The sequence below is a fragment of the Blennius ocellaris genome (genome assembly GCF_963422515.1).
Source record: "Blennius ocellaris genome assembly, chromosome: 12".
Lineage (NCBI taxonomy): Eukaryota > Metazoa > Chordata > Actinopteri > Blenniiformes > Blenniidae > Blennius > Blennius ocellaris.
Window position 1 is genome coordinate 10,749,211 of NC_137661.1, and position 113,891 is coordinate 10,863,101.

Genomic DNA, 113,891 nt, shown 5'->3' on the forward strand with positions numbered 1-113,891 from the left:
TCTGCTGATAGGACAGTATCACCCTTCAAGCTCCACTCTTATCACTCCACTCTTATCATTTTCGCAGACTTGGTGACGTGCACATATAGAGTTCTATTAAAACTATCTAAAATAAAACCTTGTAGGAGTGGCGTCAAACTGGACCTACGTCAGTGTGCAGCAATGTGTATCATAAACACTGTACCTTGTAGTTCTGTGTTCTATGTATCTATCTATCTACCTATCTATCTATCTATCTATCTATCTATCTATCTATCTATCTATCTATCTATCTCAAGCAACTTTTATCGGACATACTTGGTGTATATTAAACAAATAGGGTTAGACACAAAAAACACTACATAATAGAACAGTAAATGTATTCGATGACGTGAAACAATATAGTATATGGCACTGAATCTATGTACATACATATGATGCAATCTGATAAAAAACAAAACACATAAGTCACTTAAAAAAGTACTGCACAAGATGAGAAATAATATTCTGATACTTATATTCAAAATTCAAAAAGAGAAAACAAAGCTGTTCCTGCCACAGTTTTTGCACGTTCTGTTTTTGATTAAGTAGCCACGACGTTTTTTTGTTGTAGTTGTTTTGGTAAATGTTTCCTTTGTGTTTGTTTGTTATTGAATTGAAATGATAGATTATATTAATTGCTTTTCTACCTTTGCGCCTTTGGAGATGTGGTTATTTTGTAATGACTACAGAGGGCGCTATAAGCAGTTTCTGTCTGTTTCATTTGAATAAAAACCTTAATTTCACCACGTTTCAAAATCGTCAGCTTCAATGGGCGTTTATCCTAAGGGGCAAACAGCCAATAAGGTACTCGTATTCACGCCGAGCCCCGCCTCAACGTGGTTGCTATGCCTACTCCGCGCTTCTCTCTGACTGACAGACGGAAAGGCCAATCAGCATCGAGCTGGGCGGGACTCTCCACTCGCAGTGAAAAGTGCCTGGTGGGTTTCTACTACTATGATCCAGCCCGCTCAGGGAGCACACCAGTGCGGTACCGAGGCTGCACACATATCGGGGATGGAAAATGTACCATAGCCGCTTTCTGAAGACTCTGTGCAGGTAATAAATGGTTTCACATATCGCTACCCTCCTGGTGTATATTGCTGAAATTCACCGATCGCGCCAATGGAAGGTTATCGAAGACATCGAGTTGGCACGTTTGTTTGACACAGAAAGAAATGTAGCTAATGATGAAGATAAAAACTTATCAGGTACACACACAAGGTCAAGATATAATGCATTTCTAAAAGCTAAACTATCTTAATCTTCATATCGTCCTTTCGAGGACTTAACGTTTGCCTAATCCTGCAACGTGGGTTCTGATCTTATTGACAAGATAGTGATATTTGTGCCACAGTCTCCTTCATTTAATTTCAATTTAAGAGTCATTTTTAATACATCATTTGCGCTAATCGGGACAGATGTGGGTTCTTAAACTGCCATTGGGCTGCTCAGTTAAAATGAATTTCAATTAATTTCACCATGCATGGTTTCTCGCCTTCATATCAAGATTAACTCGAGAAGTTTACACTCCCATGAGAAGTTTTGACTGAATCGGTATCAATACAGGCTCTTGCTATGCAATGATGACAGTCAGCATTGAGATATGGCATGAGTTCACTTTGGCTTTTCGTGGAAATAATTGTGGCATTATTAGGAAGTTCACAAAAGGGCTTCGATGCTTGCATAGACTTCATATGTCAGATCCTCACTCTCCTGGTTAGAGATGGAGTGAGAGCTGTCTGCTAATGTCCACTGGTCTGTCCCAGATATCTTATGTGAACTCTGAGGTATGGCAGGTATTTGTTTGCCTCCATTGCAGAATGGTACCTGAGGTGACACCAAAAGCAGGCATTGAGTCTATATGTCTTTCTAAGAAGTATCTGTTTATTGAGAGCTTTAGACACAACAATCTTAATTCAATGAGTTGATTACTGCCCTTTAAACTGTATTTTTGTTGTAGTTTTACTGCTTATGATTAAGAAAATTGGTGTAGGAAAAGTGAATAATTTCCTACATGTATTGTTTTGGTTTATGATTTATAAGCCATGGTTTGCAGAGTAGCTTTATTCATAAAGTCAAACGCAGAATCTGTTCTTGTAATGCCGTTGTACACTAATGTTTTTAAATTGAAAATGAACCTATAGTCTTATTAGGAATAAAGTGCTTTTTATAAATGGTATCATAGTAACAGTGATGGTGAGATCTACACTTTCGGGTCTCATGGCGTAACGCTTCAGAAGTGTAAGTCAACTGCTGTGCGCACCAAAGAAACCAATCTGGAAACCCCCGTTTTGGCAGTTGTTCGGTTCATCATCACTTTGAGATTTGACTTAATTTGCAAACAGCTACAGCATGTAAAGTAACCCAGGTGTTGCTGCAGCTCACTTCTCTTCTCCTGCAGCAAAGACCTGTCTGTTGATATTGTTTTTCTTCCTCTATGTCTGAAAGCAACTGGCAGGAAGCTGAGAGTTGAATGCCACTGGGGTTTTTTTTTTTCTATTAAAGGAGTAAACAACATGCTTGTTTGAGACTCGACTTCAACAGGAGACATTTTCCCTCCTGAATGCTAAGAAATTGAGTAGGATGGCTCAAAATGAGTGAAACTATGAGGAGTAATCTCATTAAATAAGTAAAAATGCATCAGTTTAAACTGGAGGCGATTGTCTTTGTGGCAATGTCTGTCAAAATATATGACCCGACTCGGATCACAAATGAAATCTCAACTTGAAAATGCACGTGCATGATCTTAAACATGAAGTAAAATGGAGGAAATATCTGATTATTATTTGGGAGTTTAGCTCAGTCAGTACACACAGTATTGTTTTGCCGCATGAATGTTAATGTCATTTTGATTTTAATTCTTCAGATAAATATTTGGATTGAGACTAGTTTATCTGAGAAACTATTGCTGATGGCAGTAATATTTACTCCAAACTCTATTCGTGCTCCGATTTTATTTATTCTCCAGACGTCATCGTGGGGTTGATATTTATGGTTTAAATGAAGGAATCCTCAAACAAGTAGAAAGGTGGCTGTACACGTCAGTGCTGTGGCACACAGTCTTATTAAAGTTATCTGATGCCATCAGTTTTTAATTTGGTCTAAACTAACATTTATGACCATTACAGACACTTCATTTTCTGTTATGTCAGTTTATACATCGTGAAGATGAATATAATGGCCCCAAAACATTTCAAGTCCAAAACAGAATATTGCCGATGCTGTTGCAATATTGGTGTTTATTGCTCTGGAGACACTGTTGGAGTGGGAGAGCTCAGCTCATTGATGCTGCATGAGATCTTATAATAAATATTGCATGGTAACATATTGCACAGGTCTGCTTCGATTTCCATAGTGACCAGCCCCGGGTGACATTTTCACTGGATCCACACGAGCAGCACCAGGGCTGAAGTGGTAATTGTGTGCTGCTCCTGAATAAATTGGGGGTATTTCTGTCAGTCAGGAGGAAACCATTTTGAAATATTCTGAAGGTTCCCAAACAAAAATTCGATTGTTCACTTAGCACCGTAGCAAGTTCAACCCTGTTCATTGTCAGGCTTTGTTGCTCCTAATATGATTTTAGAGTTAAACTTAAAAAAGAAAAATGAAGAAAAATGTCAGATTATGAAATGAATCACATCTCTACTCCAGTATACATTGTTAGTTTGTACAGTCAGTGTTCCTGTTTGAAGATTGACTTTTGTCTATATAATAATCAGGGCTAACAATATGATCACCACTTTAATATTAGTTTCCTAACAGTGGTGCACTGTGTAGTCTGTCGTATATCACTCAGTAACTGCATTATGTTCTGTACCAGTTTGAGCGACAGTGGCCCATCTTTCGGATCACATCAAACAAGCCAGCCTGAACTCAACACATCCGTCAGTGAGCTTTGGCTGTCTGTAACCTCATAGATAGATGCTTTCCCTTTCTTTGGCCAAGTTTGATAAAGACGGTTCAGGAAAACGCCACAACAGCTTCAGTTTTGGAGCTGCTCGAACTCATCTCGCCATCACAATTTGGTCTCTCACACTCATTAAAACCCTTGAATTTGCCATTTCCCTGCTTCAAATGCATTAGGTTTGATCTCAAAATGATCGCTTGCAGCCTAATGTGTATATATATATATATATATATATATATATATATATATCCCACCCACTAACAGATGGTGTGATGAAGAAATTATGTTTGTTATTTCCTTCCTCTGTCAGTGGCCATATTGTTATGTCTACCTTACAATGTACGAATGACATTCATAAGGAGTTAAATTATGCTATGTAATGATGCACAGAAGCCTCCGTAGAGAGTTTGTTGGGAAGAACACCTTAGGAATTGTTTCAATTTAGAGATGTGTAGTAACAGGTCGTTATTTATGCATTCGCAGAAAGTGAGTAGGCTGCTCACCTGAGTCAATGCTGATTGGGGGTTTTCTCCTACTCAAGCACTGCATAGCCTGTCACAAAACCACAAACACTACTGTAAACCATGCATTTTACAGCACAAGCCACCTTCAGTGGAAAAGATGACAGGGGCAGGTGTATAAAAAGTGCTTCCTCCTTTACATTTGGATATGATTAGTAAAGATATTTATATCAACCAATACTTTTGAAGGCCGCCTGCCGAATTGTCATGTTCTTTCTTTCAGTCCTGCGGTGGGTCGACTGTTGCACCCGATCCGACTCACTGATGACTCTTCTTTCACCATCTCGACCAATGAAGGTCTTATTGCGATTAATTATTGTTGCCGCGCCTCCCTTCTTTCCTACTGGCTCTCCTGCGCCACATTATAGGGGTACCCGTGACGGATATCAATTATACATGTAGTCTCTCATATGCTACAGAGCCTTGAGGCCTTCCCTTGTCATTGCCAAGCAGGGCAGGACCCAGAGGCAGGAAATATGAGGCAGGAAACAGTAAAGCGAACCCGTTATGTAATGAAAACCCAAACGGACGCTTTCATTTCAGAGCTCCCGTTTCTGGTATTTGCTGTAAACTTTGTACATAGTTGTGACTTCAAGTCAGAAATGTCTGCGACAACAAGTGACAAGCTGCTGGGAAATAATCTCACAAGCCCCGGGTGCAAAACCATGACATAGGCCTGTGGCTGTGAATGAGTCCAGCCAAGGTCCTGTTTGTGGCAGATGGGAGGATCCCGGGGCAGGATGGAGGAGTTTGCTGTTCCCTCCAGCTCTGGTCCGGGCTCTATTTCTGTGTTACTACTTCATTCTCAAGCTGATCTGTGCTCAGTAGGGCAGAGTGATAAGGAGAGGTGAATTATCATGCAAGTCAGTTACGTTGTCGACTCAGTTAACATGATTGTTGAGTGAATTTAATGTGCCATCGTTTAAATTAAGCCAGAATCAGCAGTGCAGAGGGGGGAAAAATAAATTTGATGATAGACAGTGAACTAGTTTATTGCAAGACTGCATAATTATGTCCATCATCACTTTTGATGTCATTTAACTAGACATGAGAAAATGAGTTCATCAGTCCAAGTACAAAAATCAACAAGAGTTTATGCTTAATTCAGTATCTGAACTCCCTGAAGCGCTTGCTTCAGAGGAAGAAGTTTGTGGATTCTTTGTTTGAGAGAATCTTTTCTCTCACTACTCTGGTTTCATCCCACGGTCAAAAAAACATACATGCGAGGTTCATTGGTGACTCTAAATGGCCCATAGACATGACTGTAAACGGTTGTCTCTGTATTTTCCCTGTGACGGACTGGCGACCCGTCGATGGTCCACTGTGCCTTCGCTCATGGTCAGCAGGGATTGGTTCCAGCACCTGCGACACCGAACAGCCTGACATGTTTTAGTGAAGAGTTCAAAAGTAGTTTTCCTCTGGATAACAAGAAAAAAGCAAATGGGGAAATAAATGAACAAAGAAATGGATTTAATTTATTTAAATGCTGCCTACAATATATTCTCTGTGTCTGTATATAGTTTTATTACATAAAGCTTCAAAGTTAAACGGACTTGGTTAAACGTGTCACTAAATAAACACAGCACAAGTGGAGAAGAAACAAAAGCATGACTCCTCGGTCTCCTTTCGGACACAATCAGCTGCAGTGTTTCGGTGTTCTCAGCACAGTCCTAATTCACAGCTGAGCCACTATAAACATGCTCAGGTCCTGCTGTGTCTGGACCCCACCATGCGCTCTTCACACAGCTGGTCATGCCAGGCCTCAGAAGTGATGCTCGCCTGGCACGCTGTCATAGACTGAACTGAGCTGGAGCAGCACGCTGCAGCAACAAAAGCACATTCAAGCCTGGACAATGGGGAGCTGACAGCCTGGGTTGTGTTTATCACTCCGCTTTCACTCTGTCTCGCTGCCTCCTCCTGTTTATTGTGTTCGCTGTCTCACTGCTTCCCTCTTTTCCGTCTCAGCCACTGGCTGCTCGGCCGCACGTTCGCCAGGCGGTTTATCGCTTCAAGAGAAATCCCTTGCGCAGTGTGGCTTAGTCAGTAAACACGGGGTATAGTGGTTCTGCCATCATGTTGGTGGTGATGTGATTGTTGGTTTCAGGGTGTCATCAGTAAACTGCAGACTCCGGCTTACTTTGCTTTTGTTGACGTGTATGGCTTTGGGGGTTGTATTAATGGTTGCTGAATTTGCTGTCACTGATTGTACCCTTTACTTTGTTATTAGAAACAATGACTCACAAACAGGAACTTAATCTTGTAAGAATAGCGTCTGGCAGGGACAATTGAAATGTCAGGAGCTTTTTAAGTACACTATAACCTGTATATTTTTTTTTTCTTTTTGTTGAAGTTAAAATCCATTAAGATTTTATTGCAAATATATTTGAAAAGAAAAATCCTCTCTGCAATTTCTATGGGGAAAAAATATATAGTTTTTTCTACAAAGAATAAAATGTGGAAGCATCATCTTCTCCTTGATCAGTGCAGGAGTTTCATCAATGTTTTTATTCTGCTGCCTCCTCCCACAATCCAAAACGTGTGCGTTACATTAACTGGTAACTCTAAATTGTCTTTATGTCAGAAGGTATGTACTGTACTCTTTCTCACCATCAGCAGGAATTAACTCCAACTCTCTGTCATCCTGAATTCGATAAATCAGGCATCGGTCATAAATGTATAAATAAACAACAACATTCTCCATAATCTCAAGTTAAAAGGACTTCATGTCAGCATGCTGATGACTTTCATTTACAATCGTTTAACGTTGTCGGTCTCGTTGCAATAATTTAGGATTTGTGGGTTGTACAATTGTTGTATTAAATTCAAACGTATTTTGTGATCTGCTATAAGAATAAGTGGTGATAAAAGAGTTTACAAAAGTGTAAATCCCCTATAAATGTCTCACATTTTTATTGTGGAACATTAAGACGCTGTAATGCAAAACAATGTTTATGTTTTGAAAAGCTTCCTGTCCTGTTAAGATTCTTTACTTTTTATTGGTGGATTTCATTACTATTGTTATACAAGTGGCACTGACTAAATAATCTGTTCAAAAGATAGTGTTTAGGTAACATCAGATCATATTTACTGAATTTTATAAAGTGCTTTCACACAACCATGGTCGAAGTGAAGTGCTATACATTGAGTACGATTGTTAAAGTTCCACGGGGAAGTTTGCTGTAAGTTACCGGCCACCATGGTGAGTCATCCAAGCTGGTAGCTGCGGCGGAGGAGCGCTGAAGACTGGCTGTCATGATGAAGGGGAAATTACACCTGACATGGATGATCTCTCCTCCACGCTTCACTAACTCGAGTTTAAAACTAATCCAGAGGGACAGACGAGTCGATCAGTAGACTGACTTCACTCTGTTTGACTTTGTCCTCTCTCGCCATTTGTCTCTGATTGGCACTCTGACAGTCACCTGCCATTGTCACCTTCATTATTGTCATGACATTATGAGAATTTATAAAAAAACAGTTTCACAAATTCCCTCAGTAATCTCAACAACCCCTCAGTTAACCCACGGCTACTGAAAGCCACATTTCCTGAAAGCCCACCTTATTCTGAATCATAGCTCTACTTCTGTTACCATGCAGCAGTGAATGAATGTAATTTAACAACAGGTGAAAATATGAAAAACAAATTGAAACATTTCTGACATTTCTGACAAATCAGGATGCTTTCTATGGTGTCTACATTTCTGGGGGGGAAAAAAAGATGCAATTACGATGTATTCATGTGGCATCCAGCTGTGAAGGTAGCCTCACATTGTGTGTATGTATACAAAAGTAGACATTTTTTACCACTGGCCCACATTCAATATGAATATCCAACATTGATAGCTTGTGAAATACATTGATCTTGCCTTCTGGTCGACAAACACTTTGTTTAGTTGTTGAAATGTGCTGTGTTTTGTTTTGCTTACCAAAGTATTACTTTGCATTTAATGCTGATTCAGACATGGTAATTGATAGAAACTATAGCGGCCTTTTTGTGACCGTTTGTGCAATGGTCGGACAGTAGCGTCAAGTTCACGTAACCTTTCTGCCAAAGAGCAGCTGTTACCCACTAGTTCCTTTCATTTTGCTCCAGACATCCTGCTCCTCTTTGACAGTTTATAAGGCGTGAACATAAAGGACATTAATCTCAGTTGACAGATGAGTGCTTGACGCAGCTTTAAGTTGCCAATACCAAGTTCATTTCTCAAAGTAATAATAACTGCCACCTTTTATGTTTTTAATTCAACAGCACTTGGTTGAGTGGTGACGATGCAGAAATCCAGGTGTGGACACAGACAGACTAATATGTCAGGTGGTGAAATGTTTTTGAACCCAATGAAACTTAAAGCAACATTCATGAGTTTCCTTTAACACAGGTGTTAATGTGTTTCCTATTCCTGAACAGGGGAGACTTGGCCTTTCCCCCCCAGATACAGTCACATTAGAGGTCACAGAGAACCCAATGCTGAAGAAATGAGCATGAAAACTCCTCAATTCTGTTTCTGCGAGTTTCATCGTAGGTGTCACATGATGCATAAAAGGTCTCTCTTTGAAAATATAGTTATTGATGGAATTGAACAAAGCGTTTTGTCAAGAAGGTTTCTCTAATGAGAATATTCTGTGTGATGATCACATTAATTGGAATGATATGCATGAATGAATGAACAAACTTGTATAATTGAATTGCTCCAATGTGTTTGGTACTGCTTATCTTTTTGCCTCATTCTTTATCCTGTCCATCAGCTGTTGGCATCTGAGGCTGCAGTATGGCGATTGCTTGACGCCCTCTCCTCCGTCTCTCACCTCTACCTTCCCTCTTTCCTTCTTTCCTCTGTCAGTTTTCATCAGCGTCTTTCTGTCTTCCTCCCTTGTGCTTTGCCACCTGAGCTGGTAGCAAATGTGCCCGCTCAGAGGTTAGCAAAGCATCTTTATTCCACGCTCGACTGTGTCATTACATTTAACCCAATTCCATTTTTATTTTGCTCTGCGAGCCAGAGGAGGAATCTGCTCTGACAGCACGAGGAGACATGCTGGGCTTAATTCCGGTAACAACCTTTCTCATCTTTTCTCTCACCCAGAGGAGTGAGAGAGACAGGTGGAGGTTGTGAGGAGGCGGGAGTTTTTTGTTGACCTTCCCCTCCTTCTCTTCAGAGAGAGGGGCATCTGCTATTACTGCTCTATCTGGCAACAAGAAAGTGTTCCGTATGAGCAGAGAGAACGCATCATTTATTTCCTACAGGAAATAAATGGTCTGTGGGTAGAGTATTTTTTTTTTTATTTTGGGGGCTGAGGGGGTGAGAATGTCTTTCATTTCTTCCCCATCTGCTTTTTTCACCTCCCTAATTTCTCATGTCAGCCATCTGTGTGTCGTCAGGCTGTGGTGTGAGGGTGGTTGAGGAAGAGGTTGGTATGTCTCCATTGATAAGCTCGGCTGCATTCTCCGTCTGTGCTTCTGTTAAAAGATATGATCCACACCTCAAACCTCGCTTTTATTGCTATCTCTGGCTCTGCCGCTGCAGTTCACTCTCCATTCTGTGACTGACCTGTGGTAAATAATCATGTGGCTTTTAAATCAAGGTGTGATCAGGCATGATCCTGACCATTGGCAGTAAAGACACTGTATTTCTACACATGAATATTAGGCAATCTGCTTATATTCAGTGTCAGAATAGGCTATAAATAAACAATTTTCTTCCCATTGCCTTTCTTTCTATATTTCTTTCTTTTTAACACTGCATGTATTTATAAATTTACTACCTTTATTCATGTTTTTGGCCCTGAACTATACCAACCAGAGATCTGTCACTGTCTCTTGTTCCATTGCTCTGCTACAGAGACCCTGACCTCAGTTTTTGTTTCAGTTGTGTTTCCCAGATCAATTTATTCATCTTCAACAGCAGCTTATAACATGAGACACTAAAGGATATTGTCTTTTTAGATTTGGCCACATGTCCTGGAACTGTCCTCTTTAAAAGCATTTATAAAAAGGTAGTGAAATAGGGTAGATCATATTTAGGCTAAGATCATGCCTCAACATGAGTTCTGGTATGCGGCAACGTGAAAACAACACATGGATTTCAGTTTCTATCTGATACAGCATCCTATGTAAAAGATTCTTCCTCTTAGATAAATCACTTTACCTTGCAAAGAGTATCAGACACTATTTCACCTTTCAGTCGTAGTTCAGTTTAATATAAACCTTCAGGCAATTTAGACTTTTACTGGCCATGTGCAGATAAAATTAACCGTACAGTGTTATATTCAGCTAAAGCAACAGGTAGATTTAATACAACCTTGAGCTACTGTTGTGATTGAGGGTCATGTGAGGTTTCATGTTGGTAAAAAGAAACAAGAAATTCCCTGTTTGGAGGCAGATGGGGTTTATGGATAGATTATAGTCTTTTCTATAAAAAACAAACAAACTGATTTATTTTCAGAAATCCAACTAGATATTTACAGTGTCTAATTCTTAATTGGGCTGTGATGCAACGCGAAGATTTATTCATATACTTCTAATGATAATGATGTTTCTGTTAATTTTTGTGCTTTCTTTTGCTATGTGTAGTTATTGTTTTTTAGCCTGGACCGAGACTTTTTTTCAATTCTATTAGAGTGGTTTTGCTGATTTGTACCTTTATCTGGATAGAAATATCAGAAAACTAATTACAAGAAGATCATTTAGTTTCAATTCTGATCAATACGCAAGTATGTCCATGGTAGCATCTGCTGGTATACAATAATTCTGTTACTACTGACAAGTATTCTCACCATTTACTTTTTGAAACCGTATTCTTACTTTGAAATGCTTTTTTTTATCACCAGCTTGAGCATTATCTGTCTGGATAATCAGTCCCCAGTTTTTATGTGCATGACGGAGCAGATACTGTGTGAAGCACTGAGGGAATTCAAAATTAGAACGCTGTTTTAGGATTAACGTCTTCCCTCTATTTGTTTATGGAGTTTGACGTCCACTGTCTGTCTGCAGACGGTTGATATTTGCTGTTGTGCTTAAACCATATGCTCGTGGGGACGGTGGCTGGAAGGCCAGGATTGGTCATTTGATTTCTGAACAAAAAATGGTGGCGAGTTGAGGAAATCAAGGTCACAGTGTGTCCCACTTCTTCTAGGAGCTCTGCTTGCCTCAAAGCTGAATTCAGAGCAACCTCTAGTGAGAAGCAGATGGAGAATGCTGGACGTCGGCTTCTTCCATACATCCCACTGTGGCGGGTATCCATACTGGGTCCTGGGGCTCACTTCTATTTGTCCTTGTGGCTCCGGATTGATTCGTGTCAAAACAGTCGGATTAAAGCAAAAGTGGTGTGTTAGCTCAGACCTGCAGCTTGTTTCAATATGGCACACCAGGCTGGAGAAAATATGTGTCTTTGTCGTCCTTACTATCACAATATGCATGTTTTTTCTTCCTCCTCCTGGCTGTTTTCGTTGATGCCCGAGAGCCATCTGGTAGTTTATCCTCCTGCATGGGTGTTTTGACATGGAAATCTGTGCTAACAGCGTATTGCTGTGGCTGGTTGATTATCTTGTTTACAATGCTTTCCCCTTATTTTTATTATAATGATCTCAAAAATACAAGATAATTATAAAAAGTGTTCTTGTTAAATTACATGGGTCACCTCTCAAAAACAGTATAGGAGATGGATGGATGGATCGATTGGAGAGGTTTATACTATCTTATTCCAATTCTGCATCTATTTTTCAATGCATTTATTGTCTCATATTTGGTTACAGATATAGGAAATTATTAAAAACAAAATATGGTTTGCACAGATGTTTTGTGGTTCCTCCCCTGCACAAGTGATTTGGCAAGGTCTTGTTAAAAATATTTTCAAAATTAAAAAAAAAAAAAAAATGAAATGAATTATTGAGTATATATTATGATACAGCACAGCACCTTCAAAGCTCTGGTTGAGCTGCAAATAGTCTGGATTTATGCCAACTTCTACAAAAAACTCCAACCAAGCCACGGTCACAGTTTCTCCTTTTCATCATTTTGATAATGGAAGCAGTCATACTACTGTTTGTTTTGCACCAAATATTAATTTATTCTTGTCTCAGTTTGCATAGTTATTTTGACACAAATGAGAATGAGAAGATGATGTAAATTTAATCCTAATAAATTCTAATAGATTTAGAAGTTTATTTTGAGCAAAATATTTTATGCCTGGCAGAAATTGAATTACTTCATTTATCTAGTCTTACTGGTAAATAATAGATCTTTGTAGCTTAGAATTGGTTGCATATGGTCAGTACTTTACCCCCCCCTCAAATTCTTCTTTTGAAAGAGACAATCAACATTAACTTCTGCAACAAAAACAAATTGCGCACGTTGACCAAGGAAATAAACGAGAAAACCGTAAACCCCAAATAAAAGATGGCAGAAGAAAGGGTTGCACAATAACTGCTCTATATGAACGTCTGTCCTGTGGTCCATTGACCTGATCTGCCAAAAAGAAAATCTGCCTGCAGGACTTCCAGGTCCACCGCTGAGCTAATTAACAAGGTGTCAGCTGTACCAGGTCTGTGTGTTGTTATGTTGTAGGTCATACTGTGTGTTTCTATCTGTGTTCCTGCTGCTTGCTGCCAGGTCACCAGGACTGCGGCGAGTCTGTGCCAATGCAGGGAAAGTGCTGCACACAACCGCATCTACGCTCACTAATAAACACACGCAGTCAGCAGAACAACAGATAACTGGAGCCCCGGGGAAACGGCACTTTATAGGTTCTCTGGTTGAGGACGGGGACAGATTTCAGGTGTGTGTGTGCGTCACTGGGGAGTTGGAAGGTTTATGCTCGTCTCCAGCTATAGTGGATTCACCACCAGCTATAGCCACTTTACTACAAAAAAAAAAGAAGCTTCACGAGTCCTGAGAACTCTGCAATCGGGGACACGTAGCTGTGTTGTGCTGCAGTGTACAGCAGTCTCCTCGTGTGTGCATCAAACGCTACATGTGGCAACAGGCACGGAGTGCAAATCATTACCTCAGCATTGATATAGCCACCCAAACCCGGCTCGACCGGTCCTAACAGAGGTTTTTGTTTAACCTACTTGAGTTTTGGGACCAAGAACTGCGCGGCGTGGCAGGTATGATCACGGCACTCGTACTGCGTTGCCGACCACAACAACCTCCTCGAGGGCTTCACCTGAAGAGGTGACCTCGTGTTGCTCCTGCACCACATCCATATTCTGATGTGCATTGTGGCTGTTCCAACTGCATCACTCAAAATGCAAGGGGTGTGCAGTGGCTTGTGACATGGACCTGTTGAAGGTTTTCCCAGGAAAGTTTGAGGAAAACTCGCACTGACTTTGGTCTACATCCTAAAACAAGAGGCGTGCCACGTTTCTGTTATGGTGCGCGGTTTTTTAAATACAATTCTCACAGAGTGGCAAAAACTGTCAACTTGGACCAAACTCCTTGAAATATATCAAATATACATTTTGAACTGTACTATCATGAGTGAAACTGGCGTGACTCATTGCTTTCCCCTTGAACACTTAATGCTGCATTTGCATTTGCATCTTTTCATGAGTGTTTTTATTCTTCTTAGTTGTTCCAATATATTCATTTAGGTTTTCCATTTATTGATGCAGTTCTAAATGTGTTTTGTCTGAGTACTTTTGAGAGTGATTTTGATTCCATTTGACGATTCCTTTTCACGACACGCTCACATGACTGTTTCAAGTAGGTGGCAAGATGAAAAACACAACTTGAATATGAAATGCGTGTCAAGGCATCTCTAGTGATTATGCTAATTTACAGTAAATATGCACTCAATTCACAACCCCTTATTCCTCTGAAGTAGAAGATGATGACCCATTGTTTGTCCTGTGATGACCGGGTGACCTGTCCCTGCCTTCACACATAGTCAGCTTCTATTAGCTCCAGCCTCCTGCAACCCTGAGTAGGGTAAAGTTGTATAAATGATGGATTTATGGACATGAAGATGTAAAAAGAGACGAAGGAAGAAGGTACCACCTCTGCATCCCAGTTTCTGTGAGATATGTTATGTGTTATAGACCCTAATGGGGATATTACTGATGTATCTTATGTAACAGAAGTACAAAATGATCAAAGGAGATTTTCCCTCGCTTTCATTCAGGTATCCCCTGTCTGATGAATTATTTCCAGGGTTATGAAATCAATCTGTCATCGTAATGATAAGTTTAAATTTACCAGCAGACCTTTTAAAAGCAACTTGAGAACAGAGTGTAGTGGAACCAGACGCTTGCACACTGTGGTTGTAGTAGATTTGTTCTGCACATGCATGAGAAGGATTCATTCATAACGATGAATTCAGCGTGTGCCGTTCGCTCTTGACTATAGCAGTGCTTTTCCAATAAAGTGTACATTTCACCATCGTCCGGATCACATGTGGAGACACTTTTTTTCTTCTTGCAAACAACCGACTCTGAGTGGGTCAAAACAACCACGAAGGACAGTTGTGGTAAATAGATTTCACTTAGGCCCTGTTTACACAACAACGTTTCATGTGACAACACCTAATCTGTTAAGAATAGGGAGTGTTTACACTGCCGCAGCGGAGACGGAGACAGTGATGTAGTTGGTATGCTGGGCTACACCAGCGTGACACTTCGACCTGTTGGACAGGCAGAGATGGGAATCGAACATGTAGCCTTCCCATTGGTAGACAATTGCTCCACCATCCGAGCCACAGCTTAAAGGAGCCTAAATGTTTACAGCGTAAGGTTCTCTGCATACATGCTTAGTTGCTTTTACTATATATAAAAACACCACCCAGGAGTGGCCATGCCTAAAAACGACATGGTTTTCAGCATTTATGCTGTGTCTGTGTAAGTGGAAATTGTTTTTGAAATGCTCCCATCTAAACACGAAACCTTTTTGAAACGGAAACACAATAATAATGCGTTTTGAAATGTGTAAATGAGGCAAATCTAAAGCAATCTACATTGAGATTCGGAATTTTTCCATCTCTAATGCCAAAACAAGTGAAAAATTTAATGATGAAAAACTAATGTATCTGTACTCCCCATGACAAATCGTATGTGTGGCATACCTGGAGTGAGCTAGTATTGATCTGTGTATCAGCCTGTTGTTGCTTTATGAACAAATGCTTGATCGCATATTGTGCTGGTAAACACCTGCAGGAGTGATGTGAAGAAATGTGACTACAGATGTGAGCTGTCTAACTGCAGCATTTATCCGAGTTATTCGTTGCTTCGGACTGCACCTATCTATTTCGTCTTCTTTGTGGTTGACTTCCGTCTCTTCTGCTTTGGTCCCTCCATCGATCTCTTCCTCTCTCTTGTCACTCAGCCTCCCCCGTCTTCCTCCGTCTTCTGAGTTTATCCTTTGAAGTCATTTGTGAAGCTCCTCTCTGCCCTCCCTCAGGAGCTCCCTTCCCACACTAAAGGTGTCTTCGGTGTTTTCTTTTTTTTTACAAAGGTGGGACTTTCTTTATGCTTGTTAATGTGCGAGATCGGAGACTTCGGTGCCGCAGTTTATTTTCCAGAGTGCAGGGAAAAGGATGGCGATAAACACATTTTGCAGGCTGCTGCAGGATTCCCTCAGGTCGTTTTCTCCACCACTAGAACTGTTATGTGAAGAAAATAGAGGTCAAACAGACAGAAGAATAAATCTCTTGATGCCAGCACTTTCTCTGACGTAGCTTTGGCCTCTTTCTTTTTTGTTACAGATTGCCGTGAACCTCTGAGTGAAGATGGCCTTTCAGAACAACTTCTGGGTAAGTGTCTTGAAACGCCTCCAAAATAGTCAGACCAGTGAAGCACACAGCAGATACACTGCGATTTAACTCATTTGTGGACAAGTAACATGTTTGTTTTGCTTCCTTTAGGACTTTTCTCTTTAATAGTTAGAATCAGACGGGCCCAAGATGAGGAGTAGTTGTTAATAAGTAATGTTCCCTACCGTTCTGTCAAATATCAATGACATTTAAAGCGTAATTTCCTCTCTTTATGTTTGATTAGATCGGTTAAAGGTTTAGAAATGGATAGGTAGGAATTTGAATTGTTGTAGAAGCTGTACATTTGTCATGAGAAAGTGTTGCTGTGATCCGTCTGTTAGCGTGTTTGAGCATTGTGTAGTCTTGAACGCTCATATTTCTTGTGGACAATCACGTCGACTAATAAGTACTAGGAACCTGCTGAAATACAATGAAAGTTTCTTCTAAAACAAGTACCATTTTACGTCTTCATCTCCATATATATTAAGATTTTTACATATAAATTGTAGCCATCCTGTAGATTCACATCGAAAGAGCTCAGTGATACAAAGCAGCCTTTTAGTTAATTAGCAGTTGAGAGCTGGTCGCACACCAAGCCCATCTTTCTTTGGCTCAACAACACTCACAGCCGCACACAAAGCCTCATCATGGCACGACGTCCTCTCGCTTTAACTATATAAAAGCTGCACTCCCGTCCCAGAGGGGGAAGCCCGTTGGCTCTAATTAAGTTCCTACATAGAAAATGAAGGCAGAGTTGGGTTCCAGAGACACAAATTCTTGCTTTGTAAGAAGCAGCGATGCTCAGTTGTTCCAGGAATTTGAATCAACATGCTTTTTCCTCTCTGGGAGATGATCAAATCCTGATCTAGAGTTTTTTTTTGTTTTTTTTCTATATATGATGAAGAAATATTCCTTGTTGTCACACTCTCTCTATTCAGTTGTGAGTTCTGTTCGTCACTCCACCAAACTATAGTTTTCTCAGGAGCTGATGTGTAGAGGTGTCTCTCATGTTATAATGTGTTGCTTTGATAAATTTCAATGAATGAAATACTATGATTTTAGTCTAGTTTTGGTATCGGTGTCCTTCGATGTACATGAACAAAACTGAACCACACAGAGTTTTCACTCATCATTTTGCATTGTGGGTAATCCTAAATTAAGATAAGATAAGATAAGCCTTTATTGATCTCACAATGGAGAAATTTACTTGTTACATTCAGCTCTTAAGGACACTCATGAATAGGAAAGACAAGAAATGTGCAAACAGTTAGATAAGAATAGAGGTATCTTATATACAATGACTATCAAGAACTCTAAGGGCCAAAAGTATTTACAGTAAAAAGTAATAATAAATTTAAAAAAAATAGAAGAAAAAAAAATCAAGTGATTATATGAGAAAATGTCCAATAGTATCATAAGATAATGGTCTAATTGCCAAGGCACAATTATGTATTTCTTTTTTTACATTTAATATTTTTTATTTATATTGAGATAGAAAATCTTTTTTAAGGTTGGTCTGGTCAATACAGCAGAAATAGTTATGGTTAAAAAAAATTATTAGCGAGCAACTCAGAACAAACAAGAGGTTTAAACATCATCTTGAGTACATAAAACTATTCTATAAAGACAACATTAAAAACATGACAATATGAAACTTGGATCAGCAAGAGTCCAGAAATCTAAAGGTTTTTTTTAATAAACTTTTATATGAGTTAAGGTTTTTTATCTGAGGATTGATCTGCAAATAATTCCTTGAATCTGAAAACATTTCACAAAACATACTGCCACTTTTTGGGAGTTGGTTGATTTTACTGTCCTTAATTGTTTCTCTGAAACTTTTTGGATGTTTTAAATTTGACCCTTCTACATTTACATTTGTACATCGACTGCTTCATTCCAGACTGCAGCTTTTAATTTGTTGAGATTTTAGCTGGAAGGGGAAAAAAAAGCCACATGGCTGGAATTTAATATCAGGTAGGGGGATCTTTAATATTCAAATTGTTTTCTCTCTTCAGTGGTTCATGTATAATAGAAAAAGTGAATATTTATGCCATTCAGCTACATTTAAATGAACTTGTCGAAAAAAAAAGAAAACTTTAGAAAACAGCAAACTGTTCAGCTCTGGGTGTCCTGTGCATAATGCCGTATGTGGTTTCTGTCTCCGTTCTTCTTAAAAATGACTCCTACTGGCCTGCAGACACAAGAGTGTGCACTCGGAGACGCACAAAACAACGCCCAGTGGTTTACAAAAAAATAAAAAAATTCTTATTGCCTGCTTCTCAGTTTAATGATGCCAGTTTTATTGCCCTCCCATCACACTGAGTCATGTGGTTTTGTCTCAGGGTGAAATGTTGTAAACACACTGAAAATCCTTCCATGTCTCTCCTCTGCTTCTGTTCCTTCTCTTTCCACCCCGCTCCTCTCATCCTGCCTTCACTACTTTCTTTTCTTTATCACAAGCATTCCCATTGAATGTTTTCCGTGCCAGAACAAGATCAATAGCCAAGATAAAACAATATGGGAGTTGCTAAATTAGCGTTCGTGTCACGGTGTGTGGATAAGCAAAAGGGAGTGAAGGAATGGGAAATACGCAAGACATGCCTGTTTGGAGAGGTTAAAAATGTTCCTACCATGAGAAATTAGCTGATCTCTGCTGTATGAAAAAAAACCCACATTGGATAATATTTATATCTCTGAATAGTCTAAAAAAAAAAAAAAAAGCACATTGGTTTTTTTAACATACACCATCAGTTTTATGAAAATACACAGCAATAACATTCCCATCGAAAAATGCACAAGTACAATAGCAGAGGATTCTCTGCTGCTACCTGCTCCTGATGTTACTGACACATTTGTGCTGCAGGACTGTTCATGCTGCCCAACCTGCTCAGTCAGCAGGAAAACTTTCTGTGAGTCAGCAGAACTCACAGCAGCACTGACAGAGCGGTCAGTCGGCTTCTCCGTGGCTTCATGATGCACTGTGTGAAGCAGTCGCTGGAAAAATTTCCACCTCATTTTTGCGAACACCCAATGGGATCATATGGGGAAACAAAATGTTTCTGGTTAGCCTCCAAGGAGCCTGTTAATGCTACATGAACAGATTTTAAAAAACAAAACAAACAAGTCTCTCAGGTGGGATACTTCTTATCTGCTTGGCCTGAAATAAAATCCTGTTTGCTCTGGAAAGAAAATGTGTATTTTGATAGCTGAAGTTCAAATTTAATGATGATAAGAGACACTTTACATGCGGTGGCTTCGAGCTTGTGACGACAGTCTGTTTCAAATCGGACATCCAAAACCCCACTGAGGGCCGCGCCAAGTCTAAAACATGTGGGTGACGATCAGCTGGTTGAACCACAGAGACCAGCAGCCAAAAGACCATCATCATAATCATCATCAATATCATCATCAATTGCATCTATGACCTGTGCAAAAAACATTTTTTCTTAACTGCCACTTAGAAATACAAAAAGCTCCTGTCATCTTGGCAAGAAACGATATGAAACAATTGAATGGTACAAATAATTTCTTGTTTACTTCTATCAACACACACACACACACACCTTTGTGAAGACAGGCTGGACACTGGACAGGCTGTCAATTGCAGAGGCACACACAGACGCCCACATTCACACCCACAGGCAATTTAAAAACGCATAACACTTTTCAAATGCATGTTTTTAGACTGTCTTAGGACACTTGAAGAAAACGAAATCTTAAAAATATTTCCTGTGATATGAATGTGCTTGTTTGTAAAGTTTTAGCCATAACAATGAGGCGTAATTTTCGAAACACCTCTCAGTAGTTATCTTTAGGTGCAGCTCATTGTCGTGGCAAAATACTGCCTCTTGTATGAGCACACAGGAAAACAAAAATGTCTATGACTTCAAACAAAACTCTGCATTATTACATTTGTAAAGGAAACATTTACAGCAATCCTGTTATTGTAGATCACAATAGGTTTACAAGTCTACCTCATGATGTGACTGGAAAATACTCTTTGGAGTGAAGTTCATATTCAGATGTCTTTATTGTCATAAAATCATCTCTAATTATCATTATTTCTATTTTTTTTTCAGTTTTTTCTCTAAATTCTTTTGTAAAAATGGTAAATGTTATATTGATGACATAACCCACAAGGCGTAGATGTCCTCAAACAAAATGCCCTCATACATTGAGTACAAGCGTCTAAAAAAAAAAAAATCTGCGTATTTATAGAAAAGACTGCAGCACAAATGTTTCATCCCCGTTTACATTTCATACACGTTGTAGCTGATTTTGGACGATGCTGATTTAAAGAAGTTCTCAATATGTCCAAGCTCCGATGTCTTGCCCCCTCCACCAACATCTCTTTTATTTCACCCCGCTGAAGCACTGTGCTGTCGAGCAGGAATGTACTCCGACTCCACATCCTCTCCAAGTGTAGAGACAGATTTGACAATTAGCCAAAACCAGAGGCACGGCTTTCAGTGTTGCCAGAGGAAAAAATCGGTGTATAAGAGATCCTGAGCCAAGCTGAACAACACTTCGATTTCCCAGTGCCACATACAATATGTTCAAACTGTACCGAAAAATACTAAACGAGAAAAAAAGAAAAAAGTGCGATGAAGCCACGTGTTACTCCGAGGGTGCAGTAACACTTAATCTCTCTTTTATTAGCTGAGATCTGCAGTGACCGACTCTGTGTCACTTCTGATTCAATAAAAGTCAGTGAGGTGGATTTAAAGCCGTCTCTGATCCTGGTGGTCGGGTGTCGGCGCTGCACCGTCTCAGTCTGGCGAGCAGCTCTCTGAGGGAGAAAGAACAGTCACTGAGGCCATCCGGTGTAATCTGCCACACTGAACCAGCCTGAGCTCTTTTCCAACAAGCCATCACTGTGAGACAGCTTTGTTAAAATGTTGTTTTTTTTTAAAAACCCATATGTGATTTAATGGATTTGAATGGATTGGACGTATTTGTGAACTTTAGTAATTAATAGTGAAATATGGAAGGTTTTGCTCAGGTCTGAGGAAGTTAGACAACCGTTTGACAGCACAGGCCTTCTCAAAAAACAACTCTTCTCTTCAGAAATGACCTGAAATGCATTTTATTATTTAAATCACTTTGTCTCTATTAAACCAACGTGCTACACAAATGAAGTTTACTTTATTAGTATCGGTTCAAATGTACGTGGCGACTCGGTGATGTTAGTGGTTTTGACTCTCGCCTTACAATAAGAATACTCTGCATTCTCTGCATGCTGTTTGATTCTAGCATGTGGTTGTTTTGTTCGGAGGTTGCATGTTATTCCTTTGCACACATGGGCTGTTTTGTTTTCCGTTACCATGGCATCCTCCCACAGTCCACAGATGCATGTTCATTTTATTGGCGCTTGGAATTTTCCAGTTTCCCCCGGCAATGGACCAGTTGGTGGAGCAGGTTGAAATCACAATCGGAAAGTTGCATTTTTGAGCCCCCATCTTTATATATATATATATATATATATATATATAGAGGTGTCTTTGAGCAAGGCATTGAACCACAAACTGCTTTTAATGGATGGACGGACTGCCTTGCATGGCAGCCACCTCTATTGGTGTGTGAATGTCTGAATGTAAATAACATTCAGCCATTCATACACATGATGATGAAAAGAATATCAACATTTGGTTACTTAATGTCATAAGTGACCAATAAAGTCACAACTTGCAGGCGATGCAGAGCTAAATTTCTCGCTCTCTCTTCTCAACATGCTCCAAGTAATGAAGTTGCTGAGAGTCTGTGAAAGACGTCCATGCAGAAAAATACAATCAGATGTTGCTCAGTGATGGAAAAAAATATAGTCGTTAGGCATGTGTGTAAAAATGGGTCTTCATGATTAGGTACTACATAGATAATTTTCTTTCCTTGGCTTGTGTTGATAAAAACGCCTGAAAGTTCAAGAGTTTGTGCCCCATAATTCCTTGTCCTGTCTTTTTTTTTTTTGCACTCAACATAATCACTCTGAAGATTAAACTGCAGATGAAAGTTGTTTCATTTTGTTATCGTGAAGCAGCTGTGGAGAAGCCCCCCGTGGTGGAAAGATTTCAGCTCAGCCCAGCTTTCTCCATTGTCTGTAATTAGTTTCATACAGCAGCCTGAGGAGAAGTCTGAAGATGAGTCTCATTAGAATCAAGTGAGAACGGCTAAAAAAAGGCCCAGCAGTGGAAATACAAAAGACGCTTGGTACACATGCATGCACATTTACTAAAGTCCTGAAATCCGGCTGCAGGTTGTGACGAAAGCATGTAAAGTATAAATTAATTAGTGAGTGTAAATTGTTTTTAATGCAAAAGATTAAATAAAACACGTATGGTGTATGGGACGATAAACACAAGATTAACAAAATAACCAGACTGGAAAAACATTGACCTCATACGACTCAAGAAAGCGGAAAAAAATAAGCTGAAGAAAGAAAGAAACGATTATGCCAGCGAGGAGAGGAACAGTTAGTCTTGTATCGACTTAGTCCAGCTGCCGGCAGTTGCCAGACAAGTCCTCTTCACAAGTCTTCATTTGCGATGTCACAAAAGGGAACTAAAAGCCACTTGGCTCATTTTAAGAATTGACCAATTTACCAAGTTTGTGAAATTAGCCATCAAGCAACTTCATTCTGATAGAGGCGCGACGTGAATCCAGTGTTTGCCCTTCTGCTGTATGAGAGGACACTTGTGTGACCATTTCAGAGTTACACTGCCATGGTGAAACATGGAGTTTAGTAATAATACTTGACATTCTGTGGATCCCGTAATCTCTAATTGAAGACTTCCTTTGGCGAACTCTGCTTTTATATATATATCTACCAAAAGTGTACCCCTATATAAAGAATATCTCAATAACGCTCATTGTAGAGTTTGTCCAACAATACAAACGCTATTGTGAGTCTGCATTTGTGAGTAGCTAAGGTGCCTCCCTCCATGTCGTCCCTTCTTTTAAACTTCACTCAGTTTGCTTCCAGAGGAAATTAAAAATCTAAAAAAGTAATTTTCAAACATAAAATGTAATTGTTGTGATTATTTATTTGAATAAAGAACCATAATTGTCTATACATCATTTAAAACAATGACCTGAGAAATAACAAAGGCGACAACATGTGATAAATAGGAGGCATGTGTCTCCATACCGCAGTGTTTCACCGCCAATCAGCAGATCTGACCCCAAGCTGAACTTAAATGTTGACCCTTCAGGACCTTTTATGGTCTCTTGGTATTTACTATAGTTTAGTGGCATAAATGATTTAAAAAAAACCAAAACAAAACTGAAGTATCTACTGCTGGTTTGTTTTCTAAAAAAAGAAAAAAAAAGTATCGTAAGGTCTGAAGATGACGATCCGTTGATTCGTTTTCAAAACTAAATATTTTCTCCAAGAAAAATACTGATGTCAACTCAGGAAATAAATGAAATTTTCCCTGCAGCACAGTCCCCCTGAAAACATTTCAGTTAATCCCCCAGAGCCCCTGTTGGTCCACTCAGTCTGGAGCTTTCATGTGAAAGTTGTCGACATAGAGATTTTATACCTCCCCATAAACCTCCCCCCTCGGCTCCTTCCGTCACCTTTCCCATCGTCCGCCTCATTGTCATGGTAATGGACTTTGTCATGCGTGACCAAAATGGTCAACTTAATTGATGAAAAAGAGATCTGCAAGAGGGGAAGAGAAAAGGGGGGTTTGCATACATCAGATGTGAAGGATTTTCATCCGGAGGTTCGTGGAATACATTACGACACTCAAAGACACTTGAAGGAATCCGTCGGCCTGTCCGCTTCCATAAACTTATTATCAAGATCACTTGGCATAGTTCGCGGTTTACAAGTGTCGTCTCTCGTCCGCTCGCTAAATTGAGTTCCTGCGCACTTAAACACACACGGTTGTACTTTTGCATTAGTTACAGCCACGAGATGAACTTGCTGCCGTTTTCACACCGATGGATGATCTTCTCGTTTTTGCTGCACCTGCCACTTTCAAACTTGTTTTTTTGTCAGTATTTAAGCAGATGCGATGCATTTACATTTAAGTTTCCATAAAAGCATACACATCCAATTCATGGTTGCAGAAAGACTTTCCTCTTATTAGGTTTGTTTATTAAATGTTGTTTTTCTCTACTATACAAATGCATTATGTCATCCAAATCATTGTTTACTCTTTGTTTAACATTATATGCCACTTAACATTGGCTGCTGTCTGTTTCTCTGAACACTTCACGTATTTCGTAGTTGCTTTACATATTTAACTTACGACATAGGTGGTGGACAAAAACCTGAAGAAGTTACAAAATCACAGAGGTGGTATTTGTAGTTATAGTGCAAGTGAATTAGGCATCCATGGCTATTCCACAGATATTAAGGGCCGTGTTATTAGCAGCTTCACTTGGCTCCTGCTTCTTTGTTGAAGATATTTGAGACAGTGAGTGAATAGCTGTAGCATCATCGACATTAGCAAATGTGACAGGAAAAGTTAAGACGTCGAATAACTGCCTGTGGATTTTTCCAAAGTTGTGTGGAATCACAGCTCTTTCCTCAACACGGGCCTGATCTTTCTGACCGATTTCATTTTGACCTGATTATAGCCTCAGGGCGAACGGCTTCAGCATCCTCAAGAAGCAGTAGAGAGGAATTTTGATGTTATGACAGCTGTTATTTTTCGGTCATATTGTAAAGTTGCTGTGTAATGACTGACTTTTTTTTATCAGGTTGTCTAATAAGGTCATCGATTAACGACGGGGCATTTTCAAAAGTACATATATGTTGTTAAGCATTCTAAATGCTGTAGAAGCTTCACTCATTGGAATGGAGGTCATATTTGCTTTTTCATATTTTCATTGTTTTTTGCGGTTTTTTTCAACAATGTGTGGGTTTGCTGGTTTTGCATAAAGCTGACAGACCAGCCTGCTTTTAAGGGAGGACAGGTGCTGCGTCGTGTGTGTGTGTGTGTGTGTGTGTGTGTGTGTGTGTGTGTGTGTGTGTGTGTGTGTGTGTGTGTGTGTGTGTGTGTGTGTGTGTGTGTGTGTGTGTGTGTGTGTGTGTGTGTGTGTGTGTGTGTGTGTGTGTGTGTGTGTGTGTGTGTGTGTGTGTGTGTGTGTGTGTGTGTGTGTGTGTGTGTGTGTGTGTGTGTGTGTGTGTGTGTGTGTGTGTGTGTGCAGGCCTACACCGACATCTCACCTTTCTACGCGAGGGTTGAGTTTCGACAAAAGGCGTTTGCCAACTGTGAGGGAGGGACAAAACCCCCAGAAGAGTAATGGTTGCTCTGCCTGAAAGAGCACATCCCCGACAATAAGGAACTCTGTACGATCTGCAGAAGGCTCATTTGCTGCGGTTAAAAAGACGGCGTTGACGCATTGAACTGCGTCGTAATAATGTGAAATCGTGTCGTTTGTTCAGAAGGAGAACATTGTATAATTTAAGATACACATTTTATTGCAGTATGACGAGGCTAAACTGGAATATCTGCAGTTTAGAAGATTAGGTTGTGTGATGATTTAGAAGTTAAACATTGTCCACTGCAGTGATGAGATGACGGCATCCTCGGTTGAAATTTTGCATTTTGTTTATTTGTGCCTGTATTGTGGATGCACAGTACTTGGTTTTCTTTATCTGTATTTAATATATGTCTAAGTGTTTATGCTGGTTGCAGATACTGATGCATACAGGCATAAACTGGTTTTTTTTTTCTTTTCTTTTTTACAGTAAACATACAATCTCTCCTGTGGATTAATTTCACTGTGAGAAATAGAACTGTACCTGCAAATGTGGAGATTTTCAAAGACCACATTCACTGCAGGAAAGAGGAACAGTTCTTCAATACAGTCCTGGATAAACAGATATAATGACTTTCAAAATGAAACCCGTAAATTGATAATACTTTAATTTATTTACACTTCATTGATGTTTTCAATATGCAAGTATTTGCAGAAGTGCTGCCTTCTGAATTCTGATATTTTATATTGCACACACCATGAGTGAGATCAAATCTGAGCCACCAAATTATTTATCTGCAGATTTATATGCATATTATTATTTTCATGAAGGTTGTTGCATAATGTTGCTCAATGTGATATCTTCCAAAACTCCAAGACATACAGTGCATTGTCTTGTAATACATTGATGGAGTATTTTTTTTTAATAATTGCTTTATTGGATTGAAGCTCCTGAAAAGGATCAAATCATTTCCACCCTTCTGGTTCTGTAATCTTTCTTTGTTTTCTTTCTATAGTTCTACATTCACACACTTTGCTGCAGATTCAGGTTTTTTTTTTTTCCTGTGTGGATGTTTCTTGTCTCTTATGAATAAATTGTGAACTGGAGAACGGGGCAGTCGTGGGTTGATGTCAGCAGTGACGCATTAGCTTTGCCTTGTGTTTTCTGTTCAGTCTCATGTCCTCAAACTGTCTCTCGGAGCAGCTGCTCCTCTTTCCGCTCGCCAAGCGCTGGACTTTGTCATAGTCCAGCAAGCACTTGGTCTTTGCACATGGCGTTTTGCTTCGTATGCTCATTGTGGAGTCACTTCTGCCCCCTTCCTTGGCATTCCTGCCATTCCCCTGGTACCTGGGACCTGCTTTGTCCTCCTCCAGCCGGGTATTTTTAGGTCCTGACAAGCAGCTGTCTGTGCGTTGACAACCCTCCCGTCTCCTGGCTGAAAAATATGGGAAGGCTGCAAGAGCAGCAGTGCCTCAGCCGGGCAATTTTCCGGCTTAAACTGAGCTGGGTGCAGGTTTGTGTGATTACAGCAGTGATTGGTGAGAGTTGGTCATCTAGTTTGTGCGAGATCTGCTCGGCTGCAAGGTCGGCTGCTTGTCACGGCAACAACGCGTTTTGTGTTTGGGGTTTTTTTTTTGTTTGTTTTATTGTTGTTGCTTTTTTTAATATAAATTAAATTCTTAATGTTTTAATACTAGCGAGTCGTGTCGGCCCTCGGGGTTTGTGTGTTGAATAGATTAAAAGCAAAAAGACAAGTTCCTGGGAGGTGCAGCATTCGTGAATGTGTTTAAAACGATGTCCAAAACAAAATGCATAGAAAAGCAACTGTTATACAGCCAGTTCTGTTTTCTAAATGCTACCACAACGTTCAGACAAAACTTCACAAAAGGAAAGATCAAGTCGGATCAATACAGTTTATATTCAAGATAATTTACACAAACTGACAAACCTCTAATGAGACTTCAAAAGAGTTGGACAGACACTCCATTTGCTCACTGCTGCAAAACTCACCACCTAAAGCATTAATACCTTTAAATCCCAGCTTTATATGAAGAAAATCGGGTAAATATTTTTCTGGCTTTGTTATTTGTCTTTTTCTCATATTGCAACAATATTGAACAAGGTCTCTGGTCCTTAAGCTTCTGTCATCATTACTTAAGTCGGATCAGTAACATTTTAATACTTACTTGTAAATATAACCTCCCCACCCTGAAGAAGAACAAACGAAACATTTGTGTTTTTGATTATCATCACTCAACCAATCGAGAAATTCAAACTTATACCTTAGGTGTAGGTATCTCCAACGGTGATATTTTATAAATGCATTACCTTTTGTATGCAGTTTGTCGTCAAATTGTTTACGAAAACTAACAGAAGCTGGTTTAATCTCTAGCAGAGATTAAATGTTGGAACAAGATGTCAAATCTGACTGCATCTCAGATCAGCCGGGAGCTGAAGTGTCAGCTGATTGACATTACGATAATCTCGGTATGTTGTTTATTGATTTGCTCCTAACGGGAGACATTTGTCTGCTTCATTTTTGTGTTGACAGGGGGAGAAGAATGCCGGCTTCGACGTGCTCTACCACAACATGAAGCACGGCCAGCTGGCAACCAAGGAGCTCGCCGAGTTCGTCAGAGAAAGGTAAGGATTGTGTGTATTTGTGAACATGCGTGTGGGAGGAGGCGCGAGTGACGGCGCATTGGTGGACGAAATCTACTTTCTCAACTCGTCCTGCATATTTGGAGAGGACGCTAGAAGACGGTGCCAGGGTGGAGTGAAATGCTGGGAGATGATAAATGAATTGTTCGGGAGTTTGTTTTTCCCGGCGTGCCGAACACGGCGCCAGTGATTTATGCATTTTCAAAGTGCCGTCATCAGAAAGCAGTCAAACAAGTGTTTCTTTGTTAAAACTGGTTAAGTCGCCTGGGTCGACTCTGACCCCCTGACTCCTGTCCTCACGACCATGATACTTTTGAAATGCTCTGAACACCGTGTTTGGATGAAGTCTGAGCGCCTGCAGCCGACGTGTGTTTGGTTTTACATGTCCCAGCTGCTGGATATAACTTCTCTGGGTTTCATCATCTGAGCTAATCGCCTCCTCCAGTCGCTGCTTTGCCTCTGTAACTAAACTCAGCAGGCCTGTCAAAGTCCAGATATTTCTGTGATTGGCAAATAAAGTAAATGTTTAAAGAATATATTAATCTTTGTGTTTATCTACTGTCCGTGTCAGTCTCTCACTTGTAGGTCCAGTTTCCAACATATATATATATATATATAAAAAAATAATGTTTTTTTTCCTCCTGAGATTTTAAATCAGTTTCAATCAAGCTATTTATTTAGAACAAATGTGTCAACATCATGATAGTTCAGTCACCCACTTTGATCTCAATTGGACTGACTGGACAAATTATCACAAAAAAAAAAAAAATAATACATAAAAACAACTTTAATGTTTTCTCTTACTTTCAAGCGCTGAAAAAGAAAATCCAATACCATCCTGAAATTATGCACATTTAATGAATGTTCTCTAAAATAAGCACATGGAGTTTTTTAGAGAAAAGAAAAAAAGAGTAATCAGAAATTCTGTTGCTTGTCAGGCTGCATAATTCCTGCACCCGTTAGCATGCGTGTTTTCACAAATTCACCCTCATGTTATGTCTTTGTTGATGAAGCTGTTTAACTACCAATAACTATCGCTGATCTCTCAGCTACAAGCATTGCTGCCATCTGCTGTTCAGTTCTGTCTCAGTGATGTGCCATGATCTCAACTCCTAATGAGACAAATCAGGACGAGTAGTTAAGTAAAAAAAACCCAACAAAACAGTGAACAAAGTCTTCTACGAGTCTGATCAAATTTATTTGCACATTTGACACTTGTCCTACAAACGTGGCCCAACATTTTGTCTACTTGTGAACAGTTGTTCTGGTGGCGCTTTGATTGTTGCATGAGTTTCTGCTGCACTGGTCGTTAGTCGGTGGTAGCAGCAGTCTCATTGTGCATGAATAATGAGACGTCTGACATGGGCAGAAGATTATCTCAGGCTGTGGTCTACGAGCCCCCCCTCAAATGATTTTTAACCTCTGTCGAATAGAACCCTCGTGTAATTGCCTGTTTGTCATCCGAGACGGATAAGAACTGCACGCAGATGGGTGTGCTGTTTAAAATACTATGATATGCTACTTTGGCTGTGGAAGAAATGTTTTGAACCCACTGAAAAATATGCAGATTAATCTTTTTTTATTCAGTAACACAGTTTTCATAATTAAAAAAAAACAAAACATCGAGCCCGAGGATAGAGATCAGGCATGCTTACAGAACACGTGATCATTTAATTAACTGGATTGAATGAATTGCTCAATGAGATGTGAAGCAGTTTTTGATTGACAATGATCCTCGAGAATTTCACTAACGGTGCAGCCCAGCTTTTTATTGCAAGTTAGAAAAGTTTGTCCTCCACACAATGTTATAGTAAGTATGTTACTGCATAATAAAAGCCAAGAGTTTCTTGTTAAGTAGCTGTACTTTTAATTATCTGCCCCGATTATTGTTTTGTTATTGTGACAAATTAGCAGAGCTATCAGCAATGTGTGAGTCGGTGCAATGGGTTTGATTTACTTCCATTATTTGGAGGAAGATGCTCTTTTATGTTGATGCTTGCAGTTTTTCAAAACTACTTTATGAACCAATGATGATGTGAAGGAGCAGCAACGAAACGGCAAAAGGAAGCACGAACAGACGCGTCTTATCAAGTTAAGCTATTGTTTTTATGCTAATTCGTCAGAAGGACTGTGGATACAGGCAGACTTCACAGTCTCACACAATGATATTCTCATGTCGATTTCCCACGGTTCTCCATCCTTATCAAGTCAATTGAATAACATTTGTCAGAAATATTTCTGCTGAGAACATTAACATGAGCCGGCTGGAAATGAAAAACCTTGGTTTTGTCTGTGTCCAAATTAATTGTTTTGTTTTTGTGTGAGTAAATGTGCCAGAGCGATCAGAACGGCGACTTGACGGGCACGACTGCACTGTGTGTAATTGTGTTGGTCAATTATACACATGTCTTCTAAACTGGTCAGTTTGTTGCTCTAATGTGTGATTAGCCGGGAGGGGAAGTAATGAGTTTCCCACAGGGGTTTATGCTCTCGTAGCTCAATGTTAACACACACACACTGCTCTGTCGGAGCCATGATATAATTTGGATATTGATTCAGAGTGCCGGTGCACATTCCTCTTCGAGGGAAATTGACTTATCTACTTGGACAGCAGCAGACGACAAATCAGCAGTAAGGAAATGAAACGGAGACATTGTGGTTAAAATAGTGTGATCCTGCAGGGCAGAGGGAAGGCAATTGTGTTGATAAATATCCTCAGTATTTTCCGCTTCTCTCCTCTCTCACTGTCTAAGAGGTCGAACTTGATTTAAGAGACTATGAAACACTCTGTTTAAAGGAACGTAACAACTCTTCATCTACATTCTTAAGGTTTCTCACATTCACCAGCTTCACCATGTTGCCTATTCAGGAAGACGCACTGCAAGTCGCTGGTGAACAGAAAAGCAATGCATTTATGTGTAATAAGTTAAAATTCAGTTGGGAGAACAAAAATGTTCGATACTTAGGTCTCCCTTATATAGGTTAATGTTTTTAATCTAACGTCTTGAATCCTACTTTTGCTATGTCAATCATCAATAGTGTGCTCACAAGATTTTGCACATTTAGTACGAGGGTCACTTTATTTTACTTTATTTCTTCTATAAAGACAGGCTTTTTATGGTGAAAACAAACAAACAAATAAAAAAAAAAGTCCAATCACACATCAGTGATAATCAGTGTGACCCAGAAAATACTCCATGTAAAAACTTGGAGCACATCAGCATCTCTACTACGACACATTAAGTTAGTTAGTCACACGTTTGTGTTTTTGTTGCTGCACAGATGGTTAATAAAGTTTTACAGTCGGCCTTGTGAAACAGGTCTATTTATCATTTATATGTGGCTATTTGCAACATTAACTGAGGACTCATAAAAATCAATCTTCACCTGCAGACGCCGACTCGGGTGGTTTGGTGCAGGGTATTCAGCCTGGATAGAGAACATAACACATGAGGCAATTTGGAGAAGCAGTGGCATTGTGTGAAAGTGTTATGGGAGTACATGATGTTTATGAGTCTGGAGGCTATTTTGGAGACTTTGCATATCAGTTGCACTATATCTGTCTTCTGAATGTGACGGAGACTTCAGCAAACAAACGATTCCTCATTGTGCCGACAGTACATATACAGTATGTGCATCATCATATAAAAACAGATTTTACATGACGCAAACTACAGTTAAGGACTTGATCACTCAGCTCTTCTTCATGGTCATTTATATCAGGCTTTGGGGACAAACACAGAAAAACAAACCTGAGTTTGTAGATTAATATAAACCGTCCCAAAACTAATCCAGTAGGGAACTGGCAGAGAACAGCAATGTACAAGGTCAGAGAAAATAGGAGGCACACACCAGGGCTTTTCAGATGGGACACACAACAGGAGTTCAAAAGACAGACCAACAAAGTCATAATAGCACTCAGACTTGTATGGACAGGAGGGAGGTCCTGATGAGGCACAGGTGGAAATCAATAAAGGGAAAACTGAACTTACACAAATATTGAACATGAAACTCGGCGTGGAATGGCATTAAAACTGAGTATAGCTGGACAACGAACTGGATGCTGAAATACAATAATCTGACACGAGTAATAGACACAACAAACAACAACCAACTAAAGGCATTGACATGACAAGACAAAAACTAGAAATACGACGTTTGACCAGTCATAAAAAAGACAAGGCCCCAGATTGTGAAAAATAAACCATGAAAACACAAAATAACTCAGAATGCATAACAAAACATCAGGTTTGAGCTTATGTCTTTGTCTGTATTTGCAGGGCCGCTATCGAGGAGACTTACTCCAAGTCGATGAGCAAACTGTCTAAAATGGCCAGCAATGGGAGCCCACAGGGGTGAGTATCGCCACTCGGCAAAAAGTCCCGCCTCGGTGCCTCACAGGAGAAAGTGTAAGCTTTTATGAAAGTGTCATATATCTTATGCGTACATGAGTTATATGGAGTGCACTACCAGATACCCATCCATCCATCCATCCATAAATCTTGTATCCCACTTATCCTGTTCAGGGTGGCGGGGCACTGGAGAGCAGGATGCAGTAGACAGGGCGCCAGTCTACTGCAGGGAAAAACTCAAAGGGACAAACAACCACACACACTCACATTCACACTTAGGGGCAATTTAGTGTCACCAATCGACCACATAAACATACATGGACTGTGGGAGGAAACTGGAGTTCCTGGAGAAAACCCAGGCACACACAGGAAGAACATGCAGACGCCACACAGAGAGACACCCGGGGAGCGTTTGAGCCCAGAACCTTCTCGCTGTGAGGTGAGGGTGCTAACCGCCCTCACCAGATATCATAATCTATGATCAATGCTGCCATTTGATCCATGTGGTTTAGAACATATACGTCTACATTGCATGATCATAATGTTCCATCACTATCATGCAACGTATCGAGAAAAACTCGTGCAGCAGTTTGATCTTCAGTGGCTTGTTTGTTGGATCAGAAGGAAGATGGGCTGCATTAAACTTCTTTAAGTCAATTTTTCATCCTTAAACATATCATCATCTTTCACATTTATGAAAAGGCAACAGCAAGTGAAGAAAATGTATTTTCAGCTTTTACCAGTGTGAAGAAGAGCAATTTAACGCTGAATGCACCGATTTCAGACTATTTCCCTGAATAATTATCTTAGATTGGAGGTTTTTTCAATACATTTTCTTTAATCATTTACATTTTCTGATATGAAAGTGGGTTTATTAATGCTGTTTATTATTTAGCGTTGATCTTTTTTTGATGCTTCACAAATTTGATTATCTATTTTTTTTATCATATTTTGGCATGTGGGTCAGTGTGAAGATTAAGAGCCTCCCTTTAATAAATATTTAATTGTGCTTAAATGTTTGATATTGTTTGTCAATCTCGAGGCCCTCTGTTCATTTCACACAGAATAACCTAATTTAAACCCTCCCCAAGACTTGTAGAGGTTACTAAAATAGAGCTGTAATTTTTTTTGGGGGGGGGAGATTTTTCTTCACATTGTCTTGGTTTATGATTTGAAGACATGTCCACAGAGTGACATTAGGTTAAACTTTTTTTTTTTTTTAAATAAGTCAAAACTGAGCTGTCTCTCGTGTGTGTTTTTGCAGGACTTTTGCCCCCATGTGGGACGTGTTCAGGGTGTCTTCAGACAAACTGGCCCTCTGCCACCTGGAGCTGATGAAAAAAATGAACGATCTTATCCGGGACATCAACAAGTACGGAGACGAGCAGGTCAAAATTCATCGCAAGGTGCGTGTCTGCGCTGAGAGGACAGATTCTACCCCTCTCCCATTCGGCTGATGTCTTTTCGTTTCCGATACGATCAACTCAGTTGTATTTTTCCTCAGTTTGCGCTGCGTCAAGTCTCCGTCACTCTGATCTAATTTAACCCACTGGAAATCGAATTACTGGCCTCTCCTTCATGGCATCCCGAGGTTGTCCCTGAAGTATGAAGAGCCTTGATGGTTTATACAGTTCTGCATGCGTGTTATTTTGTGTCGCTCAGACGAAGGAGGAGATGGTGGGGACGGTGGAGGCGGTGCAGGCGCTGCAGGTTCACAGCGGTCACCTTCAGAAGTCAAAGGAGGGTTACCACACTAAGTGTATGGAGCTGGACCGGCTCCGGAAGGAGGGAGCGCCGCAGAAAGAAGCGGAGAAGGTTATACACAACTTTTGTTTATAATTGTCTTGGGTTTTGATGGTCTGCAAGGATATCATACCGACCTGCACATATCCATCGATCCTCGATACCACTGTGTTCTAGTCAGTGTCCTGTGTACATCCTGCTTATGCAGTTTATTGTCATAAATTTACATACACATGCAAACTCTGTCTGGGAATCAATCGGGGACTGTATGTATCACTTCCCAAAAGTTCCAACCATGACATCATTGTGCTGCCCTGCAAATATATATATATAAATATGTTTTGATCTTCAAGTCGTCTTAAGTTTCCAATAATTATCTAAAATTATCTCATACTGCTGATTATATTTCAACAATTCAAAATCTGTAAGCACTGTATAAAATAATTGTTAGAAATTGCAAAATCAAATACCAATAAAGCATATACTGGTGAATAATTGTTTAAGAATTTTAATCTACAATTTATATTCACTTGTAAAGCCACATGAGTCCTATTGAGATGTGAAGCATGTCGGCTGCAGAGAATAAAATGATCAAAACAAATCTTTTTGTTGCTTTCACTACGACTTGACTCCATTATGGTGTGACTCATGGCTGTTTGAATGAAGCTCGCAGCATTAAGATTACTTTGCCTGTATTTGCTTAAATATTCTATTGCCAGTTAAAACAACAGTAAAGAAATATGAAAACCATCAGTAACATCATCTATATAAATAATACATGTCACCGCACTAAGTTACCGCCAGTTACTACCAGTTTAACTTCAGCAAGATATCACTGCACATTGAGTGAGACAAAGTTTTTTTTTTTTTTTTCAGTTTGTAAGGATTGATCTTTAAAACCAGAAATTCACATTGTTCTCATATAATCATGAGCTAGGAAATTATTTTTGATAAGCAGATTCATAAATGTATTTTATTGTTGAAAATGTATAGTTTGACCCAATTGATTTAAATGTGGTCTGAAAGTATTGAAAGCAGCATTAATGCTGACTGACTGGTAAGTGGTTGAACAAGCAGCGGTTGTTGTCTTTTACTTCTGCAGCTTTCTTTTTTTTAACACTGTGAACGACACTCAGCAGCTTGCAGACTCTCCTTTTTTTTCCCCCCCTTCTTTTCTCGCTAGGCGGAGCTGAAGTCTAAGAAAGCGGCAGAGTCGTTTGCATTGTGCATTGAGAAGTACAACCGTGTGGGAGGAGAGTTTGAACAGAAGATGAGCGAGTCTGCGCAGGTCGGCTCCTTCGTCGTTGCATTCAGGGGCCACTTTTTGCTCGTACCTCTCAAACTTCGCTATGTGTGTCTTTGGATGTTTTCCCCCCGATCCATCTTTCTCTGAATCTCCCTGTTCGGCAGCCTCCCGCCAAACTGGAGCTTTATCTTATCCTTTAATTTATGATCCGACATCATGCTTTCTCCCAAAAAAAAAAAAAAAAAAAAAGGGAAAACTCACCCCCGACTCCTAAACACCCACCCACTTACACACACATCCTGCTCATTACCTTTTATCACTGCCCCCACACTTCCATGGTTACGGCTGCTGTTTCCATGGAGATCCTCAACAAACCCCAATGACTGCCTCTGGGTTTTACATTTGAAACGATGGCAGGAGTCCTTGTGACCAATTATCTCTTGTAATAGCTTTGAAGGGAAAGGTCTGGTAGTAATTATGAAGGGGGTACCTGGGAGCACAGTGTGGGTCAGAGGATCAAAGACTGAAGAACAAAAAAAAAAAAAGGAGAGGAAGGGGCTTTCTTATAACACATTCACACCTGAAATTAAACTCATTTGTATTGGAACCAAGTGGGAATGAAACTCGCACTGTTGCTTTTTCCAGTTCCGCTGTGGTTCTCTGTGGTGAAAACTGGGGCCATGAGACGGGGCCGATGGGTTTAGAAGAGGCCTGCTGAAATCTCACCGCAGTGGAGAGGCGAGCAAAGGAGTGTTTTACCGTTTGCTCCTCCTGCCAAGATTTTGGCTGAATAATTTAAGAGAATTGGCAATAGTGGTGATCATAAGCTCACTTCTCTCACAAAAGCCAAGGCCACTATATCAAGACGATTCCCTTGAAGCAGTCGGTGACAAATGAGCTGGCAGATTTCAAGGCGGGATCTAAGTTAAATTCTAAATCCTCTCAAATTATTGCTGGTTTAATGACCTGGCAAATGCAGGGCTTCTTCTTCTGCAGACTGGCTGCATCTTTTTAGCTCAGCCCTCTTTCAAAAGGTTATTTTCTTATTTTCTTTTTATTGTTCTTTGTTGTTGAGTTTGAGTTTCAGGTTCAGTGCACATTACTCGATCATCTAAAAGCACCTGATTGTCATAATATTACCAGAAGAGAAACGCACAATAACAATAGTCGCAAGTAAACAATCACACAATGAACTAATATATAATAACGGTAAATAAAACCACCAAATTTAAATTCATATGTAAGTTTATGGTGGATTCTGGAAATTTTTGTTTGTTTGTTTACCAGGACTATTAAAAAAAAAAAAAAAAAAACTCTTTTGGAAGTGGCTTTATTTGCCATGAGATGAAAATCTATTCTATGCAACTGTGAAACTAAATGCTTTCATTATATTTGTTATTTAGATTATTTAATTGACATTAAAAAAGGTCAGTCACTGTCAATGGCCTTTGATTTACAAAGACATCATAGATTTTTACAGATCATGAAGTACAGTTAAGTCTGGTGTTTTTTGGGGTTTTTTTTAGAATCCTTTTTTGGATTTTTGAAAATGGAACATGATAATTAAGCAAAAATATAGCAAAAGTGTAAATGTAAAAAAAAAATGTCAAAGTGCTGGCTTTACATTAAAATTTCAAACCTTTACTGATCTGTCATGATCTGTTGCGTTCGGTCAAGGGATGTCACACTCATTTCTTTCAGGGGACACAAACCCGAACCCTAAAATGAATCTCCAGTGACTTGCACTAGTAAAATAGTGACATAATTACCTTTAAATTTAAACTTTGAAGTGTTTCTTTGTTGTAGCGCGGAGTAAATGTGATGAAAACATCTATACTGTTATAAAACCAAACCGCTACAATCTCAACATAAAACCAATTTTACTGAAAGCTTTGGGTGCACAAAACAGTGAACGGTCCAAAAATAGCTTCTTCTCCTGGAGCTGTAGATTTGTGCATGGCTTTGAGGCCCATGGGCCTTTTGTTTGTCACCTCTGCTTTAGATGAAACACTTTCAGTATGACACCTCTTTAAAAAGCTTAGAAATTGAGCAATAACCAATTCAGAAATTCTGACATGCTAACAGAAAGGGGGAGCCCTTGCCATTAAAATACTCAGCATTCAGCACAAATATTAAGGCTTTTAAAGCCAATACTGTCAACAAATCTACACAAATTGAAATGCTTTATTTTGTTGTTGTTGTTTTTTGGTTTCCAACTACAGATACAGGCCATAAGAAAAGGTTATTTTGACTTTATTCGTGCTGAGGTTGATTTGTTACAGGGTGCATCATTAGAACAAACTATACGCTGATTGAGATCTACATTTTCCACTCACAGTTTAGACAGTTGCAGCTTCCCAGATGTTCATGAATGCACTGAAAGCGTGTTTGTCATGAGGGTTTTGGTTTGTTGTTTACTGTGAGGCTTCCGCTCCCGAGTGCTGGCAGCCCGGCTTCACTTCTGTTTTCATACAGGCTGATTTTATGTGATGTGTGAAGTAAACATAGAAAAGAATTGTTTGGGATTATTAGCCAAAAAAGAAAAATGTGATTTATTTTTGTTTTTGTTTTGTTTTCTTTGCGTGTGTGATGAATTGGAACCCGTGTTTGTGTGAGCAGAAGTTTCAGGGAATTGAGGAGACTCACCTGCGTCAGATGAAGCAGCTCATCAAAGGATACTCCCACTCCATCGAGGACACCCACGTCCAGGTTGGACAGGTCTGTAGTGACATTGAAATTCTTCTATTGGAATCGAATACAAAAAGTCAGCATATCGTCAATGCTAACTTTCCATAATTCACTTTTAACATCATAAATATGTCATTTGTCTCTCAAAGTCGAGTTATTCTAGCTACAGTAGAAGTTACTGAATCTTATTGTTTTGAGAATCGGGGTGTTTGTGATACATATTGTCAATTATTAATGTAGTCATCTCACACATACTGCTAAATAGTTTCAAAACACCAAACTGTCCGACCTGGGCAGGACCAAGGATGAAGTCTTTTAGACCAGATGAAGATCTTACCCTGATGGGCGACTTTAGGGGGGAAAGTAAATTGAGAGATCAGCAGAGCAGAGAACGACAAACAAATAATAATAATTAAAGTTCAGAAGTCTTTAGCTATATTAGAAATACATGCAGAAACACGACATAAAGGCAAAAACGCACACAACAGTACTACACAAAAAGGCATACTGGATGTACTTCAGATTAAAAGGCAAATCATTTAAGTGCAGATAATATTAGATGACATAGAACTCAGTTCTAGAAACTACAAATTAAAAGCGTATCTCACACAACTTTTAAAATGAATACAGTGAATCCTCAATACATTTCTCTGGTTTCTTCCTCTGCAGGTTCACGAGGAATTCAAACAGAATGTGGAAAACATTGGCATCGATAACCTTGTTCAGAAATTTGCTGAACTGAAGGGCACCGGCAAAGACAGGCCAGGTTTCAACTTCAAGTTACTCATTCGCCATCATGAGCAGTATTGAGTATTATTGTATTAATGGTGTAAAACTTTGACCGACTGTTTGGATATTGTGTATTTCTTTGTGTGGTTCTTTCCGTTAAAATGCATGTTGTCTGCAGCTCTGGTTGGATTTGAGGAGTACATGACCGCTTTGGCTCCGGAGGGTGGGAAAAAGAGTCGGGCGAAAGCCTTCAGGATCCCCGGCCTCGGCAAACGAGATAAAGAACCGGACTCTACGTGAGAGGACACACACACACACACACACACACACACACACACACACACACACACACACACACACACACACACACACACACACACACACACACACACACACACACACACACACACACACACACACTGATCTACAGGCAGTTCAAATGTGTTATTTCAAATACAATGAAAATAATTCCTGCGTGTGATTCTGTATTTGCAGGGATTCTGCTGTGACAGAAGCTCTGGTGAGTATCTGATGAAATTCACACCCAAGTACAAAAGCTCAAGAAGTCATCTACTAAATGTTCGACTGTCTTCCTTAAGTCTACAGATAAGATATCCCAGTGGAGTGAGAGTTTAGAGCGTTTGTACTTCATGTACACCGAGTGTTGGGAGTGTTATGGGGAAAACGAGTGCCTGCGTAGGTTTGTGTCATTGTGGATCATGAGTGTGTGATATTGACGTGACTGATGGTGTGGGGTTTCCCAGGTTTATTCTGGTACTTCTGAGAAGAGGTTTCTGAGATTATAGGCAGCCGGGGGAAGGGGGAGTGCGTAGCTCCACATCAGTGCGTGCGTGCATGAGTGCATGTTTGGGAACTTGCTGGCCAGTGCATGAGTGTTGTCAAAGAGTGATGTGTGTCTGTGTGTCTGGCCTGCTGCCAGAAAGCATTTAACGGTCTGATGCAAAAGCAGAGCGTAAGCTGCAGAGTTGCTGGTGTTGCTATGTTACACCTCATGGGCATCAGGGTCCTGGCTGCAGCGTGACGGGTAGAAGTAATGTTGGCAGAGGGAACTTCAAAACACGTTGCGTAAGATGTGAGGTTGGAGTAAATGCATAGTTGCAGTAAATGCACAAATGTAAAGTATTCAGGTATGTTTTGTTAATTCCTTTTTGATCTTCCTGTAGAACAGTATCTTTGTTCCTTGAGTGCATTCTTTATATCTGCATTCAAGAGATTGTGTTTTTTTGAAGAAGCTCAAGTATCTTTTGTGCCAAAATGCGCAAATATATACGTAAACTCTACATAAGAAGGCACAATAAGGTTTAAAGCTTCAAAAGTGGAAAACAAAAATGTTTCATGTATCTGAAATTTACCACCAAACCAGGCGAAGAAGTAAAATGTATAAAAACTCTTATGCTTCAAGAATTTGTTGTGGATTTTGTTTAAGTTCCTACATCAGTGAAAGTGTCACTTTAGCATTGTGGAGAGTGTGTGTTGGTTAGTGAGCAGCTTATTACAGTTCTTGAAGCTGTTGGCTGATCACCTACAGGGTTTGGGAATTGTACTTTTATTTTGTTTTGATTACAAAGAGTTGGAAAGCCGTGTTCAGAAGAAGAGGAGCTGTGTTAAAGTGACCATGTTAAACATAAAAAACTTTTTTTTTTTAACTTGAGACACTTTGCTATTTGCTCTGCAGTATTATCAAATGTTGAATTTGGAATGGCTTTAAAGGTAATTGGCACAAACAACTGGAGGTACGGCCTCCCATTAGGATAACTGGCAACAGGTCAGTAACCTCACTGGATATAAATGGAGCATGAGATGAGAGTATCCATTATGTACCTTTAAGAACCGTGGAGCTATTTTCAGAAGAAAAGTATAAAACTTCACAGACTGTTAAGATCCCACAACCTCCGATTTAACAAGTTAACTACAATTAACTTCAAAAGATTCAGAGAAACGGGCAACAAGAACAAGGCTGATGGTCAAAACTGGATGCTCGTGATCTTCAGTCCATGAAATCTTAGAAATCTCATAAATTAAACTAAATGGAAAAACTGTTCTGTGGTTGAATGAAATCGCTAATTAAAATTCCTGTGGAAACCACGAACGCTGTGTCCTGCAGACTAAAGGTCATGAATACCACCCAGCCAGTTATCAGCAGATGTTTTAAAAACCAGCATCTTTTATGCTATGGAGTTGCATTAGTGTGCAGTTTACGCCTCAAGACAGCATCTTTTTCAGGTAATGAGCTGCATGTTTCAGTAAGGTGACGTTAAACCACATCAATCAACAGCGTGGCTCCACGATAGATGAGTCCAGGTACTAAACTAGTCTGCAGTCCACACCGATCACTAGTACAAAACATTTGATATGTTTGAGGTCACCATCAAATTCAAAATGAAGTAATATTTTCCATGTAAAATGTCTGTTCCAACATCTGACATGCAGTTGTGATTAAAGTGACTTTTCGTTATAAAAGGACTTCATCAACATGTCAAGATGACCCAGCAGCACCTTTTACTGACATCATGTGTAACGTAATCCTTAAAAATCCAAAGTCAGTCTATGAATAACTGCCCTCACACTGGTTAGGCTTTTTAATGGCTTTCTCTGTGCGTTATTTCTGTCTCCAGTGTCAAGCATCAGAGTTTGAATCATGTTGAATGTGCACTTGCAGCTTCGGCAGACGACTTCAGTTATGCTCCCGGTAATGACATGTTGATTGCACAACTCTGGTTCTCATTTGGCCACAGACTCGCACTCGTGTTCCACATTTGCAGGGCAAGTTTATTCACTCTGACACTCAAAATGGAAAGCTCCCGGTAGTGCAGACAAAGTAAAGTACTGAGATATACGGCATCTCGGCTGACGTGCACCATTTGTCTGCCTGCTCCTAGTTCTCATCTATGTGTGCACAGAATTCACCCCTGGAAGTGGACGACGAGGGATTCGTCATCCGAGCCGACAGCACTCACAATGATATCCTTTTTCTGCTTGTGCGTCTTCACTCTGGACACCACATCATGTCATTTCTCTTTATCAGTGAGTCCTTCCATCCTTGCATCCGTCTCCACACAAACAAGTACAATCATCAGACCACTTCGTGTCTCCTGATGAAAACGGTTCTCATGTCGCTGACAAAAGATAAAGAGCCTCATTGATGTATTTATTGAGCTTGCAGAAAGACTCCAGCCCTCATATAGGTGATCTGTTCCAGTGTAATGTACACCTGCTCACACATATTAAATATATAACCTATTAATAGACATATTAAATAAATATATAATGCTCAGCCAGGTGAAGACCAAAGCACTCCATCCAATTAATTTTTCCACTGAGAAAACCATTTTTCATATCATTCAGATGTTTTTTCATCACGTATTTTATCCTAATGTATGCTAACTTTTCCTTCATTATATCATTTCTCCACAACCACTGTTTTGAGTCATCCATTTGCCGTACACTAATTTTGTTGTGATATTTAGTTTGTAGAAACTTGTATGTTTTATGGATATTTTGCGGTTGTTGTTTTTTTGACAACTGAAACAAAACAAGAAAATTCACACAAACACACACTGTGCCTTCCATAATGATGACATGATGGCAGCTTTATTGCTTTCCCATCGTGTCTTTTTTGTGTAACAAGACAGTGTTGCTCAAACTTCCCTTAGCGGGTAAAATAAATGTTCAGTGGTCAGCGTTTCCCAGAGTTTTAAATTTGATATATTTTTTGTTCAATACTCCTTTTCAGATGCGCTGCTTCATAAAAGCCTCTGGAATCTATTATCATTTCATTAAAACAAGCAAATTAATACTTTATCAAACTATTTCAGTGCATTACAGCTTCTTTTTTTTTTTATTCTCAATGCCTCTGTTTCACACTTCCCTTTTTCTAACGCAGTCATATGGTCTATTTGAAGATGGTCAATGCTTCTGATACAAAAGATTTTAAATAAGGCAGATATAATGTTGAAATATCACCTAGTATTGCATTTGTTGGGCAAATGGATGCTGAGGCCTCGCATCTCTGGGAGATCATGACCTCCGACCAAACGGTGTGGCCGTGTGGACAAAGACCAAAGGCATGGTAATAATTCTCAACAGATGTGGGGCATTAAATGTAAGTTTCAGTTTGGCTAAAGCCCATGCAGTGTAGTTTGTGGGTTGTGATAAGTGTCCAGTGTACAGCTTTCGAATGAGATGGTCGTTTGCCCCACGGTGCTGTTCTACACTAGTTACATCTCCTTCGACTCGCTCATCCAGAATATCTCCTTCTCTGCCCCCCCCCCTCAACCCCCATCTCAAACCTACAGGATTGAATAGGTGGATGAACACGCGCCCGTTACACAACAACAAAAACACATCATTAGTGATGTGTTAACATTTTTCAGGAGCTGCTTTGGCTTTGAAGAGGGCATCGCGTTGATGTCATGGCGAGCACAGTTGCCTGGCAGCATGATGGTCTGGGTTTGTGTGGAGTTTGCGTTTTTTGTAGTTTTTATATGAGGGGCTCTGGCTTTCTTCCTCTCATTAGGTTAATTGGTGACTCTAAACTGGTTGTACATGTGAGTTACTGCATCGGATGTGGCGACCTACCGGCGATAGACCACACTGCTTTTTTTTTTTTTTTTCCATGCAATTACTCATCATTTGAACTCGATTTGCTTTTATCTTTTAGTCACCAACTCTCACTCCTCACCCTCCACAAATTCTCCGATTTCTTCACTCACTCCCTTCAAATTCATGCAGATGTCATAGACTTGACTTTGTCATGTGGCAGATGCAAGATTTGACAAATTCAACCTCGTGAGACTGCTGAATAGACTCCAAATAGACCCCATAAATAAGAGAGAAACGCTTTAAATGGAACTTAATCAGAGGGTCGGAGATGAGAGGCGGGTTCTGCCAATTTGTCCGCACAACTGCAGACGTTCACAGCCTCATTAACTTCAGAGACGGCCAATTATGAAGATCTCCGTCGTGTTTGTTAGCACAAATGACTAAATTCATCCCCCTCATTAACTGAGGACGGGATTCAGTCAGACTGAAGTGAGACACCTGCTCTCCACCGGCACACGACCGTTGATACTCAAGTACTTCATCTTCCAATGCTGCAGTTGCTCCGGCAGCAACACTCAGCCAAACAGATGAGACAACAGCTCGTCTCGCGTTTGTCATCCCCTCATTGGGCTTAAATGTTTCACTCAGATTTGACAGTCACTCAATATAGAGGTGCAGATAAATTTGTCCATACGCGGCAAGGCGGGGCAGGGGGGGTGGCATCAGTTTGTTTGTCAGCTCTGTGATCTCTCAGGAGAGACTACCTCTGAGCCTGGTTGTTTTTTTTTGGGTTTTTTTTGCATATTTGTCTTCTTGTTGCTGCTTTTCTCTGCTGTTTACATAGAAAAATATAATTATTTTCATATACTTTATTCCTTTTTTTTTTTTTCAATTCAATCTTTTACTTTGTGGTTGCTCACGACATGAGCCCCACGTGATAAAAGACATCGACACTCAAAGTTTCATAACCTGTTAACTGCTGACAGAGAATGTCATGTATAATAACGATTTTGATATCTATCAAATCCAATACTGTCAGACGGGAGAGGAATGGAGCTTTGCCATCATATATACCAGTCGGCACATTGGCGTCCAGGATTTTCACAGTGTGACCGTCCAATCAGAATGAGGAAACACTGCACTATTAAATAACTGCCAGATATCTTTGGGAAAGGGGCAGAAACTCTCACACATTACTCATTTGACAAGTCCAATCAAATCAATAGTGAAAGGGTTGTGCTGTGTAAGTATATTATGGTTTCCGGGTCAAGAGCGATAAAACGTCAATAAAAAGTTTGGGTTTTTTTCTGAGAGTTGGCAATTGGGCTTCTCTGGTGTTGTGATTACTCCCCAAATACTTATTCTTGGGCAAATAACAATAATAAAAAACAATAATATAAAGTATAAACGGAATAATCCAAGTCTCTGCAACATGCAGCTTCTCAGCCACCCTGTAGTGGTTTCCTGTAGCTTTCACAAATTCACATGTAAAAACATTTTTTTAGATCTTGTTTTATTTTTGATTTAGTTTCCCCTGTGACTCTGCACAGGATTACCGGTACACAGTATAGAAGTAAGTAAGTACAGTTCATTTATAAAGCGCATCACAAAGTGCTGTCCATAGATGATGGATGGAAAAAAACAATAATCCATCCATCATAGCTGCTGCAGATCGTGAGTTGTCTTATCAAATATATCGACTGAGCTTTAAATGTGCTGGTTTGTAAACGACAAAAGCTACCTTTAGAAGCACGTTGGTTCTTTGCCACTGTTTTCAATACTTGTCCTCCTTGACCTTCCTCTCCCTCCTTCTGTACGCTGCTCCGAGGAAAAAGACAACAACTTCTATTCAAGTGATTCAGACTTTGATGACGAGGAGCCGAAGAAGTTTCACATCCAGATCAGGCCGGTGGCCAGCAGCAATCGCAGTAATTCTGTGGCGACAGAGAAGGAGCTGAAGGCCACGGTGGGGGCGTTGACTCTGCCCCCCAACAGAGGAATGCGGCAGCAGGTCGGGTCTCCAACTCTTATCACATGTCTAGAACGAGCAAACTCTGGCAATTTTGTGAGGTTTTTTTCTTTTTTAATTGACAGTAAAAACAAAATGAGGGTCATGTCCCTCTTATTTTTACTGGTCTAGCATATTGAACAGTCTCTCTCTCTCTCTCGCACTCTCTCTCTTTCTCTCTCAGGTTCCGGTGAAGCGGCATCTCTCCAGTAAGTTTAGTGAAATAAGTTGAAATGTCTGTTGGCTTCTAACAAAGTTCTGCTTTTAACGTGAAGCAATGTTGTGACTCTGCAGGAAACTCGAGTACTGCAGGGGGGCGACCAGATGAAGGGGAAGCTACTTCCCATAGAGGTGAGTCGGTGTAGAAGCATATTTGTACCAAGCAAATTAATGACCACCATTGCGGAGAATTCTGGCTAATAATAAATAAATTCCGTGTTTTTGATTTGAGTGAAAACAAATTCATCATTATTTAACACTGGAGCATTTGCGTATATTCATTTCTTTAACAATTTCCATAGACTTACAGATTAATTGCTTTGCATGATAATAACTGAACAAATAATAAGTTGAAAAAAAATGATGGATTCATTTCTGTTTCTGCATCATGCAGAACTACAACACTAAAAGCATTTTTTACACCGAAGGTTTCAAATCACATCTCTTTACATGTTGTAGCATCGGTAAATCGATTCAGTGCGTTGCGTCTCTAAGCCCCGAGCCTGCTTTCGCCCCACGGCTCCCACTAGACAGCAAATCCCTTCATTGGCTGACCTTGCATGCACGGCGCCTTTCCCTGTAAGTCACAGCCGGCTCTCTGCTCGCGCTTTACTTGTTTTATTACCTGCGGGTTCATTAGCGTGTCCGTAGGTTTGGCTGGAGTCGGGAGGCTGCAACCTGCTGCACTCCAGCTGCAGGAGTCTCTCTCTTGAATCCACAGGCTGCAGGATTAATGAGCAGCATCTGATTAAAGTGATGACTGCAGTGTCAGCTGCAGCGAGAACAGGCTAATTACTGGCATTTATCACCAGGAAGGTAATGGTCATGGCCGATAGGGGGTTTTCCTCAACTGTGCACTCTGGGGAAGAGTGCCACTGCTGATTTGAATTGATTAGGGGACATTTTCTGCAGAGAGCCACCGGATCTCTTTGTGTCATTTATTTTTGCAGATGGAGAGCCGGATGGCCTGTGCAGGTCCACCTCCAGTCCCGATCACAGCAGGTGAGACAGATGTTTTAAATTGGAGCTCGCTCTAATTTATGCCTCTAACAGAGTTATAACGTGTATTATATCCTCTTAGAAACTGTTTTAAATATGTCCCATTGAGCATCTGTAATCTCTTGTGTAGCGTCATCACCAAAACAATTATCCATTTCTTTTCCCCAAATGTTTAACAAGCAGTTTGTCAACCAGCTTTTTTCTGAATGAAGCTAAATTTTGGGGGTGCTTTTCAACGATTATTTTCCATGTCCTGTTCCTGATTCCACCTAAAACTTCCCTTCACACATGACGTTAAACTTGTGTTTAAAAGGGAGGACAATTTTTTTTTTTTCATGCAGTTATAAATTAAAACACTGACTATGCATCAGCACTGCCTTTTTTCCTACATTTCAGTCAGTTTACTCTCCTCATACAAACACGCCCTTGTCTCTTGTCTCCTCCCTCGTCTGTCCCAGGTTGAGTTCGACGGCGTCCGGCTCAGACGGTCTCTTTGGACCGCCGCTGGAGTTAGCCTTCAAGTCCAAAAGCTTCGACAGTCGGGAACAACTTAGAGAGCCCACCCCTTTTGGTAATTCTGAATGTAAGGAAGAGGCACCCTTTAAGAAACTTTTAATATCAATTTGAAAACCTGTTGCCTTTTACTTTTTTGATATATATTCATTCAAATTGTCACACTATGTTAGTGCTAATATTGGTCTAATATTGGCTAATATTGGTCAATCTCTTACCACATAATGATTTCCTCTTTTCCAAAGTCTGCTTTTATAATAAAAAAAAACCAAGGAAGCAATTAAGCAAAACACTTTTAAATAATAATGCAACAGAAAACTTAAATTTTTATAATACATGTTTTTATTATATAAGTTTTCTTGGTTTTTTTTTCTTATAACTCAGCTGATTGACTTTAACTTTGTCCAAATAGTTTTGTTGACGGGAGTCTGGATCAAACTATGATAAAACCAGTATGGAAATATAGAAAAAAAACAATTTTGAATATTAGTTAACCTTTGACTTTAAATCACTGTAGCTTTTCTGGTAAATTATAACAATTGTCTTTTTCTTTACTTTTAAGAAAACCAAGTAAACAAGTCTTTGACTTGTAGATGCAACTTCCTTTTTTAAGGATGACATTCAAAAGATTTAATAATAACATTAAGTGACAAATAAAATAACCATGAGCTCGATCTTTCTTTTCAAAAAAAGGTAAGAAACGGCAAAACTGTAAAAATGTAGACATGCAATCATCAGGGCTTCAAACACAGACTCGAGCTCTTCTCATGCAAATAATAAAAAATGAACAAAAATTGCTTTTGAAAGCGTGAATACGAGATGGAGGTCTTTCTTTTCTGTGATTTGATCTTTCCTGTGTGGATTTTCATCAATGTACTTCCTGGTTTGTGTGTCAGATGCTGCTTTCTCCTCCGACTCCTCATCACCGGAGAATGTTGAAGACTCTGGCCTGGACTCACCGTCCCATCAGCCCCTCGGACCGTCCCCAGAGCCGGTCGGCTGGGCTGCGTGGCCATTGATGTCACAGAGTAAAGACCAGACGCAGACGCTGGGTCGACCCGTGGACCCTTTCCTCTCTGCATTCCTGGACCCCGCCCCCGGACGCGGCTCCCACCCACAGGACGACCCCGCCAGCATTTGGTCTGTGGCCTCATCGCGTCCGTCACGTGTCCCGCCGGACATGGAGCCCCCCTCGGTGCAGTTCCCCGCCTTCTCTCAGTCGCTCCCCCCGCCTGAGCTGGAGTCGTCGGTGTGGAACTGCAAACACATCCCCCCCGAGGACCCCTTCCTGGCTGCCTTTGAGAGAACGGTCGCCCAGGACACGGTCAACCTGTCGGATGCCTGGGCGCGGCCGCCCCCCCGCCCGGCTCAGCAGGGCAGGGGGATGGAGGTGCGAGTGGACCCGTTCTCCATGGCGCTCCCCGAGGCCAACACGCTGCCGACCCCCTCCTCCTCCTCTTCGTCCTCCTCCAATCGTAAAGAGAGAGACAGGAAACGAGACCGCAGCCTCCCTCCTCCCGTTTCCTCTGACGACCCGTTCGCGATCACCATGATTGGCAGCCCCACGCACCAATCGTCGCTGGCGGCGGCAGCAGCTGGAGGCATCCCCCCACACTGTGGTGGCGGTGGTGGCGGTGGCGGCGGCGGCCCTGCAAATGGCAACAGACTTGGGATTGATTTTACCTCGAGCTCTTTGTCATCAGCTCACACCAAGAAGGAGCTCATGCACTGGAACTCGGTCCACAACCCGTTCAACGAAAGCGTCGGCTCCAAATCACAAGAGGCGGGAAAAGGAAAAGTTGAAGGAGGCGGGGAAAGGAGGAAACATCGATCATCGGAGAGTGAGCCGCGCAGGAACGCCCCCCCTCTCACAAGGCATTCAGGGCCGCAGGAGGATCTTTGCTTTTCGACAGACAAGGATCAGGACTGCCTGGACCTGAACACTCAGATAACCTGCAGTGTCGGCGCTCGTAAGGGTACAGATTTCTCCTCCTTTCACTTCCTTCTATCCTATTAGAAGACAAAAAGTACGGATGTGAGGCTCTGTAATGCATTCAATGTCTTCTCACAGACGACATAGTTAATGGGCACAATTGCATCATTTCTTCCTTTAGATCATTTTCACCTTTTACGTCTCTCGCGCATCAGATATGCTGGTTGACGCACAACTAGTTCATATCTTCTGTGTCCCATTGTCCTATTGACTCGGATTGAAATGTTAATGTTGTGACAGTTTGGTACAAGTCACTCAAGTCAGTTTAGTGCTACTAGTTAACGAGTGGAGTTACCGACTGAGCTACTCTGAATTAAAAGTAACTAATTACTTTGGAAACTACCTCGTGTTACATTTTTAGATACTGTATCAACGTTGGTGAAATAACGTCTCCAATCAACCAGTCTCATTCAAAGTTAACCTCAACTACACATGTGAGCTGCTGCGGTGCTCAGGAGGCTCTTTGGCTCAATGGTCTCGCGCAGAGATCCACATTATTTACCTTTCATTTCCATTATTAGTTTATTTGGATGGAACAGTGCACCGTCCAGTGCAAAGACAAGTTCCTTTCTGAGACGTCACTGTCTTAGAATCTTGTGAATTTCCTGTAATATTGTAGAGTTGCTGTGATACATTATCGAAGCCGTTTGGCACCGTAACGGCCAATATAGAGGCTCGTTCACTTAGTAACACCTGCTGACGTTGGTCTTTTAATTGGGGGTGAATAAAGGAGATGTTTTGGCAAAATAGGTTTATGAACTGACGCCAATGAGAAGGAGGCAAACAAACAGGCTTGATAAACTAAGAACAATGCAGACGGAGTCCGCTCATGATCATGCAGAGCAAATTCAATTGTAGCTACAGGCCAATATTGATGTCACACATATTTTCTGTTGCTGGGAGAATTGGAAATGTCGAGCCTCATTTTATGAATCTCATAACCGCATGCTGTCCAGGAGCTGCCTTTCTGAATCCGTGTTGCTCAGGTTTATGAAACCTTCTGAAAACTGTGAGGTGGTTGAGTGAAACTGCCTTAAAGGGTTAAAAACTATTGAAAGATTTATTAGAGAGTGGAAAAACCAAGGCCTGGTGTCTTATTTATATAAAACCAAACCAAGAGAAAACCTGTCCCCATAAATAAAGGCGTAACGGTTCAGAGCAAATGCTGAACAGAACCAGTGAGCCAAAGCTTGAAAGCTGAGGTACAGTGTTGTAATATTTAAAGTGTAAGTGCTCTGATTCCCACTCTGCTCTTTCAACACTAATGAGTCATTCTTTAGATTAGAGTTGCGATTTCTTTTTAATTAGCAAGATAAAAAAAAAAAGTCCTCATTATTGAGGCAGCTTTGACTTTTTAATTACTCAACATGACTCGTTCATCAACAGCTCTCTCATCTACATTAATTATTCTTTTTATAGGATTGCATGGAATACATTCACAGACTGTTTTTTTTTTTTTTACTTCAAAATGGACTTGGTTCAGAACCGTGTACCAGAGCAGCTGCAAACAAAGCTTAAACCAGTTCAGGGGAAAATATCTCTCAAATCAGACTGATAACAAAATGGATATCAGTAGTATTTACTGATATAGTTTGAATGGCACTTGTAAATCACAAATATACAAATTGTATTGAGTTCTATCCAGATTAAGATGCATTTTTTATCATTTATTGTCAAATAATTTTTTGCACCTTTGAGAAGACTCTCTGTGTTTACAAGAGATTAACTGTGTGGGATTTGTTTGATTCTTCCTCACTCGAGAGGCAAACGTCTGAAACACGTTCAGACACCAACAAGATGTTAAAGCTTTCAGATGAAGCAAACACACACACACACACACACACACACACGCACGGACTGTAGATGCCAGCATGTTTTTGGCATGATGCTGCTGTTTCCCTCTCCTCACTCCTCCTGCTGAGCACAGCCTCATACTGGGTTTAGAGCACGTCTGTGATTTTTGTGGTTCGCTGTGTGATTCAAATGGGCTCGGAGTCACACTTTGTCTCGTGTGCTGTGTCTTTTGAAAGGCTCCAAACACAACTACAGACAGGACACAGCTGAAGTGGCCGCAGCTGCTCCGTCGAGGACGACTCGAGCCAAGAGGTCATCTGGGCGACTGAGTGGCTGCGAGAGAGTGAGTAACACTGAACAGCTGAGCCCACTGGACACGTTCATACGCATCCCCACTGAAAAACAAATGTCTTAATGGCGTGATTTCACCATGATGTGATTAAATTGCAGTTGGAACGTTGTTAATATTGCCAGTGTGATATGAAGCTCGTGCTTTTGTGTTTCAGTCCCGGTCACTGTGTTCCTCCCCTCTGCCGGAGCCCAGCCCCTCCCTCACCTCCTCGTCCTCCTCCAGCCCCAGCGAGTGGGGTCCTCAAGCCAGAGACGGCGATTGGGGGGCCCAGAACAGAGCGAGCAGCCCCGCCAGGACAGGACAAGTCTCACCGCTGCCCTACCAGCACCAGCACCAGGACCAGCAGAGACCATGTAAGCCTCAGGAGGGCTTGTTCAAGATCATGTTTCAGTTCTGTCCTGTATCAGTGAGCTCCGGCCTGAGTCCATACCCCACCATCTTTTTTCTTCATATTGAAAACTTAAAATGTGTTTTAAGGCTTCGACAGATGCGTAAACTCACTTAAACTAAGATAAAGTGTGAGCGACCATGTAGTTGTGGAGACGTGAGGCCGCCGCGGTTCAGTTTTCTGACCTCTTCGTGATGTGATGGATATTAAGAGCAGGAGTGGCATTACGATACCGTTGTTCTCCTCAGTGCATCTGTCCAGGGGGCCCAGTCCCATTTCTCTGAGCACGCAGGAGGCCTGGCCGGTCGCTGCAGCCATCACAGAGTACATCAACGCCTACTTTAAAGGAGGACAGCACAACCGGTCAGTGCGAGGCTCGTTGATGCTCCTGTTCTCCACATTCGTGATGAGAGTGAAAAGCCCTCCGGTTATGTCTGGTGTGTGGTTTTCTTCTTTCTTCAGCTGCCTGGTCAAGATCACTGGCGATCTGACGATGTCGTTCCCAGCAGGAATCACCCGTATTTTCACAGCCAACCCCAACGTGCCCGTGCTCAGCTTCAGGCTGGTCAACACCTCCCGGATCGATCACTTCCTGCCAAATCAAAAGCTGCTCTTCAGGTCCGCTGCACCCTGCTTTTCAGCCCGCTCATTTATTTATATATATTTTAAATCATGTTTCAAATTCACTTATAGAAAATCAGATCAATAACATCTATATTTGAATGTCTTTTTCGACATTTAATCTGTAATACTGGACAGGAGGTGTAGTCCGTCCATCTGTCAAGAGATCGTGACTCAGCATTAATGTTTACAACACACTCTAATGTAAGGGTACAAGCTTATAATTTTCTATATTTAGTTTCATGTTATTGTTTAGTTTTCATTTGTGCATATGCAGACAGAAATAATTATATGATGTAGGTTTACACTAGTGTTTTTAGGTATACAAAGCTGAGTATGCAGCTTTTAGCTGTTGCTTCGAAGGCAATAAACATACAGTTTGAGTGAAAACTGCTGCAGTATGGAAGAAATGTCTTGTTTATCAGTGAGGTCTCTCTGAGGGCATTGATGAAAACTCAGTTGTGTAAATGTTGCGTATGGTTAATAGAAACGCAAAGAAGTGGGAGAAATGTTTCTCAGTTGGCCTAAATATTAAATAAGCACATATCTTATGGCATTTGAGTATTCAAATGCCATAAGATAGGTGATGCTCCATCATTGAGCGAGCGGAGTGGGCTTTGGCCATGCACCTCTCCCGGGTCTTCATCAGTTTTCTGCAGACAACCTGTTCAGACATCAAGACTTTGTGTTTGAATTCAGCTTTTGTCCACTCTGAAGTCAGGACTCGCAGTTTAGACACCCGCTACCTAACAGGAGCGCATTAGTGGGTAAATGTGGGCTTCTGAAGCCTTCGTAGATGTTATTTTCTCCCAGATTTTGTTGATTACATGATATTAAACATTAAATTCACTCTAGGTATCCAAACTCCACCGTTAATGCCCCTGTGGGGTCCCGTGAAGTAAACTTTCATATTTTATTTGCATAGCACCAAATACAACACAGTCATCTCAAGGCACTTTTACAGAGACAATTCCACTTGAGCAAGCTTAAATGATGACGAAAGGGATTCAAACATACGAATACTAGTAAGCTGGACCGAGTGTGTTGGTTTCATGTCTTCACAGTGATCCGTCTCAGAGTGATCCAGACACCAGAGACTTCTGGTTCAACATGCAGGCGCTGCAGCTCCACCTGCAAAGAGAAGCTGAACTTAACCCCCAGGCCTCGTACTACAACGTCGCCCTGCTCAAGTATCAGGTGAGTTTAAAACATGGTCTCCCTTTCACTGTGCACCAGTGTGCTGGTGGTAAACACCGGTCATATGGTCCCTTCCTCAGGTTTCCTCTCAGGATCCGGGTCGGGCTCCTCTCCTGCTGTCCGCCGAGTGCCAGCGCAGCGGCACGGTGACCCGGGTGTCCCTGGATTATCACTGCTGCCCCGCCACGGCACCCTCCACCCAGCTCACCGCCGTGCAGGTGCTGCTGCAACTGGACCACACCGCCACGGACCTGCAGTGCCAGCCGCCGGCCTCCTGGTGAGCCGCGTCCACGAGACGATGCCCTGATAGCTTATCATCGTCGGTCGCTGTGGACAACACCATCGTGATCATAAATGTCAGGCTATATGGTGTTCCCAGTGGGAGAATTTATTGTAATATCTTTTGTTAATGAAGAGGAATTTGTCTGAATAGTTTTAATATCGGTTAATTTACAGTGAAGTCAAATGCCTGTGAAATAGGAATTTCTTGTGCCCCTCCTCATTTCGGATACGACAATTTATATGAAACAAATGTAGATTTTGAAGTATTGATGCCGCGAAGTTCCTGAGATTGTCGTGTTTTTGACCATTCAGTGTAATAATGAAATCGTCTGTTTCCCTACGGTGAGCAGACGGTTCTCTGAGTGAAATGATGTCAAACAGTTGAAGAGGATGGAGATGAAGGAACTGCTTCATTTTCACTGTCCTTTTTATTTTTCTCCGTAGGAACGCTGAAGAGCGACGGCTGCTGTGGAAACTCTCCAATCTTTCCCCGACCAACCACAGCAAAGGTCAGAGCTTTGATGCGCTTGTTTTTTTCTTCTTCTTCTTCTTCTTCTTCTTCTTCTTCATTTTTTTTAAACCACGTCTGCTTATTTCAAGCCCTCATTGAACAAGAAAGCTTTGATAAGCTGAAAAGCTGCGAGGCGAGACTCTCCATACCTGACCCACTGTCTCCGCCTGCCTTCTGTCTATTTATTAATTAGCCTCCTCATTAAAATTGTGGCAGACTTTCTTTCTCCGTCACCTTCTCGTCAGTTTCTCATCTCTACCTCGTGTCAAGACGACTGTAAAAATGAATAATTGAGCGTCGGAGAGACCTCTGTGCTTCACTTCCTCCCCTTTGTGGGAAACCGAAGTCTTTTCATTACCTTTTGAAACACATATTAGCATTTGAACATGGCAGCTGCTGTAGACTTCCTGAGAGACGTGAACAAAATGAGGATGAAGGTGCTACTGAGTGTAAAACCGGCTTGGCTGTCTGCCAAATCAATCGTGGATATTACATTACCACTGTAAAGATGCACAGATGAGACATGATGTGCAATTTGAACATTTTCTTTGCTGCAGCATATTGCTTTTATTAACTGGAAATATTTGCATTTCCTTTATTGCAAAAATGTTCATTCAGGTTAGATTCCTGCGGCTTCTCTGCTTCTGGACTGGGGAGAAACCCCGTGTTTGAGCAACACTTCTAATTGTTTTGTGTAACTGTCGCATCTTTTGTTGGTTTGTTGGGATTGGATCGAAAGTGATTAAAATTCTACAAATTCCAGGTAAATATTTATCCGAGATCCAACTGGAGCTTGTTTGAAACCTTCAGGTCAAGTGATTCACTTGACCTGAAGGTTTCCTGCTCCTCTGTCTAGCAGCTGGTTTCTTCCCATGATTTTGTTCCTGATTCAGTGACTGCCCGGTTTATAGTTTTGTTTTAAGAATAATTTTGCTTTCTGTGTTGACACAGCCTCTGCCTGTAGGTAGGAGCAGGAAAAGTTAGTTTAATAAATGATGGTGTTGCAGGAGGACATTGCTGAATGTGCAAAAACAGTCGCAGGGTCTGTTCTTGAAAAGAATAAAAGAAAATCGTGTTCATCGAGTCTTCTGACTTTATAGCTTAAGGTTGCAGACCGCTGGCTCAGGCTTTTAGTGAAGCCTCTGGTTCTTTTAAATTCTAGACGTGAATCAGCATTTTTTTAAATGCTGATTACAATGTCAGTCTGTGCCTCTCTGTCAATAGGAATGCTATAGTCCACACATTTATTTCAAGTGTTATATTTCTATTATACAAAGGCATAATTCTGGAATTATCTTTTGCTCACCTTCCAGTCTATGAATGAAAGTCTATGATTTTAGCTTTTAAAATTGAGATTTTCAAATAAGAATGTTTCTTTAATGAATATCTGATAGTATAGAAACAATTTCCAATGATCTTTATCACTGCTGCTGATTACCACCCTGTCCATGTGTGTGTTCTCAGGCTCAGGGACTCTCTGTGCCAGCTGGCAGTGCCTGGAGGTTCCTCGTGGGCCTCCACCCAGCCTGGCTGTGCAGTTTGTGGGCTCCGGGGCCTCGCTGTCGGGCATGAACGTGGAGCTGGTGGGAAGCCGCTACCGAATGTCTCTGGTCAAGAAGAGATTCGCCACAGGTGATTCCGACTCTCAAGCCAAGCAGACGAAAGGCTTCATATAGATAGAGATATATAGATATACACACTTTTATAGTCATCAGATGACAGTCGGATCTAAATTTTCATCAAACCGTCAAGAAAAGCATTTTGAAAGATAATGTATGAAATGAATCATTTGATATAACCAAGTCGTTTTCTACATCTGACTGTGTTTTTAATGTGTTTGACAGGGAAATACATGGCAGGCTGCTCCTTGTGAATCATGTAAAGGCCTGTCGGGTTCCTAAAAGACCCGTCGTCGAGGGTTCAGACAACGTTGCACTTTGTCGTCATCGGAGTGGACGACTTCAGCCTGAGGAGGGACGCCATCGTTGCTCAGCGTTGACGGAACAGCGTGCGCTCACTTCTGACACGCTTTTAGGGCCGAGCCTTTTCTTCCTCTTCTTCCTTTCGTTTTAATTTTGGTCGTGTGTTGTACGTTGAGTTTTTCCAGGAGGAAAACCCTCCGTTATGACCCGAACCTATCTGTTCACATTGTGCTCTGTGTGCCTTGGTAAGAAGAGAACAAGGATGCTTCATGTCAGAACCGTGTGTGAATAAGCGAGGTGGGGGGCTACCGAGCGAATAATGTCAGCAGATTTACTGTTTGGAGAGCAGTCGCCATTGAAAGTAGGCTTTGTGCATTCTGTAAATAATGTATTTCAAGAACATCCTAAAGGATCAAGGGAGTCATTTGAGAGCGAAGTTCTACCACACTCGAGAGAAAAATAATGTTTGTAAGTGACACACTTGTTCTATATCACGTTTTGTGATGTTAATATTTAATAAAAAGAAACATTCTCAGACACCTTGATTGACACCAATTTATTACACATGTGACCGAATACAAAATACATTTGAACTATGTAGTTTATTACAGACCATCATCTGTCCTGGAACTAGTTAAATTGTAGTCGAGAACAGATTTAAAAATACACAAAAATAAGGGTTCAGTATACTTGTAAGAAGAACAGAGTTCAATAAAAAATAATCCTCCGCCAAAAAATCTAAAACAACCTTACAAAACATTACAAAGTACACATAGAGGATTTTCCCCAAAGCACTTTAAGGCAAATTACTGTGACAGGCACAAGTTACGAAAAGCCTTAAATAACTGAAGATTTCTTATCGCTACAACAAAACTCATCCAAAGAGGGGAAAGAGGGAAAGAAACAACCCAGAACTGATTTCCAAACAAAGCTCAAGTCCACCAAATCATATTAGTCCTCATAAATAGAAAGTTTACTTTTGACAGTTTAATAGCTTACTGAGGAGCAGCGCAGTAATCATTGAATTTAAAACACTGAACAATTGCAATTGGGAACAAATTCATCACACACCAGTCTACTCCATTACACATCAAAGCATTTCCCTGTGATACAATGTGACCAACCCAATACAGCGCAAGAGGAGAGAAACGGATTCGGAAAGAAAAACCAAAGGCCACAGAGTACGAACTTTCAACATCATATAAAGATATAGACATAATTTACTATAGGTAAAGTCCCCAATTAATGCACTGTATTCTATCTATCAAACGGAACATAAGACTTGACTAACAGGGTGATATCAAAGTATCTGAAGTCCAGGAGCGCGTGCCGCCTCAGTTGTCAACAAAATCCTTTTGTTTTGTTGCAGGATTTTGGTTTACAGGTCCAAAGTGTGCTCTCATTTACATGAAATGAACCACTGAGGGACAAACCTGCTCATGGATCGGGTTTTAACATTCTGATCACTCTGGACAGGAGAGTCAGCGCAGGATTCAACCACTGGAGGGGCATGGGGGGTAGAACTATGTACACACAAAGAAATAAAGGCGGGACACAAAACAGGACGGCGGCTACATTTCGTCTTTTCATACTCGCCCTCATGTCGTCTGAGTCAAACGAAGCACAGCATAGAAATCTATTGAGGTAAACAAACCCACATCTTACATGGCTGTGGTAATACAATTACCTGCTTTCCTGACTACTTCATGAGGTCCTAATGTCTGACGCGCAGAGCAGAAACTAGAGCTACGCTGGTGGAAACCATTGAGGGGAAAGTCCTTTGGGTCCGTCGGTTGTATTAAATTTTTTTGTGTGTGTCGATAACGAGCTGCAGCCGAGGCAACAAGGGAAACACACCTACACACGAATCAGCGTTAAAGGTGCATTGAATTTCTGAGGTTTGGAGACGGTACATTCATCCTGCGGTAGAGGCACAGCTGAGGGACAGATAGACATCTGTAGTGGTGGTTTCAAAGTTAGCAATCTAAGGCACTCAAAAGATACTATGGCACAGCTAATTAAATTCTGACAGAAAACCAAGATGATTTACAAGAAGAGCACACACACGCCACCACTCGAAGGTTACAAGTCCAATTAAAAAAAAAAAAAAAAAGGTACTGCACAAAGTCATTCACAGTTGCAACAGAAACAGAAAGACGATCAGACTGGTGTTACATCCTTGTGAGAAACGAAAAGAGAAAAATAAAATAAAAAATTCTGATATTTGAACTTGGAGGAAGTCCAGCACCCTTATGAATACTAATGAGGGGCGGACTGATGAAGCTACACTCATCTCTATGTACATTGCACACATGAACTGCAGAACGACAATGGGGTCCGCAGCGGTTCCATCCCAAGTAGCCCCTGGAGCCCCCCCCCCCCCCCCCCCCCCCCCCCCCCCCCCCCCGGGGGGCCGCTGCAGCTCCAGACACCTCCGAGTCTGGCCTGGATTCACGCCGAGCTCTCGTCTACTGCAGGGGGTGGCTCATTTCAATCCTCTCTCTCTTCACCGCAGGTTCAGTCGGCTCTCTGGAAGTGTCGCCATCGCTGCCCAGGTCACTCATCTCATCAGAGAAAGAGGCATCTGGACACACATAGACAGGCTCTCAGTACTTATTGAATATACTGAAGACAGTTTACAGCCTGAAGAAAAGATGCTGAAACTGATCAAATTGGCATCGTTTTATATCTTTGATTTTACAGGATTTATGAGGGTAACACATGTACATTGGTTATTTTAGGGCCAGATTAAATTCGGTAAGCAAAACGGAGACAGTATTTGTTGATGACTAGTGAATAAATAGACCAGAAAGTCAACATTTTGATGACCTGTAAAGCACTGATGAGCAGATCATGTCAAAAAACAGAGTCATTAAAGACTTACCCTTTTCCATAAGTGATGGCATCATTGAACTCAGGTCACTAAACTGTAAGGCGAAACAAATTCATTTGTCAAGAACATTTTAGCCAAACAGCCATTAAAAGTGTTTTACATCAACAAATGTGACTGGCAAAAAATAAGACATTAAGATGATAATTAAATCAAAGAAAGGTTAGAAACACAAAGTATGATTGAAAAATTAAAGCTGAATACATTTCCAGCTAAAGTATTTGCATTAAATGGTACAGTGAATCGTAGACTTAACAGTTGAATTAAAATATGTTATACAATCAAAAAGGTCTTCAACCTTATTTTAAAAGAGCTCAGACCTGTTCTTTAGGTTTCTGTGAATTTATTACAAATACTTGTTTAATAAAATGTAAAAGCAGCTTTTGAGATCTGTGAAGGCTTCGTCACATAAGAGAAGGTCCGAAGTTTATTCTGGTCCCAACACATTCAGTCTTGTCACATTCAGTCTTGTAGATCTGCAATACTAAGCGACAGCGTTTCTCTTCATCAGAGAGGAATCATCTCTCACCTCTCCCATGACAGCAATAGGAGTTTCCCCGGTGGCCTGGGCCACCCGGTGTTCCACCAGGTAGAACATGTACTCATCATAAAGGAGGCGAATCAGGTGGAAGGAGCCAAAGCTAGCGGCGCTGCGCAGGGTCAGGTCTCTGATCACCATCGAACTGCGGGACAGAGACACACACACGTGTCATGAAGCCATCGTCTCAAAACCATTTCAGCGGCAGAGTGCTTTTAAGGGGCGTGTTTTTCCCCATTTACCTGTAGAAAGACCATTTAAGCAGGAACTGGCGTGCCGCTTTGGGGAAGCTGGGGTTCCCCTGGTGGGGCTTTAGCACCTGAGAGACCACGTTATCCAGCCAGGTGGCCCACTGGTCCAGAGAGCTCTGCTGCTGCAGGGTGACCTTAAAGTCCTGCTCCAGACGCTGAACCACGCTCTCGTCGCACTGACACACCCAGGAAGCCTGCTCCTGTTAAGACGAAGCGCACACACGCCCGGTTACACTCGGCAAGAAACACCGACGGGGCAGACGCGTCTTTGAAACCGGGGCTGTGTTATTCAAGCAGGCTGCCGGCAGACTTTACCTGGACATTGGCAAAGTCCACCCTGTTGAGGTCGGAGAGCATCTGGTTGATCTGCGAGGTGTTCTGGAGGACGGCGCGTGCTGCCTGGGCCAGGTGGTTCAGACTGGTGTAACGGCGCAAAGTCTGGGCAAAGGCACTGACCACTGCCACCTTCATGTGTGATGGTTAAAAAATACATTTTATTTCAACATAAGTATTACAAATCATCCATTTACCATACTCAGTCCCACACGGGCTTAACTCACAAGGAGACACATCATCTCACACACAAAGGCGTATATATATTTAAGGGAAATTAAAAGTTACATGCATATTTTTGGATGATAACCGGAGATAACCCTGAAATCACACATACAGAGGCACTGGCGCAGACACACTCAATCCCATACTTTATTGCCAACAGTCGTATCACCATGACAACCATACGAATCGCCCGTGGACAGTCGTACGGTTCTCCTGTTACCTTTGTGTGGATGATCTCTTGAGGAAAGCTGGTCATGGCGTTTGTCAGCCAGCCCTCCAGACTCTTGGCAAAGTTCCGGATGGCCTGAGTGAGCGTGCCTGAAGAAACAGAACAGCTTGCATGACGAAGTAACGTCCCAAGGTCTTTACTCTGCAGGGTCATGCTTAATACCCTCCAGAAGATAACATGATAAATGTATGCAATAAGGGAAGCCTGTGGCTCCAACTCCAGTCTTGGAAAGTAGTATATTTCCAAAGGAAAAGTAGATTTGTCACCTTACACACGTTCCAAAAAACAAATATATGTTAAATAATCTATTTAAACATAATTAAAACTATTCCACTAACAATGTAGTCCTGTCCTGAAAAAGTGAATATCTTTGGTGACTGTTGGTAAAAACGGTATTTTCTGAGAATTTCTTATTTAAACTTTTGACATTTTAATAGAAATATGAACAACGTTTAGTAAAGTTTGCCACAAATTCCTAACATTTTCTTACACTGACAAACTCAATAATCCTAATTAAAAAAAAAAAAAGAAGAAGCTCAGTACTGACTGGGAACAGGACGCAGCACATCAGGAATGAGGATCTCCACCAGGGCCTGGTACAGGATGTGGTCACAGCTCCTCATCCACAGTCTGAGGGGTTCATATTTACAGAGAGCCAACAGCTTCTCTCTGGGAATCAAACCTTCCAGATCATCGTCACTGCAAACAGAAACACACACGTTCACGCAGTCGCCGCCACAGTATGAATAAATCATCCCTGGAAACGTCAAATGAAAAGTGTTTAGTTCATCACTTAACACACTTAATCTTCAAACGTGACACGACAGATTGAGTGAACGCTTGCCTGCTCTTGTCTGAGCGCTCTGACCTGTTGGGGATGGCTGTACTTCCGTCACTAGAGGGCGGTGTTGAATACCAAAACGTCTGCCAGAGTTTCTCAATATAGTGGAACTGGAGGTTCATCACCACATCCAGAGTTGCCTGCAGGAGAGAAGCCAGAGCGGGAGGAAGAGAGGAAGGGAAGAGGAGGGGGAGGAGGGGGGGGGGGGGGGGGGGGGGCAAACATCCAGAGCTGAGCCATGGCAACCAGACACACAACAAAGTTTCTGCAGGCAGGCAGCCTCTCGCTCGCTCTGGGCCCTCCTGGTTATACAATGAGCCAGCTTAAACACAGCTCCCTGCACATTAATCATCAGGAGAATCTTAAACGGCCACATTGAGGCTTCAGCTGCAGGTTGCTGTTTATTTGTTGATTTCACTGTTTTGAAGACTTTTTCTCTCCCCCCCCCCCACTGCTTTTAGGAGTATAACAGATCTGTTTCATGGATTGTGCAAGCATCTGCCTACTTTTAGTGATCTGAACCATGTGACTTCCTCCTTCCTGTTCAAATGTATGAGCCTCTTTGAAAGCAGAGTTCGCTGCACGCAAACGAACAGTCCACCAGCACAAAGGAAGCCGAGACAAGCCGCTGATACAAAACGATAGCTTGCTCCTAATGACCGTTAGATAAACCTTCATGTCGTCTGTGCAGAAGTGGATTCTAAACTCAAGCATTGCAAATGTTTTGGGTGAGTTTGTTTATCGGTGCAGAGCAAACATCCACCTAAAGACAAAAGTCAATCTCTGCATTTTTCTTTTTCCTTTCTTTCCACAAGCATATTGTACATCCCCACATGGAGAGTCTGCTGCAGACGATTCACACCGTGTCCACAGATTCTCCCCTTTCCCTCTCTGGCAGGACATGCGCTTACCACTGGATCTTGTTACACACAGCAGTGTCGGCTTCAATCACATGATATGTTTTTGCTTCCTCTCCAGCTGTCGCCATGGCAACCATGTTTACAGTTGCCCCCAGCAACAGGTCAATAACAGAACTCCAAAACAAAAAGGAGAATTCCCCGTTCCCGCTCAACAAGAGCATTTTGCCTCCACTCTGCTTCTTCTGCCGCGCAGGAAAAACAGCATGCCTCTTTAAAAGAAGAAGTGTTGACATGCAAAGTCACAGAGACAGCCTGCAGCGGCGCTTCCAAATCTTAACCCCTTTTGTTTCGTGCAAGCACAGGCAAATACGGTGGTTTACAGAGAGCGTTAATAACCTAAATATTTTACTAAAAACTTAATTGTTTTGGGCAAGGATAGCAATTCATTGGCCCAGTCAAAGCTCGACTATTTGGCCGTTACAAAAGCAAAAGCCATTTGTGGAATGTGGTAAACCACAATTACAATTAGGCACAGTGAAGCCTTTATATGATATAAACATGGTTTATCATGACACAACAGTACGCTTCAGCAAAGAGTGGAAGAAGCTAAAAATAAAAACATCTATTAGAGCATCCTTTCATTACTTATCTTCATAGGATTTAAGACAAAAAACGTGAATTGTGAATCTGTATCATCTACCTGTGCAACATTTCACATTAGTCAAAGATGATGAGGGAGGTTACTAATGATGAAGTCATCTTTCCTTCTTAGATATTCATCATTCACATGACGAAGCTGCCCTTTGAGGCAATCTTAACTACTGTCTGTAACACATTTGTGACTCAAAGTACCAAACCACATGGTCATGTTGAAGGCTTCACGAAAAGAGAATATCATAGGGCTTTGGGATTTCTACAGCTCACACCTCAACATAGAAGGGGTGCGTTCCAGATGTGACTGACAATCAGAATTCAATGGTGCAACATGTGCGCTGCATGCCGCCGACATTCTGTGCCAAAATCTGCAGCCAATGTTTTTGGTGCTGACGAAACATGTAAAGGTACATGTGGAGTGCTCTTGGCCAATGAACGGATGCATTTTACTGCTATACATGAAATTATAGTAAAGAAATTAACAAGCATAAGTAAAAACTTTGAAAAAGATGAATATGTATCATTCATTTCATTAACAGGCAGGATGTGCTTTTGCAAGTTAACATAAAATTTTTTACTTCAAAATTAAACTTCAAATCAAGCACGCACGCACAGGTGTGGCCCTGGCTTCTATGGTCAATACTTTGGTCTCGCTGGTTTTTATTTCTCCTCAAATGATCTCCTTTCTTAAACTTCCTTTCCGTTATAATGACATTAATACCTGCCCAGCAGTAGATACACTTTTAATTACAGCCCACTCAAAAAGGAACCTTTAACAGCATTAAAGGTGAAGTCAAACTCTGAAATCCTTCCAATGTGTTACCTGTTTTCGTCTCGTCACTTTAAATGCTCACAATAAAACATCTTGGCTGATTGAACACATCTTTGCTGGCTCACATAAAATGGGGGAGACCTGAGATGCATAAACATTAAACACATAGAGGCAATAAGAGCTGAGAGAGTTGACAGAAATGCACAGGCAGACAAAGACAGGAGCCCATGTGCCCATCCACAGACAAGGCAACACAAAGGCCCAAGGGGAGGCCACCACAAAGACACCAAGATGTCCACCCAGTGCGCTCAAAGGTTAATTGGCATGTCTTGAAAGCCGCACTGAGATGAAAAGACGGCTGGAACAAAGGGAGTGTGGTGAGGCTGGACAGAGGGAGGGCAGGGATAATATGATAAAGCCAGAGCTTTGCTGCTTTAATCACAGTGGCTCTCCTGCATGTAAAGCCCCATGTTTTTAATGTTCGCTATAATTCGGAGGGCCCCCTCATTGCCAGTGTTTAATGTTGTTCTGTGTACTCCAATTTATTGTCCTACCAACAAATTACATTACTCTACAGCGTTTTCTTCCAGCATCAGCCTGATACGGTTCTGACTAAACTTTGATTTTGTCCGGTTTAGGAACAGGACACCTGTAGGTTGATGTAATCTAATGGGTAGGGTTCAACTAATAGAAAAATCAAATAAGTCCCCTAACAACATTACATCAATCTGTTCAATAATAATCAACAAAAAGACAACATTCCAAAATAAATCTGCCATTCAGCCCTATTTGTGGATTTTTTTTTTGACATTCTAAAAAAAGTCTGATCCTGCAAGATTTTGTCAAACATAATCTAATTTTAACTACTTAGGTTTTGACTTTTATTCTGTAAATTAAAAGTTGTTTACTAAGCATGGTTTTGAAGACAAACACAAATATAAAGTTTTGTATAGCAAGAATTAAAGCTTAGCCATAATTTTTATTGTTACCGAAATACATTTCCTTTAGCAAAAAAAAAAAAAGAAGAAGAAGGAAGGAAGGAAGTTGGAAGTTGTCGGGTTTTTTGGGCCTGTGCATAGTATATGTTTTGAAGTGTTGGAAACAAGGCCATTGAACTTCAGGTATTTTTTGGAGCAATCAAGAATAGATTCTTCTTTGACATGTAGTAAATATTGCTCTGATATTTGCATAAGCTGTATGCATGGCTTTAAACCTTTAGTGGTGTGTTCATTGTGTTCTAGCCAGAGGTGAGCTCAGCTCGGTGGCAGCTTGGATTATGAGGAACTACAAGAACGACGGGCTCAGAAAACGCCCGTTCTCCAATGATATAACCCACCTCACAGTGGTCTCTATAGAGCGTCTGCAACTTCTTGATATCATTCATGTTGATGCGCTCAGGCAGAGGCTGGGTGCCCAAGTCAGGAGTGGGAAATGGAGGCAAAGTGTGAGCCATATCTGCGGAGAGAAACAACAGAGTGGTGCTTATTTCAAACCGCTAAAGAGACTTGGTGAGCAGAAATAATATCATCTGATCTTTCATTGTACTGGTTCACACTGGTTTATGCTAAGGCCAGAAATTGCATTAAAAAAAAAACGTGCGCTGCGACATGACAAGAGCTTACCTATGTACTGCTGGTGGTGTTGACTTTGAGCAGCCACAGACTGCTCTGGAGTGCTGCTACAGTGCTGAGAGCTCCCGCACAGGTTGTCAGACATGTTATCCACCTTCTGCAATGGCTTGAACCTGTGAAGTCATAAAACAGTAGGCCAGGCACATCAGCTGGGATTTTTAATTCTGGGAAAGAGGGGATTAGTGAAGTGCTTACGCTAAATTTGTCAGAAATTAACATAAAGGAATCTATACATTTGCAAAAAGGCCTTTAAATGAGCCTGTTGAAAGGCTAGAGAGCAACAGTGTTCAGAAAAGCTTTGACAAGAAAACAATTAAGAGAAACAATTTGGTGGTGATCAAAGAGTAGCGATTGCTTTCACATTGTCATAACATATAGCAAAATCTGGTTTACACATGAAAATGCATGAAGCAGTCAATGATAAAACAACGAGTAACATAATGAAACTAAATTCATAAAATGCTATTACAATTTGTGACAAATGTAAACAAATTGAAGAGAAGTGAATACCAAGAAAGATAAGACAGGACAGGCAGGATGAAATGTGCTGACCTCTGTTTCTGGTGGACAGGCTGCTGTCTCATGGCCATGTACTGGGTGTCCTCCTGCAGCCGGTTGAGTGGCGAGTCTGGCTTCACCCGGATGCCATAGTAATGATATTTAGAGTTTCCTCTGGTGGATACAGCGAGAGAAAAGCCAGAAACCAGTGAGGAGAAGCTTTGCCATCAGTGTAATCACTATCATTATCCTCTTCCATCACCTAGTCTCCAGTGCATATAAGCATCATCATACTTGTCACATCTATAATGGTTACGCGATTACTGTTATCAGCGTGAGCAGCGTGAGCAGCATCCGCAACGACCCCTGCTTCTTCCTACCTGGTGCCCAGTCGGCGAGTCCTCAGGCCCATGAAGACCGAGCGGATGAGCTTGCCAAAGGACGCCGCGTTGACCGGATCCAGTTTCTGTTCCTGACAGTGCCGTAAGTAATGGTTATACAGGGAGCAGCGAGGCAGGCTCACTCCTTCCGCTGTCTCATAGTTGTCCAACAGCCACTGCAGCTGAATACACACAAAAGAAGAAGAAAAGAAGATGCAGTCAGCAAACCCACAGTGGACAGACTTTGCTGTGTGGTCACCTGGCCAGCAATAGAATACATAATATTGTCACATTGATCATAAATTACTCACTGCACACGGAAATCACAAATCGCCTATTTTAAGAAGTTACACGTCAGAACTGTTGCTCCCCAGCTGTGGCTATGTTTCAGTCTTTGTTACTAAAGCATATGGGCTGAACATCTGAAGCTCTCATTTCTACTATACGACCAATGTCCAACACAATATTGTGGGAGAAAGTCGATAATAACCACAGCTACAACAGGTTGATACCAATATGCAATCTGAGCATGAAAATACTTCATAAAACTCTTGTAAATGTTTTCAGATGTCATGTGATGTGATGGGTTGTATTTGCCGAGTTCCAACGCACACGCGTACAAACTTAAGACAAATGCGCGTGTCAGTGGGACAAAGTAAGTAAGCTTGCAGTAGGTAATGTGTCCGACCGAGTCGAACACAGCAGAACACGCTGCCTACACACACAGTCACAGCTTTCCTTTTTCCCCCTTTGTTTTCGCTCACTCTCTTCAAAAACATTTCCTGGTTGACTTACATGGCTGTTGAGCAGGCTGCTTTTGTGACTTGCAATTCCTTCAGACTTTTGGAGGTTTTCAATCGCCATTTCAAGCTAAAGAAAGAAGAAGCATGCAAAAAAAAAGAAAAAAGAAAAAAAAGAGTGGATACAGAAGGGGCAGGAGGCAAAATAGTGAGATAGATAGAAAAAAAAAGAAGAGGACAGATATAAGCAGGGGTATATGACAAACACAAAAAAATAAAAAATAAAAGATGAAGGAAATAAGACTGTTAGCGAGCAGCCAGATTTGTGCATTTCCATTAAAACCAGTCAGTGTTGCAGCCAAAACCATTATTGGCTGACAAAAGCATGCAAATCAAGGAACTCATAGGGTTAAGCTGCTCAGTGAAGGCTCACTGTCAGACACTCTAATGTATGCAAATAGGAACCACAAACAGGGGCACAGGTCACCTCCAGATTAGGGACAATAGGTCAACAACCACCCCACCAGTCTATTTAGCTGAAAATAAACCTTAAAATTTCAAAAAAAAAGAAAAAAAAGCAGGTAGAGTAACAGGTACGTTAGCGTCACGGTTGTAAATACACTTTCAAATTTTCTTATCATTGAGCAACAAAAGCATTATGGAGTCTAACTGGCATTCAAAGGGAATGAAAAAAAAAACAAACACCCAGGGACATTCTGTTGAGCTGTAGAAGCAAATCAAGTCAGAAAAAGAAAAGATATGTGGTATTGCAGCCAAACTGGAGACAGAAGAAAAGCAAAAAGAAGCAGGCAGCGTTCCAAGTCTTAAGAAGGCTCCCGAGGGCTCTTGGCCAAATGGTAATGAGCCCCAGGGGTTGCTTTGTTTCGTAGGGTGCTCAAGTGCCTGTGAAACCCTCTGAAACAAGGCAGAACTGAATCATTTAAGCCAGTGCCCTGATTCTACAGGCTGACTGCCCTGCACCACTCTATTCTGTGGGTGTTACTACAGAGTGACGAGACCCCAACTCAGGTTGCAGCTCCCTGGGAGCCGTGTAAATCAGTCAGGATTTAAGTTCAGTTAGTGATGATGGTTTCTATAAAATGTTTAAAAAAAACTCCCCACTTGGGACAAAAAAAAAAACTACAAGTACATTCAGTAATGTTCAAGAACAGGCATTTATAGTCATTCTGTACAAACCTCTTTATGGGTTTGGGTTTTTTTATTTTTATTTTGCTTGCCTGTTAATCCTGTCAGGTCTAAAAAAATGTGCGGCAGAATACCTCAGGAACAGTTGCTCACCATAGCTGAAGAAGAGCGTGATGAGTGGGATATGTGGTTGCGGCTGCCCTCCATACTTCCGCCATGGATCAGGTAGGTGCTGCCACTGGAGATGATGTGGCTGCTGCCCACGTCCATGGTGATGCCAACCATGCCATGCGGGGGCACGCCGCCACTGGCAGAGGAAACTACCGTAGTGACATGAGCTCCACCAGCCTGAGAGTCAAAATAAGTCCCTCCACTGCTCTGCCCATATAACTGAGCCTCAGGGTTGTAGGAGTAGGCTGTTCGGCTGGGGAGAAAACAATGCAATTAACATACAATTCTAAAAAAAAGTACAATGAAAAATATAAAGCCATCAGGATACTGATGACATTGTTAGTTCTTTCAAGGTTGAAGTCTAATTTCAGCTTCTGAACTTGGTTGACAGGTGGAGAATGACACTTGAGATCAGCTGCTTGAAATCACTGAAAATGTTTGTTTAATGAATAATGACAATCATTGTTGTGCAGCAATTAATGGAAGAAAAATAAATTATTCAATTCATAAATATCAAGTCTCTTATTATGATATCAAAGAGTGTCAACATATCGTCACATATTCATCCAACTACATGGTAAGTGGTATTTTTGTGGATTAAGTTTATAATCTGGTGCATAAGCACAGTATTACAGCCCTGTTATTACAGTAAACAATCATGTTGACATCGACGACAACAGAATTGATGTTGTCAAAATACTTGTTAATGGCGCTGTCATGACTAATACAGTGTGGGAATAAAAAATATCTCTTTGGCTCAACTAAGCTTAAACTCTATTTTGATGTAAAAGCTTTATAAAAAGCAGTTTCATCTCACACAGCTGAAATGATGAGAAAGTGATCTGGAAAGTCTTATTTGTCATTATGCTTTTCAACCACCACCAATTCATGCATAATTCAAGATGAGTCTGCATTTGAAGAGAAGCCAAATACTGTGTGCGGCGGCACTGCGCCTGCTTAGTTGAGAAGGCAAGATATGCCCTTTCATGTCTTTTGCTAAGAGTGGAAAACTCCAGTGGCGATAAACACTTTGAATAACGTCAAATTTGACGTGCTGTAATGTGATGACGCAACACCGCTTACATGGTTCCATTGGGGTAAACAGCATCTCCACCTTCTACATACTGGACCTGGGATGGGTAGACATGTTGTACCTGCTGCACCTACATTGGGACAATAAAGCCGTTGCTTAGTGGTCACAGGGCTTAAATATGTCATGTTCTGAAAGTCCTGCTTCAAAATTCATTTTATAAAAGACTGCATAGATAAACATAATTCTTTTAAATTTGCAGGCAGTGTCACACACGTATGTGCCAATATGCATTTCAGTGACATAAACATTCAAAAAGACTCATACAGCCCTCAGGTTATTCACAACATTGTGTGGAAAGCAGCAGATTAAACAGTATTGTGTATTGTATATGTATTAACATTAACAGATCAATCCAACACTGACAGTCTGAAGAAAAGTAATTTTTGGTACAACTGGTGATTACTGAAACAACTTTCTTTTTTTTTTTTAATCCTAAAAGTAGTTCACAATAAACACTGTATCATGTGGCATCAAACACAAACAAGGAGACGTCTGGGTCGGCCCCAACACCACACACAATCTGTGCAAGTACCATATTTGGTTGGAGCCTAAAGGAACACCACTGAGCTTTACGGCAAGGCGACGTTATACACCAGTACCCAAAGCCTACTTCTTTTCGCACACCTCATTGCAGAAGAAGGCCAAGAAAATATTCATCCCCCCATCATTCACTCTTGAAAATGATTCTTTGGATATCAAGCCTCTTGGACTGACATTGACTTATTGGACACCGAGGGATGTACGGAGTTATTATACCCATGGTATTCATGTATACATGCAGTGGGCCAGGCTCAGCCAGAAGAATAAAGTTTAGCGCATGCAAGAGGAGCAGAACAAGCAGGGAAAAAATGTTTCCGATCTGGAAGGAGTTAGCATCCATGTTTGGGGTCATTAACCAGGGATTAACACAAGCCTGGCTTGAAAATCATTTGACTTGTTTACTCTGATCAGTGGAAGACCAAATCAAAGAAACCTCAGGGCTGAAGCAGCAGGCCGTGCTACATGCAAGTCGCCAACATTCACCTCTTTGTAAATGAGCTCAAATAAATGGAGTCCTTTCCGCGTAGCAGTAATTGTCTACAGTTGACGAAATGGCTTTACTTTTATAAAAAAACAGTGTGGAGTTGTGGGTGAACACATGTTTCAGAGTGCTGTACCAGTATGTACAGTACTGTGTACCTGCTGAGGGACCTGTTGGACCCTGGGTACTGAAAGCTGCTGTACTTGTCCTCCCTTCTGAGCTGAGCCTGTGGCTTGAACCAACACCCTCTGTGTGGATACAAGACATAACTTAAATTACATAGGTATGTACGTACAATTGTACCTGAACACACTATCATAGGCAGTCAGCCAAACATGTCATACATTTTGATCAAACTTAAGGCGATAGTGTCATGATGGTGTCATGAATTTTCAACGCTGATTGTGAAACATGATTGAAATCATAATTTTATTTACAACGTTTGTCAAAATAGAGATACAATAAAACTCTGCTCAAATCAATGTATTGGTCTGGTAAACGAAAGAAAACCGCAATGGCAACATTTTGAGAAAAGTGATGTCGAGAAAAAAGTCCGAATTAAAGATAGAACCTTTTGATGAGTCACAAACTGGAAGCCCATTTTGAAAACACATTTTCAGTTGTTATTTTACACAGTGACGTGAGAAGTCCATAGAGTGGTCCACACGTATGGATTTACACAGGATGGCACATGTAAACCACTGAAGAGTGAGCCTTGTGATTGCAAGAGTCGCTGGGTAAATGCACGGCCCTACCTGCTGGGAGGCTGGGACAGGCTGTACCACAGGAGCCTGAGCTGATGATGACGTCCGCAGCGCCGCCACGCTGGTTGTAGTGTCTGACCCTCCCTCGGAGTTCTGCATGCTAGGAGGTAGGAAGAAAGCGAAAGGATAAAGACAGACTTACACCTGCAATTTTAAAGACAGTGTGGGTTTTCAAACTTTAGTCACTCGAATGGCTATGCTAGATAAATGCTTTTCAACCCCCACACCTTGGAGCTCTCATGGAGTTCCGCTGACAGAACAGAACTGGGTAGAAAAGTTGCAGTAAAGAAGTTAAAGTTACCGACTGGAGTGACCAGCTTCCTGAGGTCCAAACACACTCTGTTTTCCATTGGGTGACAATGTGCACAGCATAGTAAAGGGGATCTAAAAATGGAGTGCCACAAAGGCTCTCTTTTATAAAAAAAAAAAGGACAGAAAGGGAAAGAGCAGCAGCAGCAAGGCAGAGACAAGAGAAGAATGGAACTGCAAGGGGGAGTAAGCACATTAAAAAAAAAAAGAAACCAACAACTTCCCTACTCTCAGAAAAATGAAGGCGAAAAAGATGAAAATGGCAGTGGGGTTCCAGCCCCAGCCAGGGTCCTGATGATATCCAGCGTTTGTTTCGAAAGAGAGTTGATCTCTAAGGGCTCCAATAATCCAGCTGATATGAGGAAATTCCTCAATGCTTTGTAAACGTTTGTTGGTTGCTATGGTGAGGAATCCATGACGACCACCCCCCAACTCACTCACCCGCCCCTCCATGTTCACTCCTCTATTTCCCCCCTTTTATAAAGCTCTCGCACAGGAACTTTTGAGTGTGGCCACAAAGAGAAGAGGGGGAGGAGGATTACAATGCGGGAGGGAGAGATATGGCACAGTTGGGGGTGGGTTAAATTGATGAGTAGTCTTTAGGTTAAGGGACAAATCGTGGAGCGGCCGGAAAAGTCACTCGCTAAACGTGAGAGTGGTGTCAATAGCGTTGCAACAGACAGCCACAAGATGCAACCTGCTCCAGACATGCGAGGATTAGTCATAATGCACAATCACCTTATTTTAATTTCGTCGGAAAAACCTGACAAACAGCACCTGGGCTGGAGCAATCAGTGCAGTTACTTGGAAGAAACAGACGCCCAGAAATATTGGCCTTCTCAACCCTTTTCTAAACTTTTCAAAGGATACAGCTAAAAAAGAAAATGTATATAACTGAACACCCTGGCAGAGGGAGTGCAGGAAATGATCCAACCAAAAATCACTGTGCTTAAATTGATGTCACATATCTCTTTGAATATTTTCAGAATTAAGGCCAAAGAATGAATAGTCATTCAAAAGTCATTAAACTATTTCCAGAAAAAAAACACAGGCACGAGATGCAACATTCAATCCCTTACAATTCATCACTGAGAAACTGAAGATGGGAAGGAAGCCAAATGGGAGTGGAATCCTTAATTGTGATTATAAATAAGAGCTTCTTTTGATCGTATGAACAGTTAAAAACTGCCCATGAAATACCCCTTTCACACAGTTGGCATGTTATAGGGATGTTGTGTCTTCACCATTTCATGCTGTGTGTGAATGGTGCAAGTTATTTTTCCCCAAACACCACCCAGCCACAAAAACAAACAAAAAAACAACGGATCACTGTATACTGTGAGCTGACAAAACCAACCATCGCAGTCCATTAACCACCTGTTTACAATGTTTAGGAATGACTACGAAATGAATCTTCTTTCAAGATGGAAAAAACCTGCAGATTTGACTGAGCCACAGGCAGAGACGATCTGCCGACACGGAGACGCTCTGCCAACATGACTAATAGATTGACTGGAGGAGCCCTATGTTGAAATTACTGTTGCATTAACCTTCAAACACAGTCATGGAAGTAAGCGCCATCATGAAGCATAGGTTTGAGTCTGACAGATTTGCCAGCACACCGCACAATTAACACTTTCATGTAGGGGCTTTTATATTCCACTAAATCATTTTTCACACCTTTTGCTTGCCTTGTTGTTACGCATTAAAAGTCAATTATCGGAGTGAAGTCAACAAGAAGTGAACCATTGAAAACCTACTGCAGAGTTAGTCTCTTCCGAAACCCTGGTATTTGTATATGGAGTGTGAGTTGAGGTATAAATAAACTTGTAAGAATCCCATCATTTTTCTTCAGACTTGTTATTATCGCCACAGGAAGCGACAAAAAAGCAAGGGGCTTCTTTACGACATTGGGAAGTGGGTGGCACTATACGATGCCGAGGGATCAAAAACAGAGCACTGACCTCCATGTTTTCATCCTTTAAAGCACAAGCTTCAATCGACATGGTGGTTTGGCAAGTGTGTCAAATCATGAGTTGGAGGGGAGAAAGAAAAAGTGGCTTAGAAGAAGTCTGTCTGTTTAGTGTTCATGGAAGGTTAAAAGACACACAAATTCCCCACCGGCAACTCTCAAAGGCACAAAGGTAGAACACAGCAGGAGGCAGAGCACACAGCAGCAAAAACCACTACCGGGGATGGGCTGCCGTTTATGGCCAAACGTTAATGCTTCCAACCTAAAGACGACTTCTCTCACACACACACACACACACACACACTCACTCGTGCCTTTTCATTTCAGGTCTGCGAGCATGGTTTTATACAAGCAAATCCCAGATGAGCGCTTAACAGCATTAAAGCAACAGTACCTCCTTTCAAGAAATACCAGAGTTTGTAAAGCTGGACAAAAACAACAAACGCCACATCTTTAAGAACCCCAAAAAAAGCCTCATAAATTGTTGGCAATACGTCAGCCTATAATGCTTCCAGGGCAGAAAAAAAATTGAGGCATCTGTCACTGACAGATCAAACTTAAACAGAGCTCAATCACAGAAAAACATATACAGATGTTCAATTAAAAGCGGGAGCCCACAGTCTTGGCTCATGTTTGCACTGGCCCACATTGTTTGCAGAGCAACAACGGTTGCTAGTGGCAACACCGTCCACTCCCGTTTCCAGGAGCTTGTTGCTATGCAACCGACAGAATACTTCCCAAACCAAACAATGCCATCCCCCACCTGATCCCGCTGTCTCACGCTAAGTAGAAACTTACAACAATAAATACTATGTAAGCTATTAATTTCAGACACCAGGGAACATAGAGGCAGATTTAGTCCTGGGCTGCAGTCATAGAAAAATGCAAAGAGCGTACGCTGGCTGTGAGAAGTTTGTGTCTACTTGGTGGTCAAGAGAGCAGGGAATGTTTAAGTCATCAGAAAGACAACAGTCTTTTTCTTTTACACTCATGGCACCGGAATTCAGCGTTTTCAAAACCAAGCAGAGTCTCTCCAAGTTTCATGAGTAGAAGTAAGAGTGAACAGCTGGACGAGAGCAATGGCCCCCCCCTCCAAAAAAAAACACAGTGAAAGGACAAATTAAATTTAAAAAAAACAAAAAAACAACATAACACAAGTTGCTCTTAACTATGAGAGACAATTGCATCCGAGTGTGATTATATTCCCATCTACTCTTAATACATCTACTATGGACAGCAACAGGTTTTTGAATGTGTTACATATATTATTTCGAATAGACCAATAATTTGTTGTCATTTAGGGAAAATAATGGCACTTTCCTTTTATTTCATTGTGAGAACCTCGAAGATCACACACTACATGCACTGACACAAAGAGCAAATTAAGATATGATAAGAGATTTCCACAACAGAGCCTGTTCTTCAAGCCTGTCTCATTAATTCATGGCTAATCCAATCAAAGCAGCTCTTGGGGTCTGCAGATGGCGGAGTTTTTGTGGGGTGGGGTGGAAAGAAAGAGGCACTGACCGCTGTCTGTGATAGAAGCTCACCCCTCCCCTCCCCACCTCTGCCCATCAGCGCAACCTGTCCACTCTGTCACCATGTGCACTGCAGGCCTGACAGCCACTGAGAGAAAGATCAAACTGTTGCCATGGTGATTGTGTGTTCGCCAATGCGTTAGAATAGGAACTTCCTCCCCCAACACTCTACCTTTTCCAGACACCCCCCCCTCCAATTCCACTCAAGTTACCTGCCTGCTTAAGGACAGTTTATATTATTACATAATAAAAGTTTTGCAGTTTATATTATTACATAATACTGTAATTGTTTTGCTTGCAGAGGACTCAGATAGCACTTACTCCTGCTAAGACTGTATAGACCTTTAATATTAAAGTCACTCTACCAGAATCCAAATGGGAAAAATAAAAACATTCAGGACTTAGATTCAGCCGTTGATGTACATCTCTTAATACCAATTCCTTTCTGAAGAAACGTTGTCACTACACTCATAAAAAACATGTATTCCAGCGTTTCAATATTGCGGAATATCCCCCAGTTTGTTGGCATCTTATCCAAAACTCCCCATGTGGCAGGTTTTCCAAGATGATGTCAGTTAGTGAAACATAAACACAGTTTGATGGATGCAAATTCTGGTTTGTTTGTAAACACGTCGACTTTGGCGTGATTGGTTTGGGAAGCTGCGGGTTGGAAATTAGTGGAAATGAGTGGTATTGGTTTTGGTTTTGTGCATTGCTTTATTCTCTGTGCAGAAGTGATACCATTTTGGGGAATACATTTTAAAGATGTTTTCTGGCAGACTGACTTTAACATGAAGGAAGAAATATAAGGAAATAATAACAAGTTTGGATAAACACAAGAAAAATATTTTCCTGACCAGAGATCATGGTGCTGTTCCTCCAAAAACCTTCAAAACACAATTTTAAACCTATTTCTTTAAGACTGATTATTACTGCGTATTTAGGTTTTAGCTTCAGCTTCATTTGAACCTGCATCCTATTCTGTGGCCGTATAACAAAAAGCAATAGTGGCACAAAACACTCTCCTCGTAATTAAATCCTGGCTTCAGCGGCTCTATTAAACAGCTGTTACCAACCTGTGGATTTGTGGATTTTATTTTATTTTCATGTTCTGCAAAGACGACCTCAGCTGCTCGAGGCTTCCTACCTCCATCAGATAAGTGTTGAGCTTCCAGGCTGTTCACCTACCAGAACATTGATGGATTTGATGACAGACAAATACAGATGTATATATAAATGTTTCACCGTAGACATGAAAATTTAAACTAAACCTTTGGCCACACGTGAATGTTGGATAGCCATCTAATGACCTATCAGAACTAATTAAACCAGAAATGGGTTTTTTCCCCCAAAGAAGACACAGTGTGGGTTTTACTTTTTTTTTTTCCTGAATTAGGAGAGTAAATTGTGTACCCAAACTAAACATAATTTCCAGAAAAATAAAAAATGACTCAAGATTGACCAAATACGTGATCCTTTTTCTTCATGGAAAAACTAATCAGTGGTGGAGTAGATATGCTTCCAGAACAAGAATTATTTTAGATCAGGCAACATGCATGTCATTCATTCCAACATCTAAAGATCTAGTATAAAATGTGTCATTGACAATGGTTAAGAAAATCAAAGGACTTGTTTCCACTTGGCATCCTCATTGATTCATCAAAAGTAAATCTTATCTGCCTCTGAAAACAGTTTTACTTAAAACTACCAGTTTTCTAAAAATGCCAATTCTCACTGCGGCCAGAAAAAAAAAAGAGCTTGAACTTTTATTGATTACTTTGTAGCAGGATTATGCCGAATTATTTTTAGCAAAATAAACATCACTTAACAATTGCACTGAAAACCTCACAAAAGAAAGAAAAAGTTAGAGGGGTAATGGGGGTTTGCAACTATGCCTGCCTGAAAAGGAGGTGGAGGTGGGGGTGGGGAGGGTGGGGAGGGGGGCAGTCATTGTAATGCAAATGTCACCTCCTTGTCTGCTGTTTGTTGCAGGAAATTTAATTACCAGTTGTGTAGCTACGATACAAACAGGTGGAATGTTAAGAATGCCGCTGATGACACACACACACACACAGACAGTGGAGAAGCGCAGGAAAACATTTCATCTTACAACGAGTTTCAACTTGTTGCCAACAGACATGGGGCCAACCAGTGGCGGGATTTCTCAGGATATGACAAGTTTGTTTCCTTGTATCCTAGCAGCGGAAACCTACGATGATTTCCAAAATCTTTATTGCTGGAAGACTTGATGCAAGAGTCCCGAGAACACTTAAACAATTTTCTTTTCAACACATTCTTATAAGCCAGTTCGAGCACATCACTTGGAAAAAAAAACAAAAAGCCCTTAACAAGCAAATGAATTGTGAAGATTATGAAACCGAAACATTTCATGTGTACCAATGGTACTATTAATTTCCACTTAACAAGCCCCACAAGGCATTCTCTCTGTTATTCTGTTTTGCTCTGTGATTTTGTGACATGCTTCTGACTGGAGTTATGAGATTACCCATTAAAGCTGTGTGAAAAGTCAGGCACTGGTATGCGTAAAAAATAAAAAAAAAATTAACTTAATTTATTATAGAACAAGGCAAATGTTACTATATATGAATACACAATATGTTGTGAACAGTAGCAGCAAAACAGTTGGCAATAACCAGGTCTATGTCTATATCTGTAACTGGCTATTGGATTGGGAGCTTCTCCCTGGGGCAGCAGTGGGCCTCATCAAGATAAGCTAAATACAGCACACACACACACATGCGCGTGCGCACGCACACACACACAAGACTGAAAGCTGTGTCGGTCACTCTGCCCAAGAGTTTACTGCAGCTGTCCTATTGATAGCTGGACCGTACAACACACACACACACACACACACACACACACACACACACACACACACACACACACACACACACACACACACACACACACACACACACACACACACACACACACACACACACACACACACACACACACACACACACACACACACACACACAGGGGTCTATTAAACACTCAAAATGCCACAGGGGTAACAGTGGAAAGTGTTATGCAAAAATAATAAAGAGACAGTTAAATAGAAGTCTAATGGAAAGACCGTTTGGCCAAAAAGTTTTCAGAAATCATGTGTCAATAATGGAAAAACAAAAATACTTCAACTTTCAAACTTGCATCCTTGTTCAGAATTCCTGTTGATCTTCACAGGATACTGAAACAACCACAAGCCACTCCAACCAACAGCTGTTTTCCACTTTTAACTGCCTTATCAAAACCCGTTTTTCCTCAGACCTGTATCCTCGAGCTTGATGCACTCCTGAGTGACACTGGAGATGAAAATACCCGGATTAAAAACGCTGACTTTTAAAAGAATAGCAGTTTAGCCCCTGGCCCAATCCAACTTATTTCTTTCCATGACTGTATTTGTATATCAAGTTGCCATGTAAACATAACAGTGTCATGCTCAAATTGGGAGGTGGGGCAGGCTGGGGTTACATACAGTTTTAGCGAAGTCATCTCTTTATTCTCTTTGGAGCTGCAGAGAGCTGTCTGGCCAATCAAAGTGAGGTTTATTTCTCTGCTACTGTTTTCCCAGTGGTAGTTAATCCATGTTCAATTCTTCAACATTATGCAAATCAACTGTTTTCCCCCTTGAAATTATCAGCCACGTTCAATCAGAAAAGCATATTACTACAAAGATGAGCTCTGATTCTTCAGTGGTAAACAGTACAAACGTCCCAGTCCGTGACAGCTGGAAGATAGTTCATTAATAATACTGTAACTCGGGAGGGACACCCCAAAAATGGCATGCCAAGTGCCAGAAAACCAGGCACATGCACTTCAAACCAATGATAAAAGTTCCCACAGATCACATGTTTTTGGTCCCTTTAATAACACAGTACTGAGCAGGTCTTCAACTCTGCAGAGGTCAAACTACAACCACAACGAGCCGAAGTTACCGAATATAACTTGAGTTTATGCAAATCTGCTGTGCTCTTGATTATGTTGACTGATGGTGTAAATTGTGAAACTACAAAAAAAAAAAAAAGGGTAGACAAATTAAATGAAATGGGAGCTTGAACGTGGTATAGTCTGATCCTCACAGCCCCACCTCGATGTGACACATCCTGTTAGTCATCAAACTTTGTCGAGCTTCGACACTTCGTGGCGTTATTTATCGTGATTTATCAATTTGATTGCAGCTTAAAGGGGAAACGCAGAAATGCCAACCACCGTGCGAGAGAAGAAGAAGAAGAAGAAGAAGAAGAGCAAGAAGAAGAAGAGGAAGAAGAAGAAGAGCAAGAAGAAGAAGAAGAAGAAGAAGAGCAAGAAGAAGAAGAAGAGCAAGAAGAAGAAGAAGAAGAAGAAGAAGAACAACAACAACAACAACAACAACGACGAGAGATCCGTCCCTGAAACCAAAGTGATGGGTTCTCGCCTGCCTGCACGCGCACATCAGCTGCAGTTCGACCAGCAGGACCACGGTTGCTAACGGCTAGTTCTGGCTGCACGCGCAGCCCACCTGCCTGCGGAAGACGCGACGGGAACACCAGTCCACCGCAAACAACCACCGAGCTGCAGCTATAACATGACGACAAACGCACGGGGAGAAAAAAAAAAAAAAACTCACACGTGAACTCGCCCCCCATAGCTGCCGTGGTCCGAGTTAGCCTTTAGCTGGAGCCGAGACTAGCAGCCATCCTGCTGGGACTGAGCTGAAAGTGCGTTCATGTCTCCACCGTCTCTCTCTCACTCTCTCTCTCTCGCTCTCTCTCTCTCTCTCTCTCACACACACACACACACACACAGACGCCACAACGTAGCAACAAGTGTGAAGTGATGTTGGATCAGTTCGGAAGAGCAGTGACGCTGTGTGAAGTGAAAGAGCTCCCGAAGCGGACGATAGATGCGCTAAAAATAAAAAAAATAAATCTCTCACCAGCAGAAGCTGATCGGCAGTAAGTGAAAATGAAGAGTAACAAAAGCACAACTTGGGGCAGAAGAAGCCCCAAGGAAGGGAAAGTTGTGTTGGGGGAGATCGACATTGCTAGCAACAGCTTCCGTCCTGCTTGAAGAGCGTTTTTCCCTGTGATTTCAGATCGAGCGTGCTTTCTAAATTCTACATGAACGAATAGTCACCTTTGCCTTGAGGAAAAGTTCTGCTCTCTTCCCCCTCTCTCCCTCTCGCTCCGTGACTTCCAGATGCTGCTGCTGCTGCTGTTGCTGAGTGTTGCGCCCGTTGGTAAGTAACTGTCTCCACGGCTACAGTCACTATAGCGCGACGGGGTCTCGAGGCAACTGTTGCTACCCTTGAACAGCGACGTCACGGCCCTCACTATATGAAGGAGGGGCCAACGGCACGAGCGGTCCGCCCAGTTCAGCTGGGCTGCATGTTCAAAGTGAACCGCTAGGAGGTGCTCTTGCAGCAGGATTTCTACCACACGTCAGTTCAAAGTCAATAAATAGTGCCATAAAAGCCTTTCAGCTCTTTCTTCAAAGTTTTTCTTTGTTGTGGCACAAAGTATATGTGTGATGAAAATGCCTATATTTTGGCAAAACCAAACCAGTGCTACAGCAAACTAGAAATTTCCAGAGAAATATGGGATCTCAGCATCTCAATGGAATTTGATCTATGATCTTATCTCATCTCCGCCATGAGGTGCCGCTCCCATTCTGTATGGGACAGTTTTGCTTATTTTCGCCGATTTATTCTGATCCAGTTCGCCGAATCGTTAACAAAAGTCGGAGCAACCTTTTCTCGATCGTTCAAAGTTGTGTCCATGCTCCCAACGGTGCAGGACTAGTTACTCACAGACAAAAACGGCATAATAAAATAAAATAAAATAAAATAATAAAGCCAATTTTAATTAAATTTAAAAAATGGCAGCACACAAATATGTCAGCTCAGAAAAAGTTGTTGACATTAAAAAAAAAAAAAGAAATCTATGTTTTTGTAGAAAGTGGTTTGGTGGGCCACATTGCAGTATATTATGGGCTTGTTTTGGGCCACATGCCTTATGTTTGATACCTCTGCTACAGGCCTACAGGTGTACCTAAAACATGCAATTAAACATAATACACTTGCATTAAGATGACTTCCTGCAATCTGTAAACATTTCTTGCATTTAACATGTGCTACCCCTGAATTAGAATGTATTAAGATTGTTTAAAGTGATCTCCCTAAAAGCTTCAAATAGAAAATTCTCCTATATTTTAACTGATCTGTCCACATTGGCTATCACCCATCCTTCTGGCTGGACTCTGGATGAGACAAAGACTCAGCAAACACAAAAGAAACAACTTCTAGTCTCAACAACATGCATGCATGCATCTTGTATGTGCGTTACGTCAGAAAACATAGATGAGATTGCTGTTTCTAAAAAACACAGAAAGAAAGGTTCTAAAGTGCAGAGAAACTGGAAGGAGACCTGTTATATGGAAAATACTAAAATAATCTCTCTCTAGCGCCTGTTTAATGGAGAATCTCTGACTCGAACCAGTTTCTGCATCCTTACTTGAAGCAGGATTTGAATCCCTACCCGACCCTACCCGAACTGGGTACTGAGCTCCTACCTGAACCAGGGTTTGAGGCCCTCCCCCAATCTGTCTTATCCTTTTCTCTCCTCTATCCTCTCACACCAACTGGTTGAGCAGAAAGCCGCCACCTCTGAGCCTGATTCTACAAAGGATTCTTCCTGAGAGAGATTTTACTTTCCACAGTTGCTTATGCTTGCTCATTTGGAGGTGTTGTGTTTTTTATTGTTAAAAAAAAAGAAAAGAAAAAATGACTGCGTTGCACCTGGTGCCATATAAATAAAGTTGAATTGAATTGATTTGAATTGAACATTACTTTTATTTTAATGCTCAATAGCTTCTCTTACCACACCTTTGTTGCTGCTGTATCTAAATAGCTCATTCAATATTTTTGCGTTTAATTCGCATGAATGCATTTATCATGTAACTTCCTGACTATGTTATTTTGTTGATGTATGTCTATAGTTTTACGTTTTAAAAATCCCAAGTTTTCCATCAATATCACATATTTCTGTATGCATTTTGCTTTTTGTTACCACAAGGTGGCAGCATGCATCTATTTCTGGGTTGCACATACACGCACAGGCTCCACTCACGATCTGATGCACTTTCACCCTCTGGAAAGGGTCGTGCCAACAAAACGTATGACAATAAAAGTCACCAAAAGTTTAATTAATTCCATTTTATTTCATCGAATTATATATAATTTCATTTAATCAACTGTTGAATTTGTTTTAAAAATCCTAAGATTGCTTTTAGAAGACGCTCTCAGATAAATGTTGCAGTTGAGATATTGTTGATAACAGAATGTACATAATGAGTTGCGTGACAGGTGTGAATAGTCGGTTGTAAATCTGGCAGCAGCAGCAGAAGCAGGTTGGCCGACCTCTGCAGAACTGGAACTGAAAAGTGAGACCATTGGTCCCAAAAAATACTATCTCTCCAGATAAGGCACCTCACCTTTGTTTAATTTGTCTCTCTTTTTCTAGCAATGTAGTCTTTTATCTTTATCTTAAAATAATAGTCTGAAAGTTCAGGTACATTTCCATTTGAAGTTAATATGAAAAAATAGTGACACACTTGAGGAGTTCAAACAATACTGCTTTTTGGTGCTATACATATTAATCACTACATGTGAACAATGCCCGTTATTCCCAAAAGTTATATTTACATATTTGGAATATTAGCCATTTTGTTTTGCCGTTGAATGACACCATATTTAATTAGCCTGTCTTACACTACCCACTGCTGTCTACAGCTTTAACAATGCCTACATTCTTTATATGTAACTGTCCAGGAACTTTATACACTTTGATAGTAGCAGGTTGGGACAACTTCTGTCGTCAAAACCGCCCAAATTCTTGGCTGCACACCTATGATGTAAAGGTCTCCTTCCAGCCATCTCTTAGATATACTCATACGTCATTGAAGTACTGGGAATTCATTGACCGACTGGAGGCTGTGGTATTTCAATAATGTTTAATTGATCTTAAGGGGTCCAACGTGTGCAAAGAAAATGTCCTCCAGCAGCAGCTGATCTTATTAGTACAAGGCTGGAAACATTAATGTTCTTATTTTATTTACATCAAATTATGACCCTCCAATCTGAGTGTGGCAGCAGGAATTCAGACTCATCAGACCAGACAACATTATTACAATCTTCCAGGTCCCACTTTGCTCTAGTTTCCTGTTCTGATGTAGCTGCCGGCCTGTTTCAAGGTTTGAGGCGTGATGCAATTAGAGATGGACCTCTGCATTCTTTGGTGTGCAGGTTGTCTTTTTCTAAATAATTTCTAACCAATTTGGGCATTTTCCTCTGACTCTTGGGAACAAGAAATATTTCAGCCCAGAGAACAGCAGCTCACACGATAGATGGAAGAGATGGTCTGCAAAAATTCCAGTGAATTAGCAGTTTGTGAAATTGAAATATTCAGACACATCTGTCTATCTATCTATCTATCTATCTATCTATCTATCTATCTATCTATCTATCTATCTATCTATCTATCTATCTATCTATCTATCTATCTATCTATCTATCTATTGTGCTGTGCCATCTGTCAGCTGTTCGTATTATTGACATAACAGCGTCACACAGAAACCATGTGTACATTTTATAAAATACGACGTATTGTAGGTTCAACCAGCCACCAGTGTATGTAAATACGTGACATCAGAGAATAAAATGCTGCAGGGGGGGTTATTTTACACATATGAGACAGAAGATGCCCAGTCTGCCTCATAGCAAACACGCTTGATACAAACTGAGAGCGTCAGTGTGCCTCAGCAGAGGCTGTGACGAGAGGGAGAAAGTCATCGACCGGCAGTAACCCCAGCGTATTGTGCATCAGCACTGACTGCAGCCTGCAGCGCTCCTGTGTGAGCGCATGCGCACACTGGCTCAGCACGCCTCAGCGAGTCACGTGACGCTGTGGTGCGGTGGCTCTGCGTTTTCGTCTTTCGTGCCAATTGGCTGAGACCGATCTTTCTATAAAGCAGTGATGACACACATTTGTGAAGTCATGTGACCATCTGTACTAATAATAAGGTTATGGTAAAAAAAAAAAAAAAAAACTGACCACATGATCTTAAAGATAATTTTACATTTTCAAATGTGCACTCGTGAAACTGATGTCCATTTTATACACATATTTCCATTTACATTTGAAAGGTTGTGTACATGTTTTGATTTTCTGTATAGTAGTATATCATTGACTTGGGGGAAAAACAATCTTACAGTACATTTATATAAGCAACAAGAGAAAGTTATATCTTCTCGCATTTCCAATGTGGGTGCAAGAACATTTAACTTGCTCTTGTGGCTTGTATACGTGCAGTATAATGAGTATGGAGAGGAAATGAGTGGTGCTTTTGCTTCCTCTGTTTGAACTTTTTGACCTGAAGGCGGAACTTCAGGGGAAATTGAATGTGGGAAACATTTATCTTTTCTAAACAATGATAGTTTCAGTTTGCTCTTCAGCCAGTAGTTCCTCTTTAAAGGTGTCATCATTGAGGTGTGAGCCCGAGCAGCGCTGGTCAAGGCCCTTATGGTATGCAAGAAATTATTATTATTATTATTATTATTATTAGTAGTAGTAGTAGTAGTAGTAGTAGTAGTAGTAGTAGTAGTAGTAGTAGTAGTAGTTTATTATTATTATTATTGTTGTTGTTGTTGTTGTTGTTGTTGTTTTACTACTCTCTTACAACCAAAACATGGTCATTACTCATGTCTGTAAACACAAATATCTCAACTGTGCAGATATTGTGACAACTACAAGGAGGTGAGACCTGCTGACAGAATTATTGACATTTGATTGTGTGAATGCTGATTCTGAGAATTATTTGCATTATTTGCATACAGCCCCCCGCAGTCAAACCAATCATAACCATTCAAGTATCGAAATGTGCAACTTGATATTCTCAGCCGGAGTCCCACATGTTGCGAGAACCTGTTCAACGCCGTTTGCAGTTTTAATTTATTCTGGAACTTTGTATATCAGATGAAGACTAAAAATAAAACCCAGAAGAACAGGATCAGCTTGTTAGTCTATGCAATTAGACTGGTGGCATTGTTATAGTTGCAGAGAGGAGGAAAAGAAGAAGAAGACATTTTTCAAACTTTTCATTCAATAGCAAATCAGAAGCCAAGTAATGTTTGATTTAATTCTCTGCCTCACTAATACAAGTATAACTGCAGCTGTGATGGTTGAAAAAGATAAATTTTTTCTCTAAAAGTGTACATCTTGGGTATTCTCATCATATTAATGCAATGCGTTTAGTGTAATAAATACTTCCTGTATGTAGATGCAGTCAGAAAACATGCACCCGTCCATCTTCTATCTGATCCTTCATCGTGTTCAGGGTCATGTTGCACTGGAGTCAATCCCAGCTCACTCTGGCAGGAGGACAGGTCGCCAGTCCATCACAGGACAAACGGAGACACAGACAACCACATACTCACATTCACACCTAGGGGCAATTTAAGGTCACCAAATAAACTCATGTGTGTTTTTGGACTGTGAGCAGACACTGCAGAGAGGAAAACGCCCCTCACACACACACAGGGAGAACATTCAGACTCTGCTAATCAAACCTCAATATCCATAGTTTAAAATCATTTCTATTAAAGTTTGCATGTTGGCAAAAAAAAGTAAGCTTTTAATATTTTGAATTATATGGCTTTAATGAAATAGATCACTGTGTTGTTGTATTGATCTCAAGGCCGGCACACACTACAGGCTAATCGGCTGATTTTAGTCCCGATCTCGTCGGATCACAGGCCCGATTGTCGGATGTCTGCAAAAAAAAAAATTGTGTCTTGATTTTCCTGTGGTTTGGGGAGTGTTAAGAGCAATTTTGTCTGATCCGATGCACTTGGAAGGTCTCGGAAAGAGAGATCGGCAATAATGAACATGTTTAATATTTGCAATGAAGAAATCCCGTAGTGTGTGTTCAGTGTCCTGCATCGTACGTGTAACATGCCGTGTTTTACACTGAAGTCGAGTTCTATTGTGCGTGAAGAACACAGCCTATATAGTTTCATCGAAGCCTTTGGTGCACAGCCTGATACTCCGCTGAACAATCGGCTAGTGTATGGTGAGCCACACACTGTGAGATCACAAGAGGAACGTCTTGTGCGTTCTGTCTTTTGTGATTATGAAGTGTGTGGCCATCTGTGAAGATTTCAAATTTTTAAAAAATCGTGTCGTGTGTACCTGGCTTAAGTCAGGAGAAACTCATGCATCTTAGCACTTCCAGTCTGAGGGTTTGTTCGATAGTAACCCCGCCCGGCTCAGCCGGCATATCTGCAACGTGTGTGCATGTGTGTAAGGATGGTTTCTCTCTGCTGGGGGATGGGTCTGAGTTTTAGTCGTCTGTGGAAGTGCATGTGTGTGTGTGGGTTGGTTTCACCCCCCCCCCCAACCACCACCCCTCCTTCACTCATTTGGGTTGCGTCGCCTTGTATGGGAGCTTTGGATGGTGTGGTGTGAGCAGTGTGGGCCAATCAGGAGGCCGCAGAGCGAGAAGGGGGCGCCTGAGGAAGCGGGCGGGCCGTTGTGTGTCTGGGTGGGGTTTTGAGGAGGAGGGACCCAGCGCTGCCGGCTGCTGTTTGAAAATGAATGATCTGCTGCTGGAGTTGTAGACACAAGGACGTGTGTTTAGCGTAAACCGAATCCGCAGCAATCGTAGAAAGGATAGAGGGCAATATTTATTTATTTATTTATTTTTTCTATTGAACAAACATTTCGAAGAAAACCAAGTTCTGTGTGGGAAGAATCAGTCTCCAGCAATATGCGATGTGAGTATGAATATTTATCTGTTCATCTCTTGTAATACTGAATTGAAACTCTCACTCTGTCATAATCATTTCTTGAATTATCCCATTGAAAGTGTATTTTTGATGTGAGCACGCGTTCGTTTTTTTTGGTCCGATGGATTGAAACATAGAGTATAACTGAGCCTTCCAACAGCAGCATGTGCAGAGCTGGAAGGGTGTAACCCAGCCGGCAGCTCTGTGACAATTCCCCCGGTGTTATTTTGGTCATGATGCAGGAATTCCTTTAAAGCTTCAACCTGCGCTGTTAAAGCTCTGCACTTGTTTTGTTTTTTTTGTCAACACTCAAAACATAAATAGAAACAGCACCATAAGAGTGCTGGAGGAGATGCCAGGCAGTGATCTGTGATGGTGGGATGCAGCAGCTGGACGGACGGGGATGCAGAGTATACAACATTAAACCTGTCTCACTTGTTTTCAGGGGGTAGCATCACGCTTCTGTCAGCCCAGCGGAAAGACTGCTGTTATCTATGACAAAGAGAGGAACTCAGACCAAACTGAAAGGGGGATTGGGTTTTTGTCTCCTGTTTGACGGGGGATTAACCTAACTGATTTTTACAAGCGTGGTGAGAGAGTCCCTCGTTTGGTTGCGGGCAGACACATTTTGGCTGAGGATGGAGTCCATCTGTATTAATCAGTAATAAAATGTAACGGGTTTAAGTGTTGTTGATTTTCTAACTGCAGTTACACTTCCTTTATTTGAATGGAACAGCTGTTGCTATGCACTACAGTCATAATCCTCCCATGACTGGGAGAATGCAGTATTTCTGACAGGATGCCAGTTTGTGCAGTGGTGCTTAAATCCACCAGGGAAGTCAGCATGTCCATTGCTTGTGATGGACAGTGATAAAGAAACTGCACTAAATCCTGCAAAAAAAAAAAAAGAACAAAATGCAAATGCTCTCAGTCATTCTCATCATACCAATGCAAATCTTTTAATTATTTCATGGCCAAGGGATAAAAACAGTCAGTTGTTCTTATATTTAATGGCAGATCTTCTCTGTTTTAAGCTTCTCATATGAGAGGGTTGATTCCGGTAGTTGACCTAAAGATATACAACTCAAGTATATGGATGAATGCACATTCACAAATTACGACATTTAATAAGTCAAGTAAGAAAGTATTTGTTGAAGCATGTTTGAATGGGAAGATTTCTAGTCTCAGATTCGTGATGCGTTACATCAGAGCAAATAACTTTGAAATGGTTGGGAGATTATTCTGTAGTTTAGTAGATTTGTGAAATTATTTGTTATGGGGAGTTATGTTGAATGAAGATAACTTGTCTGTAAATTGTGCTTGTTTTGTTTTGTATGGAGTTATTTTTCACTTTTGAATGTACACAAATATGCCACTTTGTTTTATAAAACGTTGCTGTGAGCTTTTTACATATAATTTCCGACACTTAAAAAAAAAAATCTAACATTTCACACCTTCATCCATCATTAGGCTTCATCTTGACTGCTTAACTATTTGTAAGATCAGTTAAAGCCCATAAACTTCACTAAGAAAAGGTTTGAGGAAGTGACAAAGCTCAGCCAGATTTAGTTTTTAGTCATGCAGTTGAGCATAAAGAGTGGTTGCCATTTCCAGTAATGATGTTCATAATGTAAGACTTTTTTTTTATTTATTTTTTTACAGTAGGCCATTAGCGCATGACAGCTTAAAGAGAGAGACGTGCAACTCGAGCTTTGACATAAACGTGATTGGCACATGTGATGTTGCTTTACCGGGCCTTGCCGTGTTTGAAAGGGTGAAGGAGGATTTAAGAATTAAACGAATGACAAATTATTTTTAGAGATTTCCTCAGTGTCACTGGTTTAAGTTCAAGAATGTCTAATCCATTTTTCAACGGCTTGTCCATACCTTGGCCCATGTTAGCTGGGATTGGCTTCAGCCCCCTCGACCCTGACTTGAATAAAGTGGGTGCAGAGGATGGTTGGATGGATGGAAATTTCACCCATGTTAAGTATAGTGTTGATAACGCTTTAGAAAGAATTAAATCAAATTAAATCCTATATAACTTGTTTTTCCAGACCCGTAAGCCGAAAGATTTGGTTGGCAAATGTGTTTCAAACTCTAAATTGAAATTCAAATATTTCTATTCCTGCTCTCTGACCTCTGCTGCAATTGTACCTGACAGGCCAGCTAAGATAGGACTCTGCTTCAACAGCCTGGAAGAAGCTGCTGGTATGTTTTTAACTCTCTTAAATAAACAGGTCGGACCTGTGATTTAACAAAAAGAGAGAGAGCGAGAGAGAGAGAGAGAGAGCGGGAGAGAGAGAGAGAGAGAGAGAGATCAATGTTGGACAACAGTGAATGATAAAGAGAGGGGTGTGGATTTGAGGCGAGATCACGCTTTTTTGTTCGGATGGGATTGGATGCAGTTCCTGTGATGAGGTAATGATAGAAGCTGTTAAAGAGGTTCTCTGCAATTTTTCTGGAAGTTAGCATTCAAAACTGACATGCTGGATGATGTTTGTCAGGAAAGAGGAGAATAACTATAAGTTATATTTGTCGATCCTCCACTGGCTCTGCCCACTCTGGACAGGGACATTCATTTTGCTGCGTAACTCAAAATCAATTCTTTTATTCCTCTACATGGATTTTATTGGATTTACTGAGGGTGGAGCATCGGAAATGTTTGCAACTGGTGTTTTGTTAACCCGGCACAGCAATGAATGGCAGTCTTGTTATTTGCTAAAAGACAATCGTATCTGGAGCAGGACTTTCCACTTTGCCAGCTTTACGCCATATGCTGCTTATACTGTTGCTACACTATACATTTTGTATAAGTTGGAAGTTTGTACAAAGACGAAATTCATTTTAAAGCTCACCAAGTCGATCATTCAGGTTGAGTGTATTGTTGTAGCATTGTGTGTTTTTGTGCATTTCAATTGTGTTTACAGGTATTTTCTGTAAACACAACCTCGCATACAGCTGCTACAATATGTAAGCGACGACTGTGAACCAACAACACACTGGACTTTTCTCAGTACAGCACATTGCTGGCAGTCACGTTATGTTGTTGTTATTTTACCTGATTGGTATTTACACCAGTAAAGTGTATGCTATGTAAATAAACCAGTTCCATCACACATATTTCCGTCAAAAAAGAATGTCACTCTTTTTTTAAACTACTCATTATCTAGTTTCTGTTGTGTGTGTGTGCGTGTAGTGATCCCTTCAGTCCCTTGAAGTGTAGCTATTGGTTAATATGAATACTTGATGTTTTCACGTCACTTTGTTTACTAACTGCTTAAATCCTATACAAATGAATGAAGGAAAACATCAAGTATTTGTTTAGCAAATTAAAACCGATATACTGTAATTATCAAAGACATATTTACATGTGCAGGCTTGATGAACATATTTGAAGTTGACTGACAGAAGTGTCATCATTAACAAAAAGTAAAAAGACAACGTGTCCTGCAGGTCACAACGTTTGCAAAATGACTCGATATGTGATGGCACAGAATTACATAATCATAAAAAAGGTGCAATGTTGAAATCCTCCTTTCCACCCATGAAGACATTCTTCTTGATGACAATGGGCCTGATGCACTATCAATACCGCTCATTCTCAATAACGGTTACATTGTTTTAATGTTGCGTTTCTATTACTTGCAGCTAACAACCCGAACGCTGCTTTCTTTCAGTGACTGAGTCTGAGTCCGTTGGTGCGTCTGAAGCTGTGATGGAGCCTCCTCGGGCTCAAGGCTTCCTGGAGGCATCCAGTGTTGCAGGCGATAGCAAAGCATCGCTTGACGACGCCCTCGTGGACACAGCAATGTACGTGAAACACAAAGCGAAACAAACACACTCTACTGGATATTGTAGGGTTGTTTCTTTTTTTCCTCTCCAGGCAACTAGATTTGCTTTAACTATCTACTAAAGCAAGAAAAAATTGTAAATTTGACCAAGTAACAGCCATTAAAAAGTGCCAACTTAAAGTCAGTCAACAGATTTCGTTCTTGGAATTATTAGTTGAAATTTACAACTCACAAATGACGTGTGCTGTCTTTGCTTTTAGATCGTAAATTAACAGGATTTTTTTGTTTGTTTGTTTACATTCTTTTCTATGTATCTATAGTGCACTTTCCATGTTTGTCACGTCAATATAAATCTATACTTTAACTGTGCTGTCATGGTCATTGAATTCACTGTTGTCCCCACATGACACAGTGAATCTGCTCGGATGTACCACCTCATCCTAGTGACTCATGAATGTTTTTTTTCCCTTTTACCATAGTGAGTCCTCAGAAGAAGAGTCCGCAGGGGAAAGGGAAGAGGAAACTGGTGCCCATGATGAAGTCACCAGGAGCTCCAAGACTACAGCGGTCCCTGCAGACCACAGCTCAAACACACAACAAGGTGAGGGATGAAGCAATTAAAAACCACCAGGTTCAATGTGTTTACTCTTTTTCTCCGGTCCCCCTGCTCCTCCGTGTACGCGGACATTTTGCATGGTGGAGCTGCTGGATGCACATTATGCTGAGTTGTGTGTGTGTGTGTATATATATATATATATATATATATATATATATATATATATATATATATATACTGGGTATTCAGGCTCAATCCACCAAACCAATGCTGATGTGCCGGGCTGGATTCGGTTGCTTAAGTTGGCCTTTTTGATTGATCTCGTACTATTTTTTTTTCCCTGAGGAAGCATTGGGAGGAGGAGTGAATGAACTTCACATTCTCTGGCAGAACAAACTCAACTTCCCTTTTCCTGCCTTAAAACCCCCCCAGATACATTCCTGCCTTTGTTGCACTGGGAAAAAGTTCCAGTAAATATAGTTGGTGATGTTAGTCTGACTGAGGGCAAATTAACAAAAATTTTTATATTCATCTTGAAAAAAAATTGTCCACTATTACTTGAATTGTTATGTATTTTATTTTATAATTTACAAGACTGAAATATTGAGTAAACATAAATTATCTTAAAGGTTCATGCACATATTTACCCTCAGGGGAGTTTTCCCAGTGAAATGTTTGCCTTCCTGGCCTTTCAGTGACCCTGTGTACTGATAACCAGCTGTGTGTTTGGTTATAAACTCACTATATGACACCATCACTGACTCAACTGCTGTCAATGTTGCAATATTTGTTTTGACTGTAAAAAAAACTGAACCTTCTTGAGGAGCTTTCACCATATTGATATTTTAAATGTAAAAAAACAAAACAAAACGTGTTTTATTGGAAAGAAAATACAAAAGACACCCCCAAGTGTTGCAACTATTCCACGGCTGCACTTGTCTAACCAGGACATCCGTGTGTAAACTGAGACCTCCAGGTTTGTTTGAAGAAATTCTATTTTAATGTTTACTTTTGTTGTCATTTGTAATGACATTTAGCTAATGAGGAGGCATGGCCATCTGCCTGCTCGTGTTCAGAATACATCAGTAACGGCTGTAGCCTGTGCTTTGTTGTCACAAGCAACAGAGCAGATGGCCCGTTACAGATATGAAAGCCACGTTGTCGTAAGTTGTATTTATCCTTCAACGGCGGGTTGGAATAATTCAGATCAATTAAAGTTATTCTAGTTTTAGTTGCATCCATAGCATTGTTGCATTGAATAAAATAATAAACTGCCTGTCCCACATCCGCTCCCACCATCAGCCTATAAGTAAAAAGACTTCTAAAACAATACTTGTGTAGGATAACAAAGCAATTTTGTGTTTCAGGTAAGAACAGGTTCTTCCAAAATATAGATCTTAATGAGATAAGGTGGGATAGCCGGTCGTAATATGATGAGAGTAGACATTTATTTAATCGTCTTGCAACAGGACAAGTGGTCTTGTGTTATAACTGCCTAAAACAAGGGGAAAACCGAGTTTTAATGGCGACCTAAAACAGCAAGAAAACAAAATGCAGCATACATAACTGATAGTATTGACTGTACTATGGATTATAATATAAAGTTCAAAACTACACTGGTTGCGAGCAGTCAGACGAAAGGAATGAAAAGTTGGTAAAAACATGACATTGTATTATTCCACCATTTCCTCTCAGAAAATCATCATGTAGTTAACCTAAAGACCATGTCGCTGCACATTATTTACACCTCGGCTCACAGTTTATTCTGAGTGACTGAAAGATAAATGAGTTTCTCCAATTTCCACAGAGGCCTATACTTGTTTGTATATTTACTAAGATGTCACAGAGTGAACAGTATTTCTCCTTATGCCACATATATTGAACAGAAGTGGATGTGGTAAAAACAGTATGATATAATAGACGATGTGTTCCTGCAGAGGGTTGAAGCCTCGAGTGAATGACCATAATGGTTTTGTTGCATCTTCCAGTGAGCGCCTCGCGTCCAAACTCTCTGCCGGTGGGGGCCGCAGCAGAGCCCCGTCTATGGACGACAGATTGCGACGCCGAGGTGAAGCTGAGGATGGAAAACTCCGGCCTGGCCGCCGTGACTCCTCTGACCGTCAACCAGATATTCACCTCTGCTGTTGAGCGCTTTGGTGACTTCGTAGCTTTGGGGTGGAAGGAGGGGGAGCAGCAGAAAACCATGAATTACACGGATTACTACCGAACCTGCCGCGGCGCTGCCAAGAGTTTCTTGAAGGTATGTAGGTCTTGTCTTTTTTTTCTCATGGGGGGAAAAAATCTATTTAACGAAGTGAAGCACCGACTGGACAATAAAAGGTCCTATTGATCAGAATTGTGTTACAGTTGATCTTGAATTATTATGCAGGATATTTTAATCAATTGTGTAGTGGGTAGGACTGTGCACGGTTCAAGACTTTGTGTCACCAATATTCAGCTGGAATGAGCTCCAATGCCTGTGACTGATTAGGATAAAGCTTTTTGAAGTGAAGTGTTGTTTGGACAGTTTGTTATGCATCGTTTGAACAATTGCTTTAAAAGTGTCTTGTGTCTCTGCAGCTCGGTTTGCAACGTTACCACAGCGTTGGGATCCTGGGTTTCAACTCTGCTGAGTGGTTCATCGCCGACATTGGGGCCATTCTGGCAGGGTGAGTTCATTTTTATCTCGGGAATTGTCATTTTGATGTGACTGTTAACATCACTGATTGATCCCCCACTCAAGGTTACATAAACAGCTTAGTGTGTATGTGTATTAAAGATGCGTTTCTTTCTTGAAATATGTCATTTTAGACTTGAAGTCTTGAGTGTCAGAAAGGACCTCGGGTGTCGTTCAGTTCATCACGTAGCCTCTCAGTCTGAAGACGCCCTCATTGACTGACTGATGGGTCGCAGTAGTTTGCTTAGCGAGAAGCCAAAGGACTGTCGCAATGGAAACGGGGCCACTTAGCACACACTAATGGAATAACTGACAATATAATCACGACATAGCTTTCGAGAGGAACCTCTGGAGTTCCTGTGCAGGGCGCACCTTGCCTTTGGCCCGGTTTCAGCTTGGATTTGCTTCAGTTCCCTGCAAGTCTCACTAAGCCACTGGAGTGACGTTTGTCACATTTTGACTTTCACATATTAATTTGGCATTCCGCTGAGATTACTTCTTGGGTACTTCTAAATGCAGGATGTTCACATTTTGAAATGTTTGTAGATGGACGTGTTGCTATTGCAGTTGATGTAAAGCATTTCTCCACAACCGATGCACTGAGCTCAAGCCATGCAACAGCAATCACGAGCCTCGTCGTTGGAAATGCACAAATATTCAGCTCGGCCTTGAGCAGAAACAAAACCACGTTCAATGAGCTCAGCTGAAGCAAGACGTTCACTCCATTTGAGAAACCACAAAAATAGAGAGGAGAAAGAGCCCGCTGGTGATTGAAGGCCTGAGCTGCTTACATCACTCAGCATCTGTGTATTTGGTTTTAAATGCACTCTGTCCAATTAAAATTTCTCTGACGTCATTTCTTGGAATGCAGAAAATGAGTGTAGCCGGATCTCTTTGTAGACATCAGGCGATGTTGGCTCTCCGGTGCACAGAAACTTAACACTCCTCTTTTAGAGCTCTTAAACACACTGATAGTATCTGGCACTCCGCGGATTCCCACACGTCCTCACTGCTCGGCGCTGAATCATCTTCTAAAGAATGTCACCTTGTCAAACCAGTCGAGATGAACCAAATAACCGATCGTGTTGGATACACGTGGCATGAGGTTTTGATCTACACACCAAGAAAACAAAACAACCAGCTTTACTTGTCTCGTGTACAATTACAAGTTTGTCTTGTATTTGAGTGAAACTATGTCAACGAGACTGCATTCATTCTTTCACCATATGTGCAGTAGGACCGAGGCTTAAAAACAAAAACAAATCAGTGGATGGAGTGAGCAACAGCACGGCTTTATTTCAGATGATCTGCATGATGCAAAAAGATTGATTACTTTTTCCTACCATCTGGAGGACGTCCTAACATGCCAGAAACACTTATATATTTAATTCAGCCTATGAAGCATTTCATTCAATGATTTTAACCAAAGTTTAGTGAAATATTCCACTCATGTTCTTCCAGACCTCCAGTAAAATAACCTATATAAAACCCTTTCTTTAATTTTAACTAGTTTTCTATGCAATTCTTTCCTCCCGCTCATGGTGCAGATTCAAGATTTATGTAACTGTTACATTAATGACAACTGATGCCATTAAATCCACATTCTATGCCCACTTTACCCAAGTTAGTGTTGAAGGGAAACTGAACTGTAGCCTGGCTCACAGGACCAGGTACTCTGGAGAAGTCACTGGCCCTTCATAGGCCTAACGCTGTGAGACCACATGCTTATAGTGTCTGACTTTATCCAACAAGATTGTGGGATTGATGGAAGAATATTTTAAACTGAATGAACCTCAGATCAGCTGACGTTCTCCAAAAGCTGGCAAAAATATTCTTTTTCATCACTCTGTACCCTCAGATCTCTTCACCATGGCAGTCTCAAGGCTGATGCATCTTTATCTCCTTCGTTTTCAATATTGAGGTGTTTTTTTTAGTTTCTCACCTCTATCTAATTCTTTGTTCTCTCTCAGGGGCTTTGCTGTTGGCTTCTACACCACCAACACTCCTGAGGCCTGCCAGTATGTAGCAGACAACTGTAAGGCTAACATCATGGTGGTGGAGAACAACAAGCAGCTGCAGAAAATCCTCCAGGTAAGACGAGTGTGAACGAGTGGGAGCGGGAAAACTGGGGGGGGGGGATCACCAGGATGATGTCACATTTGCCATGAAAACATAAAAAATAAAGTTGCCGTGCAATTAAGAACTGCTTATTTTGTGCGTGCGTGCACGTGTACACAGAAATACCATTACTTATTGCTAAACACACACATCCTCACCACAACGAGCTATTCTTATCAAGAAAGCTGGTACTGATGTATTTCCAAAATATCACTGAAGCTTATCACATTGCAGTGCAGATTTTTTTAAAAAAGAAGTAATTTTGAACAATTTTAAAGCTTGTTTAGGATGTTGGCTGTGTAAATTCAAGATACAGCCAGAAATCTATGCATACGTTTTTCTAAATTTAATGAACACAAGCCTCTTATAACTTCAACAACAACCTGTTTTGTTATGAACTAACTACAGTTATTTCTAGTTACGCAGCTTTGTACTTATCAGGTTGTCACATCTCTGTTTGTAGATTGAAGATAAGCTCCCTCACTTGAAAGCCATTATCCAGTACAAAGATGCCCTCAAAGAGAAGAGACCAAATCTGTACACGGTAAGCAGAAAATCCACAAAGAGCAATTATGCAATTTGTTCATAATATGCAAGAAACCAATCGTATAAGTGATTTCCTTTGTGCCGCGCAGTGGGCAGAGTTCATGGAACTCGGCCGGGATGAACCTGATGCTCAACTTGATGCGATCATCTCCAGCCAAAAGCCGAACCACTGCTGCACACTCATCTACACCTCAGGAACCACCGGCCAGCCCAAAGGAGTCATGCTCAGCCACGACAACGTGAGTGACGTTAGGTCTGCCGTTGTGTTTGCGTGTCCTTGAGCATGTCACATGTTTGGCGCCTGAGGCTGGCAGCAGAAACACATTTTTGCGAAACCATCAAAATGCCTCATGATCCAAATTCTCTTCTTTGACGGGCCATAGTGCCCCGGGTGTGGATCGTCAAAATCCTCCGCTGTGTTTTAAACGACCTTCGGGGTGGTCATTGAGGTCACATGGGGGACGGGAGGTCATTTGTGATTGACCATCACTATACGTCTCCTGAAACACATGGCCAAAGTACAGTACAGCATACCTGATTCAACTGCTTCGACCGGGACTAATGAATACATGCATTAATGCGTCTCTATTTGAACAGTTGACTTGGACCGCTCTCTCCACCGGCAAACATGTGGGCGTCACCGATGCCACTCAATCTCAGGAGATTGTGGTCAGCTACCTGCCGCTGAGCCACATCGCTGCTCAGATGGTGGACATCTGGGTCACCATGAGGGTGGGAGGGGCCACCTACTTTGCTCAGCCGGACGCCTTGAAGGTGAGACCCCATACCCGAAGCACCCGCTCCGAGTAAACCACCAACCCCTTTTCTATTCTGTTCACCTGTTTCAGTCTGTTCCAGCTGTTTGGCTTGAAGGATTCCTTTTATGATGCTTGTACTGTTTTGTTGTTGCTGGCCATTGTAAACATGCTGATAAAAAGTACATTTACACTCAAAGGTGAAACTTTGCACAATGCCTAAGATTTCAGCCCAGTTGTATGTCTATAGCACCAACTTCACACCATGTTGGAAAAACCCAAACATCCAATATGGGCAAGCAGAGGAAGACCTTTCCTTCACCTGTTGGGAATGAAGGAATAGCAAGGAGAGAGCAGAGCATTAAAATGAAGAAGTGTTTTTTATGGATCACACTCAGTGCTGCATGATACCCAGCATTACTGCATTTATCAGAGATATTATAGAGATAAAGAATTTATACATACAAGATTTAGGTCCTTGAACACTTGATCCTCATCATCCTTATGCCTACATGCTCATTAGGACGATTTAGGTGTGTAATGTTGTTAGGAGCAGCAGATTAACTGAGCATGTCCAGTCAATGTTGAAGAGAGAGCTAAAGAAGCGATGGGTAAAAACAAACAAACAAAAAAAACAAACAACATTGCGTGATAATTGAGTGATTCCCCGTATGTTTTCTTCACAGGGTTCGCTGGTGAACACTCTGAAGGAGGTGCGTCCCACAGCCTTCATGGGGGTCCCACGTGTCTGGGAGAAGATGCAGGAGAAGATGAAAGCTGTTGGAGCGAAGTCTTCGACGGTGCGTAGAAAAGTGGCAGCCTGGGCCAAAAACGTGGGTCTGCAGACGAATCTCACCAGGATGAACCAGTAAGCACACATGAAATGACTGCTTTGTTGATTCAGTGTGAATCATTTCCTCCCAGGGATTAACTCTTTCTTTTTCCGTGCTTCTGTTGTGTCCTGTTGTTTTCTCAATTGCTCAATAGCTCAATGCATTGAATGGAAGTACAGATTTATACGCACCAAGAATGTCCCCTGACTTTAGGGGATCACTCCCATAATGCTTTCAATTCAATTTAACTTTATTCATGTAGCGCCGGATACAACAACCTAATTTCCTGGCACTTTTATGGAGAAAACCTAACAAATTCACACGATCAAGCATAAGCGACTGTGGATGGAAAAACTCCCATGTTTATAGGAAGAAACCTCTGTCATGTGTCAAATAGGAGTGCAAAGGTCTCACCAATCTCACTCTCAGTTTTTGTGAGCAGGGTTATGCCACTTCATCTGATCCGTTTATAATTTCAATCAGATAGGGCCGATTGAATCAGATAAGTGTTTAAATGATGCAGTTTTAATCAGATCGGTTTGTTATTAGATTACTTCTCGTCTTTGTAACCGCAGCGACTGTCGGCCTCAGTTTTAAACTTATCCCTGAAATGCAGATTAAATGTGTCTCATTTCAGCTTCTGTGGTAGAAAAGGTGAGGGGTTCTCAGTAAAGCTGCGAGATAAATATTGCATATACAATGCATTAGATGAATTATTTCAATGCACCAGCTGAAGCAAATTCAAATTTACAGCCCAGAGAGCTTCACTCACAGGCCAAGAGTTCACAGATAGCTGAAGCAAGAAAAGGTCAATTATATAAGTGGTGACAATTGTATAGACATAAAACATTCATGTTGCAGTTGATGGAAGTAAATAAACATTTTTTTAACATAAATGACCTGAAAACTGTACAAGAATATGCTAAATTACGGGCGGTGTGTGTTTAACTTTGCCTGTAACTCCTCTATGAAACTACTGTGGTTGAAGTATTTTTTTCAGGCTTTTTAAAAAAAATATTTTTTTTTTTAATGAAATAACATATTCTTCTTTTCTAAACAGTTCACCACACCTTCTAACAATCAAATGTTCCATCTTTCACGTCTCCTCAGAAATGTAGAAGCGGGCCAAGCGCCATTCACCTACCACATTGCCAAAAAGCTCGTTTTCAAAAAGGTGCGCAAGGCCCTCGGGCTGGACCGCTGCACCAAGTGCTACACGGGCGCTGCGCCCATCACCAAAGAGACCCTAGAGTTCTTCCTCAGCCTCGACATTCCTCTGCTCGAGCTGTATGGCATGAGCGAGAGCACCGGCCCTCACACCATCTCCCTGCCCTCTGCCTTCAAACTCACCAGGTACGACGTTCTCCTTTCTTTCACTCCCCGCGTATCAAACCCTCAATGCCAGCCTGAAGCCAGGATGAAACGCGTCCCTCATGTTGTCTTTGCAGTTGTGGGAAAGAGATCCCGGGATGCAAAACAAAGCTGTACAACCCGGACGAAGAGGGAAACGGTGAGATCTGCTTCTGGGGCCGCCACGTCTTCATGGGTTACCTCAACATGCCCGAAAGGACAGAAGAGTCCCTGGATGCGGAGGGCTGGCTGCACTCGGGCGACCTGGGCAAACGGGATGAGAACGGATTCCTCTTCATCACCGGACGAATCAAAGGTCATTATCGAAGCTCAAACGGAGGAGAGAAGACAAGGAAACACACTGATTTTCTGTTAACCAAGACTTATTTAAAGATCACTTTATTCATTATTTATTTACCATGTTTTCCTCACTCGTCCTGTTTTTGTTTTCAGCTCATTATCAGAACTGCTCTGCCTTCTGATCACAGTCTGATCTTTTGTAAACTTTCCTCCACTCTAATCAGACAGTAAATCATCTGGTGTTTTTTTTTTTTCTGGAGGGCTGAGCTCCTGAATATGTTCATAATGTGTGCGCATGTTCCTTTCGCAGAGCTGATCATCACAGCAGGAGGCGAGAACATCCCTCCCGTCCCCATCGAGGACGAAGTGAAAGCCGTCTTGCCACTGGTCAGCAACGCCATGCTGATCGGAGACAAGAAGAAGTTTCTTTCTATGCTGCTCACCGTAAAGGTAAAGCTCGTAGAAACGGACGAGACATTATTCCTCGTTTGACTTTCCAAAGACTGACGCCTGCAGCGTCTATGTAGCCATCAGGGAGGTTCTACTCCGCTAGATAAGCTGCTATTGTCCAGATGACACAACATGTCAACTCCTGCAGTGACAAGAATCAGAGGCTGCCACAACTTTTGTTGCAATCCTGTATCCAAACATGCATCTCAAAACAAACTCTCACCTTTGTGATCGACCAGAAAACCCACACTTTTATCTCACTTAAAAAAAAAAGAGTCCCTATAAATATTGTCACATATGGGTACTTTCAATTTTGTGAAAGAAAGTCCTGCATGTTTAATAATAGTGACTTTCATTATTGCGTCACTTCTTTTGAAATCCCAGAGGCCTTACTTTTTGAGAATCAAATCAAGTTTGATGTTTCTAAAATGTTATTTGTATTACAAACAAAATGGTGACTGGAAGCATGGAAAATTCCCTGTTTTTGGGTGAGAAAATATCTCCATGTTTGGACTTTGCACTGTCGAGTTTAATTGAAAATCACTGATATAGTGGGTCTGAGACGAAGGCATAACTCCAAGGCGCCACCTGGTGGCATATTGCTGCTAGAACGGCGGCACGCAGACCATCACAGTAATGTTCATACAGTGGTATTAGGGCCCCTCATGAGAAAATTAAATAATGATAGGAGATTTTTTTTTCATCTTGCACCTTTTTCAACATGCGCTTTGAAAAAAAAAAAAGTTGAAACAGTCGACTCATGTGACTGCTTCTACGAAATGCCTTGCAGTCAGCTCGATGAACTGGTGACATTGTGCTTATTAATAGACTTTAGCAACAAAGAAATTGCCTTTTCCCTCGATGTGTAGTCATCAGAATTAGGACTTTGAAGAGACTGTGCAGCGCATTAGAGAAATGAGACGAGATCAGGCAGTGATGGACTCTCCCACCTCAAGCAGCGCTCCAGTCCAACCATCCTCTACATGAATTGCTGAGCTCTCCCATCAAATTTCCAAATTTCATGAACAAAATACTGACAAGTTGGGTTTAATGCAGCATGAACAAAAAGTAAAGGACTGCACATGTTCCGTGGACGCTAAAGTAACGGGTGTCAAACAGTAAACATTCCTGGGTTCTCTCCCTCCAGTGCCAAGTGAACCAGGAGTCCGGCGAGCCGGAGGACGAGCTGACTTCGGAAGCCGTGGAGCTCTGCAGGAAACTGGGCAGCAAGGCCACTCGTGTCTCTGAGGTCGCCGGCGGACGAGACCCCGCGGTGAACGAGGCCATCCAGAAGGGCATGGACAAAGTGAATGAGAGGGCAATGTCCAACGCTCAGCGCATTCAGAAGTGGGTCATTCTGGACCGGGACTTCTCCGTTTCAGGAGGAGAGCTGGGTGAGTGGTTTGGAATAGTAGGGTGGTCTTATTTTGTAGAAAAGTTGTATGAACAAGAAGAGATCTGACTGTTCCCGTTAATCCTGCCTCATATAGTTTGAACAGAGATCAGATTAGACACGTAAACCAGGACAGGATAATAGTTTGAGGGCAGCTTGTCATTCATTTTTCCCACTCAAACTATTATAAATATAAAGTACTGAACTCTGTTGAATTAAATAAAAAGACAGGAAGCACTAATTTCATAGTAGTACATTTAACAGCTATTATATTTGAGTGATTGTCTCAGATGTTAGATTTCAGTGTTGAGGGATGCTTCGTATTGATTTTTTTCCCCAAAGCTCATCTATAAGTGCTCCGTGAAGTCAATAAACAATATACTTATATATACATATACTGTATATAAGTGTGGCATGAGTCACTGACAGTTTGTAGAAAAATCCTCTTGTTGAAGGTTTACAGGTACATTTGGTGGAATAATGGCTCATGAAATGTTGTTTATGATGACTGTCCCTGTCATTGATGCCGTCATCGAGTAGAAAAGCATAAAACATTCATAAACAAGGATTACAATCCATAAGAGTTTGGCACAAATTTGAAGAGGGATAAAACGCAAGCGTATGTTTTATTTTCACAAACATTGATGCCGGCTTAATACCAATTTCAATATTATTATTCATTTAGTATCATTGAGATATAATGAACAATTTTGTGAGAAATGGTATTCAGAATAAAAAGGAGACTTTAGCACATGAAGCAGTGACAGATAGCGCTGAGATGATGCACAAAACACAAACCAAATAAGATGAAAGGGAAATTAAAAATGAGAAATAATTAAGACGATGAGAATCAAGATCATACATGAATACCAGCATGTTAATCACAAACAATGGTTGATGCAACAACTAACCAGTTCAAATAATATAGTAATCTTTAAACAAGGTTCATTGCAGAAAATAAAATACTTGTACATCCTCAAACTATTCATGATTTAGTTTATAAAAAATCTCATTCAATGTGAAACAGCCTGAAAATTTCTTTAGATAAAAAGTGACATTAGAATTAAGCTTCTCTTCGGACCGATGTGGGTAAAGCCGTGTGGCGACTCGGAACACAAAGTTTTCACAGAGCAGCTCTTGTCGTCTTTAATATTCACGCTGTCTTGATAACCAGTCAGGTCACTGGTTTCCATAAGCTTTGTCACCTGCTGTTCAGTTCTATGGCGTGCGGTGACGAGTGCGACCCCTCGTGGAAGAGTTGGGAACCGCAGATACTTTTACTGAAAGAAATGCATTCGATGTCTCATTTGTTTCACTCTTTGCGCCAGTTGTGACTCCCCCCCCGGCTCTGACCTCCTCCTCTCCTCACCAGGTCCGACCATGAAGCTGAAGCGGCCGGTGGTGGCAAAGATGTACCAGGAACAGATCGACAACTTTTACAAGCAGGTGACCCCGACGACCCCGATGACCCCCGACGCCCCGCTGCCTCCCAAATAGATGCGCTGCAGCAGCCGTGAAGAAGAAGAAGCTTCTCTCTGCGGCTCCTCGTCTCCGCTGCCCTTCTGCTCTTGTACAAACATTTTGCCTTAAGTTGCGTCGGTTCTGTCTTTGGTTCGAGTTTGCAATTGTTTTTACAGAGGAAATCTGTGGGGAAGCCATTGTATAAAATAGCTTTATGATTTTGAAGACATTGTGAAACTAAGCTATTTATTTGCGTTACTGGGAGTCCTGTCAGGCGGATGAAGAAGCTCCGGCTGTTTATGAGTGAAGCCGTTTTATTTGTCAGGAATCATTTGTTTTTTCTTTATTATTATTTTGGGGTTTGCCAAAGTTTACGTCTCGCCAAATACGCATCAAATGAAGAAACATTTCTGGAGAGATTTCACAGAGACCTCCTGTAATTAACAACTTCTTGTCCTTTACATGTTTGTTGTTTCTCTCGTTGTTTTTTCCACTTCGGTTAAAACAAAAATTATTTTTCACTTGTACTCGGAAAGCTGAAGGGTTCTGCATTTACACCTCTATATATCCTCTCTCAGAACATGTCGTTAAGCCATATCTATTGCTTTTTTTGGTGTGTTTTTGGTCAGAATGTCTGTTTCTTATGTTTTTGTACCGACTCATTTAAATGCTGTAATTTTGTGGAATATTGTAAATATGTTTCTCTTATATTATTTCACTTCATTTAGTTTTTTATTGTTATTATTTTTTAAACCATTTTATTGTCAGAACCGCTTCTATAATGCACCGCTTTGGTTTTTGCACTCAAATGAAGGCAAAGTGAAATGTACATAAGGTGAATGTTATGGGTTTATGGCAAAATGTATCCGGGTTGAATTTGTTCATGCCGCTGGGTCAAAGAAAATCCCAAGTTTATGATCCCATTCAGATGTCTTCAGCTTGCTTTAAGACATTTCACACACCAAGAGGACGGAACAGTCAGTGTGGACGGCTATTCTTGGACATGAAGTAGTTGCATATTATATCAACGCCATACTATAGGCCAGATATTTGTAGCAATCCTATGGTGGCGAAGTGATTAATTGCTCACAGGAAACAAGACAGTTATACTACAAGTTGAGGAAATGACTGATTCAAAGCGTCTGGTCTGGGGGAGTGACTTTCTCGACTGATAACATCCGATGAAGTCCATTTATAAATCTTCAAATGTGGAAATGTGAAGTTCATATCGAATGCACTAAATGTATGCATCTTTCGTTCAGTTACTGTTAAACTCGTGTATTGCAGAGGAAATTCACAATACATCAGACAGATTCCTGGATTTGCCTGAAGACGTGTGAACTATATCAGGGTTGAAGGACAGAGGTATAAATGAAGTGGGGGTCTACCTGCTGGAATATACATATGTGTGTCATTGGTTATCAAATAAAAGTAAAATGCATTTGAGTTTGGTGCTCTTCTTTTGGTGCTACATGTCAACAGGTTTTTATTTTTACTTCAAATTATATTTATTATTTCAGTCCATCAGCATACAAAATGCTCATTTGAACTAACATTAACATTTCTATGTATGCGAGAGCAAAAGTTTTTGTATTTGTCTGAATAAATGAGTAGGTTTTATGCCGTTTTAACAAGTGAAAAAGAGGAATATAAGCTGAACAGCTTTTTCTAAGGTTCCAATCGAATAATTTCCCTGGCAAATAAAGGTGGTTTGATCAGATGGAGTATGTAAATAACCAAACCCTGTTTAAAAGGACCCATTGTAAGATATTGCAAGTTAAAGTTGGAGTTAACAACTTTTAGCCGGACCACACACCTTATAGGAAGCAATCGGTTTTGATGTGATTAATAATGCATTTTATTTGTAGATCACTTCACATTTATGAATCTCAAAATGCTAAAAACATAAAATATAAAAAATGGCAATAAAAAAATCAGTAAGAACTGTGAAACAAAAAGGCTTTTAGCCCCTTTTTGAAAACTCAATGGTCTGTGGTGCCGTCAGATTGTCTGGAAATAAATTCTGTAGTTTCCATAATTTCCTTTATAAAAATATTGGTGATTCAGCAAGTTTTGGTCATTTAATTATGCAAGTGGAGGGGGACATTCAAATACCCTCATTCACGTTGAAGTTGAAGCACATTATTATTTTGTAGTTCATTGCAAGTTGAATATTTTGGACTGTATACAAGGCAATAGCAATAGAAAAGATCAGTTTTACAGGGATTATGAGACTCTTACTTACAACAGAATGAAATGGATAAATATCATCACCGAAATTGAAGATCAGCTTATTTTAAATCTGTAGTTTTTATAGCAGATGTAAAAACTAAGATGTTATACTGGATTTAATTATTGGCTTTTTGGTTTAAATTACATATCCCCCCCATTCATCCTTTGCCATTGTACCTTAAACCTTAATTTCCTGGATAAATAGATTGTTAAATTTTTTTGTACACCTTCTAGGAACCCGACAGGATGGGCTGTATTGGAGGCGTTCTCTCCCAGCGGCCGCCGTGGCGCTAATACCATTAACTTTGTGCGTGTGCAGTGAAGCAGCCGGAGCAACGGCAGGTCCCTGAAAGTGAAGCCTCTAAATGGCATCGGGCCCTCTTTTAATTTCATTATTTCCACGTGTGCTCTCCCTGCTGTGACCAGTCAAAACATGACCCTCTGCGGAGCAGCTCATTGATCACCCCCTTGCCATTTCCTCGATAGACGTGCAATAGTCCGGCCTGCTGCTCGACCTCTTGACCTCCCGGCCCGCCGCCTGAACTCCCCATGAACTCTTCCAGAGGGTCACACAGAGGCCAGTGATGAGGCACACGGCGGCAACAGTACTTAATGACTTTATTAATATGATTTCAAAATAAAAAATACCATTAAAATAACATGTTTCTTCCTCGTTAACAACTTGCATCATATGGCCACATGGTGGCATTGCAATGCCAAGTTTTCCTTTTTAAAAAATACCAAATTGTTCATCAGCCATCCAGTTCGTTTTTGTTCAGTCCGTCATTTGTTGCTTTGACCACATATAAGGAACACATTTCAGAGCCCACCCCACCGAGCCCACCCCCCACCACTTAAGGGAAAGAAAAAAACAAAAAAAACCCAAAACAAACGTTTATAAATACAGGTAACCCTGTCCCCTGTCACAGACACATTATGACACCACTGACACAGGAAACACCCCATCTGCACATGCCCCCGCCCACCCACCCACGCCCCCCCCCCCCCTATCCAAACATTTGCTTTGTCCTCATCCTCTAAAGATCCACACAGTAGATAATCTACCTTTGCTGCATTATACACATATTATATATAATATAGTCTCGGCTGACATGCTCCGCTCTCACTGGCCCGGCTTGTCGAGTCGCAAAGCGAAGGAGCCGCTGGGATACTTTCAGCTTCACGTTTATTTGTCACGTAGTCACTTTTGCGTCACGCGTTTCCCGAATGCGCTATTTTCATCAAAATATATTCAGAAATGTGTTGGGTCACATGGGCTCATGAGCCTCGGCTCCGTCCAAAAACCTTGTCAACATATGACAAGGCCTCGTGAGCTCCCTCGACAATGTCACTATGCCTGCAACTTCTGCATTTCCTGCTGGAATGCACGCGGGACGTTTCAGTCAGTTAACCAAGTCTTGTGAAGCCGTGTTTACATCTTGGTTCAGGTTCGGGTGGATTAAAGCGGACACGAGTTTCGGTGGAGGACATGAACGACATCGACACCCCGTCTCAGAGGGGGTTCTCAGGCGGGGTGGAGCGATTGCTGTGATGTCACAGAGGCTCATTTGTGTCTGGAACTGCGACCTGGAGGAACCGGGAAAGGCCCAAAACAAGCAGGTAAGGTTCAATCCCTCATTGGTGCGGTTTGAGTTAAAGGCTGATTGCAGCACCGACCAAAACGCTCCAGTCAGACCACACGAAGGACGAGTCACATGTGGTAGATCCTACCACAGTTGGGCTCCACTCCATTAAACGACGCGCATGTAGGACATAAGAGCAACTTAGAATTACACTGCAGCCCCCCCCTTTATTGTGGCCATGGAACTTCACCTGCTGCCCCAAATAGTTAATTAGATTTTGTTTCAACACCATCATCAAATTCAGATCAGTTTTATTCCTCTCAAAAATTAATAAAGGAAAACGTTTTGTGGAAAATACATCTCCCCGATCCCCATAGGCTCCTTTCACACTTTGGGACTAGTGCCTGACGTTGTTGCGGACGTTTTTCTCACACATGTATATCAAATTATCATATATGCTGATCTCTAATGGTCCAGCAGACCCCGAGCCAATACCATACATTTTCCTTTTTTTTTTCTGTGTCAGTCCAGACTAGGAAACTGCCCCACGAGTATGAAAACAGCTAGTGCAGCAGCTTTAGTTGACACAAGCGGTTACAGTGACCAGAGAGTGGTTTAAAAAACACATGAATGGCACATTCACCCCCAGAGCAGCTCTCACTGGGCGGCCATGACAGTTTCTGGTTGGGCAAAGACTTCTGTGAATGCATACTGAAGAGAGCAAGAGAGAGAGAGAGAAAGATAAGAGAGAGAGAGAGAGACACTACTTCAAATCAACAGTGGACATGACACAGAAAAATAATTCTCAAGTTCCCTGAACCGAAGCGTGGACTCCTGATGTCCGCCCCCTGGTCCAGTTATTTGTACTGTTAGGTTGAGCTCATCCAGCAAACATGTTGTAACACCTGCTCTGTGATGTTCAGCTGTCATCAGAATCATGATACATAAAAACATCCTTCCCCAGAACATTTGATGCCTAAAATAGTTTCAACAGGCATGTTTGAGAATAATAAGTGACAACACATGCCAAGATAGAGACAATTAAATAAGAAGAAGAAGGAAAAAAAACAAAAAAGGGCTTGGCAAAGAAAAAAAAAAAAAAAAAAATCAATTCATATTGTATTGCATGTAAATATTGTATAAAATCCTTAAAAATACAGTTCAGATAACTACTTAAGTAGTGAAGTCATCACAGCCAAAAGTGCAGAGGTCCATAAATAAAATATTGACTGTGGGTCGACAGTGGGGGCTTCTTCCCCCACATCACTCCCCCTCTCCAGCGCCACCACAAGGGACTGAATGAGTGCCCGGTCAAAGGTCAGAGTTCATGAACTAGGACTTAAGAGTTCCCACATCGGTGGGCAGGAAAAGGAAAAGTTGTTCTCTTTAAACCCCCCCCCCCCCACCAACCACCCACCCCCCCATCCCCGACCGACACAGAGACGTCCCTCACACAGTTGCAAAGTTCATTCTCAGTAATAATTGCGGCCTGAAGTTCTGTTGACGGAGGCACAACCTTGAGAAAACAAAGGTGGAGGAGGGGAGGGCAGGAGGAGGAGCAGGAGGAGGAGGAGGGTGGTGGTGGTTGGGGGGGGTTACTGCAGGGCATGTAAGGCGGTGTAGATCCAGGTTTGTTCTGAGACGTTTTCTGCGCTCAGACACATTTACAGTTGAGGGCAGAGGGAGTGCGGTCGTGTCGCTGAGCCAGGCAGGCAACAAAATAACAGAGCAATGTATTAAAGCTATCCAAGCATCATTTAAAAAAAAAAAAAAAAAAAAAGTGGGAGGAAACAGAAGAGGAGGCGAGGAGGAAGGGCATCAATTGCTGAAGTGGGCTTAAGTGTGTCGAGCTTACAGGGGCCACTGGGAATTCACGTTATCAGGGGGCCCAAACCAAGAACATTTCCACCTCCAACTATCTTTTTTTTTTTTTTAATGAGGTTTTAATTTGTATCATTAGAAAAAGGCAGCAGTACTAGAAACTGGTCTCACAAAATCTGGCTCCTGTCGTGTTTGTTTATGTATGGCAATGTAACTGACGGTTAAAACAGACGATCCCTGCAGCACAATGCGATCAGCACTTTAAAAGTACAAGGTAATACACAGCCCCCCCCCCCCCAAAAAAAAAACCCAACATGAATAAACAAGTGAAATGTTTCGGTATTAAAAGACTAAAAGTAATATGTCTGGTTATTATAGTGTAAAAAGATTGTTTTATCAAGAGAGGAAATAACTGACACTTGTGCTTTTAATTAATCAAAACAAAGACAAGAACTAAAATGAGCTTCTGCAGCAAACGGGAGTGGATATCTGTGTACAGTATTACTTTGGAAGGAAATCTGTTATTACTCGTGTATCCGTGACCTCAGAGGAGCGTTTGTCAGTTTTGATAAAAGTTTACAGTATAAATGGAAAAAAAAACCCCAGCTTTGTTCTTAGCTTTTCTGAAATTGTGCGCCAAGTGCATAAAACTACACGCCAATTACTGTGAAAATGAACTTCAACATTATTCTATCCATAAAGGTTCGATAGGTTCTGAAGGGTTTAAGTGTTTCAAACATTTTGATGGGAGAAAGTAAAAAGCGGCACGCTCACGTATCCTGACAGTCATGTGAAAAAATTAGGACAGTCTAAAAAAAAAAAAGTGGGTTTTGTTTTTGTTTTTTTTAAACATATTTGGATATTTAATATAAATTTCAACAATACTGAAACATTTGAATAATATAAACAAAAACTGAAGAAAATTCTTTTGAAAACTTTCTGTAAAATGCAAATTGAAAAAAAAAAAAAAAGAAGCTATTTCTGGTGAGGAATAAATTAGGACATCCCCACATTTCTTTCCCGCCTAAAATGGGTTAAACTACACGCCGCTCTATCACGTCAGGGCAACTTGATAAGATCATCATAACGTGCTCCGGTCTGTCGATCAGAGAGGGAACGCCACGGTGAGATCCAAAGACCTGCCTGAGGCCACGAGATGGAAGATTGGAGCAGCGCACGAGTTTGCTCAATGATCTAAAAAGATCTCATAACTGTTTGAAATCAGCCAATCCACTGTCCGGAAAATAGTCTTGGAGTGGAGGACGTTCAAAACAACTGGCGACATGCCCAGTTCACCCAGAACACAATCAGTAACCACCTGCATTTTTGTTGATATTGTTTGTTTAATGACAATCTTGATAAAGAATTGAACATTTGATCGGTGTGTCCTGGTTTCTTCACATGAGCGTAACTAAAAGTAAAGGAAGGGGTTGTTTTTTTTACTGCAAAGACCCAAAGGGTTGCATGTATTCCTACATGACTGTCTCAGGAAAGTCAGCTGCACCTGAGTAGATGTAAAAGTTTATTACTTTACTCATTAAGACCATTTGAGAACAGGAGTTCCGCTGAAGCGCCGGCATTCACCAAAGACGCCTTTGGTCAAATGAAAAAAAATTAATCACAAATGACGACACTTTGGATTTTCAAGAGATGCAGCTGAAATTAAACTATTACATACTACAGGCATATGTTCAGAACTAATGTTTTTGATTTCAGTAATCGCGTGCCACATCTGCACCAGAGCTCAACCGACAAGCCACTCGGCTACGAGTGCAGCACTGAGCACAAGTTCAAGTGCGGATATAGCAACAAACGAAGGCCACAGGCATTATTCTCATTTTGACGACTGTAGCTCATTAGAGCGCCTCAAATACCGGAGCATAGAAATGGAAAATGTGTTTTTGTAGCAAAAACAATGACGAGACTATTGATAAAAGCTATATATGAACACAATTACCAGCCAAACTAATACATTCTTCTCTTTAATGTCAATGTCGGTCAAAAATAAATCGGTCAGTCTTGTTCCGTCTGATCCAACAGACGCATAAAAGTTTTACATGGAAAATGGGAGTAGAACACATTTTACATGCCTGATGTATCCAATTTGTAAACGTTTCGCTCATTTTTACTAAACCAGCTCGGTGAGTTCGTGTTGATCGGACGACTTGACGAGAGCCAGCTCTGTGAGACCAGTCAGCGTGGGTTAAACTCGTCTAACCCACTAATCTCGCTCGGTGTTGGACGTGGGGGGGTGAGGAGGGAGAGGGGGGGGGGAGGGTAAAACACACCCCTGTTTTGTTTCATATCATTTAGGCTCTTTGAGTGCCTGGTGATTTGGTACTAAACACTTCAAACAGCTTGAAGAAGGAGCCCCGGACCCCCGCTTTTTTTTTTTGTGTGTGTGTTTGTTTTTTTCTTGTTTTCTTTTTTTAAACAGAGGACGTTGTCATAAAAAGCACTCATCTGTTGCTTCCCCTTTTTAAAAACACTGAATCTAATCTGAGAGAGCTAGAACATAGAAACACGACCACGATCGGTGAAAACCACTCACCTGAAAAATATTCTGTGGGCAGGATTAACATTGAAATTATTGATGAAAGAAAGGACAACAGCCCACAAAGACACTGGAAAGGGAAAAAAAAAAAAAAAAAACAGGGATGGAAGCCATTAAGACAATACTGGATTTTCAGGCATCCATTTTTACACTTTTTTTTGTTGTTGTTTTTTTCAGGGCATTCAGGGAGGCGAGAGTCTTCAATGTGTGTGGGTATGACTAAGAGAGACCCCCCCCCCCCCCCCCCCTTTCCCCTCGTACTGCAAGTCGCAGAAAAAAGGCACTCGAGTGGGGCGGTTGCTAGCCGTAGAAAAGTAAAAGCGATATACATTCATAGCTCACGGGTTATCGTAACCGCAATCTGGGAATAAATACACAAAATGCACTTGTAGAAAAATAAAATGTAAAAAAGCGTGGCCCCTATTTTATCGCTCATTTTTGGATTCTGTGTGACAAGTATGGCTACTTTTTCACGGCTTTTTAACCCCCACCCCCCCCACCCACCATGTAGAAAGGCAATTCAGGAGTGAACCTCCACTGCTCTGGCCGCGAGCAGTCGAGCCCTTTCATGCACGCCAATATGGGGAGGAAGAGGAGGAGGAGGAGGAGGGGTGGAGTGAGGGGCCTTCAGTGGGGGGGGGGGGGATGACGGACTGTTGGTAGGAGGTCAAGGCTCAGCTTTCAGTGCGAGGAATTAAGAGGGGAAACTCAACGAAACATGTGTTCTCAGATGTTCGGACAGGAGAAAAAGTAAAAGTCAGGCACACACGTCTCAGTGTCTTCATCTACAGTGTCAAGTGGAAAGACATGGGAGGGCAGGCGTGCAGGGATCCAGCTACCACTTCACTTGGATAACCTCATTTGTCATTCAAAAAGCCCTGGAAACACATTAAGAATTGGCTTACAACACACTATAATGCACCTACTTCGGGTTTTTTTTTCCTTCTTTAACGGTGCCAGACAGGAAGTCTTTTTGCTTAAACTTGGGTGTCGTTACTACTCATTTAGTGTTGATTTAAAAAAAAAAGGAAAAAGGGAGACACACTTCAGGAGAAGTTGAGGTGGAAAAGTTAACAACGGATAGAGCAAAGAGGCTGCAATGTTGCACTGAGCAGGTTTGGTCAGAAAGTTTTAGTGAGAAAACAGTATTGCTATAACTGATTCAAGTGTTCACAGCTCGACAGACACTAGCAGCAGGACGGGGGCTGCTCAAAGAGAAACCTTAAGCGGTGCCAGTTATAATAACTGTATCCGTGAGGGAGTGGGATCCAGCAGTAACAGACAGTAACCAGGCAAGTTCACACAAAAAAAAAAAGCTTTTGTATTCAACATATTGAACCGTCAACGGTTTTTCTTCAGGGTTCTCATGAGGAGTTGAATGATCTATTATCATGACCCAGCATTGAGCTTCAAACTGTAGTTTTGCATGAGAAAAGGCTTGTGTGACACGAGAGTCAGTTCAGAGCAACAATGACAGTAATTTTATGAGCACTTGAATCACTTACATTGTGAACTTCCGACTTAGGAAGACAGCCAAGCCCCACTGTGGCCTGGAGACACTTTCCCCACTATTAAGTAGAGGGGAAAGCAACAGAGGGACATTCTGAACCTGCAACAACTGTACATGAGCCCAGAATGAGCAGTGATATCATCTCTGAAGATTAAAGCGCAAGATGAAGAAAAGCATATCACTCATTGCAATAACTTGAATAACCAGTCAATTAGGAGTCATAAAACCTGACGTATGACAAAAAGAGGCCAATCATTTCTATAGCAGCCTGAAAACCAGACAAAACATCATTTCACGTGTTCAACCTTATCAGATTGGGTTGAATTCGGATTTTCTCAAGTGCACAAGCTCTGTTCTTGTGTTTCATTTCTTCAAGACATTGCAAACCTCCAAAGGACCTGAAGCCTGAACCCGGCACCAAGCCTCTGTAAAGGAACCGACGCCAGGATCTCAAAATTAGCAAAACTATTTGCAAATGTATCATAAACTATCTAAATTTCTGCTGCCGATTAATCACCAAAATAAATGTGTCGGTTACATGTAAGCTGGGGGAACTCTGAATTCTAAAGGCCGTTTGCAAGTTTTGATTGGATGTGGGGGAAAAAAATCTGGCTTAAACACTCAGCGCATTTTCACACCATGAACAACCTAAGACGTGGTGTAGGTTTCAGCAAACATCAAGAGAAATGATCAAAGAAGTCCAATTACATGCAAAAAAAATGGATAAATGCCTTTCAAAAGGCTTCACTGCAATGTGCGTGACTGCAGATGCTTTTATGGAGTGCTTGAGGCTTTAAGGATGGTGTGCATCTTCCCATGCTGCCAGAGTCATGCTGCATGTTTTTTTTTTCAACTTGCAGGACTTCTGAAGGCTTGTGTGCCATCAGTGAAGAGTTCAAATAAAATAAAATAAAAAACGACATCAAACCTGAAGAATGAGACCAAATTAAATGCAATAGAAAATAATCTTTTAGCATTTCAAATGACACTGTATTTCTTGTCAATCCTGCGATATATTCTAAATAACCTCTTTATAGGTACATCATAGTGTGTATCAGGCCATTTGAACAAGGCT

The 113,891-nt window shown here is 41.2% G+C and overlaps 3 protein-coding genes across 13 annotated transcripts; 2 read left to right on the forward strand and 1 right to left on the reverse strand.

Annotated features, from left to right (window-relative positions):
- The first annotated feature begins 990 nt into the window (after positions 1 to 990).
- On the forward strand, positions 991 to 56,263 carry fcho1 (FCH and mu domain containing endocytic adaptor 1). Of its 2 annotated transcripts, XM_080506565.1 has the most exons (27): positions 991 to 1,077; positions 16,140 to 16,187; positions 27,950 to 28,041; positions 32,340 to 32,414; positions 33,676 to 33,817; positions 34,074 to 34,226; positions 35,338 to 35,442; positions 38,020 to 38,118; positions 38,758 to 38,854; positions 38,996 to 39,113; positions 39,313 to 39,337; positions 41,739 to 41,799; positions 45,198 to 45,391; positions 45,573 to 45,597; positions 45,683 to 45,739; positions 46,558 to 46,609; positions 47,065 to 47,189; positions 48,016 to 49,095; positions 51,143 to 51,249; positions 51,413 to 51,611; positions 51,895 to 52,009; positions 52,109 to 52,264; positions 53,332 to 53,464; positions 53,545 to 53,741; positions 54,191 to 54,255; positions 55,722 to 55,889; positions 56,102 to 56,263. In XM_080506565.1, exons 2-27 carry the CDS (start codon positions 16,164 to 16,166, stop codon positions 56,128 to 56,130), a joined length of 3,693 nt encoding a protein of 1,230 aa, XP_080362691.1. In that variant the 5' UTR covers positions 991 to 1,077; positions 16,140 to 16,163; the 3' UTR covers positions 56,131 to 56,263. The 2 variants fall into 2 exon arrangements, with proteins under 2 accessions (XP_080362691.1, XP_080362692.1); XM_080506566.1 differs by lacking the exon at positions 16,140 to 16,187 and having other exon boundaries at positions 1,055 to 1,077.
- A 2,311-nt stretch (positions 56,264 to 58,574) lies between these two features.
- On the reverse strand, positions 58,575 to 80,316 carry rfx2 (regulatory factor X, 2 (influences HLA class II expression)). Of its 10 annotated transcripts, none has more exons than XM_080506569.1 (18): positions 80,178 to 80,316; positions 71,208 to 71,316; positions 70,611 to 70,700; positions 69,422 to 69,501; positions 68,321 to 68,591; positions 67,077 to 67,151; positions 66,282 to 66,463; positions 65,956 to 66,075; positions 65,395 to 65,516; positions 65,109 to 65,227; positions 61,514 to 61,626; positions 61,193 to 61,344; positions 60,637 to 60,734; positions 60,174 to 60,323; positions 59,850 to 60,058; positions 59,599 to 59,752; positions 59,064 to 59,106; positions 58,575 to 58,763 (listed from the first exon to the last, which is right to left on the reverse strand). In XM_080506569.1, the coding sequence occupies exons 2-18, from the start codon at positions 71,313 to 71,315 to the stop codon at positions 58,648 to 58,650; spliced, it is 2,202 nt and encodes a 733-aa protein (XP_080362695.1). In that variant the 5' UTR covers position 71,316; positions 80,178 to 80,316; the 3' UTR covers positions 58,575 to 58,647. The 10 variants fall into 10 exon arrangements, with proteins under 10 accessions (XP_080362695.1, XP_080362697.1, XP_080362699.1 ...); XM_080506571.1 differs by having other exon boundaries at positions 61,490 to 61,626; positions 80,178 to 80,293; XM_080506573.1 differs by lacking the exon at positions 80,178 to 80,316 and adding an exon at positions 79,978 to 80,111 and having other exon boundaries at positions 61,490 to 61,626.
- A 6,433-nt stretch (positions 80,317 to 86,749) lies between these two features.
- On the forward strand, positions 86,750 to 104,552 carry acsbg2 (acyl-CoA synthetase bubblegum family member 2). Its single transcript, XM_080506567.1, has 15 exons — positions 86,750 to 86,871; positions 90,564 to 90,696; positions 91,157 to 91,278; positions 93,222 to 93,493; positions 93,814 to 93,902; positions 95,881 to 96,001; positions 96,492 to 96,572; positions 96,664 to 96,813; positions 97,172 to 97,348; positions 98,016 to 98,197; positions 99,273 to 99,515; positions 99,611 to 99,828; positions 100,123 to 100,262; positions 101,410 to 101,656; positions 103,028 to 104,552. Exons 1-15 carry the CDS (start codon positions 86,865 to 86,867, stop codon positions 103,150 to 103,152), a joined length of 2,307 nt encoding a protein of 768 aa, XP_080362693.1. The 5' UTR covers positions 86,750 to 86,864; the 3' UTR covers positions 103,153 to 104,552.
- Positions 104,553 to 113,891: the final 9,339 nt, after the last annotated feature.

Coding starts and splice junctions, on each gene's coding strand:
- fcho1 (XM_080506565.1), top strand. CDS start 16,164: ATGGCCTTTCAGAACAACTTCTGG. Junction 38,855..38,995: donor CACCGGCAAAGACAGGCCAG/GTTTCAACTTCA, acceptor TGTTGTCTGCAG/CTCTGGTTGGATTTGAGGAG. Junction 51,612..51,894: donor CCAGGACCAGCAGAGACCAT/GTAAGCCTCAGG, acceptor TGTTCTCCTCAG/TGCATCTGTCCAGGGGGCCC.
- rfx2 (XM_080506568.1), bottom strand. CDS start 71,588: ATGCTGTGCACATTGTCACCCAATGGAAAACAGAGTGTGTTTGGACCT. Junction 67,152..68,320: donor CACGCTCTTCTTCAGCTATG/GTGAGCAACTGT, acceptor TTCTTTCTTTAG/CTTGAAATGGCGATTGAAAA. Junction 66,076..66,281: donor ACTCGCCGACTGGGCACCAG/GTAGGAAGAAGC, acceptor TGTATCCACCAG/AGGAAACTCTAAATATCATT.
- acsbg2 (XM_080506567.1), top strand. Junction 96,002..96,491: donor AGCTGCAGAAAATCCTCCAG/GTAAGACGAGTG, acceptor CTCTGTTTGTAG/ATTGAAGATAAGCTCCCTCA. Junction 99,829..100,122: donor CATCACCGGACGAATCAAAG/GTCATTATCGAA, acceptor TTCCTTTCGCAG/AGCTGATCATCACAGCAGGA.